The 129509-nt window shown below is 43.8% G+C and overlaps 1 protein-coding gene across 4 annotated transcripts; it reads right to left on the reverse strand.

Annotated features, from left to right (window-relative positions):
- Positions 1 to 1765: 1765 nt before the first annotated feature.
- On the reverse strand, positions 1766 to 116545 carry TNFAIP8 (TNF alpha induced protein 8). Of its 4 annotated transcripts, none has more exons than XM_084779748.1 (2): positions 116384 to 116545; positions 1766 to 3383 (listed from the first exon to the last, which is right to left on the reverse strand). In XM_084779748.1, coding segments are annotated over exons 1-2 (567 nt in total). In that variant the 5' UTR covers positions 116385 to 116545; the 3' UTR covers positions 1766 to 2817. The 4 variants fall into 4 exon arrangements, with proteins under 4 accessions (XP_084635874.1, XP_084635873.1, XP_084635871.1 ...); XM_084779747.1 differs by lacking the exon at positions 116384 to 116545 and adding an exon at positions 92224 to 92246; XM_084779745.1 differs by lacking the exon at positions 116384 to 116545 and adding an exon at positions 74998 to 75132.
- Between the last annotated feature and the right edge of the window lie 12964 nt (positions 116546 to 129509).

Here is a 129509-nt window from a genome sequence, read left to right on the forward strand (position 1 = left end):
CAAAACACTTTTTTTTTACCCTCTCAATCAGCAATAACATTGTTCTATATGTTGTAAGTAATCTTTTTTTAAAAAAAAGATTTATTTATTATTAATACCGTATTCAGCCCGCATGTGACCTAGCATGCCAGAAGAGGGCACCAGATCTCGTTATAGTTATTAGCCACCATGGTTGCTGGGAATTGAACTTAGGACCTTTGGAAGAACAGCCAGTGCTTTTAACCCTTGAGCCATCTCTCCAGCCCTGTAAGTAATCTTGAGACTTGTAAATATAGGCATTCTAGATACAAGTACTATGCCATTTTTGACAAGGGACTTCAGCATGTGCAGTGTTTGACATCTACGGGGTGTTCTCACACTAATTACCCACAGAGATTTCTTTTTGCCTTCCTGGGTGTGTTGGCTAGTTTTACGTCAACTTGACACAAGCTAGAGTCATCAGAGAGGATGGAGCCTCAATTGAGAAAATGTCTCCATAATAAGATCAGGGGGTAGGCAGAGGAAGGTGGATCTATTTGTTCTACAGAGCGAGACCAGATGGCCAAGGCTACACAGAGAAACCGTGTCTTAAAAAACTAAACCAAACCAAACCAACCAACTAACCAGAGCAGCCCATGGGCAAGCCTGTAGGGCATTTTCTTATGTAGTGATTTGTAGGGAACAGCCTAGCCCATTGTGGGTGGGGCCACCCCTGGGCTGGTGATACTGAGTTCCATAAGAAAACAGACTGAGTAAGCCTTGGGAACAACCCAGTAAGCAGCACTTCTCCATGGCCTTTGCATCAGCTCCTGTATCCAGCTTGAATCCTGCTTGATTCCTGTCCTGACTTACTTCAGTGATGAACTGCTCCAACAAAGCATAAGCCGAATAAGCACTTTCCTCCCCAACTTGCTTTTTCATCACACCAACAATAACTTTAACTAAGTTACTGCTGTATGAAACTAAGGGATACTACCAGCATCCGCATGCACGTTGTGTTGCTACCCTACAGGCCCATCAATGTGACTCAAATATAAGCAAGACATTTCTGAATTTCTCCCAATATCCTCTATGGTTTTGTTTTGGTCATGTCCTGAGCTAAAAACTCTTGAGAAGCTGTCCACTTCGCCATTCATACTTCTTCTGTACAAGATCTGGTAGAGAAGAGAATGTGTCAGATCAGTGGCTCCCATCAGCTCACCCTCTCAGCTTCCCTGAGGTTGGAAACGGGCGGGTCAAGGAAGGCTGTCAAGCTCCGTTTTTATGAGCCGTTTAGTAGCTATGACATCCAACCATGAGAACTGCAGCCATTTAATGCTAGTGTTAAAACCTCTAGCAATATCGACAGGCTCCGGGAGGTAGGAAGTATACTCAGCTCAGCTCAGGATGTAACGTCACCCAAGCAGAGATGCCTTTCGGCTTTGATGTTTGTGCTAACCAGGCCAAGCTGGGTCTCAGAGAAACCAGACCGTTTCCCTTGAATCTACGATGGGACAAAGCAGATTTCAACTTCTGGAGTTTTCACTCGTGGGACCTTTCTTGGTGAGTTTTTATTTCACTGTCAGGATTCCTGAGGTAGACAAATGACAGGCTCAGTGGCAGTGCCAACATTTAGTGCTGGTGGTCGGGCCAGAGTCTTCTAGTTCTTTTTACACAATAAGCAAAGACCTACTGTGTCATCTGTGCACCTAAAATTATACAAAAATAGCACACCAACCACTGGAGACAGATACGCTCATCAGTCCGCTCATCAAAATAGCAAAAAACACAATCTATAAAACCTGAGTAGTTAAATAGAAAATGATCTTTTATTCATCAGTCCCCATGAAACACTGAAATGCATTCATCTTTCTTACGTCACCCAGCAACACCCCTTCTGTCAATTCACCCCCACTCCCCTAAATTAGTACATCTTTAAACTCAAGAATTTTTTTTCCTTTTCTTTTCCCCATGCTACTTACATTTTATTGTCTCAATACCAAAGCCAATCTAGAATCTTCTTTTTTTTCCTCCTACGTGTGAAATGGATGTTAATACCGGAGACTTCTGTCAACACATGTTCGGGATGACATGAAAGTTAGGCCCTAAGCAAGTACTTCAAGGCAATAACATGCCACTACGATTTTGAGACTCTAAGTTTCACAGACGGTTGTAAAAAGTAGAACTTGGTTTCAAAAGCACACGCTTACGATGGACGTTACTCATGATGTCTAGCATTGTTTATTTCCACAGTCCTGATTTCAGACATGCAGTTTTCTGCTTTCCTGAGCATTCAATCCGACTGCCTCAGACTTAATTCCTGAACGTGAGTGACAATCTGTAACCAAAGAGTCAACAGTAGACTGGGAAGCAAAAATTGTTTCAAAAGGATCAACGACAGCAAAGAGAGGTTCTTGGAATTTTGAAAGAGATACACAGACGTAGTAAAGGATAAAAGTGAGCCAAGATACACAACTTTATACATAATACAAATATCCAATGTGCCACCAACACAATTCCCCTAAAGCACAAAAAGTTCCAGCGATTAGAGCCACACTCTAAAGACTCACGTGTCTTTGTGTCACTTTCCATTTGAATTACCCACCATCTGTTTTTCCCCACATCATGCCATGCATTAAGACATTTTCAGCCAGAATTTTTGGCAATATGCTTTCCCCTCCCCCCCCAAATACAACAAGCCACACAGAAGAACTACCATTAATGTACAACAACTGGTTTGCATGGGGCCAACGCTTTCTGAAATACACATCTTTAAAAGATTCCTGTCTTCCCTTCACGAGTGAGCAGTGCTCCATCGTCACATAAATCGCTGCTGGTCACGCTCCCATTTCACGGGGCTCATATGTTCTCTTCATCCAACATTTTGTTGATGCCGTCGCAGAGTTTCTGTAAGTGAGGTTTAAATTTGCCAAAGGGATTATACAGGGCAGCCAAGAAATCACAATCTGAAAAGTGATCAAAGACATTATTGATCCGTCCATGCGACTTGGCGGTGAGGTGGCGCTGCACGATGTCATGCAGCAACTCCCGGCACTCGTTCAGCAGCCGGGACAGGACGTTGCGGTCGAAGGTGTACTCCACCTGGTGGAAGCTGACAACCGTCATGGCGAGCTGGTGCACCTTCTTCTTAAACTTCTCCATCAGCGCCAGCTCGTCCTGGTTGAACTGATTGTTCCTGTGGAGGACGGCCAGCTTGATGACCGTCTTGATGAGGTTCTTGATGACCTTCTCCGCCTCCTTCTTGTTCTGGGTGTACTCCTTGGTCACCCTGTAGAGTTCGTCTAGCACTTCGCTGCTGGTGTCGTCAATCAGGGTGGTGGCGATGGATTTGGATACCATTTTACCCAGGATCTTCTTTTGTGCCTGAACGGCCAGGTTTTTGGAATTGAAGACATCTGTGGCCACTATATGATAAAACAAAAAGGAACAAAAATATCGGTTAGCAGCAAGCAAAACAAAACAAAGCTCCAAGTACTAGGGAGTACTTCCCCTCAGTCCCTCACTATTTGCAGTTTGTCTCCCATTTACTGATATAAGACTCCGTTCAGGGGAGAAAAAAAAAACAGAGATTCAATATTTTGTGCATTTCTAGGCATTAGGTTCTCATATGTTGAATTAATTGGTTGATATATAATTAAAATTCCTTATACCTTCTGCTGTATAGTCAGTGATTTCTTTAGCAGTTAAAGTTGGTAACTTCCTTGAAAATAACCTTTGATAAAAAAAAAAATGTTTTGGGGCTGGTTTAGTGGTTAAGAGCAGTTGCTGCTCTTGCAGAGGACACGCATTCAGAACTTAGCACCTATGTTGAGAGGCTCACAAATGCCCGTAACTCCAGCTCTATGGCGATCTGACATCATGGGCACCTACACACATGTAGCATGTATTTGCATAGATGCCATATAGATAAAAATAAATCTAAAAATTAAATGTTATGTCTCATGAGGTAGTAAACTTTTGGGCCTTTTTATCTAGCTTAGTTATTAAAAAAATTTATTAAAATATTTAAGTCAACTCTATACCTATCTGCTAAGTACCTGCACACCTAGGTAGCTAAAAGACACTAATTTGAATAAAAGCAGGATAAATAGCAAGGCCATGATACTGAGCAAGTTCACACGTTTACTCCAGCAAACCCAAAGGAGAGTCCTCTTTTACAAACCAGGTACAGAAAGCCTAAGTGCCCAAGACATTGCTCATCGCTCTCCCAGCCATCCCACCCACTTTGAATTTCACTCCGACATGTCAGCTTTTGGAAGGTTACACCCCAGGGGGAGCTCACTGTCAGCTGCTGTTCCTGGTCCACTGTTTCTTTTAAGTTTTGAGGACATAAGCTTATTTCACGAGCCAAAGAAACACGCTACATGCAAAACATACTTTGGAGGCTCGGGTTGGCTTTTGGAATGCTGGTAACGAAACTTGGCAGATGTCTCACGTACACTGAAGAAGAGTCGCACAAACTACGGATTAGTGACATACAAAATGGGATGCTTCCAGCTTAGGGCACAGCAGCGAAAATGCCCAGCATTTGCTCCCCCATGGTCATCCTTCTATGTGCTGCCAGCAACTGGAAGCTTGTCTACGACTCTGGTTTTTCTCCTTCCCCCGGCCGAGGGCCTCAGGATTATAGTTCTCTGGCTATCCACTCTACCATGCGATCCAGGAAATTCTGCTCTCTCTGTACATGCCAGAAAAATGTACTTGGAGCAGTTAAAAATATAACCATTTAGTAACAAAGATGAACAGCTTAGGGCACTGATGATGTAAAAAGATTTCTAGTTTGGACAAAAAGCTAGCATCATTAGGAAACAAAATAGCAGGACCACCAAACCCAGGCTGGGAGGACATAGTGAGCAGTGACTGCCTCGGTGTGCAAGTTTTCTGCTATATGTAAAGTCTGCTAGATGTAAAGAGAATCCACGTTACATTTAAAGTCTGGATTCACGGCAGGTATACGGTCGGTCTCCTATGGGTTACTACAGACCTGTTGTGTAGAGTTCACCAGGAACACACAATGCTGTACATCTACTGAAACAGTTTCCTGGTGGAACCAGAAATGGTGCCCTCCCAACTGTCAATATAAGTTACAGAAACACGAAGTGAGATTGCAGAAGAAGAACAGAAATACAGAGAAAAGGAAAGTGAAAAGCGTTCCTTTTTTTGAGAAAAAGATCAACTTCAGTAAGGCTTCCAAGCTTTTAAACCGTTAGAAGCTTAATAGTAATCTACTCTTATTCCCGTCTCTTCAATGATTTGCCAAAGACTTAATTCACACTAATGAAATCCTACACGAGGAAATGGGACCCCAGCAGGTAATATTGCCACGTTATGGCCAAGGATTCTTCTTAATGTCGTAACTCCAGATACAGACCTTAACAACAAACCCAGTTTCCACAGGAAGGGATACACAAGTATTCTCGGACACATAACAAGTAACTGAGATTTCAGCAACGTATTTTATATAAAGATTCTCGTGTCTTTAATCCTGTAGAGATTGGCACAGAAAGAAACACAAACAGCTGTGTTTCCCAGATGGATATATATGCTGGGAAGTGAGGGAGGGGGTTAGACTCCTCTGTGCTAATTTCTCAAGATTGACCTTGAGACTTTACAGCTCATCAAACTACTGAGCTTTTCTTCTCATTAAATCTCAACATCCATTTCATGTCAAACATAAAGAGAAGCAAGAACTCTACAGCACAGCATTTTAGCTTCCTGCAAGCCAGGGAGGAGAAGCCAACCTACTGCAGACTAAGCAAGATTCCCCCCCTCATTTACAGTAACCGAGTCATAACCCAGACATGGAGGTTGATCTCTGAGGCTTTCCTTCTTCATGGCACTTTCATTTTTCCTCCTTGGATCAATTCAGTGCACTCTTCTCTCTCTCTCCACTAGGAAGACTTGCTTTCAGTGGGTTTATTTTTCACCATTAGAAATGGCCTGTTTTGAGCCAAGCAGGGGTTGTGGCTGACAGCTGCTTGCCAAAGATATGTGGTCTGGGATTATGAAATACGACTGTTTTCTTTCTTGGACACTGACTGCTGCCTGCCTTGCCTGCTCGGGCTCATTGTTAGTTGCATATTCTCTGTCGGGTCTTTTAAAGGCCTGGCACATCTCAGAGCTAATCCCAGACTGCATTTTTCTCCTTTTGTCTGGTCTCACTCCTATGTGATCCCATCTTCATGGCTTCAGATAGCATCCATGTGCCAATGACTCCCACAGTCCTAACTCAGCCTTGACTTCTTGACCAGACTCATTTTGCAAAAACATTTAAGACCATGTTCTTTTGAGATTTTGCAGGCCTTGTGGATGTACCAGGCTCCTAACTGAATCCTTGTTCAACCCGTCCTGTAAAATACTCCCTCTCTCCATTGCTTACGGCCTCAGTGAGCAGCATCTCTGCTGGGCATTGCTCAAGTCAAGAGACCCAGGAGCCAACCACCGTCTCCTCATCCTCCCTTTCTCAGCCCACTATCATGGTTTTTTTTTTCCCATTTAATCACTCATCAGTTTCTAAATGTTATCCTATTCCCTCTATCTCTGCAGATGTCATCTAATTCAGCTTCTTCCTAATGTCCTTCCACACTACAGCCAGGGTCTTTTGAAAATGCACATGAGGAAATGAGGGTCCATTTAAGTTCTTTGCTAACCACTCCTGGTCCCTAAGATCACTATTTACCTAGTTGTTACCAGCTCTCCCTCGGGTCCCTAAGATCTCCAAAAGCGGACTCCATCGATCTACTTCTCTGGGCCATGCCCGGGCTCGGGCAGGCACCAGTTTCTCCCATCTTGTCTCCATACCTAAGTACTTCTCAAGGAAAATGTTTTGGCTTGAAAAATACAAGCCGAAAATACATATTTGGGTGTTTCTGTTTGCTTATTTAAAACTTAGAGAAATAGGCACTTGTTTTAACTCACTAAATATGTGGGTTTTTCCCCCATGTAAGCATACTTCAGAAAGTGGTTTTTCTTACCACCAGCAATTAGTTTTCTCTAAAGAGGAAAGATTTATTGTACACAAAAGGAGTACATCAGAAAATGATAATACAGATTTTTGAGTATAAGCAAGGTATAATATTTCTGACTTGAACTGCAATGGAAGATTAGCCACACGGGCCCACTTCTGCTTCTGGCCTGGTCTGTGTTTAAACACGGGACAGAGAGATGGACCAAGGCATGTCCCTGGACGCAACTGAGAGGCGCATAGATGTTCTCCAAGAAGACAGTGTTGAGAATATCTATCAGCTGTTTACGATTAAGATGGATTCATTTGCCTTGGAAATAGACATGGAAATTGTTGGCAGAAGAAAAAAAAAGTAACACCACATCTAGCATGTGTGAGGTCCTACTCAATTCCTAGTTTGGGAGAAAAGACTGTTCTATCTCCCTACCCCCAACCTCCCAATCCTCCACCCCTCAACCCCCCCACCCCTGCTCCCCACCTCTAGGACGTCATAAAATAGTCCAATTCAGCAATGTTTCCTGTAAAACAAACCATTATTTAGGGAATCCTGATTTTACCATCAACAATCATAGAGCTGGAGATAAATATTGATGGTAAAAATATTCTGACCCATGTGTGCAAAAAACAAGGGGGGGGGGAGGGTTCAAAAGAAAACAGAGAGGAAAAGCTTATTTTTTGATACTATCAATGAATGACAAGCATCATTTTCTAAAAAGTAACAAAAAATGGCCCACAACTGCCAATACTGCACAATACAGGACTCAAGTCACTTTACATGTCTGTCAATGAGCACATCATCTTTTCACTCAGCAGGTTTGTTATACTTGCCACTTCCGACGTTTTACCTAATTAAATTCTATCCAGTGGACACAGAAATGAGGCGGGCGGAATGAAAACCCCTTGGAGAGCGCGTGTAGCCATTGGGTGGAATTCCTAAGTGTAGCCATTGGGTGGAATTCCTAAGTGCTCTTTAAGTAAACAATGCAAAAGCTTAGCTCTGCTATACTTGAATAATCCCAAATGTAAATAGACTTAGAGGAAAAAGGCATCTTTAGGAATATAAGGTAAGGGTCAGAAACAGGGTGGTGGTGGCAAATGGCTGCAGTCTCAGCATTTGGGAGGCAGAGCCAGGCAGACCTCTGTGAGTTCAAGGCCAGCCTGGTTTACAAAGCGAGTTCCAGGACAGGCAGGGCTGTTACACAGAGAAACCTGCTGTGAAGGGGGAAGGGGATGGGGAGAGGAGGGAGAGAGAGGGGGGGAGGGAGGGAGAGAGAGGAGAGAATTGAGAAGCAAACTAAGCCCTGCCTTGCGAGCTCAGCTGGCCGAGTGTTAACTGCCCCACTCTGGCATCTGGCAATGCTCCGGGTGAGAATGACTGCGTATGTATCCTGACACCAGTCTTCACACAGAGAAGTCTGAAGTAGGAAATCAACAAGACAGAAAAGAAATGAAATCAAAGGGAGAGGAGAAGAGAGGAGGGGAGGGGAGGGGAGGGGAGGGGAGGGGAGAGAAGGCAAGAGTAGGGTAGGGGCTGGAGTGGGAAGGCTGTGGCCAGTAGAAGCTGCATATCTATACGAACTGTAAGGGCAGCTGGCCCTGAGAAGATTAAAAGTAGCATGCATAGTTGGAGAGAGGGCATGTGCCAGGCACCTTAACACAAACCATATTTATGTCTTCAGAAGGAAGAGGCCATGCTAGAGATTAGGCCCTTAAGTTGATCCTCAAACGCATAGTGGTGTGTGTTTATTCTCCTGATGCCAAATGGCTAAAAACTATCAACATACACTACCCCAGGGACAAGGATACACCCCGTGTAATCCAGTAAAATATGTGCTCCTTTTAAAGGCCACACAGAAGATACACGTCAGAGAAGACGATGACTATCAAGATTCCTTTTATTGTCCCTCACTACTTTACAGTTTGGGAAAATGGATGAAAACGGATAGGGTGAAAGAACGGCTCAGTGGAGGTGAGCCTTAGCACTCCTGTCTGCATAACTTAGCTGTCCTTCGAGTCACGTGCTAACAGCTTGCCTTGCTTCCTCATTATCTCAGGTAAGAAAAAAATCCTCAAAACATCCAGTCATGAAGTAATCATAAAATTACACCTTCCAACACATATTGGGATTTTTTTTTTTTCTTAGCAAAAGGATTTAAAGCAGAAAAGGCTTCAGTTAGTGGTCCCCTTCTGTGGCATTTCTTCCCAGCATCCTAGAAAAGCGCAGTCTACATAACAAGCCCAAACACTCTGCAACTAATGAGTGAGTGAGCTACTGCGCAGCTCAGGGCTATTGCTGGGACCCAGTTTCCTTGTCTGTGAGCTGAGACTGTTGGTTCTACCTCCTAGGATGGCCCCAAAGATTAATAAACAGACTGCATGGAGCGGCCACACTGCCTACCATACAAAAGCTCCTCTGCAGACCTGTGTGCAAGCACAACACATTCAACTTCATATGTATCTGGACAACTCTAGTTATGAATTGCATTTGGGCACCATCGATCAACTCCTTCTGTCAGTACCACGAAACTGAGCAACGGAAAGCGCGAGATGGTTGTGTGGAAAGAGAGGCCTCATGCAATCAGCCGAACAGCAATGTATATTTCCATTTCCACAATCACATCGAAATATACATAACGCATTTAAATCCTCTGCAAAGAAAATTTTAATTTCTGAAGGATTTCGACCTCTCTTAGTAACAGATTCTACTGCAGGAACACAGAGAAAGAGTGGAAGGGCCTTTGCTCCTCTGAGAACAGAAAGAATGCCCACGACACAGAGACAAAGGGGACACAGTTGCAACATGCACGCGGAGCTGCGCAATAGCAACAGCTCGGAGAGGAAAAGAACCCAAACTACAGCCACAGAGAAAGCCACAGGTAAAGCCACACTGTGGCACCACCACTTGGGGCCCAGCCTTCCGAGGCTGCCTAGGGAAGCAGAAACAAGGGGTACAGGAAGCCAGTGACGCTAAACAAAGGGCTCACGGTGGAGGGAACTGGGATGTTAAGTCTGGGTGCAATTTGATTTCTTCAAAGTTGTTTCCCCATCTGCTAAGTTGTGTGTGTGTGTGTGTGTGTGTGTGTGTGTGTGTGTGTGTGTGTGTGTGTGTGATTTCCAGGTGGTGTTGACTGTAGTGAGATCTAATGACTACATTGATGAGTCAGCCATCAACGTGCTAGGCTCCTGAGGGGTCTCAAGTGACCTCTGACATCACCAACACACACCCCTTGGTGTGACTAGGAACCTCTGAAGCAGAGATCACTTGAACAGAGGAACCAGTTCAAACACACCGTGACCTTTCCATTCATTTCTGTTCATCTCTTCTATTTGATTATTTGTGGACAAGACAAAATAAGCCCTGAAGATGACACGGAGACTTTCGCTATACAATCACAGGCTGTTCTGTTGCATTGACACTGAACCTGTTCACGATTTTTGAGGTTAACTGTGTGTCCTTTATTCATACGCCGGATTTTGTGACGATTTTGAACATGTCAAGTCAGGGAGACACTTCAATGGGTGAAGCATGAGGATCTGCATCGGATTCCCAGAACCCATATGAAAAAGCCACATGTGGTGGCATGTCTCTGTAACTGCGGCATTGGGGCGGGGGCGGGGATGGGGTGGGGCGGTGGTGGGTGGGCGGGCATGGAGAAGTGGGTCCAGGGGCTTGCTGTCCAGCCAGAATAGTGTGTTTGGCAAGTTCCAGACCAATGACAGATCCTGGCTCAAATGAGGTGGACCGCATCCCTGATAAGGACACCACATGATGATCTCTAGACTCTACAAAGGTGTATACATGTACATATATACTTGCGCACACACATGACCATGCCACCAGACACACACAAATATAAAAGACAATGTTAGTTGTTTCACCTTTTTTGTTTGTTTGTTTGTTTCAACTCTTTTAATGTTGTATTATTAGACCCAGCTCTGCCTTTTCCCATCAAAGTTCGCTAGGGACCATTCCATCCCATATTGCCTTCTTGATGGCATAAACTCTGACAAGACATCCATCCCTATTGCCTCCAGAAATGGAGGGAAATTTGGTGATGTTTAGATGAAGCAGTACAGTTGGATCTCAAAGAATGTCTGTTTCATAAATGTTAGGACAAAAGCTAGAGAAACAAATATGTTTTATGGCTGCCCAAAGTCAGGGCAAGATATATATGGCCGTAAGAACCCATTAAATTATCTTAGGAGAGATATAAACAATAGACAGTAATATAGTGGCCACCGTTAAAAATAGTTTTGTTAATTCTTTGAGAATTTCATACAATGTATTTTAGTCATATTGACCCCAAGTCTTTCCCCTAGATCCCACCCCCAATTTCATCACATCTTTTTTTTTTTTTTAATAACACTTCACTCTAATTTGTACAGACCTTATACTTCCAGATGTGGGGCTGACCACTGGAGCATGGCAGACCTACCAGAAGCCACATCCTTAGAGAAACTTGATTCTTCTCCCCACAGAGGCTTTACACTCTCCACAATTCTTCAGCTACAGTGCTGGCTCAGGAACCCCTCCTCCTCTTCATGCTAGAACGCTAGCTGGGCAGCCATTGCTTCAACAACTCTTACTATACTGTCCCTGGAACTTGCATTATCTTATTAGAGTTTCACAGCCATCCTAGAAGGAAAGCTATATTACCACCCATATTTTTAGGTGGGGATCTCTGAGGCTCAGAAAAAAATAAGTTACTTTCTTATAACAATATATTTTGGTCATATCCCCTGCCCCTCAGCTCCTTCTAGAGTGTTCTTATCTCCCTGTCTACTTAAATTTATGTTCTCTCTCTTTCTACAGGAAAAAAAAAGCACATTAAAAAAAATATGGAGTTCCTTTTGCATTGGTCAACTATTCCTGGGCACAGGGCCTGTCCTGGAGTGTGGCTGATACCTTTAGCAAACTCCTCTCTTCAAGGCTCGGGGATCTATGTGGAAAAGGAAGCAGAAAGATTGTAAGAGTCAGAGCTGGTGGATGACTCCAAAGAAACAGATCCAACAGGATTGAAGACATATGAACTCATAGAGGCTGAGGCAGCATGCACGAGACTAGGTTCAAACCAGACAGAATCCCAGCACCGAGAAGGTCAAGTAGACACAAAGTCCCTTGCTAAGAAGCTATTGGCAACTGATGCCTGCTGGGAAAGGGAAAATTAATTTTCTCTGATGGAGTGTCACTGAACCTGAGTTCCATTCAAAAGGCCACATGGCCAGTGAGTGGCAAAGATGAGTTTGGAAGCAGACATGCCCCACGCCAATGTGTTCTCTAAAGGACTGGTATGAGGCGTGAATTTTAGAAATAATGTTTCATGTTAAAACTACCTACTGAGTACCTAACGATGCCTCTCTAAGGGAAGGGAAATCAAAGAGAAGGAGGAGGAGGAGGTCCAGCCCAACTGAACCTCAACAGCATGTGTGTTCAGGAGGTACCCAGCCAGCTGTAAGATATTATAGAGTTTAATCTAAAAACAAACAAAAAAGGAACAAGAATGTAAAGAAATCAAGTGAAAAGTCTCTCTCAGCCTTGCCTCGCTCCCTGCACCGTTCTGATCTCAAGCCTTCCTTCCAAGAGGCGACAACTGTTCTGAGATTGTTGGCATCTTTTCAGACCTATGCATAGATCTGCCCCTGCATAGATAAGCAAATATATGAATAGATCCCGAGCTATGTGAAGAAGTCTTGAAGGTCCTCCGCCTCTTCTATTTGATTCTGAGATAGAGTTTCACTATGTAACAGCTCAGGCTGGCCTGGTCCTCGGGATCCTCCCAAGTGCTAGGATTACAAGTGTGCCCCACCACACCTAGACTAAGGCTTGTGATTCTTATGGCATGTCATTTCTGAGTGATGAAAGCACACAGACACCGTGTAGGTGTTCACAGTTCTATGCGTAACTGATATAAAACGACAATGTGATGAGGAACACGGCCATTCACCTCTGAGGCTTACTTCTGCAACGGCAGTAGCAGGAGTCCTTTATAAGTGGGGGGAGGAAGCAAGGATGTCTTCAGTCTTTAACGAAAGGTGTAAAAGGGGGGGGGCTAGGCACTGTGGTTAAGATTATCATATAATTTATCATCCAAGTGGGATACCCTGCTACAGTATGATACACTATGACAACAGATCTGTAACTGCCTCAGGTAAATGCAAGTAGCTTTCCTATATGAAAAAGAAAGGAGCAAAACTAAGACTTTACTCAAATATTTATAAGAAATTTCTTGAGAATCCTGCAAACGTATTGGTTAGATTTGCTTCCAAACTTTGTTTATAAACAAAAATACTAGTTTTTGTTTTGTTTTTTACGAAGTTAACAGGAATCATATTGGTGGTGTGGGGAGAAGTCTCTCTAGTTAAATAGGTCTTAAAGGAATGTAGAGCAAGGCTCCCTTTGGAGATGCTCAAGTATCCATGCAGTGAAGATGTATTATTACTTTTGCTTAATTAAGTCTTTCAAGCACATTTCAAAGAGGACTCAAGAACAAATTTGTAGACGACAAGCAAATAAGCCAATTGGATAACAAATGATGAGAGCTCTTAGTATTGCTTTGGAACGGATTCAGAGTAAATCACTGCAAAAAAGGGATGGGCAAGACAGGCTAAGAGTTGAAGGTTTCTCCAAAGGGGCTTGGCCTCAAAAGAAAAGAAGATTCCTGCCTTACAGAAATTAGTGGCTATATTCCAGAACTGACATATAGACTTCCTACTGGCTAGTGAGGCATTACAAATTCTGTTCATTGGCATCCCTACAAACCAGGAGCCAAAGTATGGATTTTAGAGGTGAGGGGAATGGAAACAGTAGCTGGGTGTAAGTTATGAGGACCTTAGAAACACTTGCTATTAGGTTTCTCTGGCAGCATCTGGTGCTTGGTAAACTGCCCAAGAGAGAGGTAACAGCTACCCAGGGCAGAACTCAGTGTCCTGGGCCACTGATATCAGTAGTGCAGCAGGTGTCCTGGCAATTGCGGCACTGACTGCATCGGAGTCTCCAGGACTCCAGTCTCGGAGACTGCACTTGGGAGGAGTGAGTGACCACAATGTATACTAAGGTTCCACACGGTTCTGGGGTACGCTCCTAGAACCCTGGACTTAAAATCCTGAATAAACATGTATAGAGCAGAGTCACATTGAAAACAAGACTCAGTGGATAAAATCCCCTTTTCAAAATGTTATGGAAATAGAGATGTGGGGATCCACAGAAAATGATTTCAAAGAAAAGCCTCTTCACACTCAAAGAGTTTGATAATGCAGCGAGGAGGGTAAAAAAGTAAGCATGTTTCTAGATGATGCCACAAAGCAGAATCCAAAGAGCGCCTAATTCCTACAGACAGGATTGAAACTAAATGAAACCATCTTCCAATCATTTATGCAAAACTGACTGTAGTGAGCTAATTTTTCTTTTCTTTTCAGATTAAGTAAACCTTTCCTTATTTGCTATGTTGAACTGGGAAACGCCAGTTTTCCTCAAAGATGTTTCAAGTGAGCTTGATTTCTTTTATATATTTAAGTGTGTGGTGCCTTTCCACTGTTGACTCAATACAGTCAACAGAATACAGTTATACTCAACACAGTCTATCACAATGTGGAGAAAAACCCTCTAGAAACAGCTTTGTGATTTCTGCACTTTTCTAAGTCAAGCCCTGCCACTTGCCAGAGGCCCTGAACCCTGATGAATATTTATATTCACATTTAGAAACATTTAGAGAAGCAAAAACCAAATTCTAAATCCAGTAGACTAGAGTGAAACTGAACATCGAGCCAGCTCGCGGACTGGTACCAATAGTCAGCACACACATTCTAGTCTAAGCAGGTTGTTTCTGGCCACATAGTAAAGACAACCTAACAATATAATTACAGTGACCACTCTACAGTTAGCAAAATACGTCAGAACATTTTCATGCACTTAAAAAAAAAAACCTGGACCTATAATTTATCATCCCCAGGAGGCAGAGCAGCAAAGTGTGGTTGGGAAGCCAAGGTGTGCAATCAGACAGCTGAGTGACGTCACTTCTTATTAGAGCAGCAAAATTACGATGATGCTCATTGTTTATAAATGTTCTACATCCCCCGTCTCAGCTACATCCCCCGTCTCAGATCTTGTTTGCCCTTTCTGCACCCAAAATAAGCAGCATAGGTCTTACACATCAGGAGACAGAAAACTAAAGAGAAATCATATCTGACTACCCTTAGCCTGGTCTCTATCCCTGCCCACAAGGGCTTCTCACCCTATAAGCCACAGCTGAAATATTACCTTTTCTAAGAAAGCTTCCCAGATCCAATGGCCAGAATACAATTTTCCTTCTAACCTGCTTTCTGCTTGATAAGGAAGTTCAATTTCTATCTTACCCTAACTGCTTATAATCCTTGACAAGTAAGGCATCAAGTCTCTTGTCTCTATATTCTTCAAAGTACTTAACAAATGTCCTCGAGCTAACATGGAATGAACAAACTGCCAACTCTCTAATCTACCTCTGTGGACCCCATTGGTATATTTTACAACTAAAGACATGTCAGAAAAATCAGTTCAGTTCCTTATATCTAGAGCTTAAAAAAAGAAATTATTTCTACTCTATGGCTAAGAAAATAACCTTGTAAATGAAATATAGACACATTCCATGTGGTAGTGGTGATCAAGCACAGAGTCTCACGTGCATTGGGCAATCCTTTATGTTTTGAAGAAGTAACATTTCTACAACACTGATGCATTTTTATTTGTAAATCATTGTTTTTCTCCCCATCTTTGGCCAAACCTGCTGAAATAACTAGCTACTTTGTTGGTAGAGTGATAATATTTACTTAACCTAATTTTTGTAGTAAATGTTCTGGAGTCTTCCATACAAATATCTCAAACCCACCTGCGTGAGGATTTTTAACAGCAGTAACCTGGTGTCCTCACCCTGTGCATCTCCCAAATATGCATCTTGGCACAGCCACCCAAAAGTCTGGTCACAACCTTTTCCCAGCAATTATATTAAAATACCAATGTCTTGAGGGCAGATCCAGCTGAGGGTAAGCAAATAGTGAGAGGAGACTTACAGGCCTTTGAGTAAACTACTTTACTTCAGATATCAAGGCTCCCATGTTCTGCGGCACTATGATACACTCAAGCCTCTGCCCTGGGTGCTCTTGGAAGCCCTGTTCCCCGCTGTCTGCCATTTTCTTTCTAGTGCTGTATTCCCTAGCAGATTCCTCTAATTTGAGGGGCTCAGAAAGCACTGCAGAGATTGCAGCCTGGACTCCCCATGTTCTGGGTCTGCACGGAGCAGAACTGCAGTTAGTGGCTGAATATTAAAAAATTGGGAAAAATCAATGTCAAAAATCTTTGTTTCCGATTTTCTTTGAACAATCCTAAGATCTGTGTATAAGAAGCTCACATTCTGACGGCACCATGGTACTCCCGAGCTAAGCTGTGACCACACTCTTTGGAAAGAGTGTTCCCTGGCCTTCCGAGTGGTGACCTCAACCTGCACCATATAAATGTAACAAGATTTTTAGAGCAACTTCCGAAATTCCTACTGAATGGTCAGGAATTAAAAATCCTGCCCAGCAGCTCTGATCTCTGATTTGGTCCCAAGTGATTCTGAGGTTTTTAGGGCAGAGGATGTTAAAGCGGGCACGAAGGCCTTAAACAAGAAGATGCCTCATAATCAAGAGGACAGAATTCCTGGCCTGGGTACAGGCCTAACATTCCAGCGTGGCCAGGCCAATCTCCTGGCCTCTAGACATGCTAATATGGGAAATAATTAATTCTTTGAACTAAAGCCCTAATTCAGGCTTATTGAGTCAACTCTTATTAAACAGGTAGTTACTCTATTCCAGTTTCTTACTCCAAGATAGTACAGAAAAAGAGAGTCACGTCTTAATGAGTTTGAAAAAGAACATCTAGAAAACAAACAAAAAAGAGGGATTTGTAGGAAATATTAAATAGGAATCTTTTCTATCAAATACCATATTTAGGGCAAGTAATTAATTTTATCTCCCTCACCTTGTATGACTTTTATGCAAAAGTTTTAATCCTCCCTCACCGTTCTAGGAATTTGATGTCCTAGGGTCGTGACCTGTTCCTATTCTTCCTTCATTTCCTGTGCATCAACTCTTTTCAAACTAGCCAACTGTTGAATTAAACTGTGAGACAGAACTCTAGCCAATAGGGAAAAGACACAGTCACCACCACAGTCAGAATAAAAAACCAAATGTATTTCCTGTCTCAGTGTGTTTGCTCATCTGAGTGCACCCCCTTGATCAAGAGTAAAGTTTGTTTTGTTCAGATCAAAAACAAAGAAACAAAATATACCCTGCCCCAAAATATGTTTATACATTAGTATGGTGGTTTGAATAGAATTGGTGTCCATAGATTCCCATATTTAAATGATTAGCAACTAGGGAATGACATTATTTGAAAGAATTAGAATGATCAGGAGGTACAGACTTGTTGGAGAGTGTATCACTAGGGGTGGGCCTTGAGGTTTCAAAAGCCCATGCCAGGCATAGGCGTGCTCTCTCTCTCTCTCTCTCTCTCTCTCTCTCTCTCTCTCTCTCTCTCTTTCTCTTTCTCTTTCTCTTCTCTTCTCTCTCTCTCTCTCTCTCTCTCTCTCTCTCTCTCTCTCTCTCTCTCTCTGCCTACAGATCAGGACGTAGCTCTCAGCTCCTGCTCCAGTGACTGCCTGAATGCTACCATGCTCTCTGCCCTGAACATAATGGACTAACCCTTTGAAGCTGTAAGCAAGCCCCTAATTAAATGCTTTCTTTCGTAAGAGTTGTCTTGGTCATGGTTTCTCTTCACAGTGCAAGAACAGTGACTAAGACGATTAGATACCAGAGAACGTGTATGGGCCCAGGAACCTTAAGAAATGAACACAAATTAGGTGTAATTTGTGAGTTTCTCAGGAGGACTTGCAGGGTAATGTGATGGGAAAAGTGAGATTGATAACGACTAGTGTTCATAGCATTTTATGATTTACCCACTGTGGGGCTTGGGATGAGAATGGCCCCAAAGGCTCACAGACTTGAAAGCTTGGTCCCCAGTTGGTATAACTACGTGGGAAGGATTAGGAGTTGTGGCCTTGTTGGAGTTGATGTGTCAATGCGGGGTGGGCTTCGTGGTTTCAAAAGCCCACACCACTCCCAGTGTGCTCTCTCTGTCTGTACCTGTGTATCACACATATGTGCTCTTAGCTGCTGCTCCATACCATGACAGCCTGTCTGTGACCATGGTCCCCACTTTGATGGTCACTGACTACCCTCTGGGACTGTAAGACAGAATAAACTCTTTTTAGAAGTTGCCTTGGCCAGGGTGCCTCTTCACAACAACAGAAAAGTAACTGAGACAGTCACATACTTCAGCTCTATTTAGTGCCAAATCTCATTTCTATATAATGTGTTAACTAGGTCATGGAGAGGTGGTAAATTTGCCAAGTTTATAAAGATCCTAGGAGGAAGCTGAACTGGATGTCACCATATCAATGTGGAACTCTAAGCGGTAAATAAACTTAGAGGTGGGGGGGGGAGAGACTTCATTTACTCTGTCATTTTTCATTTCAGATTTTTAAAAAACTGTCTATCATATGGTGAGCAGAACACCTGCTTACAAGAAACTCATATTCTCAAGGAAGAGTCAAGGCAGAAACAAGCACATGCGCACTATGCAGTGATGGGGGCCATATGAAACAGAAGTGTGGAAATTTCAGAGTATATTATCAGGGAAAGCCTATCGGAAAAGGTGACATTCAAGAAGAAACATGAAGAAAGGGCCAGAAGCGACCTTGGCCTGGTGTTAACTCCCAAGTTTCTCTCACAAAACTTTTCTTGACCATGCTGCCCAGCTCTTACTCGAGTAGGCATTTGTGTACTTATTTCCTTCCATTTTTACCTAGAGTAAAATCCTTGTAATTGGTTATACTTTATTACGTATTCCTTGCTATAATAAATGTCCTGTTACTCTCTAGTATGGTCCTTCTGGAGGCAGGAGGACCAGGGAGGAATAGGACATGGATACTGTTTCTATGAAACATAACCAAAATAAGTGACTTCACATGACGCATTTTCCCAGCAGTTACCTAGCTACTCCAACTACTCTTATACAACGCTGCATACCTCAATGTCATCTTTTCGGGAAAATATTCTTGTCATTTAATAACTAATGACAGGCATAAAAAACAAAACTGTTGGGGCTGGAGAGATGGCTCAGAGGTTAAGGGCACTGCCTGCTCTTCCAAAGGTCCTGAGTTCAATTCCCAGCAACCGCATGATGGCTCACGACCATCTGTAATGAAATCTGGTGCCATCTTCTGGCCTGCACGCAGTCATGCAGGCAGAACACTGTAAACATAATAAATAAATAAATCTCTTAAAAAACAAAACAAAACAAAAAACAATCTATTGATAGTACTTAGAACTGGTAGAGATCACTGAATACCTACACTCTGAAGAGAATATAGTTCTTTTTTTAGGATGTTTATCTGTATTTAACTATAAAAAGTATATTCTTTACAATTTATTTACAAAAGAGGAGCAACCTAGTGTCTGAGTAAAATGGCTCAGTTGCTAAAGTACTTGCCATTTTTTTTTTTTACAGGCATGACAACCTGAGTTCTATCATCAGAACCCACATTTTAAAAAAATCTGGTGTAAGGGAGATCCAAGATGGCGGCGAGCAGTGTGGACCGTGTTTAGAAGCTCCACTAAACAACTCAGGGAACTGCACAGAATTCTGAACCAAGAACACCGAGGTCCCCACACCACTGCAGCAGGAGTGCTCCACGGTTCGAAGGGACCAGGGTGCAGAGGACCTGTGTGCCCCTGCACACAGGAGGAGCGTGGATCTTCTTGGATCTGGTGTAGTTCAAACTTAATAATCTTCACATGTCGGGACAGAAGGCAACTTGGGGCCCACTGGACAGACAGACACCCTTCCCTACTCAGAGAGCTTCAAGACAATGAGAGGCCCTTCCTCAAAAACAACATGGACGACCATGGCCTCCACACACAAATGTACATACCCACACACATGCATACCCACATAAACATGCAAGCACGTGCATGTGTGTACACACACACACACACATACACACACACACACATGCGCACACGCGCGCACAGAGAAATCTAAGAAAGCACAAATTTACCTTAATTTGTTGAGAAAGAAAGAAAAAAATTAGGGTGTATTTTATTTTTACCCTCTTATTGAAACTGGCCGGCTGAAAATTATATTTAGAATTTAAAATAATAAAGCCACTCTCAAGCCTGAAAGACAAATAGTTTAGTTTTAAAAATCACAATCCTATGATGCTGACTCAGACATGGTATGTTAGACTCATTCTTTTCAGTTGAAGTAAAAAGACCATTACAGTCTTTTCTTATAAGAATTGAAAAACATCCCCCTGAACATATCAACTTGCTGTCTTGGAGATGGATTACTTCTCTAACGGTGGATATCAGGGTAAAATAAACTTTGGCAAATAACACAACAAAAATGGGCCATTCTTGTGACCTACTGCCAAATATCAACAAAATAAATGTCTTCTCTCAAAAACATTTTGTCAGCCCCCTCCTTTTACAGCTTTCATCGCACCCACCCACTCACTGTTCCTGCCATCCGCCACCTCCCCACCTCTTTCATCAGCCCCAGCTCTAGAGATGGAAGAGGGAGAGCAGTGGCTCAGAGGTCAACCCGGGGTCACCACACAAGTCCTATTAACGTGTGATGGTTCTTTCCTTCTGGAAAGGTTTTTGCCAGGGCATTACCGAAAGCAGTAGGTAGCAAATTCATCCACTTAAAACTTAGCAAATCCTGCAACTTACAAGCCTGTGGCTGCTGCTGTTCAGTTGGACCAAACACCACCTCTTTTTTCAGTTGAGGAAAAAAACTCTAACACAAAATCTACACTGCCACCATTGATTTTTTTTTTATTATATCCACATATTAAACAACCATCCATAGCACTTAATTTCAGCATGCTCCTATACTCATCAAAATGGGTCCCTATAACATTTTAATTTTTTTGTTTTTGAAATTAGTAAAAAAAAAAATATAAAAAAATTGGAGTCCTCCTTCTCCTCCTCCTTCTTCATTGTCATCACCGTCTTCATTGTCAAAAAACAAAACAAACTGGCCTCCTGACCACAGTGTGTGGGGAGGGCTGGAAAGACAGGACCCCTCCAATTTCCTAGCTGTCCATTTGGCACATGGGCAGCTCCCTACTCCCCTGGTATATGAGTTATCATCTCTGGCTGGAATGGCCGTGGTCTCACACCATTCTGAGTCACTTTACAAGAGCCTGTGATAAGGGTCTTGGTGACTTATGAGCTTGTAATGCTTTTATTCTTAGGCTGTCCATCAAACCGGGCAAAGGGGAGACAGCTAGACACTCCTCCACAATTCCCAGGCTCTTGCCAACTTCTTTACTCACCTTTCCCCTCATAATGCTCCCATCTTCAACCTCAAGATCTTTTTTGAAGTCTCCATCTAAAGCCATCTTATATCCATTTTGGCCACATCGTAAGCCTGGTCCTTTGAATACCACTGTTATGCTTTGTTTTCTACCTACTACCTGTATTTTATTTTCTTATAGCGACTTAACATACTTTTATTAGAAAATAAACTTACTTAGAAAGGGCACCCTGCATTCCTGGATGGGAACGACATTATTCTCGTTAACAATCAAAATAATTCACTATTTTTTTTTTACATAAAAATTAATTCAATGGAAAAAAGTCACCAACAATATTAGCTGCTACCAGATGCTGCTGTTTGCCAAAGGCCATGAGTTGTCTGTAGCTTAAGATTACAAAAGTGAGTCCTCTGACCAAGAGGTTACATAGCCCAAATATAAGCATTATCTGGAATGATACAGATTTCTTTTTTTTAATGGAAGCACCTGGTCTCATGATGTGGTTGAAGATGACTGAATACTATGTCTGGGATCTCCTACAATCATTCGCTGTAGTAGTGCTAGCAGCACCATGTTGTTTTGGGAAACAACCACATGCTTCGTTCCAAGCTTCACAGCAATGTCATCTATATCAGTAGCTTTGCCCTCAGATACTTTAGCCTCAGATATTTGTGTGTGTGAAACATCCTCATTGTGCACTTAACTCATGTGGGTGTCTAGTAATTCCTTGAGGCTGAGTTCCCAAAGTCAGCAACAGGTCGTCCACATTTCATTTTTTTCCTCTGTTGAAGCTACTAGTATTAACTACCCCCTTATCCTAGTCAGATTCCTGTCTTACGCCAGCCTTGACGTCTTTGATGAGGAGAGTAATTGCAAAAATTCTAAACCAGCTTCTACATGAACTAAAACATGTCTCAGCTGATGATGTGCTTAATTGTGTAAACACCCAGGGATGTGTATGCGCATCTTTGCCCTTCTCTCACTGTAGGTATCACATGGCACTGAAGACAGTTCTCAGAGACCCCCCCACTCCTGGTTCTAAAAGCTACCCTAGGCAGAGCAAGTTCTATTTTAAAAAGAAATAAATGTAGCTAGAAGGCAAGAAAGATTAGTTCGGGTGATTAGTGAGGTTTCCCAGCTTGTTTCTTGGGTGAATATGGGATGGCTTTTCTGGCATTATTCAAGATTCATAAATGTCCATGAAGAAATTGATCATATTCCCAAGGCCGATGTGGGAGAAACAAAAGCTTCTGAACACAGGATTAACTAACACAATCTCTAAGAGAATTATTGAGAAACAGTTTTTTGATGGTAAAACATTAAGTTTTCAAAGTATCCGAATTAACTTTCTCAAAGATTGAAGGCCATGCAGAATCCGCCAAGGCAGTATATCGGTCCCACTTTAAAGGCCCGGAATACAACTTTACTGAGTCAAATGACTAACAAAGTTTATGGCCACATTTTTGTTCTTGGGAAATAGTTTTTGATCCTATCTGTCAGGTATTTTACATTAAGTCTTTTAAAATAACAGAGCCTCCCATTAAAACATTGTTTCTATGGAAAAGATGATACTTTACTGAAAAAATGTATTATAATAGTCTCACAGCTACAAAAGGTAGAAAGTATCTCTTTGTCCACTTTGTGGTGTTGTAACAAATATCGAAGGCCAAGTAAAGTTCTGGCAGCTAGAAAAGATACCTGCAACTGCTGACTAGCTCAGGTTTCAACTGAGTGTGTAAGTAGTAAAATTCACTAGAGTTCATGCAGAGAATTGAGTGACTCCCAGAAAGAAGCCAAACTCACAGGATGGCTTTACTGTTACCAATCCAGCCCCATGAGACCTAGTCCACCCAAGGAGATGAGCATTCATCCTTTCTGAGAGTGGTGTGTGCCCCTATAACCTTATAGGCCCTTCTTGATCAAGACTTGACTATTTCTCAATACTGCTGCCACTGGAAACTTTGGAAGACAAAGCACAACCAAAGCATAGCACCAGCTAAGAATAACACTGAATTTCTCTCTACGACATGAGACTACATCATACTTACAAGTCAGTTCTTTTGAATGTATGATTCAGTTTCAAAAATTGCATATTAAATCTACCCATCGCTAACTAGTTTTTCCTTGACTTTAAGGAGGGATTGTGCTTTTAATTTTTCTATTTATGCCACCTAGCTCCCTGCTTTGGGAAAAAAATGCTTAAGGGAGTTAATGATTTGCCAAAAGGGAAGGGCTTCCTTGCCTCTGTTTTCCACATCCATCCTTACTGCCTTTCGTTGATCTTGGAATGAAGGAAACAGATGCTGGCACATGAGATGTGGTCTCGTGCGGTATTTTTAACCTGTCAGCTGTAGAGAGTTAGTCTTTATATAGGCAATGGCAAGTGTTTCTCTGTACCTTTATTTCCCTGAAACACACAAATACACGAATGCCAGAGTTACGCCTACATTCCAATGCAAGGAGCTTTCTACTGCAAATAAACAAAACGAACCTCACACACTGTCCTTGTTTATCTGTGCATCACTGTGGGATAAGCCATACCTCACTTTGTCCAGCCAGAATTTATAAGCTATTTAAACCAGTGTTTAGAGGATTTAGCTCATATCAAAAGGGAGTTTAATCCATGAGAACATGTGTTTAGCATATACAAAGCAAAGAATCTCTTTCTATTATATCTGCGCCAGGGTGGGGTGTAGCTTCCTAGCAGAGTTCTTGCCTAGCAGGTGTAAGGTCCTAGATCCGCAATACACACACACACACACACACACACGAGAGAGAGAGAGAGAGAGAGAGAGAGAGAGAGAGAGAGAGAGAGAGAGAGAGAGAGAGAGAGACTCTGACTCCATTACCATCACCATTAAACTTGCACTCCTATAAAATGGACCAATACCAGATACAGGAAAAGAAAAGTGCTATACAATACTTAGATTAAGATTCTTTCCTTCCCAAGATTTATGGTGAAACAACTCTGACAGGTCAGATGCTCCGGTTTACCTTTTCTTGCTGATTTAGGGCTCACTGCATCTTGATGACTATATTAATATTATGTTAATATATTTGCATATGGTAGGATATCTATATATTTTATATTCCTATATATCTACCTCTATTTGTTATGTGTATATCGATCATCTGTCTGTCTACCATCTATCTATAATCACTAAGTTAGCCGAGGAGGAGCTTGGCCCTCTGTAGTAGGGTTAGCTCATCAGCAAAGGTCTTAGTAACAGCTATTTCTATACCTAGGAAAGCCCAGAGCTTTGGGAGGATTTCCTTCCAGAACAACTCAGACCATTTAACCAATAGGCAGAACTTCGAAGCACATGTATTTAGGGTTAGAGGGCTGAGGCATTTTTGTCAAAGTCTGATAGAGTCTATTTTCTCTCATCTTCTGTGTATGTATAAACTTAGGAAAGCTTGAGTTCTAACTGTTTCAGGTAGCAAAGAACTGCACAGCCTTCTTTACTCAACTCAAAGCATTTTCCACCTGGAGGCATACCCTGTTTTTCTCAGTTACACCATTTCCACCAAGTAACACCATTCTTTACTCCTTTAACAATTAAAAAAAATAATTCACTTAGTTAGTAGGAAGCTTCTTGGGGTGAGTGGCATTCTTGTTGTTGGAACACATAAAAAATTCTACAGAAGGGAAATTCCACTGAATTTTAACAAGGATTTTTTTTTTTTGGCAGAAAAAAAAAAGGGGGGGAGAGAAAGAAGGAAGGAAGGAAGGAAAAGAAAAAAGTTGCTGGTATTCCAGACATGCAGTTTGGCTAAGATATTTATTTTTGCAATGATAGCACAAGATATATTTTCATCAAATAAGTCAAGTTATGTCGAATTTTGAATCTTCAGCTTCTGCTACCTTCCCACTTAGTGAGAAATTAGGTAGCCACAGCCTTCAGTCAGCGTGGACAGAGGCAGTCTGCTAAACGCCCTCCTGTGGCCTGTCTCTCTGAGCTGGTTCCTGAACATCGTGGCTCACACACCTCCCAGTAGATTGAGGACTCCCTGTGCAGGATCGGAGGGAGCCAGGGACAAGGTCTGACCAGGCCTTCCTAAGCTTGAGCCTATATAATGTGTTACGACTGCTCAGTCTAGATCTGCCTCCTGAGACAGGCGTGATGTATGCACTGAGCATCATATCCTCTAGCACCTACAAACCAGATGATTTCCCCAGAGACATAACACACATCCAGGTTTGGATAATCCATGAAGCTCATGAAAACCATAGGGATTGGTTTCACAAAATATTTTATATTATGGATCATCCAGAAGTGGGCCTATCTTCACACTGCACTGGGTATCAGGCAGTTTCTGTTTGCCTACAATGTGTTATTCATCATCATTAAAAAAAAACCTGCAAAGGGTTAGAGAGATAGGTCAGCAAGTAATAGCTCTTACTGTTCTTGCAGAGGATTCAGGTTCAGATTCTGACAGTCTCAAAACCATCCAGGGACTCATATATAAACACACACACACACACACACACACACAGAGAGAGAGAGAGAGAGAGAGAGAGAGAGAGAGAGAGAGAGAGAGAGAGAGAGAGAGAGAGAGAGAGAGAAAGAGACAGAGAGAGAGAGACAGAGAGAGACAGAGACAGAGACAGAGAGACAGAGACAGAGAGATAGACAGAGAATGAGAGAAGCACAACGCTCATATACATTAAAACAAAACCAAAATCCAACCAACCAAACAACATGGGGTGAGGGTAGGGGGTTGAAAAATGTCTCTGTGGCTTAGCACATGGATCCAGGTTTGGTTCCCAGCATCTACATGCTGGCTCATGACCATTCACAACTCAAGTTCCAGGGGGATCCTATGTCTTCTTCTGACCTTGACACACATGTCATACACATATATACGTACAGGAAAAATACTCACGTATATAAAATAAATAAATCTAAAAGTTTTTTTTTTCTTTTAATGAAGAGCTACAAAATTCCTATCTGCTATTCTCAGGTCTAAGAATCTTGGTATCTGAAAAGCTTTTAAAAAACTGATATTTTCCACCAAGGAACTGTTTTTACTTGATGAAAATTCATACATAGGATTTAAAATGTTAATCTAAAACAAAGCAGGGACTACTTTCTCCTGCTTCAGCATTAGAAAGGAGGTACAGACAAAGTACTGCACTCAGGGGCACACATTTTAGAGTCACAGTCATGTCTTGCTCTATTGCAATACTGTGTTGACTAGTTTTATGCCAACTTGACACAAGCTAGCATCATTCAAATGGCAAGAACCTTAATTGAGAAAATGGCTCCAGAAGATGAGGCTGTAAGTACACAAGTCTCGGCAATTTTTAAATCACTGATAGATAGGGGAGGAGTCTACCCATGGAGGGTAGGGAAACTTCTGAGCTGGTGGTCTTAGGTTCCATAAAAAAAAAAAGCAGGCTGAGCAAGCCAAGCCATGAGAAGCAAACCAGAAAGCAGCACCCTCCACAGCCTCTGCATCAGGGCCTGCCTCCAGGTTCCTGACCAGACTTCCTTTAGTGATGTGGACACATACGCCAAATGAACCCTTTCCTCCCCAGCTTGCTTTGGTCATAGTGTCTCACCACAGCAATAGCAACCCTAACTAAGATAAATACCCTAACCTTTTATGTTTATGATTTATTTATAAACTTAGCAAAAGAAGTCTAGCTATGCCCCTGAAGACAGCTAGCTCAAAGAACTGATACTGACTTCACCCTAAGCCAACTAACAATATTTGCATGCATTTTGTATTTTAAATCCTCTTTCCCTGGTATGGCTTTGTATTTGACAGACAAAATAGGACTTCAAGTGACCAGCACATGCTGAGTCAAGGATGCAGAAAGGGAAGGGCTTCCTTTTATACAGATAGTTTCATCCATGTTTCATCTAATTTATAATTTCCACAAACTATAGTCAATGCTTCTTCTTTTGGTCATTTGCATATTCTTTAAAATAACTTTATGTAAATTCTGAATTATATAGGAAAAGACTCAATTAATAGTTGCAGTTTGTATTGTATAGTCAGTATTAAATCCTAACACATGGAAAGGGTGTTGCTTAAAAGAGGGTACCAGAAAGACTCCCCCTCCCCCTTAAGTTAAAGGAGGAAAAAGTTACAAGGAGGGAGCGAGGGAAGAAGGGGATGTTTCTTTTAAAGTCTTAGCTAAAGGCAGCAAGATCACTAAAAATATGTTGGTATTGTCAAAACAGCATGGTCGTCCTGAGTGAAGGAGAGACTTGATTTAAAGAAGTCTAAATGTCACTACGCTAAGTGAAAGAAGCTTTCGAGGTGAGAAATTTGGTGCCATGGCATGAGGGCCGTATATTTACGGTCTGTGTGGCTGTCTAGGCTCACTTTCATCTCTTTTGGTGCCATGGCATGAGGGCTGTATATTTATGGTCTGTGTGGCTGTCCAGGCTCACTTTCATCTCTTTGCTTAAACTACACTGCAGCAGGCCAGGTAGGTCTCAGGAGGGTGGTAACTAAAAAGAAGGTTTTTTAAAAAAGTATAAAATACAGACCCAGGAGACTTTCCAGATTATTCCAGTATCTTCATAATTCATTAAAAAAAAAAAGTCAGTAAAACGCCAAATGCATGAGAAAAGTTCAATCTGTATATACTACACAGCGTTAGGCGAAACGAAGGCCTGGAAAAATGTAAATAACAAAGTGGTTGCCTTTGAACTTCAGCATGTAACAAATGTTGAAATGAGTGACAAAGACCTATTATGTCCAAAATCCCCCCACTTTATTTTTAATGCTTGGAAAACGGTTAGTCATATCTATACTAAACACTTCCTGTCCACGGGCAGGCTGGTGGCGACCAACTGCCAAGTTCAGTAGCTGCCTACATTCAGTCAATTGAGTCATTCATGAGCTAAAAAAAAAAAACCAGCACCATAGATTAAAAAAAAAACTGACTAAAACTATGAAGTATATACAATGAAAAACAGGATTGATTATTTCATGAGAGGGAGAAAGAGGGAGAGAGAGGGAGAGATAGAGATAGAGAGAGAGACACAGAGAGAGAGAGAGAGAGAGAGAGAGAGAGAGAGAGATGGTCCATGGAAAAATTAAAAAATAGAAGGAAAGTCATAGAAAATTCTACTCTTAAGAGAGTAAGGGCTAGTTCTAGAATATTCTAGAACCTCTACTAAATATAACAGTTCTCTCTTCTTGTCTGTCCTAGTTACCATTTATTGTGAACGTGGCACAGCCTCGAATCATTATCAGGTTGGTCTGTTGGCATGTCTGCAAGGGACTGCCTTGACTGTCTTAACTGATGCAGAAGGGCCCAGCCCACTGTGGGGTGCAACATCCCTAGGCAGGTGGTCCTGAGCTGTATCAAAAGGCTGGCTATACTTCAGAAAGCAAGCAAGCAAGCAAGCAGCATTCCTCCGTGGTTTCTGATTCAAGCTCCTGTTGGGAAATCCTAACCTAACCTCCCTAGATGGACCATGACCTGGAAATGTAAGCCACATAAATCTTTTCCTCTCTAAAGTTGTTTTCGGTGAGAATATGTTATCACAGCAACAGACAGGAAACTAGAACACCTTCCTCCACCATTAAATAATCCAACTGACATTCCACATTTCTGTGGACAAAAAGGTAAAAACAAAAAAAAAAACTGTAGAGTGCTCAATGAGGAAAACAGCAATGGTGACAAGCCACCAATCTGTTGTCAATCTTTTGTGTCTTTTAATTCAGTGGAAGCATGTTTTAAAGAAGAGACCTCTAGGAATTTTAAAGAAACCAGAGTTAAGAGCTAAAACATATTGGAATGTACAGGATATTAACAGCTCTGCTGATCATAATATGACCTTAAGAACTCATCTTTGGAGAGAGAATAGAAAACAAGAATTGCGAGAAAAACCCTTTCCCCTGGCAACCGTGAAGGCTGTGTCAGGCGTCAGGTCAACTGCCTCTCCCAGTAGCAATTAGAATATAACTAGTTAACTCTTAGACGAGTTGAAACAAGCCTGCAGCCACACTGTCAAGACAGACAGAGCAACCCCCTCCCCCGATGGCCAGACGCTCAGATGAAATGATCCCACAGCATGCTGGAATATGAGGCCCTAACAGGAATAGGAAGCAACTGCTCCTATGTGTGCTTCTAGAGTTATCAGCTTGATCAGGAAGTCGGAACTAAAGCTGAGTAACCAAATACCTTACGGCAGTTCTACCTACAAAAATCACCAGCCCCAAATTCTTCAGGGTTCCCATCCAACTTGTGAATGACAGCAGCCCCCAAAATCAAGTGTGTCACTTCAGTGGCCAGGGGCTTTGGTTTTATATTCACCCAACAGCTACTTACTGCTGGCCCTGCCCAAACAGATGGCCCAGAACAGTGGGCAGATCTGAAATGATTCCCACAGCCTGGCTGTACTTTGCTAATTCATCATCTGCCCTTTGCTAGTTTTCGGAAGAACTTGCTTTTATAATCCAGTAAGAAAGTTAGTAGACATCCCAGCCAACTCAACACGGCCCTGGCTTTTGACTGACTGGCCCCAAGTCAGAGGCAGGATTACCAATGTCACTGCCTCCTTTATGGGCCCCCTGTGCAAATCCAGCCTGAGAAATTTACTTTTCTATGACCTTTTAATGGCACCATCCCTTGGGCTCCAAGTTAGCCCAGTACACTGGCGAACGGCACCCATCCCGCTTCCTGCTAAACCAACCAAAATAAGCAAACTTCCCAAACTTGCCCAGGTCAGCATCGTTTCTTGCCTGGTAAATCCTGCTGCTCACTTTGGTGGTTTTCAGTTACTTTTTGTCCAGCTCACACTATTTCTTCACCCCTCCTTTCCTCTCCCTCCACATGCCACCCACCTCCCACCTCCCACCAGTTCCTCCTCCCCACCCTCCCACCACTCACTGCCAACCTGGAGTTCTGCCCCACTGGTCCCTTACTCTGGAATCTGCCAAAGGACCCCCCTCCCCCTTGGTGTTCTCTTCAGCTCTGGTTTCCAGTCCCTTCCTCTCCTTGCCTTTCCTAAGTGCTACCTGCCCCAGAATTCCACCTCTACTGACAACTCTTGGGGAGACTCCTTTTTTAATTATCACCTTCCTCTCAAGAATGTGAGTCCAGTGTTTTGGACCTGTGATCTGAGGAGAGGGGCCATTTTCAGACTAGCTATTTCGAAACTGACTTACTAGATTTTCATTTTAACCCTGGAAAGAAAAGAATCATTATTTCCTTAGCGCCTCACAATAAGGGGTCCGGTTGATGAACTACAATTTCACTTTGACAAAAATAATTTTGCAGTAGGAAAAGGTGGTTTCTTTGCTTTTCATGAAGGATACAGGGAAGATTTCACTGTGGGAATGTGGTCAGCGGGCCTGGGCAGGTCCTCTTTATTTACTTAGCTCTTAAATGAAGCAGAACATATAAACACTACCTCCTGGTTTCACACCAGGAGCAAGCCATGCAGCATATTTCAGCTAGTGAATGACAACAGTTTTCTACATTAATTACCTGGATGCTTCAGGGTGTCCCAAATCCCAAAGTTCAAATCTAGTAATTAATTAAAAATTTAAAAATTATTAAATTTAAATTTGTTTGTTTACTTTAAAGTAAGTCATAGTCCAAAGAGCCTCAGATTGATTGGAAATCTAGACCACACTGGCAAAGGCCATCAGTGGCTTCCCATGACACACAGTTACGCAGAAGTAAACTTAAGGGAAGGGAGAAGTGAAGGCACATGGGAGGAGAGAAAAGTTCTCTTTTTCTCAAGAGTAGCCAAAGGTTGTTAGAGCACAAAGACCTGTGTGATGCTGCGCTATAGTAAGAAATACTTACTCAGTCTTTTTTTTTTTTAATTTTAATTTTAATTTTTTTTATTAATTTATTCTTGTTACATCTCAATGGTACTTACTCAGTCTTTATTTCTGGCTTTTGGCCAGAGTTCCTAAAACCCTGGGAATTTCCTAGGGGACAGGAACATCTCTTATTATATGTTCTTGGTTCACTGTTTCTGTCACAAAGGTCCTAAGTGAAACAAACATCTTCTGTTTCACAGAAACTCTTACCTTTTTATGCTAATGAGGCAACTCAGACAGTGTGGACTGGTTGCCACAGAACCAACCAAGTGACAAGAGGTGGGAACTCTGTCTAGGGGGAGGGGGAGGAGCTGGAGACTCAGTTCAGTCAGTGATGGAAATGCCATGGAGTCACGGGGTGATGGGGCTCCCCCACCTGTCCTTGGTATCTCTTCCATTTGGCTCCAGTTGTGTTGGTTCTTCTATTATAAGCCAGACATTTCCCTGGGATTTTGTTTTGTTTTTTGTTGTTCTGTTTTTTTGTTTTTGTTGCTGTTTTAATCTGTCTCAGTCTGTGGGAAAACCTTTCCTACCCCCCCCCCTTTTTTTCCTATCCCCTTTTTTTAAACATTTTTTTTTTCTTAGTTCTCTTTATCTGTTACTTTCATGTCCTGGTGCTTATGCAATGTGATGCCTCACAGGCCTGTAGACCTGCTCAGCAGACTCTTCTCAACACTGATGGGAGGTGCTGGGATGCACAAAACAAAGGAGTCTGCTGGTAACTGAGACTTGGAAAGCACGCACAAAGGGGCATGATGGGCCCAGTAGGAGATTGGGTATTTCCAGCAGGACAGTCTTCATTCCCCCATTAAACACTAACCAAACGCTAAAGGCACATTCCAGTGCCATCCCACCCCACATGACTTCCTCAAGCTTTAGCTCCCAGGTTTACTTGAACCCAACTTCTCCAGAGGCCCCAAACCAAGGCAAAGCAGTCTCTCTTCTCACCGGTTCAGACTTGGCTGGCCATCTCCTCCTGGCTTCCAAAGTCCCGTTCTCTCTGGGATTTCCTCTTCCCATTTGTGTGTTTCCTTTCCTAGTTCCATCTATCTCTGCCCCCCACCCCTGTAAAAATGGTTGTTCTGAGAAACTAAGCCCATGGTTCAGCCAGCTCTGCTTCCTCTACACACTTCCTCTCAAAGTTCACAGAGCGAGTGATCTCCCCACCTGACTTTGCCCCTCAGTATTTATTAAGCTACACTTTATCACTATGGAGTCAGAGGAGGTATTCCCTCTTAAGTCTATGGATGACACTAAGTGCCGTTACCATCTTAAAAACCTTTTATATGGTGGTAGGGTACCAAGTCTCCTAACCTAGGCTTTACAGTGTTACTGATTCCCAGAGCAAGACCTGTTTTCAACTTGCTCTCCACTCAGTAATTACTCACAAGGACATTACGCCCCTACAGGCTAACCCTTCAGTGTTGGTAAACAAGACTTAACACTTATTTATTCTGTCACAGTCATTGTCAGGGGCTGTGGGAAACAGGTGACTGTTTCTTCCTCAGTCACTTCCTGAAAACAAATGTTCTGATTCCCAGAATGCACCAGGCTTGCAGGCTCCAGGGAAGGTAAGGCTGTGGGACGGGCATCTGTTCCTGCAATGGCATGTCCCATGCCGGGTGCTGACTCCTTCCCCACCCACACACATGCAATGCTTTCTCCTGAAGAGTCCCCACCCAGCCAGCACTCCCAATAACTAATTGTTCTTAAACGATATCCTTAAAGGAGTGGAAATAAGTGAGCCCACTGGTTAGGCCTCTCCTTTGGCCTGTTGCTTTCCAAACCAGAGATGTGATCGGATCTATTTGCAGAGCTAAACGTATTTCATTGCGCCTCATCTTTTATCCTCACTGGAGAAGGTTGAACAGGAACACTTGATTTGTTCAGACATTCATTCCTTTTACGTTTTTTAAACTTCTCCAAAAGGTACTGAATGATGCCTATTCAGACAGATTAGGTCCCTCCTGTTTCAAGGTGATCTCATGGCCTGAAGCCAGGGCCTGTGTTTGCATACATCCTCCCTTGTAAAACACGCCAGGAAGAGGGTAGAAGAAGCCTGGTAGGCACTGTCAGCCTTGGTGCCTCATCTCCAAGATGAAAAGTTTAAATGAAAGGATTTGGGATGCAATGCCACATCTAGTCCTCATCCACAGGGATTGTACATGCACTTTGCAGTAAGGACTGCTTTAATTACAAAGCATTTGCTAGACAGACCTTTCTTAAACATTATAGACATGCACAGGACTTCATTTCGTTCTAAGTCATTTGCAGCATTATTTTAGGAACAGCCTTCTACACGAAGTGCAGAATGTACCACGCTTGCTTCCATAATTTCCAAGTTGTAAGTATCATCCTCAAACTTACAGAAATGTCTACAAATAAAAAGGTTGCGGCAAACCTTGGACTTTTGTATCATGCTGAGATGAGATCACCGGATGCTGAGATTTTCCTGGCTGCGTGGTCTGTTCCACCCACCTACCCTTTGGCTACTTCCTGGATTACTAATAGCCAGGAGCAGGGATCATCCACGCTCCCCTGACAGTGCAGTGGCATCATAATCCAAGAACAACAAAGGTACGATGTATGATCAACCTGATAATATTTCTGGTGTGTATTGAGAGCCTCAATTGTATTCCGCTTTTAGAGGTGGGGATACCAGGTGGTGCAAGCCCTACAGAAAGTGGCTCACTGTAAAGAGTGTGCCATACCTCAAAATGAATTTTCTGCTTTTAGTCCTTTGTCAGCACATTGCACTCTCAGGATAATGACTACATAAACGAAAACAGATAATTGTGTCAATGTCTGGCCTTTGAGAGAGCATGCCATGTCTTTTACATTATGTATGACAGACGTCAAGGTCGGGCAAACCAAGTACCAGGTGGTGCTTTGCAGCCAAGCTTCATCACAACCTGGTTCGCCTTGCTGTCCTCTCTGCCAAGCAAGGGCTGACAAGAGAAGACACTCAAGAGGTACGTGTCAAAGCAGTGAGCAAGAACACGGAAGTGCCACCCACATGTGACACTGCAAATAAATAGCATACTGTGTGCAGCTTACACAGTATCCCGGGGGTCCGTTACCACACAAAGCGTTCCAGTAAGTCAACACCATGAAACAACTGAGCCTTTATCCCCAATAATAATTACTTGGCCAGCACAACTATGAAACTTCCAGAAGAAAGCCTTTAGTGTAATGAAACAGAAGGGGTTCTTAGGCGGAGAAGACTAAAAACGCAGGAAGCTAAAGCAAAAACAAACAAATGAGATTATACCAAATGGTAGAGGCTTCTGTAGAGCAAAGGAAACCATAAAAGCATAACCTACAAAGCAGAAAATACAAAATGCCTGCAAACCCCTCATCCGACAAGGGACAGATGACTGTAATGTGTATGAGAGTCAAGTGTCTCAATGGCAAACACTTGAAAGTCTCTCAACCAAAACCTGGAAGAATTGTCTGTGTTTCTCAAATGAATACAGATGACCAACCAATACATGAAAAGTGTTTGTTCAACACTTATCATCAGAGAAACATAACTGAAAACTGTAGTGAGATGCCATCATCTCAGTTATAGTGGCTGCCACCAAAAGGAAAACCAAAAACAAACATGCTGGTATGTATTTTTGGGGGGAAAAGGGAGAATTCTTACACACTATTAGTAGAACTATAAATCAGCATAGAGTTGCAGAAAACAGTACAGAAGTCCCTCAAAACCAACCAAACAACAGAAACAGAGTTACCAGACAATCCAGCAATCCCACTTATTGGGCGTACATTCAAAGGAAAGAAAATCAGAATGTCAAAGTACCACCTGCCTGCCCATTATTTAACTCAGCACTTTATAATAACCAAGAAATAGAATTCACATGGGCATTCACTGACAAATAAATAAAGAAAATGTGATGTGAGTGCAAAATGGAATAACTTTCAGCCATTAAAAACAAACGGATTCCTGCCATTGTGGCAACGCGACTCGACCTTACTATATTCAGTGAAATAAGCCAGACACAGAAAGTCAAATATCACATGTCCTCACAGGGTCAGGCACAAAAATACATTACACAGAAGGAATACATTCCAGGGTTCTCCAGCCTGGCGGTGACTTCAGTTAACAATAACATCTAACATCAAATAGCTGCAGAAAGTTCTTCCTGCACTTGGCTTCCTCTCTGTTTGTAGGACACACACACCTGTTACCCAGCTGCGCTGGCCTCTACATTTTCTACACTTTGACTGGACAGAGGCACTTGAGAGTCGCCCAGGCAGCTGCTCCCTGGCAAGAGGCAGCAGAGTGAGTTGGAGCCTCTTTCTCTCTGGCTCCTGACTTCTCTGGGGCACCTGTAGACATAGGATGCAGAGACTTCCTGAACCTGTGAGGATGGGTGATGGCAGGTTTTACTGGAGGTTTTACATGGCAGTGGGGGGAGGGGGGAGGGAGGGAGGGGGAGGGGGTGGCGGGTGGCAGTTGAAGGAACTCACTCTACACTTAGTTTGTCTCTGTCCAGATCCTGATTTTCACCTTTTAGTTTCAGGTACAATTTTTATACCTTGGACTGAAGCTGCTCAGATGTCAGCAGGGATAGGAGCAAAGGATCATTACATAAGTATGAAATGAGAAATATGCCCAGCACTGACTTCAGTGTAGGGAAGAACTCAGTACATTCTAGCCAGCTTCAGTACTGCCTCTTCTGTGTCCAATGGACTTTATGGTGCTGACAAGCGACTTAGGCCCTGACACCAAGGCGTAGGCACATGCTTGTGTTGCCTGCCCTATTCAGAGAACTTGAGTGAAAATATACGAAAAGCATTGAAAACGTATCATTTAATAAAGCATCATTAGCTCCTTCCATATGAGATGGCCTCCTCCGTTTGGTGGGGGAGGGGGGGCGGAGTTCAGGAAGGGAAAATGTATAACCTTGTCAAAAAGCTCGTAATAAAGTCCAGGCAAATGGAATGAATTTCTGCAACACGGGGGGTCAAAACAGAAGCGTAGGATGCCAGGAAACAGCCTGGAGGAGCATTTCCTGCAAACTGGGTGTATGTGGAGAGAGGAGCCACTTGAGGCAGAGCCAGTGAGAGACCAGGAGCAAGGAAAGAGGGCTGCAGAGAGGAATGAGGAAGTGACAGAACAGAGTGCTGGTGGTCAGGTGCCGGCGTAGGTTGTTGGGGCTAAGGCAATGCAAGTAACAACTTCCCTTTTCACAACTGAAGGAGGCTGACTCCCACTTCCACAACCATTACTGGAATCAGAAGGGCCCTGTCCCCCAGCAGCAAGGGCAGAAACTGCAGCCAGCCACGACCAATCAGATGGCTAATATCCGGGACACTGAAGGTTGAGGATGACCAAATACTCTGTAAGAGAAAACCCGAACAGCCAGAGGCAGTGATGCCAGTGGTGGCCACCTAACCAGATGGATCTTGGATATGACAGTGCTGCCTAACACATCCTCAAAGCCTGGGTTTCCAGCCTTTAGTGGGTTCTGTGAATTTGATCTCAAAGGTCCCTCAAAGGTCCCCCACAGGCTTATGTTTGAAGGCACTCAATGGCACAATTAGAAGATGGCGGGGTTTTCCAGTAACTGGAGGGCGCCAAGGTGAGATCTTAGCTTGTCCCTTGACCTCTTTAGTTTCCTGTCTACCACATGAATGGTTTTCCTTCCTCATGAGAAGCTGTCATCAGCACAGGCCTAAGGCAAGAGGCCCTTCAATCAGGCTCTGAAACCTCTAACACTGAGTCAAAATAAACCCTTCTGCCAGAGAAGTGCATTCTGGTAATCTTAGCGCCCAGGAGGCTGGTACAGGATGGCAGTGGTTTAAGGCCCCCATGGGTGTACATAGCAAATTCAAGGCCTAGCGTAGTCTACCTATTCAAACCCCATTTCAAAAAACAAACAGTAACAAAAATAGTTTCCACAGAAGTTAATTACCTCAGGTATTTTGTTATAGTGACAGAAAATTGTCTAACACAGTAAGTGTATGAATTATTCAAAATTTCCAAAAAATCATTTTCTTTACAATATCAGAAACTATGTTCCGACTTTTTGCCATTGGAATTCTAGTGGTGGGGTGGTTACTATAATAATCAGAGTACAAAAAGAGAGGTGCAGCGTTGAGTGGAAACACAGAAGGGAGATCAGATCTGTGCAGGCAGAAGGGGCGTGGTCCTGTTAGACTTACTGAACTGAAGGAAACCAAGGAACGGTTACATCAGAGGAACTAAGGAAGATGCTGGTACCTAGGATTAAATGCAACTGTGTTTTGGTGGCGGTGGTAATTTTAATTGCAAGTGTGTGTGTGTGTGTGTGTGTGTGTGTGTGTGTGTGTGTGTGTGTGTTACATATGCTATGGGAGGTAGGTGTGGAGGTCAAAGAGCAACTTGTAAAAACTGGTTCTTTCCTTCCCCATGGGAGTTCCAGCAATTGAACTCACAGGTCATCCAGTTTTAGTAGCTGATCCATCTCACTGGCCTTTAAATGTATTGTTGTTGTTATTATTATTATTATTATTATTATTATTATTATTATTAATGTTTTTTTAAAAAAGGATAAAATTACATGAGCAGAGGGTTACTGATGGTTTTGACAAATTTATGAAATGATAAACCAAAAAGACAAAAGATAAAGAAAATCCCACAAAATGAAACACAAAAGCAACCAGATTTCAGTAAGATATGGCAGCAGGAAAAGCGCATTTAATGGACAGGTGTTTTGGTATATATCTGTAATCCCAGCACTTGGGAAGCTGAGACAGGAGGACCCCTGTGAGTTCAAGGCTTGCCTAGGCTACATAGCCAGATGATGTCTTGAAAATAAAAACAATCAGAAAGTAATTTTTTTTAAAAGGTGCATTTTAAAAGATGGGTAAGTTGTGCCTAAAATTGAACAGAGTGACAAGAATAAGCTTTATAAGCAAGTCATCCATTTATTCTATGGTATAGAGATAGCTGTGAAGAATAAGAAAGACGTTTACTCAGGAGCGTGTAGCCTGGGAGAAAGTTGACCCAGTGGGATACGTATCAGCAAGGTGTTCTGAGAGAAGGCAACTGGGGTGCTGGTTCAGGTCAGGAGGGGGTCAGGGGGGGGTGGGGGGGTTGGTCCAGAATAGGCTCTTCTCCAAAGAGCTAGCCAGGAAAAGGGTTCAGATGAGGAAAGGGGTTATTAGGGCAGAAAAGAAAAGCGACAAACACTAGGGCCCGAGAAATCAGAGAGTGACCTTATCTAAGCAGGAGGAGCAGCAGCCACAGGGGCCCAAGATGCTACATTCCCATGTAGCAAAGACACTTGCTCCAAGGCTTCACGGTGATGGTGAGTAGGCCGAAGGGGAGGCTGTGGTCAGTCTACAAGAAGGAAGTTCTCTAATGGCCACCACATTCCTTGTGAAATAGCAGGCCTGGTGAGGCAGGAGAGACCTAGGTAAGGTGGTAAAGGGTAATGGCTCATGTGAGCAATGGCAGGGAGAACTATACTTGCTTAATTCTCTCCCAGGTCCTCACAAGGCGATAAGGGCGTTCACATTTCTACTACCAAAATTCTGATGGATTCCCGAGGCACAATAGCCTTGAATTCTTCAGTGCTTATGTCTAAACCATCCTCGGTGATCTCAACTATCACTCATTTTTACTACTTTTTAATTAAGCAATGTACTCAGCAGGAAGCAACTAAATGCCAAATATGTGGATATTAATTGTCTCCGCAGGAAGCCCATATCCACAGGAAACTGTTGACATCCTCTTCTCAAAGGCATTCCCCTTAATAACGTGGCTTCTTCCTATTCACTTTATGTCTAGATATATTAGATGGTTTTTTTTCCTTTTAATAAAGCAAGTCTTCTTTTTTTCTCACTTTAAGCGCAGCCGCTTACTTACTGACAAGCAGGCACAAATGAAAGCATTTCCTTAGGAGGTGACTATAGGCGGGCAAAGAGTCAAGTGCATCCTAAGCTACGCAAGCTGAACAATCTCCCCAGTCATACGTGTCCACATTCATGTAACATGTACAAATAACTTGCCTTCTAAGGGCTACATCTGACGATAGCTTTCCCAGATTCGGTTCCAGTGAGAGTACACCAGTCTCTTACGGGGGGGTTTGGAATGATAAATTAGAAGTGTCTACCATTACAACAAGCTAGATGCGAAGCTTCCAGAAGCAGTTTTCTTGCGGTTCAGATAGTTTGAAGGGCTCCTGCCCATCAATCACTACACAGGACAGACAAGTCGGCCCGCGGAGGAAAGAACACCACAAACTGTAAGTGTAGGGAGGTGGGGAAGATTGGAATCAGTGGGGATAGACTAATAAGAAAACCCAGTGGGAGAATCTGAGGGAGAGATTAGATCCTGCAAAATAACCAGCCTGGCAGACACACGATCAATCTCTCTCCTCTCCCTCCTCCTCCTCCTCCTCCTCCTCCTCCTCCTCTTCTTCTTCTTCTTCTTCTTCTTCTTCTTCTTCTCTCCCTCTCCCTCTCTCTCTCTCCTCTCTCAAACACGCATCCTAGCAGAGCTTTAATGAATCATTCTGGTCAATATAATAGTCCAGTTTTCCTCAGACTTAGTTAAAAAAAAAAAATTCTTAGCCTAACTGCTATCAACTTAAAATTCTAGAAGCTCAGATTAACTTAAAAGAAACAAACATTCTGGGCTTGCTTTAAAACAGAGCGCAAAGCCCGCGTGGCAGGAACACCACTGCAGGCAAGGGCAGGTGAGGAACAACTGAAAAGCCCCCACTACACCACAGCTTCCAAGCTGCCTGCAAACTGCCAGCAAAGGGAGGGGAGACTGTGCGTGTTGCTCCAGGGAGGTATTTATACAGTCGACCGGGCAGCTTTTCACTCTCCCTGACTCCTTTCCTAAAAGACAGGGAAAAACAGGCCTGAAAGAAAATGCTCATCTAAGTGCTATGCAATTTACAGAAAAGTTCAAGAACAGCTTCTCAGCTCAGCTCGTATTTCCCGTTGACTTTAGACTTCGTGGAAATGGCACAAGGCAGAGAAAGAGACCATCCATCAGCACAAAGTTCTGTTGGTACTACAGAGCAGCGGCAGCTACAGGGAAACATCCAGCCCCAAAATGCCCAGGGAGAGCTCAAACACAAAGCTCCTGGCTGCCACTTTTCATGCTGGCTGGCCATGTTTTTTTTTATTTATTTATTTTATTTACTTTTTAAAATTTTAATTTTAATTTTTTTGGTTTTCCAAGACAGGGTCTCTCTGTGTAGCCCTGGCTGTCCTGGACTCGCTTTGTAGACCAGGCTGGGCCTCGAACTAACCGTGTTTTTATTTAACAAGTCTCTGTTAACTGACAGTTTCCCCTCACACCACACTGCTAGGTATGCGGCTGCTCAGAAAGCCTACATAGCACAGCGCAGAACTTTCCTTGCTCCACCACTGCCTGAGCCATGGTGACTGACTTGCAACGTAGCAGTGCCCCCCAAAAAAGCTACTTGAAAAGAGAGATTTCACAACCTTGAACACCCCCCACCCGTCTAATTTTCTCCAGCCTCCCCTACTCCCACCCCATTTACAAGTGAACTTTTGTGTACGTCAAGGTCCAGGGAATAAAGCGCACAAACAGTCACACGCAAATAAACTCCCAAGCTAACACCAGCTATAATAGTGTTTTGGTTGGAGCTTTTCCAGCCCTGTCACCAGCTCTGTTAGGAGTAAATGAAACCCTTGCTTTTGCAAAGACAGAAAAGGACAAACTCCGCTGCTTCAAACGACAAAAAGGGCCCCTCACATCTCTCAATCCCCAGCAAAACTAACTGCAGAAGGGCTGGCAAGGGAAAAAAAAGTAACATATTCCCCAAATAAAGGTCTCTCACTTCTCTCTCCACTCAGCTTCCCCTTTTAGCCGGAAATGTATGTCCCTTCCAATTCCTGACACCCTTTTTCAAAGGGACCCTGACTCAGACTCTTCCTGGGAATCCAGCTTTGGGCTGTCCCCAGGCAGGCAGGCAGGCAGCCCACTCCAGGCGCGTTTTGTATTCTGAACAGTCAAAGCTCGCTTTCTTCTTTCGAGAGAAATCTGAAAAGCAGCCTTGGTGGGCTGGCTTGGCTAGGTCTGATGCTGGATCCCTCGCCCCTCAACTGCCTGTCTTGTAGGACAGCGCTGCCTACTCTCTAAGTCCAAGCAGGCTGGGAAGAGACAAAGTTCCCCACCGCTCTCTTGGAGCTCCCATCAGCTCCTGCTCCCGCCTTCCTCCACATTCCTACGCTCAACTTGGCAGAGCCCAGCGGCTGGCGTACCTTCCTTGGGCTCCTCAGCCTCGGAGAGCATGCTGTCGGGGTGCACAGCCGCAGGCGCCACCGCCGCGGACATGGACGTGGGGCAGTGAGGCTACCAGACGAGTGCGATGTGCGCCGGCAGGACGCCGTAGGAGGAAGCCTCTGAGATCAGAACCTCCCTGGGCGGGCGGCTGGCTGCGGGAGGGATTTTCAGGGGAAAGTTCCGCGGGAGTGACGAATCGCGTGGGGCTGGGCCACAGGAGTCCGCCCCCAGGGGCCGCTGCTTGTGAAGGCGACCCGGCAGGTGGGGCCCAATGCAGGAAAGGTGCCCTGGAGAGAACAGTGGTGCTTGGTAGAAGTGCACTGGGGCATGCTCGCACTGTGTGTGTGTGTGTGTGTGTGTGTGTGTGTAACATTTTTGATACTCCTTGTCTTGGGTTTTTACACGCCCCCATTAATGAAAACCGCTTTCGGACTGTTATTTTTCAGGCTAAGTGGTACAGATGCTGTGCAAACATTTGGAAGGGTCCTGCTCGCAAAGCACAACCTCACCAGTGCCAGGAATGGCCTCTAAGGAAAGTAGGGCAGGATAGGCAGAGGCCCCTCATGCATGGCTGGCTCTCTCTAACCAACGCTGCTGGGCCCTAAAGGCCTCTTTGGCTTTGGGAAACGCTGACAGGCAGGAGGTAAAAGGGCAAAGGGCAAAGGGCAGAAGGCCTAAACAGCAGCCATCCTGCCCTCCCCTCCCCACCTGGCTCCTACCTGGCTCAGAGGAAGTAGTCATAGCTCTGGGGTGGCCCTGGTTTACCCCTCAGGGAAGACTGCTTCCAGCAGCCTACCTGTCTTACGGATGTATTTATTTTACAGAGTCGAGTTTTAGCACTAACCCTAGGGTGAGGGGCCTCAAGTAACCTAATTGAAAGGAAAACACCCAATGGAAATAAATATTGGCTGGAGGTTGTGAGAAAAGCTACATTCTTTACGAAATGTATTTTCCAGCTGCCTTCCTTTTCCTTATATCTCATTTTTATATGGGGGCGGGGGAGGAGTCCAGGTCCTGTGATAAATTTAGAGAAAGGTCTATGTAAACTGCCCAGGTTTTTTGAGTCTGAGTTTAGATTTAGTTCTGCTATTTATTATCTATATGGCCTTAAAGGAAGGGGGGGGGGGGAAACAAAATCCTTTCAAGCATCCATTTGCTATCTATAAAATGAAAAATAAAAGAAATATATAATTCACAGATTTGCTTCATATAACCGAAGGCACTATAAATAAAGTGATATGAAACTGTAAGTGCTACACACAGGTTATCACTAACTATTGCACCTTATTAAAATAACTTTTTATAAAGGATACTCTTGTCTTTTATTTCAGCGTTTACTTTGAACAGTATCTGTGTCGTTCATAGGCAAGAGGGATATCATAAACAGTACTATATGGTCTGATATTAAAAGATCCTACTGCTGAGTGATCCTAACATGCCTAAGACTCTACCAGAATTTTATCTCAATTTTATTGAAAGCTGAACCAAGACATAATAGCCAGAGGGAAGAAAGAAACATCTGGAAAATATCAATGCTGTAGAGCCTGTGGAAACTGAGCATGCATGGAGAAGAATAACAGGCAGCATCCTTCTGAAAACTATGGTCACTTTGGTCCCCTGGACCCCACATCCTAGGGCTGCTGGGAAGGGCAAACTGTGCTCCGGCTCATGGCGGCTGCAAGCTGAATTAAAGATGGGGTATGCTTCTGAATCAAAAGAAACAGTCCCTTGCTAGTCGCACATGGCCTTGCCTGTCCTTCTGAGGAATCAATTGTGCCCCTCCCTACCCTACAGCATCTGGCCTTGCCTTCCCCCCCACTATAGGCCAGATGTCCACCCAGGGCTCCGAGGAAGCTCGCCATGGCAGTTTGCTACACAAGTGAGATGCCTTTTGTGGATCAACAGCTGGGATGAGGCAGCACCTTTTGTAAGTGAGGTGGTGATTATGCAAATCGAGATGGTGCAGGCTTCCACATCCACTTGCCCCAAGCAGAATGACGTCCTCTCATCCTTCAGAAAGTGCCCCTTTATATAACATTTATTAAATGTCCTTTCACAAACCCGAGGGCATGCAAACCTCCTAAGCTCTGGTAAGCAGACGTCCTTAATGCTCTGCTTGTTTTCACATGGGTTCACAAAAAGGCCTTCAGCCAGGCCCAGGTAAGCCAAGGAGAACAAGTGCTGAATGAACATTTTCCATGCCACCACAGCAGCCTGGTAATCAATTTAGCATCGTGTTAACAGCCCTGCAGATCTTTGAACATTCACCGGGATCCTTAAGAGACCTCCAGAGAAACTCTTTTATTCAAATGCAGGCCAGCAGTCACCTTGGGGAAGAGTGTTCCGATACTGTTGGAGAGCAACGGATGGCCAACTTATTTAAAGTGACTGGACATGATAAGCGCTCCATGGCCACTGGCATGACCTGGGTGAACAACTCTGCTTCACGCCTCCCACCTGCAAACTCACGGCAACACATAGCTGGCTCTCCAAGGGCTCTCTTAGCCTTATGCTGCTTCCAAGTAAATATGCGTAGTGTTGATTTAGGTAGACTTTTAATCAGAGAGGGTTGGGCTAGGCACAGTGACTTATGCTCTAACACACCATAGTGATCTGCTATTGCCTATCAGACCTGTTCTCTTTTTGTCTCTTGGAGATGGGGTCCATGGATCCCAGGCTGGTTTGAAATTTGTGTATGACCAAGGACAGCCTTGAACTTCGGGTTCTCCTGCTCTAACCCCGTAGTGCGCTGCAATTATACAGCACCATGGCTAGTTTAAGTGGTACTGGAGATCTAACTCAGTGCTCCATACATTCTAGGCAAGCACTCTACCAGCCGAGCTATACTCCTAGTCCCCTCCTTACTCTTGTCTGTTTAAGTAACAGTCTGCCATCTTTATCTACTGGAGCAATACGCTCAGAATTCACACTAACTGTCCATAATAGGTCACCTAATATGAAATAGCAAGTAAAGTGGCAACACTTCCACCTACAAAAAAGCATACTTAAATACTATGTGTGCTCCTACACCTATGGGACAACGGCGCTTTCCCATCTGTACCAACGTAAGAGAATGCAAACACTGCAAAGGTTCTAATGATTCATCCATTCACTCAGACATCAACCAATATTTACACAAGTCATACATAGGTAGGTCTCCCTTATCCGAAACTTCCCTTCATAATGTTGATGATTCTGGACCATAGATTAAATGAATGCCTCACAAGGCACCTGGCTCTATGAAAAATGTATTGGTGCCCACCCAACTGAACTAAATCTTAGTATATCAACAAAATCTCATGCAACATGACAAGTCTCCTCTTAAACTACACTCAATGAAGAGTTTTTTTGTTTTGTTTTGTTTTGTTTTGTTTTTAAAGAAAAGAGAAGGTGGCTACAGCCTGGGCTTTGGGCCCTTTGGCCTCCAAAGAATAAGGTAAGTCAGAGAATTTTTAGTTCAGAAGGCCAGCAAGCAGAAGTGGGAAGAGCTGGTGTGGGTCCTTGGGAGCGTCATGCTATCATACACCTCAGCAGACTCTAGAAGGGTTTGGCCATCTGCAGTGGAAACTAGGCACCTCTGTCCACGGCTTCTGCACTGGCAACTGGCAGAGCTGGCTCATAAGCAGCCCTGGTCATGCTCTCAATAGTTTTTATTTCCCCCCTGGTGTCAGAGCACTGAATGTGAACATACAACATTATAGGTCACAAAATGGCTGTCTACAGAGTATTCAAATGACCTTCTTATGGTTGACTCTGAGGCGTCTCCACTTTTCTGGGACCTGTCTGCAAAGATTCCAATGACCTATGTACAAAACTGACCTTTGCCCTGTCCTGAAATGTGGGAAAGATCTTTGTTCTCCTTCCCATCTGGTTGGGGCTGAGGACCTTCCATCCTCAGAGTCCTCTAAAACACTGGAAACCTCATGGGGCATGTCTCCACAGGCCTCCCTGCCCAGCATCCTAGCTCTCAGCACAGAGAGGGGACTCAGGAAACAGTGGAGACCACATTTGTACCTTCCAAGGAGGCTAAGGGCCTGCTTTGCAGGGCCTTATAGGTTGCTGTGTTGATGAGTGGAGGGGTAAGGTTGGGGAGTCTGAGTGTGATGTCGAACAAAAGAACCCGAACCAAGAAAGGCAACTGAGAAGAAGTGTGGACTTGGGAAGAGAAAAGGGCACTGGTCACCAGATTCTGGAAGTGTATAACTATGGATAAATTCCATTCAGACGTTCGGTGACAGTTCCAGCAAATCTTACATAATCATTAATGTTCTGGGTGTGAGCAAATAGTTCTGAGGGAGTAGGAAGAAGCGTTGACACGGAGGTGTGCACTGGCAGGCAGACAGCTATGCATCTGGCACACACTTGTTTCCTAGGATTCCACTGTTTGTTTCTAGCCCTCCCCTAAGAAATCACCCTTGCTTCAAAGCTTTGAGTAGATGATTAAAGGCACGCACCAGGTTGGAAAATGTCGGAAGGATTCATGAGTCCACGATCCTCTTTCTAGAATACATGTCAGTAATTCCTTTCGGTTATGTTTTCTCTTTAGAAGCCGTGTTGGAGGTTATTAAAGAGAGCTTTAACGTGATTTCAGTGTGGACATTAAGTTTAGGGAAGACTCTGAGAGGTTCTTAGGAGAAAGGCAGTGTATACCGAGGAACTAGCTCTGGCTTCTCCACATTCTACAAGAGGCAGTATGTATGACTCGGTGTCTTTAGAAGTTACATTCTTCAAAGGGATTTCAAGGAACATTTCCTTGTTTTGCCTTCCGATATGGTGTGGGAGGGGCGAAGGTGATGAGATCATGGGGTGTTCTCTGAGGTACAATGCATAGTGCAGGCCAGAAAGGAGGAGGAGCAAACTCCCAGGTCACATGACCCTGGCCAAGTTTACCATTTTGCTTGAAATGTATAAAAAGGGGTACTGCCTCTACATAGACATTCTTCATGGCAAGCCTTGTTATGTCAAAACTCTCGACATAACTATAATCCAAGCTGAGGGGCTCCTTTCTTTTTCCATGCCCTTTAAATTTTCTCTGTTTTTTTTTTTTTTTCTATCTCGCCTCAATTTACTTTTCTGGAATTTTGTTTAGTATTAGGGGGTTGATGATGGCTGAAGATTCAATTTCTGGAACTTCTTTATTGCTACACAGGAACAAAGAGCCTGTCTATGCAGGGATCAAAAGTCTGGATCTGTCCTAGGCATGTCCTGGATGTCTATGGCATCCTCATTCAATGGGAAACTAGCTAGGGGAGACTGTTTCTACAGGTCTTATCTAAAGTCACCCCTTGGGATCTCCATGGTCATTTTAAAGATATGTAACTAAAGAAAGAAGGTTATATGGCCTGTCAAGTCACTGACCTGAGGGGCAATAGACTCCAGGTCACAGTGGATGTGGACTGAGCTTCCTTCCTGTCTCCTACATCTGGGCCCTTCCTCTCTGTCCAATTACTCGTATACAAGTCAATCTTCCTTTCACAGAGGAATACCTCAAAGATCGCTACACTGGAAGGTCACCACAGAGTTTACAGTTGGCTGTGGTTCCAGCACAGACTACAGTAATCCATGTTCACATGCTGAGATCACCGCTTCAAATTAAGGCCATTCCATTCTTGACATTTAATGCTTTAAGTAAGCTATAAATTTAATAGCCTCTATTTATTCAGCTACATGAGACCACAAATGTGTTGGGCTTTTTTTTTTTAATTAAGAATTCAATCAGGACCCCAACTAAGCTTCCTTGGAAATAAAGCAACCAGAATTAAGGAAAAACAAACAAGCAAACCTACCCACCAGACTTAGTTTGGGTTTCTTGTCCTTATGGATAGTACAACAGAGCCTATGCTGGTCAAGCCTTGCTTGTGTTAGAAGGGCTTTTCTCTAGTCACTGTATTTACAAAATCTCTTCTAAAAACAGGCAAGTCATTAAGCCTCTATTTGCACATCTGTAAAATGGCCATGACACCACTTATTCAAAAGTTATAGTGATGAAATGAATGAAGAAGCTGGCTGGGTACACAAACTATAATGTGCCCCTATTTCTTTCCTCCATATTTTCAGGAGTGAGGCCAGACTGGACTGGGTTGTTTAGGAATGTCTGTTTGGAAGACCTTACATGCAGGCCTAGATGGCTGTGGCAAAGCTATAGATAGTGAACATAACAGGGCCAGAGTCCCTCCCATGCCTAGGTAAACACGGTCAAATAGGAAAGCATGAGAGAAGGTCACAGAAAGGATTGAGCAGACTGAGGAGAAGGAGTCAAGACTGAGTGAGGGCAGCATGGCGCTACACTGACGATGCATGCTGGCCTTCCTGAACTCAGGGGCTCACCAGCCACAGAAGCTCAAGTCCAGAAGCAACCTTAGCCATTACACCCAACTGACTGGCTTCAGGGATGCCCTAGGCACGTCAGGACCAGCATCCATCCTCCATCTCCTTCCATGCGTCTCTCAGCAGATACACTTTCCTTAGAAGACAGCCCCGTTCCTTTCTAGTTAGAAACTTCCTCTTTCTACCGAGCCGAAATTCAAGTTTAAGGGCAGTAACTGGAACTTTGTTTCCCTTCTAACCACTGCCCCTACCTCCTTACACTGTAGAAATAATTTTGTGATGAGATAAACATAGATTTATAACTGGATTTTCTTTTGGAGCAGCCTAATAGAGACCCCCTCGCACTGGCTGCCTGACCATAGCTGCATGCAATCTGAGATACTTATGCAACGTCGTAGTGCCGGCAGCACACATCTGTGACTGATTACTATGAAGTGTTCAGAAGCCAAAGGCTGTGCTTGGGACCCCCAGCGATAATCTCTTCTCTCTTCCCTGTGTTCACTTTGAGGAGTAGGGAACTACGCCAAAGCAGGTAGAATAATGAGCCCCAAATGAGCCTCCAAGCAGAGGATGTTTAGGGGTTTGTTTTGTTTTTTTTTTGTTTTCAAGTTTCTGAACACAACTTGAAATCCCAAAGTTGTGAGCCACATGTGGAAATTTGAATTCAGACTCTTAGTCTGAGATCTGTTTGGCAGCTTAATCTATGCCCAGTTGTCATAATCTGATTTTTACATCAGATTTTGGACAAGAACAGAATCTGGGAGGTTTTTTTTGACCATGTGCCAGGTGGTCACAGTTTCAGAGACAGAAAAGGTCTGTGGAGAAGCGCCAGGATAGGATGGGCTTTCCAGGCACAGTGGCCAAGGCTGACACTGGACAGACAGACTCAGCAGGCAGTAAAATGCGAACTGAAGCAGAACTTATCCAGACAGCGCTGAGGCGGCGAGGAGAGGCTCCTTTCTGCTATGGATCAGGAGTTTTTCCACTTGGATAGGTCAGGTTGTGAACCCTGCTTATTTGGCCAGTCCTTACAGAAGAGCCATTTAAATATGTATCAGCTATGTCTCAGAATATGGGGTGCATGCTCTGACCAGCTCCCCACCAGAACTGTGCACAGGCTACAGAATGTACTATTAAGCCCATGAATTGTGGGGAATAAAGCTAAAAATCCTTAGCTTTCTTGATCTGAAATCTATTTCCACTGACTCCCTTTAAACTACTGAATGCAGCAAAGTCCCTTACACACCATTTGATTTTTTTTTTTTCAATTTCAGCTATACATGACCATTCCAAACAGATGCTAATAATAGTGAAATAGCACCAGGGCCACTGTCCAACCTAATTTTATTCTGGAAAATGCGATGGTGTAGAGCTGTGATATCACTGCTCCCCGCCTGACCCTCTCTCTGCACCTCTGCCCGGCCTTTGACCCTGCTAGCCCTTGTACACAAAAGGTGAACAATATATTCAAGGCTATGTAGCTCTTAAAACACTGAAAGGCATGCCTGGCAGATGGCTCAGTACTAATGATGCTTGCCAACAAGCCCTGGAGATGACATGGTGGAAGGCGAAAACTGACTCCCTCAAATTGTCCTCTGACCTCCATGTGCAACACACACACACACACACACACACACACACACACAAATGTAAAATGATGAAAGAATGACCATAAAATATCGACAGATAGTAATTGCACATCATCAGAGGGCACACTGTGATGCTTTAGTACACTGTATGTTGATCAACAAGACACTTAGGCCACCCATCCTTGCCAGCACTTCTCATTTCTTTGTTTTGAGAACATTCAAAGTCTCCTTCAGTTACTTTAAGCTATCTGTCTTCCCATGACAAATGTCTCCAGGAAGAAGCCAACAATAGCTGAGTCCAAAGAGACTGCAGCCTGTTCCCATGCTAAAAGCAGCGCTTACTCAGTAACTCTTGGAGAATTTGAGGGATAGGCCACCAGGCTTCAGTACCTTCTTAGGAGGTCTCCACAATTAATATTGATATAATATTAATTAAGTAATACAACATTTCCTTTACATATGACTCCAATGCATTCCAAACTAAACCAGCATCTAAGACTCATTAGTGATAGTGGTGTGGCCTTAAGTTGCTGATAAGGGCACCCACATGAAGCTCTGAGACGTCTGCATTGGTTGTCTGGGTATCTCACTCAGGGTATTACCATAAACTCCCAAGGGTGCCATGGCAGATCAGATTGGGGCTGGGACACGGGGGATGAAAGAATAACATCTAACCTCTCAGGCAGTGCACAATGCATGAGCTTTTTGCTCAAGCTGGTTCACAGTTTAATGTCACATTGTGTGTGTATGTGTGTGTGTGTGTGTATGTGTGTGTGTGTGTGTGTGGTGTGTACGTACGTGTGTGATATCATTTTCCCCCAAAGAAATGTGATAAACATAAGAATTCTGTGAATGGAAACACAGAACAGGAAATTAGGGTTGCAGGACCCTATCTGATCTCAGGGTTGGAGAAGTTGTGAGGTGACTCATGACAGACCCTCTCCACTCACATTCTACACTTATTCTTCATTACCTGCAACATGAAAACTCAGGAGCCTTTTGTCTGGTGTTTCTCCTGCAGCTGATAGAACTCTGCATTTATTCAATGGTCAGCATGCTGAAATTTGATAGGAAGATATTCCCTTCTTCTTCTTCTTCTTCTTCTTCTTCTTCTTCTTCTTCTTCTTCTTCTTCTTCTTCTTCTTCTTCTTCTTCTTCTTCCTGTGTGTTAGTTAGGGTTTCTACTGTGAAATATTAGGGCCAAATAACAAGCTTGGGAGAAAAGAGTTTGACCTACACTTCTTCACTGTAGTTCATCATTGAAAGAAGTCAGGACAGGAACTCAAACAGGGCAGGAACCTGGAGGCAGAAGTTGATGCAGAGGCCATGGAGGGGTGCTGCTTACTGGCTTGCTCCCTATGGCTTCTTCAGCCTGATTTCTTGTAGATCCCAGGAACACCAGCCAAGGGGATCACAACACCCACATGGGTTGGACCCTCCCCCATTGATCACTCATTGAGAAAATGCCTTACTGATGCATCTCATGGAGACATTTCTTCAGCTGACGCTGACCCGTCGCTGATGACTCTAGCCTGTGTCAAGTTGACAAAAGACTAGCCAGCGCATCGTGGGTGCCTTGGGCATCTAGCTTCCTAGTGCAGACACTTCATCAGCTGTCTCCAGTTGTGTATTTGACTGACTGGCATGACCTGGCCTTGGACAGTTCCTTCTGGTATCCCCTTCAGGTGATGGGCAAATGTCCCTAATGAGAAAACTCCTTTTGAACAGCTATCCTCAGAAGCTTGGAGGCTGAGTTTCCACCATGTTCTTCCAGCACAACAAACAATCTACTGACTTTGCTGCCACCTGAGAGTGCATATCTAGAGTGAAGGAAATTGTTCTTTCTTGTTAGCTAGCAATCTCAGTATTTCCTACCAACCAGTCTCCATCAGGGTTAATATTTTTTTTCACCATATTGTTTTTTAATTACCAGGTTTATCATTGTGCTGAAATACACATGACATAAAAATTATCATTGCAACCACTAAAAAAGTATATATTAATGGCATTAAGTACATTCCCGTGTTTGTATAAGTATCATCACTATACATTTTTCAGAACATTTTAAATCTTGGAAACTATTTAATGGGCTACTTTCTGTCTCCAAGATTTTGACTACTCTAAGTAGCCCACTGATCTAAGAATTGGTGTTTTGGTGACTAGCTTTCTTCACTTAACTTCGTTCATCTGAAAGCATGTGTCGGAATCTTGTTTTGAAGGCCTAGTGTCACCTCTGCAGCATGCTTTGGGTTGCTCTCACCTGTGACTACTGCTATGAACATAAACACATGGATATGTTTGGGCATCTTTTACAATTTTATAAGCAGAAATGGAATTGCAGGATTCCATTTTTAGTTTTTTAAAGATTTTTAATTTTTTATGTAAGTGTCTGTGTGTCTGTGTGAGTATATGCCATCGTGTGTGTAGGTGCCCATGGAGGCCAGAAGAGGAAGGAAGGTTCCCCTGGAGCTGGAGTTATAAAAAGTTGTGAGGCCATCGTGTGGGCTTTGAAGATCAAACCTAGGTAATCTGGAAGAACAGCTAGTGCTCTTAACCTCCGAGCCATCTCCCCAGGTTCTCTATGAAAGAGGGGGGCGGGAGGAGAAGGGAGGGGAGGAGAGGAGAGAAGGAGAGAGCAGGGGAGAGGAGGGGAGAGCAGGGGAGAGGAGGGGAGAGCAGGGGAGAGGAGGGGAGAGCAGGGGAGAGGAGGGGAGAGCAGGGGAGAGCAGGGGAGAGGAGAGCAGAGAAGGGGAAGGGAGGGGGGAGCAGGGAAGAGGACAGCAGGGGAGGGGAGAGGAGAGGAGGGGAGAGCAGGGGAGGAGAGGGGAGGGGAGAGAGAACTACAGAGTTTCCTAGTCAAGGTTTTGTTTAAACCTTTATGTTCAAATTAAATATAGTTTCCTGATTAAATACTGAGTGATCTGCACAGTACCTTAGAGCACTGCCTTTATTAAATAAATTTAGTAAATAAAGAAGAAAATAAAATGTTTTTTAATCTTTCAATTTAAGTATATTATTTCTTCATAGTATTACAAAGTTATTAATATATAAACACTCATTAAGTCGGCCATGTATTTCCAACTGCCTAGGACTGGTCTGCTTGGATGGCTGCTTAGTGTCACTGTACCCAGAAACATACACTCTTACAGCACCATCAAAGGCCATCTCACATCATGATTTTCTCCCTGCAGGACATTCATTTTTTTTCCCTCTATCTAGGCAACAGTGGCTAGAAGCACAATGGAGGCTGTCATTCACATTAGCTGCTCTATCTCCCTTTATTTATAACCCAAGTACTGGTCAAAGTATTTCCTGAGTGGCCCTTTCTCCTCTACTCTTGCACTGACCAGTCAAGTCATCATATCTAGGTGCGATGCTTATAATTTCAAAAGCTCCTTTCTCCCAACAGCATGAGCTGAAAACCCGAATGCCTGCCAGGGATACAACAGTCCCTATCTACCACACACCTGGCCCCCTCAAAGTGACAAAGACATGCTGGGCTGCAGGGGAGAAGACACCCGTCGCAGGATGCCAGCCTGTGTCTTCATCTCTCCCCGAGACAAAAAACAATAGCAATGTAGGCAAGCATGAAAAGTGTTGGTGGGGACAAGTTCGTGGGTATGTGCCCACACGCTCCCAGACACGAATGGGTTAAAAACGTAGTCATTCAGAAACGTTTGCCATTTGTTTCCATTAACTGGAAATGGCTTACAAGAACCCTGCACAGTAATGCTGTGGGGGCAGCTGCTGGCAGCCTCGTATTCTTTATCTACAGCTACATCCTCTTTCTCCCCCCTCTCAAAGCCACACTCAGGCGTCCCCTTTTCTATGAAGCCTCCTGAGGCCGCTGGTGGGCTTCTCCATGCAACTTTACTGTTGATCAGCTTCAACATCAGATGTCTCCTGAGGCAGAGAACTAGGTTACGTTGTTTCAAATCAAGTTTATCCCTTTTGCCTGTTTTCCTTTCTAGACCTATAACACATGTTGGGCACTTTGAAGAGACAATATAACCAATAAAATAATCATTTCAACATTTCATTATACTGAGTTATGACAACATGTAAGAATAAACTTTGTTTCCTCCACCCATAAAGTATATGGCAAGGAACCATGAAAACACAAATCTGCTATCTTCAAAGGAAAAAAAAAAGTTTAAAGGAGCATTTGCTTGCACTGGAGACCGAGGCTGGTAATCTGCAACTATTCATAAATCTAACAAGTTTCCAAAAATTCCTTCAGAAAAGGAGCCAAGAAGAAAGTAATTCTGCCAGCTGTGACCCTTCTGTTTTACAGTCTGTGCAGAGCAGACATACTTGCTTTATCATCTTCATGTAAACAGAGTGTGGGGCACATGCACCCTTCCCAGAAGATGTTCACTGGATGCTCGGCTTCAGTGAATGGGCTGCACCTACCCATATAGAGGCAGCCCAACTAGCTACCTCACCAACTCATCACAATTGCCATCCACAATTGTCATTCTAGAGACAGCCTGAGCAACATTCCACTTCAGCTGATGGAATTTCCAGGGCCAGCAAGATACCGGCAGCTGCTGCCACTTGACAAAGCAACAAGTTCGCCATCTTCAGATTGAAAACTTTGTTTCCTTAAGTTAAGAACTAACATCCAGCCCTATGCCACCTGCATGCATACGCTAATAAATCCCAGATGGGAATTCCAGACACCTCTTTGCTCACTTAAGCCAGGAAGTTCTCTCAGGCGACAACATTCTATCAAGCTGGACTCCCAGCAGTGAGCTGCCCTTCAGAGTCTGCCTTCATGTACAATACACTGAGCTTTATACAGCTAGTTTGGGTCTGTCATTGCATGATGTGCAATTGATCTGGACATTTTTTTCCAGGGATAAAACAAATATGTTAATGTAAAAAAGGCAGCATATTAAGAAAGCTGATTCTGTGCAAGCACCTATGAAGAAGGGGAGAGAGTGCGTAATGGATACAAAGGCGAGTTGGCTGGGAGGACTAAGTTCTAACATTCTACAGCACAGATGAATGACCATAATTTACAAAAATGAGCTCTTTACTGTATGAAAAACCAGAAGAGTCCAAAGTTTCCCACCATATAGAAATGATAAATGTGTGAATGTGAAATGATCACACTTTGCCTGTAAGTATGCACAAATATCATATTAATTAAACATTAAGAAAAGACAATTCCTTTAAAAGGAAACATCTTGTTTGTCTCAAGTATTTTTTTTTACTTAGGCTAGAACAAGAAAAAACATCCCTCTTGACCAGAGCCCCAAATTCTGAATCAGCAATTCAAACAATTTATCTACATATGTTAAATCATGTCATAATTCAGTAATTTACACACAACCTACAAGCTAATATAGCGTATGACAAGTTCTGTGGCACATGTGGCACATCACAGGATGTGCCTCTGAGCAAGATGGTGCATTCCACACCATGCAGTACCACCTCGCTGATCCTTCCTCAGAACAAGCCTCACAACAGGCCTTAAAGAAGGACTCTTGAGTGTTGCTTTCAACACTCACTTCTCGTGAGTTTACAGATCCTCAGCGGCATTAAGTGGCTGGCCCACAGCCACCAGCTAGGGCTGAGACTACAATGCGAGTCTTCTGACCTTATACCGTGCTATCCTTTTCTCTACACCCAAGGTGTGTCTGTTTGGGAAGGAATCATTATTGTGAGGTTAACCTGTCAGGCCATTCAGAAGAGGGACAGAGAGGAGCACAAAACATCGAGAGTAGATCCCACGTGGAGGCTTTGAGACTGGCTGACTGGGGAAAGAAAGGGGGTCCAGACAGTAATAGAAAAGAGGAAGCCACTGAAGGAAGAGATGTGACCAGAGGAAGCGGGCTCCACTTCACACATCTAAGGGTGCTAAGGTCTCAAGTAGAAAGCCATATGGGAGGAGCCTCAGCCTCATCTGACTGACTGCCCATATAAACAGAGCTCCTGGGCAGCTCTCAGTCTTGGGAAATCCTACAAGGCATTATTATTTTCTTCTACGTGTACAGGTGTTTTACCTTCATGTATGGCTATGAACAATGCGCGTGCAGCACGCTGGGGAAGCCAGAAGGCAGCACTATCTCTCCTGGAACTTGAGTTACAACTATTGTGAGCCTCCACATGGGTGCTGGAAATCAAACCCAGGTTCCTTTGAGAGGACAGTCACTCCTCCTAACTGTTGAGCCATCTGCCCAGATCCCAGAATACACTCTTTTGATGAAGTGGGCTAGAGTTAACCATACACTTATACGACATCGATATGGCCCAACATTCATTTCCAAAAACTATTAAGAGTGACTTTTTTCACTGTTTTTTACACACAGGCAATAATGATGCCACAATTTCAAGAAACAAAATGACCAGAATTCAAGTGAGTGATCAGTATCTGTGGAGTCCCTATCACTTGCAGGAAAATGGTACAGATGCCAACACCTATTTCACCTTAGTTTTTAGTGTTCTTTTAGGTAGCCTGTGCCAATACATGGTATAGAGTAATTGTGTTTCAGAGGGGTGGTGAGAACTATTGAGCTCTCAGATCCACACGGTAAAATTATATAAAGTTAAAATTTTACCTTGAGCAATCCTTAAACAGCCCAGAAAATTCGGCACTGGCTACAAGGTCTTGTATATACACAGTGCTATGAGAGTCCTAACTATGCTCCTCTCCAAGTGTCAATTAGATTTCACATTCTTCCTCCAAACATCAATCCAGTCACCACCAACTTGTTTGGTCTCCCAAATAATGTATTCTCTCTTTTGTTTCCGGTTGAACCTCAAAGTATATCCAGCTATCATCAACAGCCACTCCCACGTGCAGACAAGCAATGCAGAAGTACCTGCTCTAGACCAGGTGGTGAATGCCAGTGGCCAGGATGTCCTGACAACTATCTTCTCCATCAGGGCTAGCTGCCTCTACAGCTCCAATTGTGTATCAAAAGGACCTAGGGAGATGAGATGTTTTTCAAGGAAACCAGGGCTCACTGACTGCTTTAAAGAAAGTTGTGTCATTTCAGGCACCATTGTCATTGACTTCTATTCTCTATTCTCTATTCTGCAGATATTTGTGGAGCCCCCATCACTTGAAGAAAAAGGATACAGATGCCAACAGTTATGGTGTCTGTCCTTGAAGAGCCAGTTAGGGGGTGTGGGGAGCAAAGGTGTAGAGAAAGACTGGATAGGGTACACTAATTAAAATATAGTGTGACAACTACAGGAGCAAAAAGGCATGAGGTGCCATGAAAGTTCAGAGGAGAACCCAAATCACACCTAAGGGATGGAGATGTCCTGGAAGCCTGGCCAAGAGACATGCTGGCAGCAAAGGAGGTGGGGTGGTGGGTGGAAGGGTCTGGGCAGTATCAGCAGTACATGCAGAGACCCACACATTCAAGAAAAACCAGTGGGGAAGGAAGGCAACACTGGTCAGGAAGCCACTGGTAATCCTTTGACAAAGAGAAGTTTGTCACATGACTAGAGATAGACACCAAGGGGTCTGCAGAATAAAGCACCTTTAAGCTAATAAAGAAAGCATGGAGGACCATTCACTTGCAAAGATTCGCTAAAAAGTATAAGTTGGAGCAGGGCACTGTTTAAAAAAAAAAAATCTGACAATCTTAGTCCAGGGGTGAGAGCCTCTGAAAAGGAAATATTTGTATTTCCACAGTTGTATTAGTGCCAACACCAGCCACAGGGAGGTGAGTGGGTGCCCTGGCTTTCTTACAAAAACACATTTGCAAGAATCTGCACAGACTCTGGCAGGAGCTGGGAAAATGTATTTAGAAAAGGACAAACTCAAAACTCCTTTGACTTCCCTGGGTTGGTGCTGGTCCAGCAGGTCTGACCCAAGGGAGCCTGAGGCACCCAAGGCCCCAAACGGCCTCTGAGCGGAAACAGGAAATGCTCTCGTTAGAGAGGCGGCACTCAGCGTGAAACTCTGCCCTACTTCCTGTTCTGCTGTGAGGCTCTTTTGAAAACTACAAGCATTCCTTGGAGGAAGGACCTGGGAAGTACTAACATCTGATAGCAATTCGCTGGTTTCTTTTTCCATTTTCTGCAGAGATGAGGGCTATGGGGCACCTGGGTAGGAAGCAGAGCTGGAGACATTAAGAGTGTGGGGAGTATCGTGTGTAGGATGAACAGCCATTACGGCTCCACTCCCAGGTCAGGCAGGCCAGTCATTCCAAGCCTTCCCAATATCAAGAACAAAGAGAAGAGCCACAGCCAAGACACAACTCACAGAGCCAGAGCATGCGGGTCAAATCTTGGGGTTCCTGCTCTACCACAATGCAAATTATTTAAGTGACATAAAATATTTAGAACTGTTTTGACTATGATTTCCATCTCTGCCTCTCTGAATTGTTTGAGCCTCCAAAGGACAAGTGATTTTCATGAGGACACAAATTCCTTCCCAAAGTTTCCAATTTATGGATGAACAATGTTTGCTTATTCCAGAGACAGCCAGGTTTCTAATGTGTGGTAGAAGTTAAAGTCGGTCTTAAAAGAGAAACGATAAAAGGCTCACATAGTAAAATCTGGTATCTCTCACTATGAGTAAACACAACAGTGACACCGTTTCTTTTGCTTCTAACTCCAGTGTTGTTAAGGGGATTTGTACCAGTGGTTCTCAACTTGTGGGCCACAACCCATTTAGGGTCATATATCAGATAACCTACATACCAGATACTCACATTAGGATTTATAACAGTAGCAAAATTACAGTTATGAAGTAGCCACCTAAATAATTTTTATAGCTGGAGGGGTTACCACAGCATGAGGGGCTGTTTTAAAGGGTCGCAGCATCAGGAAGGTTGATATACAGTGAATTATATTGTACACCACAAGCCTCGGGACCCCCAGTTTCTTGCTTGACACTTCTTTATGCTTTGTTATTCGCTGTAAACCACTCAGTGCCCATCATAACTTCTTTCGTGTTGTGGTGGGGCCAGAGCTGACCATGGCAGGTGAGTTGTTGAGCAATAAAATTACTGATGTCCAGTAAACCACAACAGAGTGCAACAGCTCTGTGTAGTCAGACTCCACAAAACAGAAGTGTGACACCACCTTGAAACTTGCCAGTCCCCGGATAAAACATGCCGAGGCTTTAAAACCACTTCTCCAGAGATGTACTGCTGTGGGTCACCCACTGATCTAGGTCACCTACTGATTTGATTCTCATGCACACTGCTCCTGAACTGCCACGGATATCTGAAAGTTCCAGAGCACCAGCCTGGCAGCCAATATCCTCGTCTGGCTTGGCAAAGGAAGCAATTCCATTCAGTGAAGTGTAGCCACAAATGTGGCCACTGTCTGGTTTACAACCAACAGCACTTGGAGCAATTCACACCTGGCACCCAGCCAGTTGAAGCCTCTTTATAGCTAATTTGTAGCATGCAATACATAAGTGAGAGCCGTGGCCTGTCTGGGAGGATGGGCCCTCACAGAGAGGACTCAAGTCTCTGCAGCTACCTATGACTCACTTCCTCAAGATGCAGTCTACCACAGCCTGCATAAAGCCCAAGAATCAGAAAGCTAGCATTCAAAGGCAAACTCATTCCCTCTTTCCTCAAGCGTGTTAACTATGGGAAAATGGACCCCCGAAGTTCACACAACAATATCTAAAACCTCGTCACTTAAGGGTCTTCTCAAAAACCAGACAACTAAACTCCAGAGTCTGGACTGTGGCCTCAGGAGCTGCAAACAGCCTCCTGAAACACCGGTGATGATAACCCTTGCTCCAGGTCGTCTGAAATCTCACCCAGTGTCCCTGGATAGGACAACCCACTCCAGGTTTTCATTAGCGTTTGGGCCAAAGCCCATTGATAACAAAGGTAGTTCTTGTTGTGACTGACCCTCTGTGCATGGATTTCCTTCTGGGACACGCGGAAGATTACTGCTGACTGGGGACAATACTCCAGAGTCTGATATGCTTGCCAGTGATTGCATATAATGAATAAAGTGGCATCCTTCTTTTTAAATTTTTATTTAATTTTATTTTATATGCATTGATGTGAGGGTGTCAGAGCCCTTAGAACTTGAATTACAGGTAGCTATGAGCTGCCATGTGGGTGCTGCGAATTGAACCCGGGTCCTTTGGAAGCACAGACAGTGCTCTTAACCACTGAGCCATCTCTCCAGCCCAAAGTGGCATCACAAAGTGCTATTTTCCTGATCTTATACAATTTTCCATGTTACCAGCCCCCTGAATGCTACCCTAGCCCTTCTTCTGCCCTGCCAGTCACTTCCTAGCAGCACTCATCTGCAGCAAAACAAACTCCTACATCAAGGCTTGCATTTCCCAGACTAAGTTTAATGAAATAATTAGTCAAACAGGATGATTAAATCCATATATTTATAATATAATACTGGCCTTTGCAGGAATATGATTATGTTTTTTTTTATAAAACTGTATAAGATTTTAGTGTTTATAGTGACACGTAAATTACAAGAGACCAAAGAACTGTCTATAATAAATTTTCTTCACTTACGATAAGTGCCAGTGTTGTCTGTTTATCTTAAAGATGTTTTATTAGCCTTTGAGGATTTCTGTGTGTGATCTACAATGTTATAGTGATCATGAGATCAGTGTCTTTGCATCTGACGTTAGTCACTGGGAGTGGCCATTTCATACGGTGTACCCCATTCACTGTATCACACCATGGCCAGTCCAATGAGAAGCAACTTAGTAGGGACACCATGTGGCTTGTGTGCTGGACACTGAGGCTTGGTGCCACTCACACTCCTTTCTCTTTGGTAGCCGCCTTGACTATTTCAACCCAACTGTAGTAATGGCAGATATCTTTGGCATGGAGAAGTGGGTTCAGGTAACCCATGCCTAAGGCAATGCAGATGCTGAGCCAACAGACTGGTGCTCAAGACATCAGAGATTTGCTCAACTCATCTAAAAAAGTGGCTCACTGAAGTCTAGAACTGACAGTCTTAGCTCTGTGACAGAAGCCAGTTCAGAAGCTCACCCACAGAAGGAACCAGGAAGAAAGTGAGTTCTTGATATCACTAAGCTCCTAAATCAACTGGGCACTGAGTTTAGGTACTCCGAAACTCCTGGGTCCTGAGCTAACGCAAAGCTCTCTTTGGCATGAGCAGTTCTAACTAACTGGGAGCCTTTACTGATACAATGTCGGGGTGCCTAAAGGGGACAATGACAATGCTTCTAATGTTGGTGGCCACTTCACCATATTCCCAGTGCCCGAAGTTCAGCAGGTCAAGGACACGTGGTACAAGGCTGCCCAATTCTTCAGCTAGGTCAGCAGGAAGCCTGGAAAGTGTCCTTTCAGCAGGACCAAGACCAGCACTGGATGACGGTACCATTGGAGGCAGAGTCCCAAGGCAGATGAGGGTATAAAAACTGTGAAATCCCAGAGCATAGACGGGTAGGGATCCTGAGCCTGACTGCAGGGCTGGGCTCCTGGGCTTCACCTCTGACTCACAGCTCAGGGGCTTCCTTGAACACCCTCAAAGGCAAACTCAAACTCACTATTCCTGCATTAATAATGTGTTGTTGATCTGCCACCTTTCCTGGTAACTAATAATATTCTTTCACCACACGAGTTCTGTGATGCTCCTGAGCGTGCCTTCAGCACCCAGGAAAAACTCCAGGTCATACCTGACCTCACTCATGGCTCCTTATGTTTTGGAATACATGGCTTTTACCTGCACAAACTTTTCCAGCACCTTGCCCCACCCTACAAATCTCACCCTTTCTGACCTCTGTCGGAAGGGAAACAGTCAGCTCCATATGACAGGACCTTTCTATATAAGCTTTATAAAAATGAGGAACATTGCACACAGCCAACCACAGTTCTGCACTTCCATGAGCACACAGCCAACCAAAGATCTGAACTTCCTCTCTGCAGCCTCACAATGGAAAGCCAGAATCCCAACAGGACTTTCTGGAAGCTGATAACCAATTAGGGCTTTAACTGGCCTCTTTGGTAGCATCTTAACAAGGCCCTGCCATTCCTCAGCTCCCACATGTAGCAAATACCTGTGATGTTCCTGCTTAGACTTTTCCCAGCAGACTCCCATTCTTAGATTCTCACCAAATCCCTCCTGAAAATTACAAAGCAAAAGAGCACAACTCCGGGTCCCAGGTTCCCAAAGTAATCAATAAACTTTACTACAAGAAATAACAACTACAACAAAAGGCAAATTATTGTTCATCCTTTAGGCTCAGAGAGAGATTTCAGCAGTCATTACAAAGGATTATAAAACGACCTTGGCTGTCAATTAAAAGAAAGAAAAGGAAGAAACTATACAAACAAGCATAAAAGCGGGAGATGGTGGGTGACAGTGATGACAGTGGTTGTGTAAATCTCACATCTATTACATGAAGTCTAAGAGGAGAAAGCACCCTGCAAGAGATCCTAGGACACATCCGTATACAAGGTGAAAATGCCTTCATTTTCTCTCCTAGAGATAGGACATCCGGATGATTAAACAAGAAGAGACAAGGTAGGTGATCTCAAAGTCACTTCTTCTGAACTCAGTACTGGTCTGACCTACATCACACAAAGATACTGAAGGACCTGGCCCATATCCAGAGGACAGCAGTCATAAGATGTAAAGGGATGCAAATGGGGAAAAAATGGCTTGAACTAGTTCAACATATGACAAAAAGACAAGGGCAGGGCAAAACCTGTCCAGGACAAACTGCATTTGGTGGCAATGAGTTCTGGCTCCCTTCTCAGCTTCTGCTTCCAACTTAATTTTAAATAAGATCTGGAGCTCAATCTCACTTTCCTGACATTTTAGGACTGTAAAAACTATGTCCACTCTGCCTACACAGCCTAATTATGAACGCAGGTGAAGAACAGGACTCTAGTGATTGGTAGAGAATTATCAGGAAAATACAAGGGATTTCTCCACATTACCAAAGTTAGGTAGGCAGTGCTGACATGGCCATCCTTATGGTGGCTGTGAGGCCTCTATCAGTGGGTAACAGGGCTTTGGAGGAAAGACAAAGATAATCCTGCAGAAACATCGATGCTAGAGGAGCCCGCGGCACTTGGAGGTCTGAGGCTGCCTGGGTGGGCAGAGTGGTGCGAAGGGTGCTGTAGGAGAAAGGTGAATACTCCAATCTGGCACGCGTGGAGGGCCGCGGACATTTGACTTGACTGCTTGGAGGTAGGTTCATTTGTAAACTGAGGAAATTGGACCAGATCACATGGTTCTCATCTCATGCCCAGTAAAAAAAGTTAAATAGATTACAACTCAGAAACCTCTGTAGTCTTGTTTCCCCCCAATCCATCTCTAACCCACCTCTTCTCGTCTCATGACCCAGGATCTGGAATGAAACATGCTGTTCTGACCTCAAGGCCTTTGATGCTGCTTACATTTTACCTAGAACATTCTGCCTGTGATAATCTTAGCAGGCGTCCCTGCACTGCTCGGGTGAGACTAATATAACACACTTAGTGAGAGTTAATTCACAACTGCAATCACTTAGATGACTCATCAACACACATGCTTAAGCAGGCATGTACAAACACATGGGGGGAGAGAGCTGTTTAAATTGTCCCCTCTTTGCACTCAGTATGGAGTTTTTATATAGTTTTCATTATTTATTATGTCTGGTGTCAGTCTCCTTCAACTACTGCAGCTGCTCTCCAAGAGCAGGCATTTCTTCCTGCCTAATTTACCTCTGTATCTCCAGGGCCTGACAGAACAATTGGGACCCATAAGAAACACAGCGTATGGGCTGAAAGGCAGGCGGCGGTGCCAACCTCTGTTGGTTTTTTTTTGTTGTTGTTTTTTTTTTTTGGCTTTGGGTCCTGTGAGCCGTGGTGCCCACAATCATGGGTTTCTCCCTTTCCACTACCAGGATTTGCTCTGTAACCACATGAAAAAATACAAGTCAAGTGAAGACATAAAGGGCCCAGGGCCAGTTGTGACACGCTCTCACTCCACTGCAGAACTGCGCAAGCGCGTGTCCAATGACTAGCCTGCTCTGTAAACAGTAAACTTGGCCAATGAGAAGCTCCTGAACCCCCCACCCCACCCCGCCGCCCCCATCCAGCTCCAAACGGCCCGTGTCTATATGAATAGGATTCGCAGTGAGGATAGCACATTCATCCGCTCTAACTCTTCACTTAGACTACCTAAGGAAGACAGAAGCAGGGGTGGCGCTCCCACGCGCATCTCAGCTCATGCCACTAGAGGGCAGCGTGAGACGTGCTGGCATCCAACGAGGAAATTGCCCAGCCCCTTGGCCCTCTGGTTGTCTGCTGGGCTCTCACACTCTCAATTCTTTTTCACAAAGTCTTGCCCATTTTCAGTCGCTAATTTACAGTTTGCTCTCCAGTGCTTCATGCTTACCCATGAAACCTTATGACTCCGGACCTGCCAAAGTTCCTTCCTTCCCTTTGGAAGGTCCCCCAAAACCCACTTCTTCCATAAGACCTTCCCAAGTAAATGCAGCTCTAATCCCAGCTGTACATACACCATGATATCAGTCATAGAAACCTACCAGTTTATATACACCAGACAGACCGTGTGTGTGTGTGTGTGTGTGTGTGTGTGTGTGTGTGTGCGCGCGCGCGCGTGTGTATTACATATGAAGCAAGCAGAACATCACACACACACAGTTCGGAGCACCCTTAAGACATATATTTATCTTATATAAATGATGTGCAAGTGACCTACTTAATCAAAGTTATGACTCTACAAAATAGTATTGGCTGCCAAGGTTCAATTAATGAGCTGAGACAAGTTGCATCAACACTTACCTTTGCCTTTCAATTGCTAGTGCTTCCTACTATTCACTTTACGCTCTATAAAGCACTTCTTATTTTAACCTTTTTTCTTTCCTTTCCTTTCCTTTCTTTTCTTTCTCTCTTGACGAAGTCTTGCTGAAATTCCTTAAATTCACTATCTTCCTTCTTTAACCTGCTAAAGTGTTGGGTTTACAGGTGCTTCCCACCATACTTGGTTCCCCAAGAGCCTTGAGTATAAAACTTTTTGAAAAACGTATACAAATACCATACACAGACCTCTAGAGACATGCATAAGAACCAAAGTACTTTAAAGGCTGTTTAAAAAGCTCATTCATTTCAATTCTTCACAATGTTGTCAATTAGTTTAAAACTCAAATAGGTTATTTGTAACAATATTAAGTATGGCTACAAAAAGCTTAAGGTGTTATTTTTAAAAGGCAAAGAGTACCTGGGGGTCGGGGGGTAAAGTTGCTCTCAGGGCTAGGAGGGAAAAATATAAGAACAGTAATATGCTGACCAGCAAGCAGTTACTCAATGAGGAAGAGAAATAAACTGGGTGTCTACAGCTCATAAATGCAGAGAAATATATAAAATAGGCTGTGGATTTGAAAAGAAACTTTTCAATACTTCCGTTTGTTCTAAAGTGAATTTATTCATCTGTACTCTGCAGATGCCATTTTAGACCCATAATTCCTATATCTTTCTCAGCTTAACCCTGGCTCCTCACAGGCAGACAGAAACCCATGAGCTAGTGTGTACAGCCCCTCCCAAGCCGTGCCCAAACCTTACTGCTCCACATCCAGCAGCCCGTCAGGCATCTGGACATCCCACCAGGTCCCAACAGACGCGGCACCCAGCACTGAGTGAGGACAGCCTTAACTCACCCAGTCTCAGCATTGTCTCCCTGCGCCTTGTCAGGAGGACGTTAAAGTGTCTTGACAGAGTCACACAAACTTGAAGAACAGCCGCAGTCCCATCTTTCAAGCCAATTCACACCATCCTTCCGGGAAGTCCACCACAAGCTTACCGAACGAGCGCACAGGTCAACAGTGGTCCAGCTTTTAGAAGCTGTCCTGCTTCTTATGTCGTTGCTCGTAGAGGAATGTATTGTGCAGTTTTTAATTGTGTGGTCATAGAGGTCTCCGAATTCACACTGAGGATGGATGGATGCTGCCTGCACCCCCTACCTGCAAGCCAGACTACACAGAAACACACGCTTACTGTGTTAGGCAGACAGGCAGAATTTAAAAAAAAAAAAAAAATCAAGCAGAACAGGAAGTCTACTGTTCCAACAGGCTAGGGGGAAAAGCAGATACGTAAAGGGGGAAAAAAGTAGAAGACAAAAGGGAGTGGCTCCATTCACAGATGTCTGGAGAAGAAAATTCAAAAAACAACACCCCATTCCTACCTAGCTAGTACAAACATGAATGAATGGCTATTAATAGGAAGAATTGCTCAGAGGTGTTCTTGTTCTCAGGAGAGCTAGGGAACATAGAATAAAATCACTGCTCAAAATCTTTAGCTTTTTGATTTTGAAGAGAAGGACATGTAAAGAATGAGAGTCTGAGTGTGTTCAGGCACACACAAATACACACAGATATACATGCAATATGCACGTCTCCATAGACATGGTCTCATAGTCTATTTACTATCCTATTTATTTACCTGGGTATTCCGAAGTCATCACAGTTGACAGCTCTCCCTTTAGTAAGGTTCTGCCCACACTCAAAGCACAGCCGAGGGGTGTGGAGCCTTCTCCTGGGACCTCAGTTGTGATCTCAGGCTTTTCCTTTAAATGCTACAGCTACCTACTTATGTCCTGGTACCAATCTGGGATAGCTACTATAGTTACTACCACCCTTGGTTGTGTTTTTCTCGCATTCTCCCAGGTAGTTGCATTTGGGTTTTACTCTTATCCTCTGTAGCATTGATCATCTGGCTCCAGTCTCCAAGACACCCAGAAATAAAATAAATAAATAAATAAAAAATTTAAAAAAAGACACAAAGTGGAATATAATTTGCTAGAGCTGGTTCAAATTCCATTTATGCTGGTTTCTGGTTCTTAGGCTCCCAACTTGTTTAATCCTTTTGAACAACTCTGCACCTCTGTAAAATAAAAGTAACACAGCCAACCTCGGAAGACTGCTATCAAAATTTAGAAAGGACCATGTGAAGCAAAGAACAAATTGCCTTATGCACAGCGAGTTCCAGCAGTAAAGAGAATTATTAATGACACAAGTTTAAATAAGATGCCCTCTGTTAATTGGGGGAGAGACCTAAAGGAAAGGAAATAAATGGCAATGAACAAACTTAGAGACACGTTTATTATTTTCAGTCTACATAATCATGTAGGAGGAAGTTATAAAATTTGTGTTTTAGAAACCATCTTTTTGTGTTCACAAAGGTGCTATCTCTCCAAAGTCTGGCTGGCCCACAATGCTATGAAAACTTCATTGGTTACAAGAAAATGTCAAGAGAAATCTTTTCCTGGATATTCAAGATCCCAAAGCCCCAGAGCATCCCTAACTTGTTTTACTGATATATCCCAGGGCAATTAATAAAGAGCAAAATGCCATGCCTAAACAGAGGGAGGGCTTCCCACGCCCCTAACATGGCCTCTGTGGTAGTTTCATGGCTGAGCGGTTACCAGGCACCGTTTTATCCAGACTGCTGAAGACCGAGGTGCGCAGTGAGGCTGAGGGAAGGGGAGACCGGAAGAAGACTCCCGAAACTCGCATCAAAACTCACCTCTTGTGTGGGACCCAAGCCCAGAGATGGAACCACCAGGAAGTCCCAGCATAACGCAAGAAAGAGAGGGTGTAAATAGTATGCCCTCCTCTAGCAAGGGCACCTCCACACCCAGAGGGATTGTCCTGGTCTCTGAGGGGTCCCAGACAGGGGGTGAACAACAGAAAGCACGGCACCCATGGGGCACTATTCTTTGACAACACCCCTCTTCTCAGGTCATCTGTGCCTGGATCTACTTATTCCTGCTTAAAGTTGTTCCAGCATTTAGAACTACATTCTGCTCAACCGTGTCAGTTGGTTAAAAGGAGGTGGGTGGGTGGGCACAGGCAGAGAAAAGACTCTCACGTCAGTATCCGTGGAGAGTCCGGCCTCACAGAGTAGCCTATGTACAGAACATCTACCTCTTTTGCCTTTGTGGATATGGAAACAGCTTCTCCAAGCTTGCCTAGGACTTGGCTAGATTCAACCATCTGCATTTGTTATGCTGTCCAGCGCACATACATACTCATGCTGTGGCGATGGTGGGGGGTGGGGTGGGGGGGATAAGGAGCCACACAGTAGAAATCTCTAAGCCTGGGCACTGGTTGGTGACCTAGTGGCCAAAAAATGTGCCCAGACTAGGTCTTGATAAGGTAATTTCTATCCAAGTATTTGTCACTCTTGAGCTTTTAGTCTCTTTTCTTTTCCTTTCTTTTCTCTTTTTCTCTCTCCCAACTCCCCACTCTTCGCAATACCGTGGATTTAACCCTGGAGTGGCAGAGTCTTATATATGATGGTCACACTTTGGCGGGAGCACAGGACTGCTCAACACCGCAACCCCAAGAGTGCAAGTGCACCATCAGCCAAGGGTGCAAGCTCACCATCAGTCTCAGAGGTGCCCTGAGGGGTCACACTGACACTGACCAAGCCCTCCTTGTGGATCCTAGGGTCTTCTATCAGAGGTTTCTGCATCTCTCTGCAACCACGTGACAATGGCCTCCTGGTCTATATGTTGTCCAGCAATTGCAAGGGACAATCACTTTAATCCAAATCCTTCCTACACCCAGAGAAAATGGGTAGCTGTCTGAGTTTCCAAAGAAAATGGCAGAGCAAGGGGCTAAGTAGCAGCTTGAAAGCTCTGCAACAAAGGGCAGGGCTGAGAAGAGAGATGAGGAGGCCAACTCCTCCTACCCTTCTAGAACTATCTTCAGACACAGCCTCATTTCAGTGGCTGCTTACTATATACCCCAGGGTGGGGGGAAGGGGAACCTCCTGTACTGCCACCCACATCCTTATCAGCAGGACATTCAACACAATCACCACCACACTGGTGCCTGCACGCAAAAGAGGCCTTCATGTACTACAAAAGATTTGCAAGCCTTAGGGAGAACAAGAACACTTACAAAACACCCTGACCTTTACAGTCTGGAATTCCCAAGACACTGCCCAGTCCACCGTGCCCAGGACTCTGACTGCCAAGATCAACTTCATTTTCTGCCTCAGTGTTCAACTTCCTCTCACCTCCCCACCTCTCCCCACCCCCCCCACCCCACCCCACCCCACCCCCCACCCCCCGATCCTTTTCCCACCCTCCTTCCCAACCCTACATAGCTTTGTCAATGGCCTACCCAAAATTGTGATTCAACCAGAGTCTTCTCCTTTTTTCCCACGCCAATCCTCTTCACTCACCTCCCCTTCAAGGAGAAGGAAGTCGTTGGTGAAGAGGCAGGGAAGGTGACGTGATGGAACTGTGCCAGGAGATGCAGTGTCTGAGACGGGTACATGCTCACAGGTGGCCTCCAGACACTGCGGATAGATGCACCTGGGGGATGTCCTACCTGGACAGGAGGGCCCAGAGTCCAAGCCCTAGTCAGGCTCAGGGATCTCCTACAGCTGAACAGACACCACTGTGAGAACACAGCGCGTACCCAGGCCCTGGGAGGTGGGCAACATTATGTCCAGATTACAGACAAGCAATCTAAGTTCTAACTGTCCTATCCGGTTAGAATAGTAATATACGGGCATATCAGATTTGCCTTGTTCCAAATTTGCTGGCTTCCTGTCTGCATATCACTCCACAAAGAAGGCCTTGGTTCATCAGATAACACAATGGGTCCAGTCTGGAAAATTAAATAGAAGACCTGGAAACCTCCCTGCCTTGGTCCAGGCAGAGTAGCAAGCTAAACTGGACAGGCACTACTGGGGCCAGCTATGGCACAGGGATCAAGATTGGCGTGAATTTTTCCCATATCTACCACCGTGGCAGCTGCCGCTCAAGGCCTTCCATCCAAGCAGCTGTGCAAACAGTGGTTCTCAACCTGTGGGTCTCGACCCCTTTGGGGGGGGGATGTTGCTAATCAAATATTTACATTACAATGTCACGACAGTAGCAGACTTAGAGTTAGTTATGATGCAGCAATTAAAATAATTTTATGGTGGGGGGTTCACTACAAACGTGAGGAAGTGTATTAAAGGGTCATGCCTTTAGGAAGGTTGAAAACCATTGTGCTCAAAGATTAAGTGTGGGATGCAGGCCTTTCCTATTAGGTAATACGTGCTGCCATAGTTTCAAGCACACATTTTATTATGATGTTATTCTTTTGGTTTTTCTCTTGGGATCTAACCACATCTCACAAGCAGAGAAAATGAGACAGCACAGAAGGCTGAAAGTTAGGCCCCAGTCACTCTGCTGGTAGGAAATGACCACAAAGTGAGCAGGTCTGGGGACTCCAGTGAGCAGGGAGGTCTGTCTTCTTGTAAGATTCATTCAGACTCAAACCTCTTCACGCTTGCACCACCAGGGAAAACACTTCACCAGCATTTAAAAAGCAAAGAGATGCCAGGTTCCAGCTGTGGCAACTACGCTGGCACTTGGATGTGGTTTGTTCTCTCCTGAGGCGAGCAGGAGGACAGCCTCAGGACTTTATAGCTCTCCTGCACCACAAACCTTCATACAAAACAGAACACGATCCCCAGTAATAAAAATTTTAAACTAATTAAATTCTCAATTGACTAAGAGAAACTATGCAGTCTTGGAATAAATCTCCCTATACATTTCTGGAAGTTCTACTTAATGAGGCAACACAGCATATTTTCCAACCCGAAATGGAGATATTTGCCAAGCCCCCTGCATTGCCAGCCTGGCTGGCCATTGCTTCTGCTTCCTTCTCATTGGTGCAGCTCCCAGTAGGTTCTGTAAACCTTTCCTACAAGGTGTCAAGAAGGTGGTTCTACGAAGACACAACATCCCAGAGATCACAGCCATTCCCTCTCTGGAGGTCAGAAAACCTTGGTCATTATATGGTATTATCAATGGGCCTATTTGCAAGGTCAAACGTTCAAAATGTAGTAAAAATAAATTGCACAAACTCAGAAAAAAAAAAAAAAGAGCACCTCGTTTTTGAGTGCTTGCCAGGGAGAATGATGTATCATGCCATTCTGGGCCCACGTCCATCACACAGATGCCTGCATGCTGTGCACAAGTTCTCCTCCTCCCCCCTCCTCCTCAGCCTACCAACAGGCTATATCATAGGACCAATGACCAGCAAACCCCTTCCTAGTAAAAGATGGAAGCAAACTTTCTAGCAAACTCCATCTCATCCCCTGGAAAGGGGTTAGAGCCCCTACTTACCCTTCTGCTAACACAGATCTACTCTAACAGACGAGGGCCCAGGAGCCCCAAGTCCCCTGTCCAGTGCTACTCTGTCATCCTTTCCTTTCTTGTTATTACCAAGAAGAGCACACAGGACAGTTTAATCAGGAGGAAAGGGCTGAAACTTGGCATGTGTTGAATACAAGACTAACTGAGAAATGAGGATTCAGTCGGGAGTGAAACACAAGGGCTCAACCACCCTACAAACTGACATTCAGTGAGGGAAAGAGGTTGGCCAATAAGGGAATATACGCAAAGGTCATCTGTGGAGCCTTAGGCATGAAGGAGTCGAGATACAGACATTCTGTGGTGTGGCCTTGGTGATGCATGCCCAACAGGAAAGGAATGGCAGTCTGGTAGCAGGAAGACCTACGTTATAGCCTGAGACAGGGCATGTGTGGCTTATTGTGGGCAGTGGGGTAAGGAAGGCAGGGCAGGGCAGGGCGTGACTGGCACTGCAGGAAGCAAGGTGTGAAAAGCAATTGCAAGTTAGGCAAGGGCTAGACTACCCAGCTCATGTAGGACATGGTCAGAAATTCGTGCCGTCTGGTGGGAACGTGAAACAAGGCAAATGCCTGGAAGGCAAAATGGCAATAAAGATAAAAAATTTTAAAAAATCTTACAACTCCACAGTCCCTCTGAGCCATGTCCCAGCACACGGTCAGTGAGACACGAAAGAGTGGAGACGGCTATTATGTAAGGAAACTGTATAGATTATGACAAATGACGAGAACTGAGAAGAGCTACTTGGTGTGGTGATGCTGATTATCAACGTACTTGGGGATGCTGAAGCAGGTGGATGGGGAACTCAAGGCCAGAGATGAAGTGACGGGGAGGGCAGACCCAACTATCTACACACTGTACCTGAAGGAAGGCACTTCCACAGGATGGCATACAGAGCTTGCAATTAATAACACGAAGCCCCCTCACAACGGCTGAGGAACAATACACTGAAGCAAAGGGCCCATGAGAAGGGTTCACTGGGGAAAGGAGCTTGCAGCCAATCCTGGCAACCTGAGTTTGATCCTTGGGACCCACACAGTACAAGGAGAGAACCAACTCCCAAAAGCTGTCCTCGAACCTTCACACATGTACCATGGTATGCATAAGTCTACACACACACACACACACACACACACACACACACACACACACATATAAAAATGTACTTTTTAAAGCAGAGTCTTTGCAGGCAGGAAATAGCCTAGACCAATGACATGTACAATTATATTCTTTGGGCTCTTTAAAAAAAAGACTTATTTATTGTATTTTATACGTCTAAGTCCTTTGCCTGAATATGTGTATGCACACCACATGAAGGCTTGGTGCCTGAGGAAACCAGAAGAGGGCACCAGATGCCCTAGAGCCAGAGCTTTGCATTGCCATGGGGATGCTAGGAACCAAACTCACGTCCTCTGCAAGAACAGCAAGTGCTCTTATTGACTGAGCCATCTTTTCAGTGCCAAATGTTCCTTTCTAAGTAGTAAGAACAAGAGCGATTTTTGCTTATTTGTTTCTTTGTCTTTTTTTTTCCTTTTGTCAAAGTATACTTGATAAATATACTTCACAAACATGATACTTTTATAATAAGGGAGCAGCGGATTAACAAAACCTGTGAATGACAAGGAAGCACCGTAGGGAGGCTCTCCTATGACACCTTAGAAAGAACAGGACCAGCAAGACAACGTCCTATCTTCTATGGAATCCTCAAACAAGATAAACCATAATGGCTGCCTAGGCCATGGGACAGGAAGGGTGTTATTTCTGCCTGGCTGGTCTCTCTGACTCAGCGTGGCTGCTCAGCCCCTCTGATCCTGTGGTGAGATGACAGATAGGAGCCTAGAGGAAGTTGGCTTCTCACAGCCCAAGGGGAACCTGAAATGCTGGGCCTGGAATCCTCTAAGGAAAGGAACTTGACCTGGTGTTTTTCAGAATCCACACACCCAAGAGTGGTCTCTTTACTTTTTTTTACTTTTGCAGGTAAAACACAGTTAAGTTCTTGTCTGTTGCTTAGAAATGAGACGGCCACACAAGACCCAAACACTGTTGCTCTTCCTCCCCAAACAGGTTTGAAAGTATAATAAACAATGTGGACAAGTCACAGCAAGTCTCGGGCATTCAGATTCTGACTTAAACTGCAGACAGAGTTGGAAAGCTTCTGAGAGGCCAAGTCTATTCAGCCAAGGTGCCCTGCTCTCCCCGGAAAGCGAAGGTGCCTCAGCTCCCATGGGCTGTTTTGTTGGGCAGCTTCCTGGACTCAACACTCAGTGGCCGAAGAGGACAGACTACAAATGATTCACTAACAGAATCCCACACACTTCTCTTAGTCCTCAAAACGACAAGCGAAGGAAACACACACAGAACCAGGAAACAAAACAAAAAGTACAGATTCAGGAAGTCCTTACTTAAGGGAAATTTAATTAGAATTTGAGGACTTGGACAATCACTATCCAGGGCCACTATCTTCTCACCTTCACTTGACACAGATTTCCTAAGGCCTTAGTGTACCCTAAGCTAAACTACAGGGTATATGATAAAAACAGGGCCAGAGGAGACCGTCTGAGCGGGTGGTGTTTGTGAGTAGAAAGAGGCAGGTACTCTTAAGAAATACCATGAAATAGAGCCAGTTTGGGAACAAGTTACTACAGATCTTACGAGCCCTGTTAAAATGCTGGAACTTTATAAAACCCCAGTGTGGCACCTCCAGGCTGGGACTCAAAGAATCAGAAGGATATTTGCAAAACCAACAGTACTGCCCGGAGCCAGGCAGCAGCGTCGGGGGAGCAAGAGCCATTCATCTGCCCTGGAAGTAACCGAGGTAAAACACGTCCAGAATGGTCATGGCTGGTCAAAGTGACTAGTGGCACGTAGTACCCGGATGCTACTTAAGGGAAGAAGGGACAACACTGCCAGTCGGTTAGAGACAAAGAAACATTAAAGCAAGACGCCACCCAGGTTTCTGGCTTATTTGTTCAGGAGGAAACTAGACAAGGCGGCAAAGGCTCTTCACGGTGAGAGTGACCAACACATTCCAGGCAGACACAGGAATTGAGGATGCAGATAAGAGTTTCATCCAGAAATAAAAATGTGGAGGCCATTGGCATGTAGAGAATCTGAAGACCTGGAAATAGACACGACCACAAGGAAGAGAATGGAAGTAGGGAAAAGACACCAACAGAGCCTGAGAAATGCCAGTACTTACAGGATGGGCAGAGCAGAGCAAAGAGCCCAGTGGGGGTTGCAGGTGGGGGTGGGGGTGGGGACGTGGGGGGTGAGTAGGGAGGAACTAAGCAAGAAGGAAAGCAGAAGATGATCAAGGACCAGCCTGTCTACACAGCACAGAACAGAGTAGAAGCACCCTGAGTGGTCAGGAAGAGAAAAAGTGAAAGGTGTCCACCCCCACCCTCCCCACACCCCCCCCCCGACGAAAACAAGGAACACACTCGCTTCCTTCCTCCCAGCTATATAGTCCTAGAGCCTTTTCTCAAGAGACTGAGTGGGAGTCAGCAGAAAGACATGAGCTTTTGTGAAAATCTCAGCAGTATGTGCTGCTCTTCTCAGGAGATGGGGTGAAATGACAAAGCACAGAGGGCTACTAAGAAGGTGACGAAACAAACATGCCTCAAGGAGCTGGAAAGCCACTGTTCAGTCAGAAGTGCTTACTGGTCACTGGCTATGTATTATCACTGTTCAGGGTTAGAAGGCGACTGGCACAAGGCATAAAACAGATGGGAAGGGATAAAAACAGCCACGCTGCAGTGGCTAAGGGGAACACTCCAGACGGCCTTTCTGTTTCCTCACTCGGTATTGAAGATGACTTCAAAATCCAGGGGAGACTTTACTCTTAGCCTAACCCTATACAGCTGTGTTCTCAATTTATTTACAGTTGTCTCAAAATACTATCTTTAGATATGCAAATATTTAGATTTTTTTCTGGCCTTGTAGTTTTTAATTTATTTAATCTTGGAATGTCTTCTGTATGAGTATAAGTGCACATTTGCACAGATGTGTGTGGAAGCCAGAGATTATCTTCAATCATTTCTCCCCTTTTCTTTTCTTTCTTTTTTTTTCTTTTTTTTTTTTGAGACAGGATCTCTCAGTGATTGGCCAGGCTCAAACACTGAGCCTGGTGTGGGCTTTTGAAACCTCCAAGTTCACTCCAAGTGGCACACCTCTTGTTCCAACAAGGAGCCACCTCCTAATTGTTCAGAAACTGTTCTTCCACTGGGGACCAAGCATGTAAATATATGAGCCAATGGGGGCCATTCTTCTTCAAACGACCACAGAGGTGCACGGACCCTGTTCTTGCAGAGCTCCCGAGTTCAAATCCCAGCACCCACATCACATGACCACTTTACATCAAGCCAAGCAATCCAAAAACTTTACTCATTCAAGTCATTCAAATCTGATAAATTTAGGAGACTAGAACAAAGCTACATTTGGCCCCAGAATCAGAACCTGGTATAGCAGTCTCAGGGACAGGCTGTCATTACGGCAGGTACAAAAGAAAGAGGCAAAGGTATAGACTAAGACCACTTCCCCTACATTTTTCCCAAGAGGACAAAAAATGTAACCCACCTGCTGTGATTTCCCCACGAGAGGCATGGACGTGGCTCCGGAAGGTCATGGATCTGATGTCTGGAGTATTGTTTTTCATCCTGGCTCTACTGATATTTGGGGCCAGCTTAATAACATGCTGTACTACATCCTGTACACTAAAGGATGCTCTCAGCAGACTCTCCCACCACTACTGAGATGCCAAAAGCATGTTGTGAAATCCACAAAAGTCTGTAGGCATTACCAGATGTCCCCAGGGGACAAAATCACCCACAGTTGAGAGCTATGTTCTGGAGCGCTGGCTCTTGGATACACCCTGGAAGCTCCACAGACATTTCTAAAAATACTGAGTTTCTCCTTGAGAGGTTCTGATTTTATTTGTTTGGGGCTGGGCTTCTGCATCTGTGAAAGCCAGGGATGCCAACATGCAGACAAGTGGAAGAATGTGTCCTGCAAAGCTACCAAAGCATCTCTCTGGCGCAACTGAACACAACACAAAATACATTGTGTCCCACCTCCACCCCAGTTAGGGTCTTCATAACCTTGGTGTTAGAGTCAACATGACCAGAAGAAAATAAAAATGTAGAACAGATAGAACAAAGCCAGTGGGAACAATGATTGGCAAACCTCTTTTCTCCTTCAGATGGACAAAAACTAGTGAGAGACTCCAGGGTCAGCAACATAGGCTAGTGGGTGGAAGTGCTTGCCATCAAGCCAGATGACCTGAGTTCAATCCCTGGGAACCACATGGCAAAAGAGAGAACTGACTTCAACACATTGTTCTCTAACCACTGCATGCATGTGTGTGTGTGCGCGCGCGCACACACACACACACACGCACACGTATGCGCAAACACACACACACACACACACACACACACACACACACGCACGCACGCACGCACGCACTTATTTATTTACTTACATAATTGGAAAAAATAGAAACCTAATAGCATCAAAAACACAGACATGCTAGGCTTTGGGACATTTAAAAACAGCCTTAGAGAAATGAGACCCCCAAATGACAGCTCCATGGTGGTGATAACGCCCTAAGCCAGTTTAGAGCAATGTTGGGCTTGTGAAAAATGAGAAACAACCTGTGAGCTGAAAAGACACCCATAGGAACTGCAATTCCCTCTCAGTGGGGGGGTGGGGGGTGGGGGGAACTCATGACCCAGTAGATGACACTGCCAGGGATTTGTCTGAGGCCAACAACCACGTTTAATGCCTACATAAAAGTTTCACAGCCACAAAGAGCCTAACAGCCCCCTCCTCCCTCCACACTCAGCATCCTCTGCCAGCTTCCTCAGCATTCAAGAGCACTGGGCTCGGTTCCAGTTTTCGTGGAGAATGACATGGCTCTACCCTAAAGGCACAGTTCTCCCAGGAGCTAGTCTCCGGCTGTGGGCTTCTCATCAGATGCATGCCAGGCTATAGGCTGTGCTAAGGCAAGCTGTTGTTTCTTTAAGAAAGAGCAAGCAGCTACACATGTGATGGGAACTCTTTTCCTATTAATAGTGATTGCTAGCCTATACCGCATACTTGTGATACATGCAGCACTCACCAGACACGCAGCACTACCTCACAGGCTCCCAACAGCACTGTAGAGAAACTGCTGTTAACATGCACATCTTAGAGACAAAGCAACTGAGCCTCGGCTGTTTAAGTGACTCATCCAAGGGAAAGTTGGGAGTTGGCCTCATTACTCGGACTTTTCAATGTCACTGTTCCCCCATCCTCACTGAGGTTCTTTCAGTATATGTAACCACTTTTAATATGGAAGCTACAATAAAGAGTATAATAATCGAGATAAGGTTTTTTTTTCCTGGTTTTTAGCATACAGTTGATTTTTCCAAGTAGGGCTTACTGTAAACTAACTTCACCTTCTATTCTAAACTCTTACGTCCTGCGGAGTGTGTATAAGACTTTAATGACCACATTTGCCTTTTCTGCATGAATGAACAGGCTGCCCTGCCCTGCAATCTCCTTTCAGTTCCATCCTCATGTTCACATTTCCCTAACTTTACAAGTCCGTACTCTTCCCAGTAAACACACCCTCCCTTGGCAGCAGCGTGGTCCCTAAGAAGCTCGCTGCTCTCAATCCTAACTACAGCTGCCCCACTGGAACAGCTTTATTTTCCTTTCTTCTGTGAAAAATAAACACGTCCTCTATAAAATGTAACTATGCTGAGCACTCACCCACTCCAGTGATCTGTGTGTGTGTGTGTGTGTGTGTGTGTGTAGATGGACACAAAATCTCACTTTCCTCCTCATGCCCTGTCTCCTGCTCTGTCCTCTCTCAGGCTGGCCCTGGAGCCTCAACCACAGGCTGAACTGCCCATCTTAGCCCTTATGCCATGCCCTTTACTGTTACCTTTTCATTATAGCCCTAGAGCCATCTTGTGGACATATGCTTTAAACATGTGCTGAAGGTAGACCAGGCGGTTCATCAAATAAGGGACTTGCTGCAAAAGTTTAATAGCATGAGTTCCATTCCTGGAGTCAACATGGTGGAAGGAGAGAACCAACTCCTGCAAGTTGTCGTCTGGCTCCACACATATGCTGTGGCAGAATAGGTGCTGTACGTGCGCGCGCACACACACATACACACACACACACACACACACACACACGCACACGCACACGCACACGCACATGCACGCACGCACACACACACACGCACACACGCATGCACGCACACACACACACACATACACACACATTCGGTCTCTCCTCTCTCTCTCTCTCTCTCTCTCTCTCTCTCTCTCTCTCTCTCTCTCTCTCTCTCTCTCAAACCTGCTAACAGGGAGCCTTATTCAGACGATGTGCTGAAGCACACCACCATTGCTTCTGGCTACTAACCCTCACCTTGCTCACGAGGTCATCCTGTCCTTAACCTCTGGCCCCCAGAAAATGTAATCTAATGAGAGACAACTCCATAAAGTCTTTTCTCCTTTAAAAACATGAAAAAAAAAAAGTGAGAACCTCACTCAGGTCTGACAAGGGTGTATACCCAGAGAAGCCGTGGGTAGCCAGGCACATTTCATCTTGGTTGGGTGAGCTTGCTATGTGCCATGGAGGGTGAGAAAGCAGACGACTGAACATGCGGCACAGCTGCTAATGCAAAGGAAGGAAGCTGCGGTCTGAGCAGAGAAGGGAACCGCACAAAAAGTCTCTGATCTTAAGCCTTTCACAAAATGTTGCCAAAAATTTAAGTAACTGTCTTCTTCAATACCAGTTACAGTTAGCAAGAAACACTACACCGACTCCGCCACATACAACCACACTCGCCTGATTAACTAGGCACCGTAAATGTCTGGAAAAGGAAAGTCACTTAGAACCCTGAGCAGCAATGGCTCTGAATACCTCCCTGTGCCACATCCAAACAGCAGTCTTAAGAGAGACCATAAAACCTTATACATCCAAGGACACTTATCATGCCTGGACTGCATAAGACCTTCTTCTGCAAGGCCACTCTCTGCAAAGGTGGCCTTTCCAAGAAGGGGCAGGGAAGCACAGGCTGTACCCAGAGCCGTCCACACGGTCAGGAAGCTGAAGAGCAGCAGTGAGGGAAAAGCACACACAAAGTCCAAACCTCCGACTTAATTAAACAGAAAGCCAAAAACTGACCTATGAGGCCACACATGCCAACACTGAGAATCCAGAAGACAGCTCGCAGGTGGGAGACAGTGGAAGTGTCAGCAGGAATGTGGTCAGTTACACTAAGCCATCACTTCTTAACTGCAGTTATCTAGTTCACAATTACTTTAATGTTAATCAACAGTTGGGCAACATGCGTGAGCTGTCAAGTGCTGAGCCAGAAGAAGTTGGATGATATCTAAATTATAGGGGTTGGAATCCATCTCTACATCCTGAAACTCTAACTAACATGGCATTATTTCTTAAAGTACAGTTTGTGGCTTGGTTATTTTTTTTTAATGTAGCTCTTTTGGAAATGTAAGATGTTTTTTATTGTTTTTCCAGTGTTGGAGATCAAACCTAAGGCCTTGGATGCTACGTGCAAACTCTACGGCTACCCTACACGTCCAAGCATGACCATTTGCCTTTAGTGAGGTCTACAGGGCTAAAGAGGTGGCTCAGTGTAGTTAAAGTCCTTGCTACATGCTGGAATTGAGTATCCCCAGCATCCAAGCAAAAGGCCAGCTGTGGGTTAGATGGCTGTCATCCCAGCACTTGGAGGCAGTGACAGGAGGATTCATAGACTTTGCTGGTCAGCTATTCTTTAACAGAATTGGTGAGAGATCCTGTGATTAAAAAAATACTGGAGGCCAGAGAGGTGACTCAGCAAGTGAAGGCATTAGTGACACAGGCACGACAAGGAGACCAATCCCAGAAGCCAATTTTTAAAAAGAATTCGATGTGGCAATGCTCATCTGTAATCCCACCACTGGGGTGGCATGGGAGGTCAAGACAGAAGAATGTTCTAGAAGATATCTAGTCAGCTAGCCTGGAGTATGCAGCACCATAAAGCAAACTAGATAGACCCTGACTCAGTAAGATGGAAGGGAAAGGACCGAGTCCTGCCTTCTGACCTCCACATGAATGTGGTGGCACTCATGTGCCCATACACAATCAATCAATCAATCAATCAATCAATAAATAAATAAATCAGTTTTAAGAAGAAAAGGTGGAAAGTGATAGAGGAAGAGACCCAACAGTTGCCTCAGGCCTCTCTGTAAGCAGGCACCTACACAAACATGTGCACACACATAAATAAGGTAAATACAAATCACTGCACTTTTGTCCTTAAAGTAATTTTCAAATAAATCTTATAAAGACATATATGAACCTATATGCAAGATGCACAATTTCATAGCAGGTTTCTTTTTTTTTTTTTTTGAGGACTATAATGTTATCTGTACATATCCACTCCACATTTCAAATATAAAATGCTTTAAAATAAATAAGAATATGAACACTAGAAGTGAAATTGTAGCATGTGACTAGAAGAATATGGTATACATGAATAACTGAATGCATCTGTCTACTTTACTAGGAAGTTTGCCCTGCAAAAGACTCGAGTGGAAGGTACTTGTTTGTGCTTGATTTCTAACACTGAAAAATCAGTGAACCCAGAAAAAGATGTTTACAAAATAGAACTGCCTGCCCACCCTTTACCTAGAAATTTCTCCAGGAACTTACCTTGTGACTATAATTTACTCATGCACAATGACAGAAAGCTGAATGTTTATTATTGCAGCAGCATTACTTGTTATATAAAAACCTATAACAATCTAGAATGTTCAAAATGGGGAATTCTTAAAGACATTCATGGGTTTGAAATATGAGATACATATTTAAATATGGATTTCTAACACGACATACCATGAAATAAAAAGATTTAAGTCTCTCTCTGTACCTCTCTCCTCTCTTTCCCTCCCTCCCTAAAGTGAAATTATATCAAAGGTATTTAATGTGAAAAAAAGTGAATCCCAGAAGAGTAATTTTCTATATGTTAGCAGCAGTTAACAGTGTCTCAGTGGCCATACAATTCAGTGGGACAACTAGCATATGTAAAAATGGGTATATAATATGCATATCTGACTATGCAGAGTGCATTTCTAGAAAGCCACTTCTAATTGTAGAGAATGTTGTCTTCTTTGTTTTAATTTACTTTGCCCTACATCTTTTCTTAAACAATGAACTCTCAACAATGTGCTTATCTGTCTGCAAAGAGCTGACCTGCCAACATGAACGGGGGAACATTTCACAAGTCCCCCACAGCTAGATAAAGAGCCACACGCTGTCAACAGCTGCTAAAGGAAGAACCTTAGGTTTTGCTTTTGTTTTTGTTGTTGCTTTTCAGGGATGAGACCCTAATCTTAAGTGGTCAACCCCAAACATGCAAATAAAAGTAACACTAACTCGACTCAGTAGGATACATACATACATACATATATATATATATATATATATATATATATATATATACATACTATATATATATATATGTATATATATATATATATTACACAAATGTAACAGAATAACTGAAAGAAGTGGAGAAGTGGTTATAAATTTTAGAAGAAAGTGTTTAAGGGAACACATAAGGGGAGTATGGTAGATATGATGCAAATACAGTGTGCTCATGTCTGAAAATCCTCAAACTAGAAGAAGAAGGAGAAGAAGAAGAAGGAAAAGGAGGAGGAAGAGGAAAGGAACAAGAATAAGAAGATGCGAGACAAGTTTAATAAAGTCTGTTAAAAATGACTTTTAAGATTAAAATGAAAACCACCACCCAGGCTGGAAAGGTTTGGATCTTCTGGGATTAAAACCTTTCTGTTTCAGAGTGTTTAGACACTAAAGCCCAAATGTAAAATTGTCATCTTCTCCTCATGAACTAGAAAATACACACTTTTGCAACATATTCAATACGAAAATAATTGCTGGAAAAAATTTTTTTGAGAAACCTGCTAAAGTGCCTATCAAAGTACTTTATTTCTGAAACCTATTTTCCATTTGTAAATCAGCTTATTTAGACTCTGCCCATAGAGAGCCAGTCACTGGGCACTGGCAGCACGGGGAGACTCCGCCCATAGAGAGCCGGTCACTGGGCACTGGCAGCACAGGGACTTTCTCTTCAAATGGTTCTTCCTCTGCGCTTTCAGTTTGGAGTTTACAGATGTGATTTTGACTCACATGATGCAATCTCTTTTATCTTTATATCATGGCAGAGACAGATTATATTGACCCATTGATAAGGATGTAATCTAGCCAGTCCTTGGTGAAAAGTTTTCTTATTTTTTTTCTGGGGTGTGTGTGTGTGTGTGTGTGTGTGTGTGTGTGTGTGTGTGTGTGTGTGTGTGTGTGTGTGTGTAGTCTGCATGTTCACATAATCTGCATGTTTACATTTATGAGGAAATGCATGTGTGTTCACACAGAACACATTTCCGTGGAGGCTGGAAGTTGATAGCAGGTCTCTCCGTCTACCGCTCCCTACTTTCTTTACTCAGGCAGGGTCTCTCACTGCACCTGGAACTCTCTGCTGTGGCCACCTTGCCCTGGGATCCTGTGTCAGGTGGGTCATCATACCTACCCAGTTTTGTGTGCTACAAGAATGACCACTGAAAACAATTCTAAGAGGATGCAATTTTATTGACTGGAAAGTTGTTGCCCAGTAGAAAAACTAGATGGTTAAGACTCTCTTTTTGGATAGAAATGAGTTCATACAACCTTGTTTTCCTGCACCAAAGTCTCAACAGGTAGAAGCTGTGTCATAAATTCAGATAAGTATTCTGTTTGAGAGCTGTTGGCCATGAAAAGGTTGATAATCCCTCATGGGTCACCCAGGAATGTCCACCCACCTTGCACTCCTCCGTAGGTTCATATCTAGGCTACTCAGTCCGTGCTAAGAAAGACAATAAGAATCTTCCTTTTTGTACTTAGTTGGGAAGACAGAGGCCAGCAGGAGTGGAGAGGAATAAGAAATAGGATGGAGGGCTATGACCTTAGTACACTGTAGACTCACAGGAAATTGCCAAAATTTACAACTAATTTTTCTGCCAGGCAGTGGTGCACGCCTTTAGTCCCATCACTTGGAAAGCAGAGGCAGGTGGATCTCTGTGAGTTCAAGGCCAGCCTGGTCTACAGAGCAAGTTCCAGGACAGCTAGGGCTACACAGAGAAACCCTGTCTTGAAAACCCAAAACAAACAAACAAACAAGGTTTGTTTTTCTTATTAATGTAGGAGAGATTGAGAATATATCAAAATTAACAACAAGGAAGTAGCCGTGCTAGACAGAGGAACACTAAATGCCACCCTAGTATAGCCTTTGTTTCCATAAAGCTAACTTTCTGATAGGCTCACAGTACGTACTTGTATTCACCAACGTACCTGGGACAGATCCTGCTTCTACCAATTAGTGATACAAAATCTGTAACAGTAAGTCAGAACTCAATTTATTAACTTTCAACTAAAGAATTTAGAAAAATAAACAGCATCCGACGTAAAGCATTGCTGTAAGGGTTGGATGAATGATACAAATTAAGCCCTTAGAAAAGTACCTAGCTCTTCAACACATGCTAGCTAACACACACTCACTGGGGCTGAGGGAGGCAGGCCAATAGACCAATAATTATTGGAGAGTACACTAAATCTCTAGAGAAATCTAGAAGGGAGTACATAGTGTACACAGGGCAGCAGACATGGTTGGAAATATCTCAAAGCAGAGCTCTAAAGAAATGTGCCAACTCAAGCAGGAGAAAAGGTTCGCACAGAGAGAGAGCATCACTAGAAAGTCTATGGGGGCAGAACAGTTCTAGCCAGCAGAGAGAGCGATGTCAAGGAGACGCTAGGGTGGAAGGTGGATACAAACCAAACTCAACATGCTGAGTGAGAACGTTTTAACTTGCCCCTAAAAGCAAGGGATGCCCTTCTGTGATGATCACAGTATTTGTCTCTTAGACCACACAAGCCCTAGAGAGCAGAGGGGGTTGGGGGGGGAGACTCCATTAACATTCAAAGACCGAGGGGAAAAAAGGTTGAGAGAATTTCCATTCAAAGTTGTTTAGCTTTATCCTTGAAGCCATACCTGGTAAGTGGACTTAATCAAATACTTTGTCCCCTGACAACAGTGGGAGATTCCTAGGCAAGGTTCTAGAAAGTAAAGGCGCTGTTGTATGCTTACTTCATAGTAGTAATTGTTTATATTTATAAACAATGCCAATCTGAATGGCATTATACTATTCCCACTGGTCACTATGGCAAGTAACCTTCATTGAATTCAACTGAATTTCCTTCTCTGTTCTATTGGTTTGAAGCAAGCACACATTTTCTGGCTCGATACCATTATCCATCTCTTTGGATTTACACTACTACTCCCGCCCATGCGATGGGGGAGAAAGCTTGGTCCCCAGTCTTGGATGCCTCTGAGCTATGAGTCAAGATAGTTTCCTGTTCCACAGGGATAGCAGTCCATGTGACTCAGCCCATCCCAGAGCACACAGCACTGCTTACACTGCAGGTGTGGAGGAAGATAGAGCGGGGTGGGGGAGGGGGGTGCCCAAGTATCCCCTGTATCACGTGCTGTTAGCGGAGAAACACTAGCTGCTCCCTAAGCCTCTGGCTTCGAAACTGCACACTTTCTACCAGACAACCTGCACTTGAAATAAAACACAACGCTCATTAACGTGAGCGTATTCTGCATGACCTCACTGGTGTGGGTAATGGGAAATGGAGAAGTTATCTCCAACTGAACTGGAATGTTTACATTGGCTGTCCAGCTGCTCCCGTAAAGGAGCCGGCCTGGGAGCCAGGCTTCTCCTCATTTCCTAGTGCATGGTTTTGCTCTGGATGGGGCTAAGGCATAGGCCAGAAGATAGGAGAGCCAAGAAAAGCACAGCACACTGGTGCCAGTGGTACCAAAGTTCAAAACACAGAAACGAATCGAGGCAGAAGCTACAAAATAGAAGAAAATATCGCGTGTCCACACAAGAAGAGGAAATCTCAAACTGAGAAGCGTCCTTCAGAAGGCTCTTGGTGTTATGGCTACCCCATAGGCTTTTTGAGAGTTCTAACATCATCAACCCATTGGTGAGGTCGTGGCCTAAAGGACTTTTAGGTACTGAGACCCAGGGAGGGGAAGTAGGTCACTGAAGGTGTGTTTTGAAGAAGACATCTTGTCCCCAGGCCCTTTGTCTCAGTCTCTCTGCTTCCTAGCCATGACAAGGTTAGCAGCTCAGTGCTTCCACACACTCCCTGCCTGACCTGATGTATATGGCTCAGGAAAAACAGAGCGGAGGCAACATGCACTGAGACCTGTGAAGTGTGCAAAAATTCTTCCTTCCTTCATTTGTGTTCCTTGGGTATTTATTTGGTCACAGTGGAAAAAAAAAAGTGACAAGTACAAAATACTGAGGCAAAATTAGAAGTGGAGAAAAGGCCAGGGGCATTTCCAAGCCTTTCTGCTTGGCTTTGCTGTTTGCTTGCTTTTGCAGGTGAATCATCCTGGACAAGCAGCCTTAAGTGTTAATTAAGGGAAGTTAATGTGCAGATATAGCTGGCCCTGATGGAAAGATGATCGAGTGAGCAAGGAGCTCCAGATGAGCTCATAAAATGCCCATTTAAAGACTACGTCACACACACATGCACCTGCCACCACCACCCCGGCCCTGATGGCACAGCTGATAGAGAGGCCTTTGAGTGCTGGCCTGACAACCTGAGTTCAGTGCCTAGATCCTACAAAGTGGCAGAAGAGACTGCCTGGGAACATCCTCTGACCTCCAGGCAGGCCTTCATGTTCATGTCCCGCCTGTCTCTCTGTCTCTGTCTGTCTGTCTGTCTGTCTGTCTCTGTCTGTCTCTGTCTGTCTCTGTCTCTGTCTCTGTCTCTGTCTCTGTCTCTGTCTCTGTCTCTGTCTCTGTCTCTCTCTCTCTCTCTCTCTCTCTCTCTCTGTCTCTCTCTCTCTCTGTCTCTGTCTCTCTCTCTGTCTCTCTCTCTCTGTCTCTGTCTCTCTGTCTCTCTCTCTCTCCTTTCCTCTCCTCTCTTTCTCTCAAAAGACTATGAGACAAGGGCTTGGAGGAGACTATGAAAAAGCAAATGCTATCGCACACCCTAGAAGTGAGTGGCCAGGCAGAAGCAGAACAAATCCTCAAAAGAAAAATGTGTTCTTTTCACCCTATCCTTCTCCTAGTGGATAACTGTTGCTTTTCACTTTTACCCAGAGAACACAAGGAAGCAGAGAAGGAAACAAAGACAAAAACACACCCAGTGATCTCTAGAAATCTTTTTTTTTTTCCCCATAAGAGCACACACATATGTCTAGGTTATGCTGTCTGAGGGTGAGGTTTTAGCGACTGTTGCCTCTAAGAGCACGGGGACTCTCTAGCTTACAAAACACTGGTGAGCACCTGCAGGAGCACTGCGCCTTGCAACCAAATGACTTTCACACAACAGGGGTGCTGACAGTCAAGCCCAGTGCACTGGCCAGAGTGCACTAATAAATCGAAAAAATTTGGCTCTAGTGTTCCGAATATATCGCAAGTGAATAATCAATCTGTCCTTTCTTGTTTGATAAAAGATCAAAGCTGAAACAACTAAAATATTTTTGAGACTGGTTGGTAGACGCTCCAAAGTCAGAGTCTAAGTGGCACCACCTTCTTTCTTGAAGACAAACTAGAAAATTCTTAGGAGCACCTATCCCACCTTTCTCTGGTTCCTAGACTCTCATTTCTCCCATACCTTCCCCAATAAAAAATAACAAGAAGTACTGGGAACAGAAGGAATATATATTTACCCTGGAAACAGGGTGACATTTTTTGTGCATTATGAGTATGAGCAAATACTTTTAGGTAAGTTTTTTTTTCCACATGGGGTGACTTGTTAATGTTTCTATTGTGTACATCTTTAGACTTTTTAGAAATCATAAACCAGGATCCCATCAAAGAGTTCATCCCACTAGACTCCACAGAAGCCCACTATAAGATCAACACAGACCTGGGGAGTCAGATGTGAAGGAGATGCTGAGGTCCCCAGCCTGAAGCAGCTGAAACAGACCGTCCAGCAAAATTACAGGTACTCAAGACATACAGAGAGCTCCGGGAAACTCCTGAGAAAAAGCAACCCCAATTATAAAGACTATTGTTTAAAATAAAATAAAATAAAAAACATGACAAATGCTGATAAGGATTTAGGGAGAAAGTCACTCACAAACATAAATTACTAGAACCACTATGGAGAAAGCAAGATGTAGCATATGATCCAGCCACTCTCCTTCTGGCTACAGGGCCAAAAGAAGGGAAATCACATATCAAAGAATCATAAAACACGCCCATTTTAATTGTGGCACCATCCATAATAGATAAGATATGGAATTAACAGAGGTGACTATCAATAGATAGATGGACAGATAAAAAAGTTATGGAATCTCTGCAGGAAGAAAGTTTGTCCAACCACAAAGATGACTGAAACCCTAGCTTTCCTACTAAATGAACAGGCAGGGAAGACATTGTGTCAAGTGAAATAACGCCTGACGGAGAAAGGAAGGCAAGCACTGTATGTCTCACAGGTAGAAGCTCAGAGAAAAGAAAACGATAACCTGAATGCAGAGCAGTGATGACTAAAGGTTGAGGTGGGTAGGGAGGGAGGACAAAGCCACTAGATTTTATCACTGCATACACACTTCAAACCAACCACGGCCAGCATGTGCTGAACAGTAATACTGCTGATACCCTGGTTTCTGCATTTGTAACAGCTGTCTCTACTGCCTTCAGATGAAGGCGTGGGGCCCCACTGTAGTGTGCCTCAAAGACTGCCACTACCTTTTAACTACTAGCTGTGCCTACAGTTCCCCCAGGGAAACATGGCCTTCTCACTCTTGCTGACTTCACCTGAAACCCATGAGAGGAGCACAGGACATGTGTTGGACTAAAGTCGGTGGAAAATGAGCCTTTGGTAGAAATTATGTTCCCAGGCAACCGAGAACACAGAATAAATCAAAGCACAGCCTGCGGTCAGCTGACCACACACAAATGTCCATTAGGTGATTGGTCTCAGACACGTTATTTAGGTCTTCTGTGCTTCAGGTTTCCCCATTTTAAGAGGGGGCCAAAAAAAATCCACCTTTGAGGGGCTGGGAAGATGGCTCAGTGGGTAAGTGCCTACCCCTGTGTAGTCCCCGCTCTGGGACACAGGGACAGGAGGATTCCTGAGGCTTGCTGGCCAGCTAGTCCAGCTGGCTGGGTGAGCTCCAGGTTCAGCAAGAGACCCAATCTCCACTCAGAGGAAGGGAAGCAGGCTAACCGGATGAGACCTGCTAGGCTGTGATCATATGGTGGGGGAGGTCCCCTTCTGTCACAAGGCATAGGGGAGGGGAATAGGGTGAAAGAGAGAGGGAGGGGGGAACGGGAAGATACAAGTGAGGGGATAACAATCAGGAGGTACCATATTTTATGGACCATAAGACGCACTTCCCCCCCAAAAGTGGGGGGGTTTAAGGTGCGCCTTATGGTCTGATTGCTGTTTTTACTGTTTTTCCTGATTTACTGCTCTAAAAACTGGGTGCTTCTTATGGTCAGGTGTCTGAAAAATATGGTAATCTGAATAAATTATTTTTAAAATAATGTAAATAACAAATGGAAATTTGTATTATAATGGTATCAAAGTATACATTTTGATATCCATAAGTATATCAAAATATATGAAGTTATAAATTATTATTTATCAAAACTTAAAAAAAAGAGACCCTATCTTTAAATATAAGGTGAAGAGAATTTGAGGCAGACACCCTATGTTGACGTCTGACCTCCACATGCGTGTGCACACAAGCAAGCATGCACACTTGTACACACATAATCATGTATAAACACACACGCACACACAAACACACACACTGAAATTTTATTCAGTCATAACGAACAAAATTATTCCATTCATGAGAAATAGGATGAACTGAAGACCATCATGTTATATAAAATAAATTAGACTCAAAGACAAATATAGCACATTTTCTCTCATATGCAAAATCTAAGTTTATATGTATATATAAAAGCAAAAGTGGGAATATCATGGAGGGAGGGGGGATTTTCATTGATATTGCTCTATTCCCTACTCCTTGTTTTTTTTTAATACCCTCCTCATTTTAAAAATTATTTTATATTAATTTATTTTTTGATGTGTATGAATGTTTTGCATGCACACATGACCATGCCTGATGCCTGGGGAGGTTACAAGAAGACATCTGATCCCTAGGAACTGGAGTTAGTGGATGGCTGTGAGTCACGGTATGTGTGCTAGGAGCTGAACCTGGGTCCTCTGCAAGAGCAACAACTGCTACTAACTGCTTACCAACGTCTCACTCTCCTGTTGTTATAAAGAAACAAAAATCCCAAATGCTCAATTTTACCAATAAAGACTCAAGAGCCAGATGCTGAGGTGAAAGCCTATTGCTTAGAGAGGCAGAGAAAGCACCCAGCTGACCTTCCTACTCAGCCAACATCCCAGGAGGAAAAAGCCCCTTCTCCTTTTCCATGCTGTCTTAAAAACCCTTCAAGCTGAAGTCCCTCCTTTCGGCCTCCTGTGCATCTCTCTGCCCATCCTCCAGACTTCTTCTCACTCTCTATGGTTTCCCATATTCACGCCCTGTCAGCTGGTCACTTGCTCCACCTCTTGACCTACGGTTGACTTTATTTAATCTTGTTTACAGAAAGCTCTTGCATTAAAGGTGTGTGCTAGGGCTGAGCCACACCACAACTAGAAACAGGTTTCTCCAGTACGCAATCTCGGGGGTTCACAGTGTGATCAAATATCCTGCAACACACCTCTGCCACCCTGCCCTATTTTAATGAAGTAACTTAGCACTCTAAGTTGACATTTCAATAATTCTAATGATGTTAGAGACTTGTGTCATTGTCACTATGATCCAAATTCTCGAATATTTCCCTGATAAAGAAGTGTGGTATGCATATGTGACGGTGTACTATTTAGCCTTTAAAAGGAAACTTTTTCTGCAGCAGCATGAAAGAACCCAGATAACTCTTCAGCCTGTCACTTGCCACTGTTCAGAGTTATTTGGGGGAGTCTCCACTGAGGGACTGCCTTGATCAGACTGGCCAGCAGGCATGTTTGTGGGGCATTTATTTTTAGTGCTAATTAGTGTAGGAGGGCCCACCTCACTGTGGGCTGTAGCCCGGGACAGGTGGGCTTGGCCTGACCAGCAGCCAGGAGGAACAAGCCAGTCAGCAGTTCAGTCTCTCTTCAGTTCCTGCCTTAAGCTCCTGCTCTGACTTCCCTTCAGTGATGGATTACGGCCTGACATTGTAAAATAAAATAAAACCTGTCCTCCTCTCCAAGCTGTTTTTGGTGTTCGATCACAGTAATAGAGGACACGTTAGAACAAGGACTTTATGTTAAGAGAGAAATGCCAGCCCCAGAAAGATGAATCACTCATCCAAATGTTAAACACAGAGACATCCGAGTTACCAGAGACTGGTGGGTGCGGTGAGGGTTTGAGGAGCTGGTACTCGCAGACATGGCCTTTCAGTTGGAGAGGACTACTACATTCAACAGATGCACAGCATGGAGGTGTGCGTCCTGGTGACAGTAGCTGCTAACAATACCTGGAAACTGCTGGGAGGGCCGTCTGCAACTGTTCTCACACACGTGTGATCTCAGACAAGTTCCTTAGCCTTTCTTTGCCTTCATTATAAGGGACGGGGGGGGAGGGGGGCAGGGGGGGGGGAATAAATAGCAATACCCATGTTAGGTAGCTTGATTCAGCATTCCATGGGACAAGCATTACCAATACATCGTGATGTACACTGTTAATAGATTTAAGATCTACTTGCCAACTACAATACAACATTTTAAAGAAAAGGAGTCGCTCCCGCTGTTTGTGACAACGCTGATGGATCTGGAAGTCGGTGACACTTAGGACACATTTTACTAACTTGAGAGTACTCATTTGCTTTCATCCTTTGGCGGCCGATAACCTACTTACCTGTCATAACATCTGCTTTTCTCTCAGACAATATGTAGTCTTTGACATTTGTGCCCCTTAGTTAACTAAATCTTTTCAAATGTTCTGACCCCCACAATCTAATAAAGTACGTTGTTGTTGTTGTTGTTGTTGTTGTTGTTGTTGTTGTTTGTAAGTAGTACTGTGCTGTATAAATGCACCTCATCGTTTCTCTATTCACTAACAGGCCGTTCCCAGTTAGGGCCCCTTACATAGAAAGAATATATGAGTACACTCATAAGTATTTGAATGGATATATTTTTTTTTCTGCATTGGATACCCAGAAGTAGAATTCCTGGGGGTGAGGGGTACATTTATTGCCCAACAAAACCATAATTTTAGAATCTGAGCAGACGTCAGCATCATATGACCCAGCCTTGCATTTAATAAATAAAGGAACCAAAACCCAGACACACGCGCTGATTCCCCAAATTCACAGCTCACTGCCTGCTGTCAGGATTTGAGCCTTAGGGTTTCCATTCTTGAGTCTTGCTTTCCCACCCAGACACCTTTTTTGCGGAGCTCTAGGCTCTCATAGCATCTGGTCTGGCTGCCTTCCTGAGGCCAGTGCCGCGAGGGACAAGTCCCTGTTAGTCCTCCTCGCACTGGTTCTTCGTCCTCCTCTCCCACGGGGAAGCTATGGGCCACAGGACTCTGAGGACTCACTCTGAGGTCCCCTGGGACACTGAGGGATCCCCGTTTCTGCCCCATCCTCTTGGGCAGGCATTTCTCGGCCCGCTTCCCTGCAACCTCGACTGCTGTCCTTTCATCTGCCTTCTGTCCTCCAGTCCTGTGTCACTTGGGGTCACAGCTACCTCCAAGGTTTACAAAGAGTCGTCTCTACCCCTGGATTTCATTCATAGTTTCACAGAGACTTTCCCAAGGATGAAAGCACAAATGTCCTTGCTAGCTTAAAAGCAGGAAGGAGTCCCTGACTTTTGTGAACCGATCACTTCGGTGAAATACTTGAGTAGCTCTGGAGGCTGTGGTCATTTCACAGGCCCGCCTCACATCCTGAACAAAAGCGCAGATGTCCGCCTTGCTGTATGCACATAAGCAAGGCAGCGGTTAGTACATACGAAAGCCACCCTTATTTCACACGGTCATAAATGCATCGGCTGACTTAAGCAAAAAATAAATCTTTTTGAAGTTAAAAATAATCCATTTGGTTTTGTTAAATAAAACTTTTCCCCCTGGCTTTCTATAAATATTTTTGACAAATGGGGATGTTTTCCACTCACAGAGATCGTTTGGGAAATGTTATAACTACACTATGCACCACAAAGCTGGAAATGGTGGCTCTCCACACTGCTATTAACCACCAGTTAGCAAGTATTTACTACACACGGGTGCGCTAAGCACGGAAGAGGAAATGCAAACAGATAAGGTTGGGCCCTGTTGGCCCCTGTAATCTCCGCATGATAAACAATACAAACACATAAAAGTTAAACAGTACAAGACAGTGTGTGGCCAAGGCAGAGTCAGGACTCTTACAAAATTTAGAAAAAAGAGACTTGAGCACTGGACAACAGTGAGGAAAGAGGAGGGTGCCCACCCTGAAGCTCACATACAAACTACAGCCACAATATGCCAGCGATGAGGTCTCTGGCTAGCTCGAGCCCTTTGGAGAGCTGTGTCATTCTGCACCTTAAGACCTCACAGGTCTTCCCATCATGCCCGAACCCAGCCACCAAGTGCAACCCAGGCCTCTGCTCTGCTCCAAGACACCCTTGCCCCCCCTGAGCCACTGGCTCTCCATCAATTCCACATTTTACCTCCTCCACCGACGCACTCAACCATGTCTTCGTCCACACTTTGCTCACGTTGGCCTCCTGAATCAGCTTGTCCCCGCAGCGTCCTCAGAGATTCTGTGGTCCCTTCCCATGTGACCTGTGTAGCTAACTGTGGGAAGGATCGTGTGACTCCCAGGGCCTGGTTATGACAGACACTTGAGTCTTCTACGTGTACTATGCTGAGTCACTGTCTCTAGGGAGACTCATCCACTATGCAACGGTTTACTCCAGAAAGTCTGTCAGAAGCCGAATGTGAGAAATGAGGCCTCCTGCTTGGAGGAAGCATATACGGAAGTGGATCTTCCTGATCCAGAACCTTTGGATTTTGCAGACTTTTCCAGTTCTCTGACCTCAAGCCATGAGACACCTCAAAAGTCAGTACCAGACAGTGGAGCTGCTCCCAAATTCATGACCTCTACATGCAATATTCTGTACTGGTTATTAGATGGCTGGTGCAAGTAAAGAATTGAAATACTAAATGAAATAGTTGGTAAAATGGCGGCTAGGGTTGACATTATATTGATTTTGAGTGTGTGCGTGTGTGTGTGTGTGTGTGTGTGTGTGTGTGTGTGTGTGTGTGTGCGTGTGTGTGTATGAGAGAGATTGAGAGAGAGAGAGAGAGAGAGAGAGAGAGAGAGAGAGAGAGAGAGAGAGAGAGACGGGAAGGGGAGTGGTCTGGTCTGAGGATACATGTCAGTGGGAGCCTAGCATGAGTAAAAATCACAGTAAACAAGCAAGCCTTTGGTTGTGAGGAAGTAACAAGTTCTAGCAGTGTGGCTTCTGACCCTCACGCTGGGTCTTGAGAGGCTCTCTAGCACATCTAGCCCAGGACTTGTCTCCCACCTTGGCTTTTCTAACCCACCAAAGGCAAAAGCAGCACCGAGTATCCCCTGTGGTAAATGAACACGTGGCCACCAAGTGTTAGCAGTGACCACGTTGGGGAGGAGACAGTCTCAGACAGCTGCCCTCGGAGCTTAGCACCAGCCAGGTCCTAGGGAGCTGCACCTGGCACATCTCTGTTGCAGGCTCCATTGTGAGACTGAAACCCTGTTACATATTTTCACTTGAGAGTTCTCCTATCCTCCTATACTCCAGGTCAGCGCTTGCTGGTCTCTCAACCTTGGAGCTAAGTTCTAGCCTAATGAGACCTTTCTCACAGGCCTTCACAGGACCCACAGAGGCTGCTGTGAAAGAAAGGTAAGACTGAATAGCTCTTGTTAAGCTATTAAAAAAACAAAACCCGGGGTGAGGGAGAACTAATAATTTATGGACCCTTTCATAAATCAAACAAGAAATAACACACAAAGGCCTTGTCATCCCCACTGAGAAGTGCACAGCTCTCTGATAATATTTTCTTTGTGGAATTACAGACTCTAATATAGTAAGGTGAAAAATCATGAACTTAGCAGGTAAATGGATGAAACTGGAAAATAGTATACTGAGTGAGGTAACCCAGACCCAGACAGACAAACACCACATGTTTTCTCTTATTTGGGGATCTCAACTCTGAATCTTTAGAGGTTTGGGTTTAATTTGGAGTAACCTTAGAAGCCAGTAAAGTACAGGGAGACAGAGAGGAGTAAATATTAAAAAAAATGTTTTAAAAGGCCATAGGGAAACATTATTTTTCTAAGCTTACGTGTGTGTGTGTGTGTGTGTGTGTATGTATGTGTGTGTCCACCACAGAAGGATAATGTTTCCACCAGGAACCACAGACTATCTCTTCCTAACCCCAGTGCCAGGCAAGGGATGCCTTCTTTTAAAAGCAACACAGACTATTCCATTGTTCTTGGTTGCCTGCTCAAGCTTGAGGGCATGCGCCGATTGCTGAAGACACCACACACTTAGGTCGCAGACTATTGGAGGAAAAAATCAATTTAGTACTGACCTGGAAGCCTCCTCCTTGAGGGCTAGCGCTTATAGCTTCAGAAAGTGCTACATTTGCTAAGGGGGGAAACCATAAACTGGGGGTAGCAGGCCTTGGGGGTAGCCAGCAACTGTCTGATTGGATACAGGGCCCACTCAATAAGAGGAAACTCATGCCTGGTATAAACCTAGCTAGAACCGATGGCTGGAGAGGCGACTGATACCGGAGGAGAACGTACAACTGCCATTTTGCTAAATTAATATATTGTCCAATTGCCTTCTAAATACTTCTCTATATTTAGTTTACCCCATAGGTAAGTGCAGTTCCCATCCCTCATCAGAGAACCTTCTTTTGGCAGCAGAAAATCACAACTGGTCACGAATGCAGAGAATAGGTGGCCTTAGGAGTCCCCATACCTAAAAGGGACATCTATAAATGACCCCTATTCTAAGGCTCAGGGAAAATTGAGGAAGAGGGGGTGGAAGACTGTAGCCATAGACAGGATGGGGATGGTGAATGCCCAAGTCCTTTAGACACGGCAGGAATGATGCAGCAGTGAACTCCCAACAACAGTTGCCTACACAAGACCTACACAACATCATGCCAGTCAACATCTAGGATGGATGGATGGAAGGCAGGGCACCCAAGATTCCACCCCTAGTTGAAGAGCTAGTTGAAGTCAATGGTTACTGAGGGAGGGAGGGAGGGAGGGAGGGAGAGAGGGAGGGAGGGAGGGAGGGCGAGACAGACAGAGACAGGGAGAGACAGAGAGAGTCAGTTTTGCTTAGGGATGAACATCCTGATAGGTTGTCCAAGCCTAGATGAACAGCCCTAAATCTATGTATATAGATATAGATATATACACACACACTAACTGAGCTCAGTAGGTTGTGTGTGTGCGTGCGTGCGTGTGTGTGTGTGTGTGTGCGCGCGTGTGTGTGTATGTGTGTGTGTGTGTGTAAAACAAGAATAACTATAGAAGAAGTCATGAACTCAAGAGGGGTTACGGCAGTGGAACAGAGGAGCAATTGTGAGGGGGAAGGGAGGAGCAGAAACAGTGTAACTAGAGTTATATATGACATCCTCGAAAACCTGAAGTTAAAAATACCTGAAGGTGAGATCACTGTAGCACTTATTAATCCCTAAACATAAATTTACGTTGAAACAACGTTTGTATTAATGACTGCTGGAAATGAAAGAAACAGCAAAAAACTTTAAAGCCTCTATAAAGAAAAGCTAAGAACAGCGTTATGAAGTCAGCTGGTTCTCAAGGTAAAAGGTGCTCAATGTGGCTGCAAGTTAAGAAATACAGAGCAAACTTGTCACCTCTGCCAGGGGCCAAGAAATAGTATTTAGTGCCTATTAAATTCTGCGCAGTTTAATGTCCACAGATGTCAAAAAGATTCTGGTATTTAGTCTAATTCTTTCCTTATGTTAACTGTACCTCTTCGCCTATAGGTACTAGTCAGATGTGGTTTCTTCTGAAAAGGGTCCTTGGAGATTGATTCTTCTGTGGAAATTATTCCATCCTATCAGTTGAGAGACATGGATTTTTATTACCAAACAAGTTGAGGCTAGTATTACAAACATGCCGATAAGGAAGGGCCGCTGGCCAGCTGTTCCCAACACACCTTCGTAAATAAAGTCATTGCTCAGGCAAAAACCTGTCCAATCTCACAAGGACGTGTGCTTAATTAAAGAAAAGGCTTGCAAATGCCTCAAGATCTTACTTTCTCTGATTGTGCTACGACATCAACAGACCATCTAATGTGTTTTATCCCAGCCCATCTCAGCAATCCTGGAGTAGCAGCTCTTCCTTTCACAGTACATCCTGGCATTCCTTCTGGCAACATCTATTTTACGGTCTCCGTCTCTTTCTCAGGAAAGGCAGCAACCAACTGAATGTTAAGAGTTTCATCTTGAATCAGAGCCAAATGTCCACAAAAGCTTGGGAACTGGGTAGGAAGTGGTGTCAAGCGAAGTCACAATGCTAACCTGTGCTTTTCCCGGTCAGCCATACATAAGTACAGGCAAAGATGGAAGGCGGACCGAGAAATAAAATTTGTTTTCATGCAATGTCTACAGTCTTATTATGCTTTTCTTCCAAATTTACTTTTCTGGGAGTTGTCTTAATAGTGGGTGTAATGTGTTTACTTTTTCAACTATCAAGATAAGATCTTGCTTATTAGATAAGAACTTACAATATTCAAGTATAGGGTGTGACATGGGAACCGCCCTAAGATCCTGGTTACCTAAAAATTCCTCAATAAGGCTCAAGTTTAAACTCTGTAAGAGGAAGGAGACAGTGTCTAACCTGCTATACGTCACGTGAAGTCACCATGCTAAAAGATGAGTTTTTCAGAGTCATACTGGATTCTGAAGGACAGTCTCACTTTTAGCATCAGGCTTTTTTTTTTTAATTTCATTTTTATTTTGTGTGGGTGAGTGTTTTGCCTAAATGTACGTACTGAACAGTCTCTCCAGCCCTAACATCAGACCTTTAAAAATAATTCTCTGAATGAAAGTAAAAATATTTGAACAGATCATAAAAATGGAGCTACTCATTACTACACACTGATAGCAAGACTTCCTCCATAGAAGCAGAAAGTAGACAGTGGTTACTTGGGCTGGGTTAGGAGTATGGGGAAGGGTTGGTCAAGTGCTGTGAGCCCTGAGTTCTAAGGCGAGGGATTCTGACGTCTACTACTGCCCAACACGGTACCATGAGCTAATAATACTGTACTCCTCACCTTCAACTCTAGTAAGACAGCAGACAGTAAGTGTACTGAGCGCATGTGCAGATGGTGACTGTGATGAGAAGGTGTCCATTGTTGGTCACCCTTATCCAGATTGAGATGTCTATCTTTATCATTTACATCTTGAGTAGATTGCAGTCATTATTCATTAATTATACCTCAATAACATAAAAAAAATTTAAAAAATTAAAAAAGTCTTTACTGTGCCCAGGAAGCCATCTGAAGAGACCAGAGAGAGCTGCAGACAAGAGTAGGATGTGAAAGTAGGGGGCTGGAAAGTGTTACAGGACCTCTGAAGAGAGCAGAGCCACTTTTGGACTCAGAGAGGAACTGTGAGACAGCACCCGGGCTGGGTCCAGAGCAGAGAAAACTGCCATGGCTCAGTGGCCTGCTGAGAGCCTGGGGAATGGGAATGGGAGCAACCACACTGAGGAAGAGGGCGATGTGTGGGCTCAGACACAGCCTGAGGGCTCTACAGACAGCTCTGAACCTGAAAGTCTAGTCATTCCTCACTTGCTGTTACGAGAGAGAAGACTGAGACCTAGAAGCCAAGCACAGTTTCAGGAAGATGGTGAGTGTCTCTTACATGAGTACTATGGATGGTTCAGCCATCAACACTGGGTAGCAAGGCAACAGGCCAGGCCCGTGATCTGCTGTACTGCCTTCAGAACTTCACTATGCCTTGGTTGGCAGGGGTGGGGGCCACAGATCATTCTGAGGCGAGGGCACAATCACCAGAGAGTTGTGTTTTGGAATGAGGACAGGGCCGGTAAGTTGGAACTGGAGAGTTACCTAATGATGGAAGGCAAAGGTGTTTACATTCGCTTTGCTTTTCCCAGCAGGCTATTTTCACTCAGATTTTTTCAAAGAGAATATTAGAAAGTCACAAAAACCCCGACTGAAATCTAAATTCTCTCCTTTGCCAAATACATTTTTATTATGAAATCGGAGCACTACAGACAGAATAAAATGAAAATGTAAACCCCAGTCCCTTCCAAGCTACTGCAGCTCTGTTATTAATGGTACTTGTTCTTTCTTTTCAAAAATGCCTATGCACTCATAAACATATAATATGCCTTTTAAAAAAACATAATGAGATCATTATTTGGTGTTTTAATTCAATCTGTCTTGAGGATCTTTCCATATCAGAGCACAGAGGCCAACCTTGTTCTCAAGCTGCGTAGGGTTTCCACTCCAGGAAGCACCATTCCACAGACATGCGCACTTGAGCCTATTGGAGCCACTGAAGGGTTTTAGTTGTTATTTTGTTTATTTTGCAATGCTGGGGATTGAATGTGGGCCCCATGCAGCTAGGTGTGCGCTACTCCAGAGCTGTCCTCTAGGTTCATCCTGTTTGCTTTTTGTTTTTCAAGACAGGGTTTCTCTGTGTAGCCCTGGCTGTCCTGGGACTCACTCTGTAGACCAGGCTGGGCTCGAACTCACAGAGACCCACTTTCTTCATTCTTAAAAAAGCAAAACAAAACAAACTGTATTGAAACTTTTTTTTTTTTTTTGGCACAAAACTAAAGTCACTTGTGAGCCACTTGTATCGGCTTCTTGATATTGTCCCATGGTCTTTATTTAGCATATGTAAGTAGAGTTAACAGTCACTTGGCAAGGAAAGCAATCATGAAGATAGCCTAAAAATAAATTTACTCACCAGAATATCTCAGGACAGCAGTGTCCAGCCCCACAGCCTCCTGGGAAGACTCTGAGCCAGGACTCTGCCTTCCCACCCAAGCTCCTTGGGTAAAATTCCCCATTCTATCCTGGGGCAGGCAGCTTTCCTTCCCAGGGCACCTTGGGATTCCTGATCCAGGAGGGCCTGAAGGTGATCTAGTCCATGCTGTGCAGTCGGAGATGCGGATGTTCCGGCTGACAGAGGTGATGCAGGTCAGCAAGATCACACAGCCAGGTACTACACAACCACAACCTGTGTGCCTATCCAAGGCTTCTTCCACCACACAGGACAAAATGAATATATATATTTTTTAACTTTTAAAATTATACTTAATTACTTGGTGGAGGATAGCACATGTGCTGATGTCAGGGCACAACTTTTGGGATGCAGTTCTCTTATTAACTCAGGTCAGCAGTTTCGATGGCAAGTATCTGTCTTAACCTGCTAAATCATCACAATGGCCCCAAATGCCTAATATATATATATATATATATATATATATATATATATATATATATATATTTTTTTTTTTTTTTTTTAAAGGATTCTGAGACAATGTGGAGACAGTACAGTAAAAAACAAGCCAAAAAAAAATCACTTTTTAAGAGGCTTTAAAACTTTTTTCTTTAACAAAATAACATGCTTAACAAGGTTTGAAATTGACACATTAGTCACACACACATATATACACACATAAGTGCATACACATGCACACATACATGGACATGCTCACATGCACACATAATGCTGCGATGTTAACAATCCAGGGCAAATAACACTGCTGACTTGGTACCAGTAAGACATGCAGTTCTCAAGTCTGCAGTCCTGACAATGGGTTGGAAACCACAGAGGAGCATCTAGCATACCTCTCCCCTTCCTACTCATGCTCCAGCGTCTAAACTAGAGATTTTTCACAGCTCTAAGCAAAGTCTAACTGCCCGTCACATAATAATCAAAACACAAAACATACAGAACAAATAAAAAATATTAAAAGCTGCAAGGGAAAAGGGCCAAATAACATTTAATGGCAAACCTATCAGAATTACACCCGACTTCTCAGCAGAGACCATCAAAGCCAGAAGGGCCTGGACAGAGATCCTGCAAACTCTAAGAGACCACAGATGCCAGGCCAGACTACTTTACCCAGCAAAACTATCAATAACCATTGATGGAGAAAACAAAATATTCCATGACAAAACCAAATTCAAACAGTACCTATCTACAAATCCAGCTTTACAGAAGGTACTAGAAGGAAAACTCCATCCCAAAGGGTCAAGCTACAACCAAAACTACTCAGGAAATAGATAACTATACCATGGCAAAAACACAACTACACAAACGCTCGACTGGAACCAACATCAAAATGAAGACTCTTAATAGTAACTGGTCTTTAATATCTCTCAACATCAATGGTCTCAATTCTCCAATAAAAAGACACAGACTAACTGAATGGGTGCATAAACAGGATGCAACATTCTTCTGCATTCAAGAAACACGTCTATAAAAGTTCTAAACAGAGTAAAAGCTCCATCTCTAACTCTGAATAATCTGTTACTGACCTATGGCAAGCACCTTCATGAGCCCCTAGATGAAGTTGATGACACAGTTCCTACAACAGGAGTGGGTATTGGACAGAAAGTGTCAAGGGAGTGGGCAAATGCAATCAGAGACCACATCTAGTATAAGCAAACTCATTCTTTCACATGCAAACTAAAAAAAAATTAATAAAGATGGATTCAAATGTCAGATTTCCCTTTGATGTTGGGTAACAAAATTCTGAATGTTTTCATCTTTAAAATGGCAAAAACAGGGACTAGAAAGATGGCTCAGTGGTTAAGGGCACGGGCTGCTCTTGCAGGAGACCTGAGCTCTATTCCTAGCACCCACATGGCATCTCACAACCATCTGTTAACTCTGAATCCAGTGGATAATGCCCTCTTGTAGCTCCATGAGCACCAGGTACACAGTTGGCACATGGATATGTGTGTGTGTATGTGTGTATACATATATATCCATATGGAAGGAAGCAGGCAAAAACAAGGAAAGGTGCCTAGCAAAGAAGGTGGCAGCCCCAGCACCCATGAAGCTGATGTGGTCACAAATACAAGGCTATAAGACAAAGGAAATGAGACGGGACCATATGGGCAGAGGAATCCGGGCATGGGGACCATGCTGGTGTTCACCACAGAGTCATTTGTGCTAAAAGCATGGGGTTTCCAAAGCAATACACTGAGAACACAACCTGACAGCCTGACACCAAGTACAGAGGACCACCTGCCACTCATGGGTCACTGCAGCCACACTGCAGCCTTCCTGGGGAAGAGCTGCCTTGGTGAGCACAGCTGTATCTGAGGCAAGGCCTTCCCTCAAAAGAGGAAAGCGTTCAAAAGGATGGGTGGTTCCTCGCAGGCTAATAAAGGAAACCACCAACATCCTTGTACATCACTTCACAAACAAACACGAAGTTGGGGCTAGACATGCACAGTCTTGAGGGTCAACTGAGCTTTCAGAGACAAAAATGCTATAGTTACTGAGAGAAGAGTGTATTGTGGATTGAAAAGAAGAAAAGAAGAAAAGTCCTTAGTATAAGGACTGATCAAAACAGAAGACTGTCATTCGGTAGCACAATCGCTCACTAATCTCAGCACCAGCATGCTGGATACACAGTAGCTTGACTGACATAGGCTCATAGCACGACTGACTGGTGCCCTCCAAAGCGCTACAGGAGTAGGTGACAAAGAGCAAAAGAAAACTGTACTTTTGTCAGTGGACTTCTGACAAGGGTGACATGCTTTAGATTCTCAAGGGAAGAGGATGTGAGCTATGGATTTTATACCCCGAAAAAACTGACTCTAGTTACAAAAGTCAAAAATGCTAGCAGTACATTAGGGAATATCATTCCTATGAGCTCTTCCCATAAAGCCAGCCAGATAATCTTCTTTACACTGGAGTGGTCAAAGGCTCTGGTGCGGGGACTGGTGACAATAGCTGGATAAATAATACTGAATACAAATTATAGGGCAGACTGTTTGATATAATAGCTATATGATCTCAAAGTGTAGAGACAAATATAAATTATGTAGATTATAAATAAAATGGGTAGAAGGAACATGACATATACAAGTAATATTACTATTGGTCTTTTGGAGGGCTTTTTGTAGTCACAGATAGTGATGATAACCCTTATGTTATTTGGAGACTGCTACACTTGTCATATGGAACAACCAAAAAGGTAATGTATGACTGTTATTTTCTCTCTCCAGCGACGAAAACAAACAAAACAGAATTTGCTGATCTTACCAGGTGAGAACAAGGCCACTATCATAATTTTTGAGCCAAATTTGAAGCAAGCTTTATTAAATACTGACCAGGATGCTAGACTCTGGCCCGGCCCATACCTAGGATTCCCAGAGAAGGGCCACAAATTGTGCTAGTCAGGTGTTTCTAAAGACAAAACCTACACAGCTACCTACTTCCTGCCTCTGTCCAATTGGGGCAGGCACACATTCCGACACACTTCCTGCCTCCGTACTCCCCATCTACCTGTGTCCCAGCACATCCTAACGCAGTTGGGGCGATGAGCCTTGTTTATAAAGTGAAAAACCTGTGGCTTGTTATCTTACATCAACGGCCCCCAGCATTCTAGGAGGCTACCCGTCCTTAGGCAAGTGGGGCTTACAGATTTATCTGTCCTTTAGGCAACTGGCGCTTATAGGTTAGAGGCATTTTTGCTTTATGGATCTCTTAAAAAAAAATAGTAACTAAAACTTAAACCATAACTCTAGCCCTCACAAATCCCTACTAAAGAAGGAAAAACGCTGAAACACCCCCCACCCCACCTCTACAAACACACACAGAGTCAGGGCATGCGATTTGGAGACATCAATATGAACTCAAAAAGTGTCTCATATCTCCACAAGAGCCTTTATGTTTCTGTGTAGACGTGTGTGTTCCCCAGTTGAAACCAGCGAAAATACCTACAAAGGGTTCCAGTGACGGGGCCATCTCCTGGCTGCTTTATGGTCTGTAAATATCATTCTTCACTAAAAGAAACCAGAGGTTCTGAGGCTCACTGCAGGTTGAGGCAGGAAACAAACAAAACAAGCTTGTATCACCTTAGCGTGGTACCAAACACTTTACACAAGGGTTCCAGAGCCAACAGAGGAAGGTGACCCTGGTCTACCAGCCCAGCATGGATAACTTGAGTTTTTGTGAAAATTAAAATGTCAATGGATGGAAACTCACCGAATATATTTAATTCCACAAGCTAACAGTGGTTTAAAATTTAAACTTTATTATAATAAAAATCCTTCCTGCAACCTTACGAGAATGATAAGAAACTAATTCTGGAACAGTTGGGTAAACAAAAGACACAAGCATTTATTTGACTGTTCCTATGTGAATTATACCTCTGGGCAATCCGATCAAATAATGATCAAAGCAGAGTCTGAGGATAGAATTATTTTGCCTATAATTTATATGACAAAAAGGCAGAATTGACACCCTCCCCGCTTCCCCAACTCCCAAGGGGAATGTTACATCTAGATACTGCAGGGTCAGCAGCTGCATCCTTCAGAACACGGAAAAACCAGGCACCCAGGGACCCTCCAGTGACAGCATAGTCTACCACTAGGAATCTTGCCAGAGGGGACCTGCCTGAGTCCATCACGCTTGAGCCAGATGTAGGAAACAGGTGGAGCTACATCTTAATGACAACGTGAGAGGAACTGCAGAGCAAACAGCCCTCATCCCTCCATCAATAATAGTTTTAATGAGAGGAAGGTGGTGGGGGGGGGATCTGTCCAGTAAAGACATTTATAAAAGGCACTGGGTGGTGGTGCACACCTTTTATCCCAGCACTGGGGAAGCCAGCCAGGGTTACACAGAGAAATCCTGTTTCAAAACAAACAAAAAGACACACCAAGATTTTTTTTTTTTGTCAAGTGAGCAAGACTAAACCCTCTGTGCCCTAGAATGCTCACTTAGACGCTACAACCAAAGAGGCACCACCAGAAAAGGCTTCCTACTGACACATCCACACCTAATTCCAGAGGGACAGAGAGATGTGTGGTTGGTTCTCTTGACACTGCTAACCTGTGCGTGCCTTATAAAACCTCGCTGTCATGTGTTTCTTTTGTGTGGATTTCTGGTATTTGTTTTTTCTTCTACAATTAAAAAGGATTAAAGTGTTTAAGAAACCCTAGACGTGTCAGTGCTTCTGACAGAAAGGACCACAGGACTTTGGGCAGACGAGCTGGGAACCAGGCTCCCAGAATTCTCTTCCAGTGAACCTTTTGTGTTTAAGGTAAATAGTTTTTGTTTGCAGGCTCAATTAAAACTTGACATAACACTTCAGGATATGTTTAAAAACTAGTAACCTATGACATGCAAGGACAATCATAATTTAAACTGACTTTGGGCTGACGTCACAGCACTACCAATCTAGCGCCCATGGGCACGGGTTTCTAGTCCCCATACTCTGTGGAAGTAGGAGATTCAAGAGTTCAAGGTCATCCTTGGCTACGTACAAAGTTCAACTTTCTTTTAGGGGTGGGGAGGGGTTGGTTTTTCATGACAGGGTTTCTCTGTGTAGCCCTGGCTGTCCTGGACTCACTTTGTAGACCAGGCTGGCCTGGAACTCACAAAGATCCGCCTGCTTCTGCTTCCCAAGTGCTGGGATTAAAGGTGTGCGCCACCACCACCCGGCAGCTAGCTTGGGGTGCATGAGTCTTAGATGGGGCTAACGCAAAAGACAGTTAAGTGTTCAATGTTCGTAGCCTAGAGACTACACATATCCACCCAGGGAATGCGGAGTGGACAACTCACCCCAGATGCATCTCTATACAACTAAAACCACAGTGTAAAGAGAGAGAGAGAGAGAGAGAGAGAGAGAGAGAGAGAGAGAGAGAGAGAGAGAGAGAGAGAGGCTCCTGGAGTCCTGCTCTGTGCACAGCCATCTGGCTAGAGACCTAAGGCCTGCAAGGAGGTCACAGGAAATGAGAGTGTGCCTAGCAGCTATTCTGAGGTGTGCATCCCCTAGAGCGGTTAGTGTGGGAGGCAGCTGCGCCAGAGTGTGGCCCTAGGTCAGCTGGACAGGCTGCAGGAGGCTGTTAACCTTCCTCACCTGGGTGAGCGGCTTCACAATCGTTCCTTGCTCATGGGCTCCATTCTGAAGGTGAAACTGGATTAACGTGGAAAGAGTGCCTGGCCGGTCGTCAGCACTAGATAAATGTTTGCTGTGATTACTGAGGTAGCAGGCATCTGTGGAAATGTAAAGACTTGTTCTGGGCTTAAATGCAGGATGATGTCTTTAAAGTAAGTAAGGCCATTTTTATAAACCCCTCGAACATAAAAAGCTACCGAGGGCCGTCCTTACTCGCGTGTGACTTTTAACATCTCTAAATCATTTGATATATTTTTTAATATCCTCTCAGTAACCACCATCAGCAGAGAGTTTTAAGTCCAGTAAGACCTAGAATTACTGTCAAGAACAGGCTTAACTAAGCAGCCTTCGAGGCATGTGGGCAACTCGGGGCTAATCCAGATGCTATTTTCCTGCCCAAGTGTTCTAGCACTCTTGAGTCTCCCTACTGACACAGCTGTTGGAGAGTCCACTGAGAGTCCGTTTTTCACAGCTTCCTTTGAAGATGTGGCTAATTCTAGCCAATGAGGCCACTGAAAGCTTCAGGAGTTACATAGCTTCCAATGAAGAGGACTCTATGGGATCACTACTACGTCCATCATGCTCTGGGCCTCCTCTACCCCACCCCCACACTTCCCCACTTCCTGTCTCTGGAGGATGCTGGTGGGCTAGGCTCACTGCTAAAGATACCACTGTCTGCCCCAGCTACTTTTCATTTGCATTATCTGCCCATTTGCAAATATGCAAATGAAAGGTAGCACACATGCTACGGAGGGAAAAGAAAGACAAACAAAACCGTTTACACCACTGATAACCTGGATCCGCCCAACCACAGATTACCCTTCATAAAAAACAATTTCATATTCTTACTGTAAAGCCTCCGTGATGGGGGCACTCCCTGACCTGCACACAGTTCCCTGATTGGTGTGAACTGACTGAATTGTTCCCTTCTGCCATCACTGAGCATAAACCTGAAGAAGACGACGGTACAGGGCCACGAGGTCTTTGGAGTAGTGATTTGAGTCGGGAGGTTCTGCTCAGATTAATGTTATTAAAGGACTCTGGGAACTCAAGTGAATAAACAAGAAGGCATCTTAGGAGAGACTTCTCATATTTTGATGTTTGGCTCCTCAGCTGTCAGAATTGTGAGAAATAAAGTTATTTTCTTTATAAATTACCCAGTGTTGAGCATATTGTCATAGCAGTGTTAGCATATAAAGACATTCTCCAAGATCCATATGCTGAAGCTTTGTCTCTCAGAGTGCAGCTACATCTGCTGTTAGGACTGGCCCTTTTTCAATCTGACTGGTGTCCTTATAAAAAGAGGAAATGACCTACAGAGGCACCACGTAGGCACACAGAGATGACCCATTGCTAGCAGATCTCAACTACAAGAAATATTAAAGAAAGTTCTTCATGGGCCTGAAGAGATGGCTCAGTTGGCAGGAGCTTGCCAGGCAAGCAAGAAGATCTAATTCATTTAAATCCCCTAAACCCATACAGAAAAATAAGAGGCCAGGGGTACCCCCAGCACTGGGAGGGCAGAGACAGGACAATCCCTGGGGCTTGCTTGCCAGCCAGTTTAATGAATCGCCAAGCTCCAGGATCACTGAGAGCCCCAATTATAAAAATGAGGTAGAAGCCAACTGACAAAAAATATCTGACATCAGCCTCTGGCCTCTACAGATATATATGCACTTACAGATAAGCATACACACACACACACACACACACACACACACACACACACACACATAAACTAAACTGAAAAAGACTTCAAACCTGAAGAACAAAAGCATATGAGATGTACACTTGGGGCAACAGCAAGAATGACAGGATACATCAAAAACAAAAATCCATTTTCTCCCTGGGGCCAGGAAGACTCAGGTAAGGGCATTTGTCACCAAGTCTGACAACCTGAGTTTGATCCCTGGAACCCACATGCTGGAAGACCCAACTCCCGTAAGTTGTTCTCTGACTTCCACAAAAGTGTCATGACGTGCAAGTGTGTGTAAACATCCACGTGTGCACACTCACACAGAGAATCAATAAATGTAAAAGGGGAAAAAAAACCCTTTCTTCCCTTTTAACTTCTATAAACTCGGATTATTATGGACCCAAGTGTGCCCCTGTAGTTTTTATATCAAGACCCTAACACCCAATGTGGCCCTATATGGATACAGCCCTTTAGTAATGAGATAATTAAGGGTAAATGAAGTCATAAGGGCGGAGCCCTAATCCAACATGACTGGTGCCTAATAAGAGGGACAGACACCAAGAGACATTCACAGCAGGACACAGAGGGAAGGTGGCCATCTGCTAGGCATAGAGGGAGACCCCGGGGACGCCAAGCCTCTGATATCTTGATCTAGGTCTAAGGACTAGAACTAGGCATTTTGGCAGCCTCAGAAGAGGTCCACTCTTACCATGACTGTGCACATACTAATAGAAGCCATAAAAGGGAGAAGAATTTTAAGGCTGATTGAAGGGGCAATTTTGGAGAGAATGTGCTTGTATAATGCCTCAGGCAGAAGGTGGTTAATTCTCAGCCCCTGCCATCTGTCTCCGAAGTCAAAGCCCCTTCTTCTTCCATCTGTTCACCCCTCAAATGGCGAGGCTGGGAGGCCTAGTCTACTGGATCTGAGCCATCAAACCTGGAGGACAGTAGCCGCACTCAAATTCATCCATCGTCATACTTGTTAGTACCTAATCAAATATTTAAACCTAGAGGGATAAAGCAGTGGATCAACTAAAATTAGTGTTGTCATCAGGGTCAGGCCTTCATTATTCATGCTTTCCAAGGCCCTGGTAGAGTGGTAAATTAAAAAGTAGCCAGAATGCAGTCTAAGGAAAGGCAGTCTCGGGCGCTAACGCAACCCAAAATTCGGGGAAAGGGGGAGGGGAGAAAAGTAGAAGTTACAGCAAGATGGCTTCAAATTAAAAATGGGCTATACCCAGCTGCCTACCATTGCAGAGTCAGAGAGGAAATGTGAAGACAAGACAGGCTACTCCTGGAGGTTCCAGGACCTCAGGGCAGTACAACAGGCCTAAGCTGGGGGAAATGGGTCACTTGGCAGCTCAGAGTCTCCCGCCATGCTCAAAGAAGGGTGTCATCCCAGATCGGTAATCTACAAAGCACCACTAATGTCCCCAAGGCAGCCACAGGAGCAAACCCACAACACCAGCATCACGTACAACTGACATCTAGATTTTCAGCTGCTGAATTCTGAGCAGATCCTCCTATGTGACCTTCCATGGATGTCAAGCTTGGATCTATCTGTGTGACACCACTATGAGTTTTGCTTGTCAATCTCTTCCAGTCCGGTGAGGACCTACTTGAGAAATGGCTTTGTTATTTCTTAAGAGGGTGTGCATTCTCTATATAGAATTCATTTCAATGTTCTTTCAGTTTCAAAGCCACTCTGGACAGAGAGAACAGGAATCCTGGGCTGAGGAGATGGTTTGGTGGGTAAAGCACTCCTGTGTAATCAAGAGGAGCGAGTTTGGGTGCCCAGCCTGGCAACATGCACCTGTACTCCCAGTCCTGGGCATACAAGTGGGTGTCGTGGTGGTTATGGAGGAGACAGCAGATCCCCCACCCTCACTGGACAGGCAGACTAGTCAAATCTGTGAACTTTAGGTTCAAAGAGACAAGCTGTCTCCAAACCGAAGAGGGATAGAAAAGTCCTGACATCAATATCTGGCCTCTCCGTGGACATGCATATGGGTCCATGCTACCACCCTAGATGCACATATGGTCATACACACACACATACACACACATATATATGTAATATATGTACACAAGTACATATAGAAATATATACGCTCACATGAATATATAGAAAAAACATATACCTATACATGCACATATGGGAATATACACACACACATGCACATACAGGAATATATAATACACATACAAAAATATATGTGCATATGCATATACAGCAATACATATACACACATGTACACACATAAATATGCACACACATGTATACACACATGCACATATATATATATACACATGTACACATGCACATGCAGCAATATATAACATACACATGCACATACAGAAATGTGTATATATATACATACACATACATGAATATTTACACACACGCACATACAGTAATACATATACATGCATGCACATACAAAAAAATATATATATATGCAAATATACACATACATGAGTATATACACACATGTACATATGTACATACAGAAATATATATACACACATGCACATGCAGCAATATATATATACACACATGCACATACAGCAATATACACACATGCACATGCAAATACAGAAATATGTATATACATGCACACATAAACCCCTACAGATATCTGTTGTCTAAAAAAGTTTTCTCAAATAAGATATGAAAACAGCTTCTCCCAGGCTTGAAGTTCTATTTTTGCTATGTAATAGCTCCCTGGGGGGAGGGGGGTTGGTAGGAGGGTAGAAACAGATTCCGAGGTCCACCCTGGTAATGGAACCCAAGAACATTCACCTTTAACATCAAGTTTTCTAAGTGACTGCATGTTATCAGGGCAGAAGATACAGCCTCCGCCATACAGTGGACATATTCACCTTTGGGTTTCCTAGAAAACCCTCAACTGTGCCAGCTGGGTAGAGGCTTCCTACTGGGAGTGCACAGTACACCAAGCAGGGACTCCTTGCTGCCTCCAAAGATCTGAAATGACACAGACTCCTAAAGGGCTTCTAACAGCAGCCATGCCTTTGGGTTCTTTCAGTTGTTTCAGGTCATAAGAGCACAGAAGACGAAAGGCTAAGCATGTGTAAACAGAGGTCATCTCTGGACGCTGAGAAAGTCTTGGCTCAGTCGCCTCCCAGGTACACCCTGTGAGTCATTGGGGGCCTGCCTACATGAAGGTGGTGACAGAGTTATTTAATCAAACACCAGCCATTTCCCAGAAAAACTACCTCATCGTTTTAGAGAGAGAAGGGAAAATAAATATTTCCTGATCACTTCATGATGCAGTCAGGCGCTGGACCTATTTCTTGAAGGTCTGAGTCATCAAAGTATGTCTTGGACTTTGAAATCTGTTGCCAACACTGGTCCTGCACTTTTCCTCATGAGGCCGTGGCAGTTTGTGTTGTGTCTGTATGTGTGTGACACTAATCACAGTCAGATGAACAGCCCAAGAAAGCATCAGTGTAGCAAGGCGGCCATGGTATACACCCCACAACTTCTGCATCTACTATTTTTGTTGAAGGCTATGTTGTAAGAATTTTTTAAAGCTGGTTGTGGTGGTAGCAGCGCTCAGGAGGCATAGGGAGTAGCAGGCAGGTCTATTTGAGTTCTCCATGTCTTGAAAAACCAACATAAGAAAGGGTTTTCTTTTTAATGTTTACTTATTTGCATGTACATGTGTGGGAGATTCAGTATATGCACATGTAAATGCACGTGCTGGTGGAGGCAGAGGCCCAGAGGTGTCAGGTCCCCCTGGAGCCAAGTAACAGATGGCTGAAGCTACCCAAGGCGGGTGCTGGGAAGTGAACTCTGGCCCTCTGCTTGGACAATAAGTTCTATTAACATTTCTGCAATCTCTCAAGACCCTCCGAATCTCATTTCTAAAAATAAATCAGTCAGCTGGACATGGTGGCACACATCTTTAATCATTAACACTCAGAAGGCAGAGTCAGGAGGATCTCTGTAAACTCAAGGCCAGTCTGGTCTACATAGTGAGCTCCAGGACTACATAGTGACCCTGTCTCAAAAAAAAAAAAAAAAAAAAAGTAAATAGATAGATAAATAAAATAGGATTTGGGAGTGGGGATGCTTAGACTAAATGAACACAGCTGCAGGAATAAGCAACAAATGTGGCTGGATAGGCGGTCTTCCATTCTTTGGCTCCTTTTACCTATCCTGCCACATGTTGTGTGCCGTTCCCAAAAGAGAGCATGAATTTCCCTGCCCTTTGGAGTCCTAGAGCTCAGACTTAGACTGAGGGTACGCCAGTTTGAGCCCCGTGCAAAACTCCGGGAAACTGTTTATGTTGGATGCTCTGTCTTCGATACCTGTTTAGAACATGGGAGAGGTGAAAGGCCAACTCATTATGCACAGCGTAATTATAACAGGTTTAAAAAGCATCTGTCATGTGCAGGGAGGCTTATTGGGCGCCAGAGCTCTTTGTGCTAAGACACACAAACTCAGCAGTCCTGTGCTGGTTCGTGCAGCAGCAGCATTACCCTCACAAAATCACATAATCCCGCAGCAGGGACACAGTGAAACTGCTATATTCACTCCACTCTCTGGGCTTTGTTAGGGATGTCCACGCTATACACATATTCAGCACAATTTACCATCTCCACTGTAGCCCAGGACCATCACCATCCTCCTGAAAGGAGACCAATTTGGCTAACTGAAATAAATCCTCTCACTAACTGGGTGCCTTAGAATAATTTGGCTTTAAAAGGTGAAAGATTTATATGATCTGAAGAGAAACCAAGACAGGGCAAGCAAGTCCTCAATAGTTCCTGCCTCACAAATATGTCTGTCAGATGTATTGGGCCAGAAGGCTGAAGAAGATGCTCCAACATTATAGAGAGTTTTGGGTGACTCTTTAGGTAGTAAACTGTCTCTTGTCATTTTCTCATTTGGAAAGCTATTAACCTGCACTCCTGGTATACTCAGATAATCAAGTTTATTCCTTCTCAAGTCTCTGATGGAGTTGAAGACCAGGTAGCTTAGTTTTATAATGAAGCTTAGTTGTTTAGGGGTTAAGATGCTTTTAGGTCTAGATGGATGTTTTAAGTTGATAAAGACAATATGTGATGGAGATTGATTTACATTCAGAATTTTAGACACACCAAGATAGGAAAGATTTTCTTCAAGGCTGTCAAATACAAATAACCAAAACACTAAGAACATATCATTTATATAATTCCTGATTGTGTCATAGTTCTTCTTGCTATAGATAATCTATTGTATATATGTGTAATAGTATAAATGTATATGTAAAAAATAAAAATGTTTAATTAAAAAAAAAAGAATAGTTTGGTTTGCGCCACACAGCAATTGCATCACATAAATACTGTCACCAACTACGAGAAAGCAGGCTCAGAGAGCTGATGTCAATTGTCCAAAGTAACACAGCCTGTGGTGGCTGAGACATGAGCAGCTGACTCTGGGAGAGTTATGGTAACCAAACTCCTCCTGATCAAACAGGCCATCACTATCCCCACCACCAGTGAAACAAGCATGGGAAAACCTGAGCTTAGTACCCTTCCTGTTATCAAAGAAGCCAGCCTAAGATTTGTTTATAGGCTGGTTTGAGGTGCTCGTGCATTGGCGATGACCTCAACTCCCCTGTATTTTCCATTTTGGTGGAGAATGGCCATTCGTTTGGCTCATCCTTAGTCACCTTGATAGAAACATCAGGCGTTTCTACAGGCCCCATTTTGTATGAAAAGGGTGATGCTACGAAGCCAACCCCGGTGGCCTGCAGCGGCTTCACAGCTGGTTGTGAACCTCGGCTACTTTAGCACCATACCATAAATCCTTGCTTCTACAGAAAAAGCATCTTTTCCCTGAAATGGTGGGATAGATACTACCTAATTACTGCTGAGACAGGGATATTTCAAACAGTTTTCTAAAGAAATGCCCATGCTTGACACAAATATTTAAGGAAAAAATATAATAGGATCAGATTTATTGCTATTCTGTCACTGGTTATTTGAAAGAGACACCAGGGAAAATGCACCCAGTAAAGTTCGTAATCATAATCAGAGAAGTAAAATTATTTTAAGAACTTTTTGTTTGTTTGTTTGTTTGGTTGGTTGGTTTGGTTTTTCCAGACAGGCTTTCTCTGTGTAGCCTTGGCTGTCCTGGACTCACTTTGTAGACCAGGCTGGCCTTGAACTCACAGCGATCCACCTGCCTCTGCCTCCCGAGTGCTGGGATTAAAGGCGTGCGCCACTACGCCCGGCTTAAGAATGTTTTTACTGTCCTAAGTAAGTACCTCTCCTTTGTGAAACACAAGAAAGTTTTAGTTCACTTTGCTTCTATCCAGTCACCCTAAAGGATGGCTTCTCACCATTGTCCTTCTCTGTGCAAGTTATCAGACTTCCAGGCCACCAGATAAACAAGAGATGCCTGTGAACTGCCAGGCATACACTAAGCGCTCCATTATTGCTCTTGAAAGAAGGAAGAATGCTCACCTCCTACATGCTGGACTGAGGAACTGGTCACCTCCAAATTTGAACACCCATAAACATTGTGGTCTACGACCTCTGAGAAATGGTTTCTAAGGTACCACTTGACTGACAGCCTAGAATCATCCACCCCTTAGCTACAGGGAAGTATTAAGCATTGCTAGGAGAACCTTTGGGGTGTTTGTTAAGTTCTTACTGTACACTTTTGGTATTAAATGCAGGATGTGGGCAGTGTAAAAAATAGAGAAGCAACGTGAAAAAGCTGCTTGGGTCAGGCACCTGTATCTCCCTTCTTAGTTTCTGTATCAGACATACAGATAAAAAATATCAAATTGGAATAAACCAATTTGGCCTGGCTCTGTGCACGTCCTCATTACCAAAGTCAGTGGCCTGAGTACCGGGATCGAGTCAACATTCCCTGTGCTTCTCATGCCTCCTTGCCTTTCATCCTGCCCTGGAGAGCACAGGTGGCGTGTGTTGGTCATTTCTATCTCTCCCCAGACTCCTGGAATTTACCTGGTATCTGGTCCTTTCAACTCTTACCATGCGAATTTGAGAAGGTAGGGGAGCAAAGCCCAAACATGGGGATGGATGAAGTCTCCAAGAAAGGACTGTGTTGCTTCCAGGTTGGGAGCTAACTCAGTCAGGCACAGAGGATCAACTGTGCTCTGCGTGACACGATGGCCCACTCAACTTCAAGGATTTCCTACAGGACATTTCCCTTAAAAAACCTTCCCCTCCTCCTACGGGACATTTCCTAATGAGCTCTCTTGATGCAATCACCTCTCTCCATGTACTCTTTCCTCTGATTTCCACAGAATGAGAACTGGAAGAAAAAAGCTGACCTCATAAAACGCTCTGAGCCTGGCTGGTGCAGAGTGCTCAAGCCTGGTTTATGCCTTTCTATTTAGAGTCCCAGCACAATCCATCCTCACATGCACCCAAAGCCCAGGAGCAGAGAGGATATCTAACAACACAATCGCAAACAGCACGCATGCCGGTTAGCGTGGGTCAGGCTGACACACTCACCTGAGAGGAAGAAGCCTCAGTTCAGGGACCACCCCCCATTAGATTGGCCTATAAGGCAAGTCTGTGTGCTAATTTTCCTTGATTAATGATTGCTGTGGGAGGCCCCACCCACTGTGGGCAGTCGCACCCCTGTGCAGGTGGTCCTCTGTTATATAAGACACTAGGCTGGACAAGTCGTGGGGACTAGGCCCGTAATTACGCACTGTTTCTCCATGGCCTCAGCTTCAGTTCCTGTCTTGACTTCCCTCAACGGTGGGTTATGACCTAGAGACTTTTCCTCCCACTAGCTGCTTTTGGCCATGGTGTCACAGCAACAGAAAGCAAACCAGTAATGGAAGTTGAAAGACAACGGAGATGGGATTTCCAACTCACACAACCCCTTTTCTCAGGAAGCGCAAACTCATAAGAAGAAACAAAAGCCACAGTTGAGTAAATCTCCTGTGGAGAGGGCGGCTATGCTATACTCGAGATCTCTACACCGTTAGTGGAACTTACCTCTAATCTGATGACATATGAATGATGGTTTTTCTAAAGATGTGTTTATTTGTTATTTATTTATGTGTACAGTATTCTGCCTGCATGTGCCCACACACCACAAGAGGACACTAGATCTCATTATAGATGGTTGTGAGCCATCGTGTGGTTGCTGGGAATTGAACTCAGGACCTCTGGGAGAGCAGCCAGTGCTCTTAACTTCTGAGCCATCTCTCCAGCCCATATTAATGTTTCTTAAGTCAGGAAATCTGAACAGATGTAAGGGCTTATAAAATTCACAACTGTCCTGTGAAGAGTAAGCCAGAACAGCCATTCTCTAAATAAACTATTCACATTTTACAGGGAGGGGGGGGAGCTAATCTACTCCACTAAACTTTATTTTCTCAGTTTACAGGCAAAAACTCCAGGAGTGGGCAGTGGAGGAGAGGAGCTCAGTCTACAGAGAAGGAAACAGCATCCCAAAAGACCAAAGAAAAGATAATTATATCACTACCTACAATATTAGCAATAAGTTGTTGACTTAACTCCCTATGACAGATCTAATTAGAAGGTGGCAATAAATGTTTCCAGGTGTTTAATTAAGTGTGATGATTATTTCTTTTCTTAAACAGAAATGGAGTCATATGTTTACACTGCAAAGTATAATGTTCCCTGAGTTAAAACAGTGTGAAAACACCTTTGTGCAATACAGGATCCAATGATAAAAATATCCCCTGTGATAAGAAGCACTTAAAGTGATTTATCAGCTTTTAGCTTGCAGCCACCAAAGCACCAAGGGCTTCTTAAAAACCACCCTGTTGGGGGTTTTTTTTTTTTTCTTTTCTTTTCTTTAGCTGCAAAGTTTTTGTTAGCCGTGCACCTCAGTAAATAATTTGTATTCAAAGTGTCGTCCTACCAGCATCTAAGGAGATTTTCAACAAAGATGTGGGAAAAGTGTCCTGGGAATTCTATTCCCATAGCAAACACAAGCAAGAATAAAGTGAGCCGTAGGAGAACCAGAAGTTATGACTACACGGGAACTCAGCAATCCAAGCACAATATGGTTGATAGGATGCAGCATACTGATGAAGGAATCGTTTTGTGTAGAAATGTGCCCTCTGCAAGTGAGGGGACGGATGCCCCCTCCTCAATAAAAATAACTTACAGTGGAATGAAATTTTCAGACTTAAGCAACTCCAGGACGTTGTTGTTTCAACACGGGGCAGTAAACTACAGTTGCTAGTGCTGTGAGTTAGGAAATCAATCGGTTTAGAAACATGACGTTGCTGAGTCAATGAACATCTTCATGTGCCCAAGTCCTTTGCTCAGCCTGGTCTTGAAAATGCCTATGAGAAGTCCTCAAGTCACCCGGCCCTGGGAACTCATCAGGTGTTCCCCCAGCAGGTGTTGTAGGCTCAGCTCGGGCGCCACTGGTATCCACTCTAAGCACACGGGACATATAGAAACACACATAACTTTCTTCTCGGAATGATCTTAAAGCAAAACTTTGGTTGCTGCCCGTTTTACAATACAGGATTGAATAACAATCTCAGGCCAGCATCTCAGTCGGCAATCTGGGGCATCCTCAACAACACAGGCAGCCCTTGCTTCTGCGTGTGAGGGTGGTTACAGAGAGGACAGGACACTTAGCCAGAGCGGTGTGCAGATAAGAAAGGGAGGGAAGAAGGGAGCGGGCTCAACACCGAGCTGGGGGAGGTCTCCCAGGCTGTAGATTCCCAACAACGGAACTGGGATCCATAGTGTGCGCGGGCACGTTAAAACTCCGGGACTTTCCGAGCTGCGCGCTCCCACACACTCACGCCCACTTACACTCCCTACACGCACCCACTCACACCCACTCTTACCGCCGAAACTCTTGGCGAACTGCAAGCGCGCCCCCAGGAGCACTTTGAAAGTCCCCCAAATCGCGTCTGGTTTTATCATTACTATTTCTTTTCGACTCCCCGCAACCCCTGAGCTCCGCTCCTAGGAGGGAGGCACTTACTCGGAGGAAGGGCGCGGCGGCGCCGGGAAGAGAGGAGAGTGGGACGGCCCGGCGCAAAGCTGTCTGTCTCTCAGAAGCTGGACGGCTTGCGGATCCTGGACCCCTAACAACCCCAGGCGGGCCCCAGCGCGGGAGAAGTGGAGCTTGCGCCTGGGGCGGGGCCAGGAGGAGGCAGGGGCGGAGCCTGTGGGCCAGGGCGGAGCCGGGAGGTGGACTGGGGGCGTGGCCTGGCTGCTAAGGCAAAGCAGGAAGGAGGTCAGGGGCGTGGTGTGGAGGGAAGAGATCGTGGCTGGGGTAGGGACTCGGCCTAAGGGGCAGTGACGTGGGGCTGAGCTGTTGGGCAGGAGAAGCAAAGGCCACCTTCTAGGGCGAAGATTGGAAGCAGAGAAGGAGCAGTGCAGACAGGGAGCTGGGGGCAGAGCTGCAGCGGGAGCTGTATCAGCACCTCTGAGGGCCCCGCCAGGAAAGTACTGCCCTAGAAGGGCAGTATGCAAGGTCACGTGGCAGCGAGGCCCAGATCTGTAGGCGCTAGCGACCAAGATCTGCTTAAGAGCGGTCTCCCCGTTTCTTTGCAAAAAATGAGATCACCTTCGTAGTTGATGTGGTCAAATAGGGCCACTCTCATTTGCACCTGTGACTAATGATCTGCGGAAGTCTCTGGATCCTGCTTCCCTTTCTTCCTCCCTCTCGCCCGCCCCTCTCCTTTAAGGTACCCAATGGTATTCTAAACACTTGTAGATCCTTGGCTTTCGTTGTCAGGTTGTGGGATTCCTTTCATGTGGGACTTCCTCATAGGAAACCTGTGGTCTTGGACACACCCTCAAACTCACACCACTCTAACGCGACTGTGACTGTCTTTGCCTAAGGAACCAGGAGACTAGAGGAAACACCAGGATGGAGCCGATTCTGGGGTTTCCTTCTGTTCAAAAGCCATTCCTAGGTGGCTGTTGTTAGTAAGGACCATGCCACACTGGAGTAAAAGGAACCAACCCATACCATAAACATTCACTAACTAGACCAGCCCTGTGAAGGGGGTTAGGAATATGATTAACAAATTCAGTATGCGCACAGGACCATTCGAGTCTTCTCAACAATCTTAACAGCTGCTGGAATTTACTGAAAGGAAGGGAGTTGTATGAAACTTCCCAAAGAAAGTGACACACTCAGGACATGTCGGATTGACTGGGGCAGAGGAAAGTAAGCGAAGAGGACAAAAATCACAGCAGTGTGGGTTTAATGCACAACACGGGAACGTACACTAGATACAGAGGTGTTTAAAAGAGGATAGCTGCCCAGGGCTGTGACAGGATGGCTTTTCTGGAAGAGGTGCTGTATTCAGCCTTTCCCAAACCTACTTTATTTGGGGACCTTTAATTCTTACACCTCCCTTCTAACCCAGCTACCCTAGATAGGAGAGAAAAGAGGTTAATGAAAACAGGAGAAGTAGACCTTTCTGAACTCAGTTCCTGGGAGGGATTTCCCTAGCATAGTCGGCAGAATTTTGGCAGACCAGCAATTCAACCACAGTTGCTGCTGGAACCTGGAACAGCGTTCTGTGGCTTGGGTCTCTCTAGGAGCATCTCGAAGTGAAGCAATGAACAACCAAACAATACCAATACCCCAAAAGCCCCCTCCTCCTGTTTTGGGCATATGTGTGTCTGTCTGTGTGTGTGTGTGTGTGTGTGTGTGTGTGTGTGTGTGTGTGTGTGTGTGTGTGTATCCTCTCAGAATCTATGCTAAGATGCTAAAGCCAAGCCCCCACACGAGGTAATTCATCTTCTAGTGGATAAACATAACCTGATCTCTCACAAGTCTGTTCCCCCATCCCACACTTGGCTGTGGGACATCAGCTGTACATCCCTGATAATTAAACTCTGCCATTAACCAAAAATAAGCAAGAAAATGTTTCTTTCTTTAGGGCCACCAGGAAGTAACTCAGCCCCCTCGGGCTCCATACTTTGATGCTGGTGAGACTTCATACTGGTTTATGACCTACGGAACTATGAATAAAAACTGGTGTCAAATGCCTAAGCTTGCAGTAATTTATTGTGGCAGCAATTGGAAACCAGTACAGATGCTGAGCGCCGGAGTAGATGGAATGGATAAGACGGACTCAGAACTTAGAAAAGACCTAGAGATGGGCAGGATGCTGGGGTAACCACCATGAGTGGTGTTTCCCATGGTGTTAAGGGAAAAAGCAGGCAGATGCACACTAAATACTCCAGAGTCTGCAACGATGCAACTAAATTAGAGTACAAAGGGTTAATATACTTCCAGCCTCCTCTCTGCCAGATAAGTAGAAGCTATCTCAGTGCCTACCTCTATTGGCTATTTCCTTATCACTTTGACAAAATACTCTAAAATAACTTACAGGGGTAGCTGGAGAGATGGCTCAGAGGTTGAGAGCACTGACTGCTCTTTCAGAGGTCCTGAGTTCAATTCCCAGCAACCACATGGTGCCTCGCAACCATCTGTAATGTGATTTGGTGCCCTCTTTTGGCCTGCAGGTGTACATAATGTATACATAATGATAAATAAATAAATCTTTTAAAAAATAACTTACAGGGATGAAAAGACATGTTTGGGTTCAGTTTTATATAACGTGGTCTATGGTGGTGAGGAAGCAGGGAATAGTGGCTTTTTCCATGGCCCAGAGGCATGAGGAGCTTGCAGGGATTTTCACATGGAATGGACCAGGGAGCAGACGTGCCGGCTGAAACCAGAAGCATGCATCACCTGCATAACCTTCTAAGGCCCACCTCTAGCCACTTGTGCCAGTGAGGGCCCACCTTCCATGGTTTTGAAAATAGCACAGTGTCTTAGTTAGGATTTTATTGCTGTGAAGAGACACCATGACCACAGCAACTCTTATAAAGGAAAACATTTCATTGGGGGCTGGCTTACAGTTCAGAAGTTTAGTCCATTACTGTCACAGCAGGAAACCATGGCAGCGTGCAGGCAGACATGGTGCTGGAGAAGAGGCTGAGAGTTCTACATCTTGGTCCACAGGCAGTGGATCTGTGGACTGTGTGACACACTGGGCAGAGCTTGAGCATTTATGACCTCAAAGCCCACCTCCACAGTGACACACTTCCTCCAAAAAGGCCACACCTCCTCCAACAAAGCCACACCTCCTAACGGTACCACTCTCTATGGGCTAACCATTCGAACACTGGGGTGTATGGGGCCCATTTCTATTCAAACCACCACACACAGCAAGCTAGAGGATGTGAGCTTGTGGGGGCAAATTTCAGATTCCAGCCATAAGGGATCTATGGCCACTTGATGATGATTGTCACTGTCTTTTGAGAGTTCTAGTACTAGATCTGCCACATATCTACTGGCTGTCTTTGGACATAAAGCCCTAATGGGACATAGCTTCTGTGAGTCACCAGCATGCCCTGTTATCTGAAAATTCAAGTTCATTAACTTTCACTGTTGCTTAACTTCAAGGTGTGAGTTATTTCCTTTGGGTTTGACATGTCGAATGCCATCATGAAGCAGAGTGGCTGAGGTGACCTGTGGGGAGGCCTTGACCACACAGTCATGGCAATGAAGCCAACAGACCTATAGAGCAAGTAGCAAGGCCCATGGGACCTGTTACCACTCTCTCTCAAAGGGAGGAGAAAGGATCACAGACCTCCATAAAACCCTCACAGATATTTCAACACCACTCACTCCTGGCCCAGCCATAATTTTAGATATACAAAAGTATATGAGGTTACAAATAATTGCCTGTGCTGTAGCTGCTCACGGGTTACTCCTGCTCCTGTACGTAATACCAATATCATTATGTATTCCCCTAAGCTGCACTTGGTGGAGTCTTTCTTTGGTCTCTCTCCTCTGCCTCTCTTCAGTATGAATAGCCATACCTTTAATGCCTCCCAAAGACAATATGACGCCCGTGAGGCACTCCCTTGTCTACACTCCTTATCCCTTGGCCCCATTATTACTATTGGCCCATCTAGAAAATCTTTCCAAGCATCTATTTTTTTTAATAAGGGGTACTTAAGTATCTAAAAGTGTGAAACTTGGTGCAGCGGATTCATAACACCCAAAGGTAGCAGAGTCATCAGGTAGCTTGGATACGAGTCTGCACAATGAATGGGGAGAAGGGAGTTTAATCTTTAGCGAGTCATCAAACCATCTTTGCCATTACTTCAGCCCTTCTGACATTAAAATATATAATATTCCCTCCTTGTTCATAGAACATAAAGAACTGGTAGAGAATTTTCTTAACTTCTTGGCTAGCTTCCAAGCACAACCCCTGCATCCTCACTTATCTCCTGTTATCTCGATCAGATCAGGCCTGTTCCCAATCCTCTGGTCCTCTCTGAGACATCCCTTCTATCCATAGGCCTCAGCTTCTATTAATGAATAATTTTATCCCCAACTAGTCCATTCCTATGTCCCTCCGTAACATAAAAATGCTAAAACACACAGAAAAAAAACTAATACAGAATTAATAACTCTCAGAATAACTCACTTTACCAGGACTATTTATACTGAGACCCACAGGTGCTAACAGAAGAAACAACACAATTTGCTTTTGGGAGAGGGGGTAAAATGCAGAGGGAAGGACACGTTTGTAGTAGCAGACAAGTTATATCACTGTCAGAAAAAAATTACTAATCTCTATTACCTTTAATTCTGTTCAAAAAAGTCCTCTACACCCAGATATATATATATATATATATATATATATATATATATATATATATATATATATATATGTATATATATATGACCTAAGGTTATTTTGTAGTAAAATAATGTCTAAAAATTAGTAGGAAAATTAGCATTCTTATCTCACTTGGATCAATTGCTAGTTGAAACATTATTTTTTTCTTAAAGCTAACTCTTGCCAGCGTCCAGTCTGGTACCATAACAATCAGGAATCAATTACAGAGTGGCAAAATGTATTTTGATGGGTCTTGTAAAAACAAACACCATAAAAAAAGTAAAGTCCTATAGCTCATCTTCTTTTGAATTTGCTGTGCAGCTTGAGGTTATAGGTGCATCTCTTTACGCCTGATAGCGCCTTCTGGTGAAGTTGGAAGAGCTCTCTCTAGACAACGTTGTGAAGTTTTAAAGAATACCGTGCTTCAGGGTTGGTGAAATGGCTTAGCAGATATAGGCACTGGGGACAATGCAGGGACACTCCCAACACACGCCTGGCCTTAGCAGCTTTCCTTGGCCACAGAGAGAAATTTCACAACCCCTTTCTTGAAAATTGACTCCAAAGCCGGAACCATGTGGCTAAAGCTGCCAAGTTCTGCTGCTTGCTGGGACTGGAACATGGACCCCTCTTTCAAATACAATGCAGAGCTTTCTGTTTCTGATGTTTTCCTTTAATGCTTAAGCTTTTCTTTAATTCCATTTCACCAGTTAGAAGCTTAGCTGGGTGTGGTCTTGCTATCAGGTCACCACTCTCTTTATTCCATTTTGCATCAGGATTTTCTTTAAGCTTTTTATCTCCTTGCTCACTGGATTTATATTTTCTGGTACACCCTTTCTCTTAAAACTGTATATTTTGTATTCTTTCCTTGTTCAGATTGCTCCTTTTCATTATAGATCTGCATAAGGGTGAACACTAATAACTACATGATATAGTTATTACTAGGCTGTCTTGAAATCCCCTCTGCCAAAGCCATTAACCCAACACTCTACAATTTACCCTTAGGCAGATTTTTCAGACAAGGGTAAAAAGTAGCCACATCCTTTGCCAAAACATCACCAGAATGGTCTCTAGAACATGGTCCATGTACTCAGGAGGCAGGGTAGGAAGATCCCTGTGAGTTTGAGGCCAACCTGGTCTAAAACATGAATACAGGACAGCCAAGGCTACACAGAGAAACCCTGTCTCAAACAAACAAACAAACAAACAAACATTTCTTGAGATGGGCCTCCACAGTGCAAATCACCCTCAGCACTGTTTTCCATGCTCCTACTAGTGTGGCCTATTAAGCTTCACTTAAATCATTCAACTGCTTTCCTAATCAAAAGTCATAAAATCTGCATTCCACCAACAGGCAGCATGGGCAAGCCAGTCACAGCAATGCCCCACTCCCTGGTAGCAACTTCTGTTTTAGTCAGTGCTCTATTGATATGAAGAGACGCCATGACCACAGCAACTCTTGTAAATGAAAGTAATTAACTGAAACTTACAGTTTCAGAAGTTTGGTCCACTATCATCATGCCAGGGAGCATGGTGGCACATAGGCACAGTAACTGAGAGTTCTACACCAACAGCCTGGGCCCTAAAGTCAACAATTAATAAATGGGACCTCATGAGGCTGAGAAGCTTCTGTAAGGCAGAAGACACTGTCAACAGAACAAAGCTACAGCCTACACAGACTGGGAAAAGATCTTCACCAACCCTACATCTGACAAAGGTCTAATATCCAAAATATATAAAGAGCTCAAAAAATTAAACACCACCAAACCAAATAACCCAATTAAGAAATGGGGTTCATAATTAAACAGAGAATTCTCAACAGAGGAATATCGAGTGGTTGGGAAACTTTTAAAGAAATGTTCAACATCCTTAGTCATCAGAGAAATGCAAATCAAAATGCCTCTGAGATTCCATCTTGCACCCGTCAGAATGGCTAAGATCAAAAACTCAAGTGACAGCACATGCTGGTGAGGATGTGGAGGAAGGGGAACACTCCTGGTGGGAGTGCAAAGTTGTATAACCACTTTGGAAATCAATCTGGCACTTTCTCAGAAAACTGGGAATAGGACTACCTCAAGACCCAGCTATTCCACTCCTTGGAATATACCCAGAAGATGCTCCACCACACAACAAGGACATACCCTCAACCATATTCATAGCAGCCTTCATAAAAGGAAGACCCACTTTTAATCTGGATCTTTCAAAGTGAGAAGGCCATCTTTAATCTGCCGCACACCTTCTGGTGGCAGCCTATATAAAACACATGTAAGAAAGAAGGGCTTGATCTTTGCCTCTTTTCTGGCAAGTTTATTCATTCACTGCCATTAGAGCTTACTTCTTCGGGATTCTGGTATATACTGGAGACCAGCTGAGACATCCAGGCTCATGTGCTGAACACCCACTGGATTCTTCGACCTTCCATTGGTAGACAGCTATTGCTGGACTAGCTAGGCTACAGCCTGCAAGTCATTATAACTATAAATATATACAGATATTTCATTCTGTAAGTTCTGTCCTCTCGAAAACCCTAATATGATGAGCACATATATGTTTGAGTGCATTTTGAGTGCATTGCCCACACAGGCCAGAAGATGCTAGGTCCCTGGGACTTGGAGCTACGGGAGGCTGTGAGCCGACTGACATGTGCACTGATTGCCCAACTCTGATTTTCTGTGAGAGGAGTATTCACTCTTACCTGCTGAATTATTTCTATGCCATTATTTGACTCATTTTTTTCATTTTCAACATTTTTCTTTAAAAAACAAAACAAAACAAAACAAAACAAAACCTCAAATTTCCTTGCTGCATTTTTCTTCCATGTTGCTCATGTTTTTCATCCATTCTCTTCCCCGGGATGCTAATTTTCCTTTCAAGGGTCTGTATTTAATTAATCTGCTGTTTGTATCCTCTTTCAGGTCACTGATACTTTTTCTCAGAAAACAAACAAACAAACAAACAAACAAACAAACAAAACCCCTGCCATTTCCACCAGGCACTTTACCACTGTCTATGTCTTTACATTCAGCACTTGTGGAATTGTATTGCCCTGTCTTTCTACTTTGTGGTTTTGTGTTGCCATTTTTTGCATTTGTTGCTTTAAAAAAAAAATCTCTTCTGGATTGTTTTGTGGGGGGTGGGGAGGGGCTTTTTTTTTTTTTTTTTTTTTTACTAAGTAGCTTTTTCTAGTACTATGCAGAGGATGAAACAACCTTTTTTGAAGCACTATTTTATATTTCTCTTTCTTGGCTCTCACAGATGTAGAAATAGGCCATTGCAGTATTAATTACCAAGGAATTGGAATGTCACTAAAGTACCTGACCACTCTGAAAATAGTTCTTAAGTGTGGCAGTAGACTTATGCAAAGTTTACCCCTTATACACTGCTCCCATTAAGACCTCACTCCTAGAGCTCTTCAATTTCCTCATCTGACAGCCCAGTGCCCCCTTGTGGAAGAATATGATTTAAAATTAATTATTCAATATTGTAGATTACTAATATCCACAGTATAAACAAGACTGGGCTAGAGGGATAGCTCAGTCAGTGTGTGCTCAGTGGGCATGAGGGTCTCAGCTCAGTCTCCTAAAGCTCACATCTGGAAGAGCAGGGCAGAGTGGCATGGGAGTAATTGCAAGGCTAGAATGTAGGGAAAGGTGGCTAAACAGAGAAGAGTAAGAGCCACAGTGGCTGGAGGACACCACCAAGGCCCTCTACGTCAAAATATAAAGTTAGGGACTGAGGAAGATGCTCAGGACCTGCGTAAGTCTGCACCAGATGGCGTCCTACCTAGAGTTGAAGGAGAAGCAGACACATCCCCCCGCCCCCATCCCTAACCTGGAGGCTACCTCCAATTTATAACCACTTGTAAAAAATGAAATTTTAGTTTCCTCCAAGGGAGTCTCACTGGGGAAGATTCATGCCTAGGAGTAGATGGTTATGAGAAAATGAACTCAAGGCCATCTTTGGAGGTTCCTTGTCACCACATTAGGGCTTTCCTTTATAGTAAAGTTTTACTTTATTTTTATTATATATAATAAATATATACAAATAGGTATTTCTATTTTACCCTACAGAACCTTTGCATGTGTATTATGGCTTCTGATACAGAGTCTTTGAGGGACTCCTGAGTGTATGATTGGGTCTGTTTCTTGTGCCTTCTTTTGGGCTCTTTTCCTTGCTTTGCATTTTATTATCCCACAATCCCGTCGAATCTTGTTTTCTAATCAACAGAAAAGGGGGTGGATCAGGTGGGAAGGGAGATGGGAGGGAAAACTGTCATCAGGATATATTATGTGAAAAAAAAGAGCCATATTTCCACTAAAAGAAAAAGCTAGTCCCCTTTAAATTTCAAAATATTTTTCATTTGTTTCTACTCAACTTTCTCTTAATCTGATTTTTTTTCACTCATCTTATGCCCAGCACATTTTTGTGTGTGTGCCAAATATTGCCAAAAGCTATTTCCAAACAGTATCTTGTTCAGTCAAGTTCTACTTGCTGGGCTCTCAGTTCTTAGCTTTACATTTAGAACCCTGCCCTTCAACAAGCATAAATCTTTGCCTATATTCTGCACTAACCTATTTTTCTACAACATTGTAGTATTTCTATTTTAGCAACAGAACCTATAGTTTTTGTTGGCTATTGTCTTCTTTAATATCCACTTTCAACTCTATTCTCCCTCGGGCCTTTTATAATTGACATGAGATTTTGCTTTCCCTACCATTTCACTCTTGAGTTCTTGTAGGTCGTATTACAAACTTCCTACTGTCCAATTCTGTAAATTCCACATTCCTGTATCATATCATGAATGTAGTCAAGTTGCTACTTAATTCAAGTTGGATTACTGTTTTCCTGCTTTAGCTTTTATTAGTCATTTTATATGCTTAAAAACAGAAAAATTATATGAAGCTAGTTTATGTGTATATAAATCCTATATACCAAATTACAATAGCAACTCTGAACAATAGTATAGGCAGGATTTTTTTTTTCCCTCTGAGACAGGGTTTCTTTGTGTAATAGCCCTGGCTGTCCTGGACTCACTTTGTAGACCAGGACGTCTGTGAACTCAATGATCTGCCTGCCTCTACCTCCTGAGTGCTGGGATTAAATGTGTGTGCCACCATGCCCAGCTTATAGGCATGGTTTTTACTGTCTGTCCACCTGGGAGCACAGCGTTTAATTCATAACAGAAACAGTAATTTCCTTTAAAAAGTGTCTTTGAGGATGGTGGTATTTGTCTTTTGGGTTTTATATTTTTATATTTATTTTTTAGTATGTTGGAATGTGTGATGTACTTTCTAAATTACTTCCACCCAACATACTGGACTCTGCAGGATAAATTTACTCTGGGCATTCATGGAAAATGTGGCAAATATCATGCATTAATATTAATTTCAATTTTTAAAAATTCAAGAAAAGCAAGCATATTCTAGAAGAATAAATACCATTATTGAGGAAGCCTGAATAGGTTAACTGAAATTCATATTTAAAAGAACTTTAGAAATAGAAAATACAATTTCAGCTTAATCATGTATCTCCAAGGGAAGCAGTGTTTTGGAATGTAGATTTATTTTGAGTAATTATCTTCATGCCAGTCAATGCCAGCAGTAGAATTTAAGCTCCTCATAACAGCATTAACTATTAGATAGCAAGCAAGCAAAGCAATAAAAATAATAATTACAATAAAAATGCCTTCATGGAAGAAAGCATGTGGCTTCTTCAAAAATTTGATTTGTCTCGTGGAGAGAAAAATAACAATTTTGTCAGATGCGAGTAAAGATCTTTTGAAATCAACGTTTTATTAAATTTTTAGATTAACATATAATTACACCCCTCTTCCCCTCCCCTATACTTGAGATCTTTTACCTTCATATTGTATTAGCTCAGCTGTCTCAAGCCTAGCTGCCACTCTTAGAGAACTGAACTGTTGCCCTGAAGAAAGCTACTGCTTTCTGACTGTATCCCTTTGGTATACAGATAAAACTCAGTGCTCCCTTGATAGAGCACTTCCTCAATCTCACAGGGCTTTGAAGCTACTTTAAAGCAGCTAATATTTGAAGAAATTTACTTTAACAATAGTATGTTCTGTATGTGATATCTTGATATTCTATATCTTACATTAACTTTTTTCTCCATTACAATTAACCCTCTGAGGGATACTACAGACACCTCCCTTCCTTCTGTCCGTGATGCATCACTTATCAGCTAACCCTGCCAGCACGTTCACACCGCTAATTCCAAATCATCTTTATTTTCTGCTGCAGTGTAGGGCTCTGCAGTCTTAGATCTTCATCTCCCAACACATGCAGTTTAAGGCTTCTCTGCCTCTTAACATGCTCAAGAAACATGCAAATAATTTCAACTGTTATCATTCAAGAATTTGGCACTTCTAGTGGTAACATTAACTACAAATTGTGCAGCTCATTCATCACACTTTTCAAAGGAATGTGTGGGTCAAAAATCTAGCTCTTGGCCCACGAAACTGTCTTGTAGCCATGCATTATCAGAAGAGGTGCCTAACTGGGCACTGTCCATGAAGTGTCACTAATGTGACCACTACATGAGACTTCTCTCCCCATTCTCATTGGGACTCTATGATGTCTTTTACTCTGAATGCCCATTGTAATTTGGTGCACTTTCAGAAGAAAAAAAAAAGTAGAGTAAAAGTAAGACCACACATGCTAGATGATATTTTAAAGATTATCTTTCTTATGTACAGAATAAATTAAAAACCGTTATGTTTTTCAATGTAAATATGAAAAGCTCTCAGGAATTACAGCAAGTAGATCCCAGAAAGGTGTTTAAAGATGCATTGCCAAATCAATGCATCGGTTAAGGTCCATTAAATCAGGCTATACCTGTATACTGAGGAGACAAATGTAAAACATTTTTCTGCTTTTTAAAGAAAGGTGCTGTGTCATCAATGGCTGCTTCACTCAACTGTATGTGCAGTGGGAAACTTTAAAGATGAGTTTCAAGGACTCTAGTGAAACACTGTGGGGCTCCCTGTGCATGGCAAAGAACCAACAGAAGAGCAAAGGGCATCTTGACAAGCTCAAAGTAAGATTGCACTCTGGGAACAATGATCATACAGTCTACAGACATCTTCAAATAACCAACACATGTTTATATAATCTAGGTTCAACTCTTCCTAGTTTTCACACCCTTCCAGTGTCAACAACTTCAACTCAAAAAGTATTCCTGACCCAAGTCCTCCACTCAGTACAGCAGCTCACTAACTCATCACTTCTCCAAAATAAAACTAAGCTTTCCCTTCACTAGCACACTCCAAAAGCATCTTCGGCATTACTTTGTGTGAGAAGAATTCAAACGAATTTGGAAATGTACTGCACTTCTTCATTCCTCCACGTTAAAACTTTCTATTTCTCCAGTAGGTATCTGTCCATACATAAATACAGCATTAGCCACCGCCAATTGTGGCATATTGTATCATTCACACTGTGCTGCCATCTGTTTCTCTCATCTACTTTTTAGATCAAGAGATACAAGTCAAGAATTCTTTCTATTTTTAGGCAATATTCCTGGACAGAGATATATTACAATTTATTCAAATTAAGTTTCAACACTTGCATATATTTTGTACATGAGTGCTTTTATTTTTATAGTGTAATTTCTTAATAGGTTATTCAGTGAAAATTCTGGGCATCCCTCCTCCTCCTCACCTTATTATTATTTTATTTTTATTATACAGAGGGCTTCTCTGTGTAGCCTTGAGTGTCATGGATTTGCTTTGTAGACTAGGCTGTCCAACTCACAGTGATCTGCCTACCTCTGTCTCCCTGAGTGCTGGGATTAAAGGCATGCACAGCCATGCTTGGCTTGGGTATTCCATTTTAATCAACAGTTTTGCCAGAAATATTTGAGTGTGCCTATCTTGCATCTTCACCCATCTTTATGTTGACTATACCAATCTGATGAAAAAAGGCGTTCTCAGAGATGTGAGCTTTGTACTGGGATACCTCAATAGAACAAGTCATATATAAAGTTGGCTTTCCAGTGTGTCAAAATCATGCTCATGCCACACTTTATTATGACAGTATATATCTACAGAATACACACCTGCCAGACATAGTAAGTAGCTCATGCCTATAATCACAATTGAGGGAAGTTGAGGTAAGAGGAGTACTATGAGTTCAATGACAAACCTGGGCTACATAATGAGTGGGCTACAGAGTAAGCCCATGTCTCAAAAGCCAAGCCAAACTAAACTAAAACAATAAAAAGCCAAACCACATTGTACCAGTGTATCTTGCAGACAGATTGCTATTGTGAGGCAAAGGGCTTAAAGCTGGGCGAAATTGATTATTATTTTTCTCTTCCGGTGCATGTTTGGTATCTTCCAGCACAATGAATGTAGCACTAATGCTATTAGGGGTGAAGCTTCTACTTGCTTCCATATTCAATGATTTAAGTAAGTGGCAATGGTCTATAATG

The sequence above is a fragment of the Acomys minous genome (assembly GCF_964271855.1).
Source record: "Acomys minous genome assembly, chromosome: 4".
In the NCBI taxonomy this organism is placed as follows: Eukaryota; Metazoa; Chordata; class Mammalia; order Rodentia; family Muridae; genus Acomys; species Acomys minous.

Excerpts from the sequence above, each read along its gene's own strand:
- TNFAIP8 (XM_084779745.1), bottom strand. The coding sequence starts at position 75,076 with ATGAAAAACAATACTCCAGACATCAGATCCATGACCTTCCGGAGCCAC. Across the intron at positions 3,384-74,997 it reads TCGTGGGGAAATCACAGCAG|TGGCCACAGATGTCTTCAAT; the intron begins GTGGGTTACATT and ends TTTATCATATAG.